This window comes from Oncorhynchus mykiss, chromosome 17 (genome assembly GCF_057628025.1).
Source record: "Oncorhynchus mykiss isolate SJ-2025 chromosome 17, ASM5762802v1, whole genome shotgun sequence".
In the NCBI taxonomy this organism is placed as follows: Eukaryota; Metazoa; Chordata; class Actinopteri; order Salmoniformes; family Salmonidae; genus Oncorhynchus; species Oncorhynchus mykiss.
In genome coordinates, this window is record NC_143038.1 from 52,926,681 (window position 1) to 53,070,859 (window position 144,179).

At 41.2% G+C, this 144,179-nt stretch overlaps 1 protein-coding gene and 1 long non-coding RNA gene across 3 annotated transcripts; both read right to left on the reverse strand.

Moving 5' to 3' along the window:
• Positions 1 to 5,856: 5,856 nt before the first annotated feature.
• On the reverse strand, positions 5,857 to 7,650 carry LOC149976079 (uncharacterized). The gene is made up of 2 exons (XR_016488022.1): positions 7,340 to 7,650; positions 5,857 to 7,260 (listed from the first exon to the last, which is right to left on the reverse strand). It is a non-coding gene; the product is annotated as an uncharacterized LOC149976079 (long non-coding RNA).
• A 6,356-nt stretch (positions 7,651 to 14,006) lies between these two features.
• LOC110494485 (protein FAM107B) lies at positions 14,007 to 66,286 on the reverse strand. Of its 2 annotated transcripts, XM_036950542.2 has the most exons (5): positions 65,817 to 66,286; positions 47,911 to 47,983; positions 29,110 to 29,338; positions 16,480 to 16,642; positions 14,007 to 16,372 (listed from the first exon to the last, which is right to left on the reverse strand). In XM_036950542.2, the coding sequence occupies exons 1-5, from the start codon at positions 65,838 to 65,840 to the stop codon at positions 16,259 to 16,261; spliced, it is 603 nt and encodes a 200-aa protein (XP_036806437.1). In that variant the 5' UTR covers positions 65,841 to 66,286; the 3' UTR covers positions 14,007 to 16,258. The 2 variants fall into 2 exon arrangements, with proteins under 2 accessions (XP_036806437.1, XP_021425267.1); XM_021569592.3 differs by lacking the exons at positions 47,911 to 47,983; positions 65,817 to 66,286 and adding an exon at positions 46,461 to 46,749.
• Positions 66,287 to 144,179: the final 77,893 nt, after the last annotated feature.

Sequence of the window (144,179 nt, forward strand, 5' to 3'; positions counted from 1 at the left end):
TTGAGAGCTTCAATTTCCTTCCAATCACCAACAAACTAGAATTGTCCAAACACACCAAGACAGTCATGAAAAATCTATTCCCCCTCAGGAGACTTAAAAGATTTGGCATGGGTCCTCAGATCCTCAAATGGTTCTACAGCTGCAACATCAAGAGCATTGGTTGCATTACTGCCTGGTACGGCAACTGCTCGGCCTCCGACCGCAAGGCACTACAGAGGTAGTGTGTACGGCCCAGTGCATCACTGGGGCTAAATTGCCTGCCATCCAGGACCTCTACACCAGGTGATGTCAGAGGATGGCCCTAAAAATTGTCAAAGACCCCAGCCACCCCAGTCATAAACTGTTCTCTCTGCTAGTGCATGGCAAGTGGTACTGGAGCGCCAAGTCTAGGACCAAAATGTTTCTCAACAGCTTTTACCACAAGCAATAAGACTCCTGAACAGATAATCAAATGGTTACCCTGACTATTTACATTGTGTCACGCCACCACCCACCTGCCAACCCCCTCTTTTACGCTGCTGCTACTCTTTGTTTATCATCTATGCATAGTCACTTTAACTATACCTACATGTACATATTACCTCAATTAGCCCGACTAACCAGTGCCCCCACACATTGACTCTGTACTGGTACCACGTGTATATAGCCTCGCTACTTTTTTTTTCAATGTCATTTTACTGTTTTTAATTTTTAATTTCTTTACTTATCTATTGTTTACCAAATACCTATTTTTTTACTTAAAAATTGCACTGTTGGTTTGGGCTTGTAAGCATTTCACTGTAAGGTGTTGTATTTGGCACACGTGACAAATAAAGTTTGATTTGATACCATGTTTTGAGCTGCTACCATGTTGTGTTGCTAACATGTTGTTGTCATGTTGTGTTGCTACCATGCTGTGTTGTCATGTGTTGTTGCTATGCTATGTTGTTGTCTTAGGTCTCTCTTTATGTAGTTTTGTGTTGTCTCCCTTGTCGTGATGTGTGTTTTGTCCTATATTTGTATTTATTTGTATTTATTTTTTAAATCCCAGCCCCCGTCCCCACAGGAGGCCTTTTGCCTTTTGGTAGGCCGTCATTGTAAATAAGAATTTGTTCTTAACTGACTTGCCTAGTTAAATTTAAAAAATATATAAAAAGAGTTACAGGATAGGTACTGTTTGGTGTAGCTCAGGGAATTTTGTAACAACCTTAGCTTGGCGATGCTGTCTTTGTCCTCAATTCGTGGAAACAGGAGTCTCAAAATGTCTGTGTCCAGTAGAACGGGGTCCGTTTAAATGTTTAAAATGCTCCGTTATGAAAAGAAAAACGTTTTTGCTCCATGAAGTAATCCAACAAAGTGTACGCTGCCATCTTATCTGTTTCAAGTCTGTTCTCATTGAGTGTCCACTCCAAAGTGCTGTATGTCATGATAACAGACATCTCTCTCAGACATGGTTGGACTACTGCATGGAACAAAAAAAGTATTTTGTTGACACAGCTTCTAAAATGGACTATTACGTCAAGCATTTCATTAACTGCAAAACCACTCATGCCATCTACAGATTGGAATGTCCACAGTGCAAGGTGTTCTACATTGGACGGACAAAGAGACGCCTCCAAGACCGCTTAGCGGAACACAAGTACGCCATAAGGGTAGGCAATGAAGACTACCCCATGGCCAGGCACTACAAGACCTTACACCATGGCAACCCTGCCTCCCTATGGGTATTGATCATGTTCCGGCCTCAATCAGAAAAGGGGACCGTCTTAAACAGTTAAACTAAAGGGAAAGTTTTGGGATTTACAAACTACAGGCCACTAAGTACCCTGATTTAAAAGAAGATATGGATTTCTCACCCTTCCTGCAGGGTTGTGATAAGTCCATTTGCTGTCATCTAGTGGACATTTTGCTCAATTGCCCTCAGCTATGTTTAGACTGTTTTTGTCCATGTTTTCTGTGTTCTAGTGTACTATAGAATATATTGCTTTCTTATTCTTGACACTTCTCCCAGTCATATTTAAGGTTAGAAATACCTTCTGCATTCTGATACTTCAACTCTTAGTTGAATTTTTTGATAACATACTTTTCACTTTTTAATGTGTATAGTATTGCTTACACGGTGTGTCCAATCAATTTTGCAACAACTTCCTCTTCAATTTAGGGATCACTGGAAAAGCTTTTCAAAAGAGGACATTGTATTTTTTCCTTGTACTCCCTGACGAAGGCCATGCAGCCGAAAAGCGTCAGATTTTTTTAACTTTGATTCTATTGAAAATGCCATACAAATAAAGGCATTTTAATTAATTATATGAAGAGTGCCTTGGTCCTCTTTTCTTTTTGATGACCAATTCACCCCTTTTACCAAAGAACCTTCTGTCTACCAAAATGTACTATTGTGTACCTAAGTAGCGCTTCTCTTCCTCCTCTTTCAACAAAAAAAGTAACTGAGCATTTTCTAAATTCAATGCTGACTCCCTGCAGCTGGACACATTTTATGAGACTCCTGTCTCTACTAATTTTTTGCCAAAATCTAGCACTATCCCTTTAAGGTGAGGTTTATTAGCCCTATGTCCAGGTAAGGTTTATTAAGCCTACGTAACCTAATATGTACTGTAGGACTATCTAACCTAGCCTGTGGCATATTTCAGGCTATAGTACTCTCAAATGAAAATCTGGACCTCAAAGCCAGTTCCACTGCTTTTTTTCTGCTTTAATTTAGGACTGATTTAGACCTGACAACAAGTGGGTGCAATTAATTATCAGGTAAAACAGAAAACCAGGAGTAAATTACTTCCGCTCTTCAGGGGTAAGATTTAAATATCAATGCTATAGTGCAGTGTTTCCCAACTCCAAACCACCGGGGCTACAACAAAAACGTGTGCTTTTGGTACTTTCGGACTGGAGTTGGGTAACACTGCTATAGAGTGTCAAGTTGTCAACAGTAGCATTTCATGGAGCCACTAAAATAAAAGTTCCAATCTCTCATTTCTTGATGAGTAGTCTAGCCTAGTTTAAAACATATACTTTATTTAGATTCAGCAAATTCATATTTATGTGGATGGAGTTGCCTAGGCCAAAAGGTTAGGTCATTGGCTGTCAATAATGTCACATGGCATTTTTGGTTGTGTTCCTCTGCTCAGATGTTGCTGACGCGTGCCACGTTTTACAACACCTGGATAGGTATTTTATGCATCAGCTAACCACATCATACAGTACGTTATAGCAATCTGGTGCCTGACGGCACAGTCGATGACGTGTCACACAACCATTGGTTAATGCATGCAATGTCTGAGCAGGTTAACAACTTTTGAGTTTTACATAGGTAAACCTATGTCCAGGGGCTTTGGACCCTTGCCGGGTCTGCGGGGTGAGTGGTATGCCAGTGGCCCGAAAATATTGTAGACGCTTTCCAGATCTCATAATGGCAGGATAGGTGTATAGCAATTTGATGTCAGACTGCACAGTTGATGACGTGGCACGGAACCTTTGGTTGATACATATGGAACACCGTTTGGGTCTTTGCATGTCAAAAAATATACAAGTCAAATATCACTATTTGACGCATCAAATAAGCTTGTTGACCAATCAGGACCTGAATATGGCTGCACTTCACGTAATAATTTAACACGTCCATTAATTTTTTACGTAATATTACACATTGATAATACCATCACTCGTATTTCATGCAAACACATCCCAAAGCTCTGGACAGTGCTGGTTATAAATAAACTAGCTAGTTGATGGATGCAAACAATGTTCTTCCCCAAAAACGACAATCTCTTTCAGTAGCTATAGTTAGCTAGCTAACAATCTAGCTAGGCGTCATCATCTAAAATACCCTTACTTTAGAAGACAGTCCTTATTTAATTAATAGTGGTCTGACCCACCTATGCGAAGCTAGCCACAATACGGAGTATCCATAATAGTGGAATTTGCAGTTCGCCTTCAAAATAAGTCTCATTGAAAGTGATGCAAATGAATACAAACAGTGGAATCATGCCATAATGGAGTATGGAATAAATCATGCTAAACAAGGTTGGAATGTTCTTATATAAATTCAACAAAATACAATAAGTTGTACATATGAAAAAAATCTGTTAATCACACTGGATGTATTAGATTTTAGAATTGCATTGGGGACATACTTTATTTCACTGTACAGCCTTACCTATGGATTGTGGATGGGGTATCAGTGACACCCAGAGGACATTAGTGTCATAGCTCTTATTGTGGGACTCTGAAACCACTGTGAATTGAACCACATTTATTGTACCAGTCAACCTACTATGTGTACTGAACACTGTTCCAGAGGAAAAACAATACGACCTGGATGTTTGGGAACCTGATAACTCTTGAAGAGGACTTTGGGGAAAAAAGCACTTGGGTACTGAGTAGACTGATACCTAAGGATTGGGGATCAATTAAATGGGGTAAGGCTGTCCAGTGCAATATAAATGTCAATACAAACAATAGGCTGATTGGGGAGGTGATTTCCCACAGTCAAAGTCCCAAAATAAGAGCTCCTACGACGCGAATATGTGCGTAAACTCTTCACAGTTGTGTTCTGTGGGTGGGGAAAAGGGTATACCTAGTCAGTTGTACCACTGCATGCATTCAACTGAAATGTGTCTTCTGCATTTAACCCAACCCTTCTGAATCGTTCCATACATACAATACAATGCGTGCACATCTAATCTGGCAGGAATTTGACCTTACACTTCACTGTTCCATTACTAGACAGCAACATCTGAGAATACATCATTTGAGAGTTGAGAGCAATTATAGCGCCAAATACTTACAGCGCGTTTCTGCCCCCTTGTGGCAGTAGCGTAGTAGATAGCGGCAGCCAACCGTGTTGTATGTTATTTTCCAACCAACAGACAGACATTAGAAAATGAATGTACAACATCCTTTTGAGTGCTCTGGTCCATAGTACTGTTTTACATGTTTATCTCATGGGACTAACACCCTAACTCAATAAAATAAAACAGAAGGCTAACAATGGCGCCAGCAGTTTACATTCTAGAAAATCAAAGTACCTTTTGTGCTTCCTGTTTGTTTTTGTGGTGTTCCTATTTCTCAGACCTCCATCCTTACAACTCCTCTCCCATTCCCAGCCCAACTCCGGACTTGGTCCCTTTCCTAGCTCTCTAGAGTGTTTCTTCTCCCACAGTATAGCTGACAAGCCTCCATACTTTCCTGGCTGGCTTCTCCTAGGAATATCTCACCAGCAACAGGTAGGGACAGTGTCAGAACACAGTGTTAGGTGTACTGTAGTTCTCCCTGATATCCTTGTCTGGACCTGCCAAGCCCCCCTGTCAACATGTTTTAGTATTTTTTGCATTTAGTATTTTATTGGGATCCTCAATTAGCTGCTGGTTACTCTTCCTGTGATCCAAACAGGAAACAAAACAAATAAAATACATAATGTACATAATCTCATTCACTGAGCTGGGGACAACAATGGACAGATGCAGGTAGGTTGGATTCACATGTGGTTTCTCTCTCCTGGTAGGAAAATGAATTTCCAGTGAGAATGAATTATGTATTGTTTAGGATAGTAATTCTATCTTTTCAGAAATCTGGGACGTTCCTTTCTGGTTCATGGTTCTAAGCATGGTTTCATCTTTTGCCTGATGATGGCAGCAGAGTTTAGATTTACACATATTCTTCTCATTTACTGATTTCTCAAAAAGGGAATTTGCCTTCCGAGGTACTGATGTTTCATTCTATATTGCAGATATTGTGTTTTCCTCTTTACAAGCTTACATAGCTCTTTCCATTGCTCTCTTCATGTGAAATAATATTGCCTTGCACTTAATTAGTTATGTAGATTGGGGGAATGCTATTATCTTAGACACCACATACAAATCAAAATCAAATCAAATGTATTTATATAGCCCTTCGTACATCAGCTGATATCTCAAAGTGCTGTACAGAAACCCAGCCTAAAACCCCAAACAGCAAGCAATGCAGGTGTAGAAGCACGGTGGCTAGGAAAAACTCCCTAGAAAGGCCAAAACCTAGGAAGAAACCTAGAGAGGAACCAGGCTATGTGGGGTGGCCAGTCCTCTTCTGGCTGTGCCGGGTGGAGATTATAACAGAACATGGCCAAGATGTTCAAATGTTCATAAATGACCAGCATGGTCCAATAATAATAAGGCAGAACAGTTGAAACTGGAGCAGCAGCACGGCCAGGTGGACTGGGGACAGCAAGGAGTCATCATGTCAGGTAGTCCTGAGGCATGGTCCTAGGGCTCAGGTCCTCCGAGAGAGAGAAAGAAAGAGAGAAAGAGAGAATTAGAGAGAGCACACTTAAATTCACACAGGACACCGAATAGGACAAGAGAAGTACTCTAACAAACTGACCCTAGCCCCCCGACACATAAACTGCTGCAGCATAAACTAATGCACATAAACTAATGACAGCAATTGGTTAAAATATTCAGTTATTGAGATCTTGACACAGACATATCAAGGTAGGCCTGCCTATTTATTTCTAAATCAATAAGCTGGATGTTTAAGTACAGGTAATACAGTCTAGGGTGAATTTAATTGTACATTATAAATTCCCATAAGTAAACAATTTCACTTGGGAGTTGGCTCATTCCAAAACATTACTCTACAAAAAATGTTTAGCAAAATCTGCAAAAACAACATTTTCCATTGCATCACATAATAGTATTATTGCACTTCAAGTTGCCTCTCGTAGATCACGTTTTACCACTTCACTTTCAAAGGGAAAAATATGTTTCTTTGGACAATGCATGGCTTATAAAGAATTGTACCTATGCAATTTAAGATCTATGATGCTACAATGATAACTTGCTAAATAAATAAAGTGAGCACCATTCTTACAAAGCACCAATATGAAAGTAGGCATTTCTATAATCCTTTCTAAGGTTAACTAATAAAACAAGTGTCAGAAGTTATTTTGTTGAAATAAAAAAAATACTTTGAAAACCCAAAACCCTAAATCAAATGGTTTGACAAAGCAGATAGAATAACAATATCAGAATACATCCATATTTCACAAAGACCTTGTAGTTATATACTTCCAGTATTTAAATGTTTAATGATTCCTCCCACCCCAAGAGATAATGATGAATAAAGTGGAATATTTGGCCTTCCATTGTGTCATTCATTATAGATAACCCATGCTTCTCCTCTCTCTCTCTCTCTCCGCTCCAGCTCTCCTGGCCTTGGCCTGGCCTGACTATGCTACATTACACCCCAGGGCTACATCTCTGAGCCTTCCAGCATAGCCCCACTGCTAGGGCTCTGAAAAAAGACACAGAAAACAAAATTATGGACTGTACACCTTCTTTTCAATCAAAAGTTTGAAAAACTTGTAACTTACCGATTTCACCACTGCCACAGTATCGCCATTCAACAGCATCTTTGAACTGTCCTCCTGTGAATTGAAAAAGTAATGTAATCCTCACAAATTGTGCTACACATAGCAAGCTTTACTGTATTACAGAATATGAAGTACTCCATATTACTACTGTTTGTTGAGTTAGCCACAGTTGTTCAAGTTCAGCACTAGTAACGATTTTCATACTAGAAATCTAATGTGATATTTGAGGCGGGTGCAAATGAAACAGATTGTAACAACTTCAGGGTCAATGTCCTGAGCTGTCTTTGTTCCCCTGTATGTCAGAGCATGGTAGTGGGAGCTGCACCACTGCCCTGGAGGTTCAACTTCCAGAGTAATGTTTGTCAGTCTAGCTTGACCTCTTAGACTAGACACAACATAGTAAACGAAAATCCGGGACACTCAAATTAGTATTATATGTTATGTTAGGTATGGTTACATAAGACAGAAGGTTACTTAACGCAAAAACAAAAGGAGGGAGTGTAGTTGGTTGGTGTGGATGGGTGGGCTATAATGCAAACTTCAAGTAACCCAAAGGTTGTGTGATCAAATCTCCTCACGGACAACTTTAGAATTTTAGCTAATTAGCAATTACTTACTACTTTTTTTGTTACTTTGCAACTACTTAGCATGTTAGCTAACCCTTCCCTTAACTCTAGACATTTAACCTAACTCCTGACCCTAAACCTTACCCATAGTCTAGCTAATGTTAGCCAACTAGCTAGCGTTAGCTACCTAGCTAACATTAGCCACAACAAATTCCAACTTTTGAACATATTGTAATCCGTAACATATCATATCATGTGCTCTCGAGTGGCGCAGCTGTCTAAGGCACTGCACCTCAGTGCTAGAAGCGTCACTACAGACCCTGGTTCGATTCCAGGTTATATCACAACTGGCCGTGATTGGGAGTCCCATAGGGCGCCACACAATTGGCCTAGCATTGTTAGGGTTTGGCTGGGATAGGCCGTTGTAGTAAATAAGAATTTGTTCTTAACTGACTTGCCTAATTAAAAAGGTTACATAAAAATAAATGTATTATCCACAAATTAATACATACTATACCAAATGTAACATATTACGCTCATTTGTGTGTCCTTGATTTTACCTGAGTCCAGGTTGCAGTGTTTATGGCCAATATAGTTACAGAGATAAACATCTATTTTTCAGGAGAGACCCAGTTAGCCGAAACAGATTTGATTAGTTCTAGCTTTAACTAAGCCATTCTAAAAGGAGGAACACCATAGCATGATGGTCTCAAGTGCAGTATTTTGTAATTTGAGTAATACTATGATATAGAGTGACCCATATGTACTGTCTATACTTCAATGTGTGTCTGCCAGCCTGAACTCAAGAAGTCGGCCTCCACTAGCTCCTCAGCCTCACTGTCCTCCATACTGTAGCGTGCAGGGAAACACCCTGCAGCACACTTTTCTCTCACTGGTCTCAGGAAGTCAGCAGCTGTGTATTTCCTCAGCAGAGCTAACAAAAAGAAAAACACAGTACTTAATATAAACTCAGCAAAAAAATAAACGTCCTCTCACTGTCAACTGTGTTTATTTTCAGCAAACTTAACGTGTGTAAGTATTTGTATGAACATAACAAGATTCAACAACTGAGACATGAAGTGAACAAGTTCCGCAGACATGTGACTAACAGAAAGGGAATAATGTGTCCCTGAACAAAGAGGGGTAAATATCAAAAGTAACAGTCAGTATCTGGTGTGGCCACCAGCTGCATTAAACACCACAGTGCATCTCCTCCTCATGGACTGCACCAGATTTGCCAGTTCTTGCTGTGAGATGTTACCCCACTCTTCCACCAAGGCACCTGCAAATTCCCGGACATTTCTGGGGGGTCCTAGCACTCACCCTCTGATGCAACAGGTTCCAGATGTGCTCAATGGGATTGAGATTCAGGCTCGTCCCTGGCTATGGCAGAACACTGACATTTCTGTCTTGCAGGAAATCACGCACAGAACGAGCAGTATGGCTGGTGGCATTGTCATGCTGGAGGGTCATGTCAGGATGAGCCTGCAGGAAGGTTACCACATGAGGAAGGAGGATGTCTTCCCTGTAACGCACAGCGTTGAGATTGCCTGCAATGACAACAAGCTCAGTCTGATGATGCTATGACATACCGCCCCAGAACATGACGGACCCTCCACCTCCAAATCGATCCTGCTCTAGAGTACAGGCCTTGGTGTAACGCTCATTCCTTCGACGATAAACGTGAATCCGACCATCACCCCTGGTGAGACAAAACCGCAACCCATCAGTGAAGAGCACTTTTTGCCAGTCATGTCTGGTCCAGCGATGGTGGGATTGTGCCCATAGGCGACGTTGTTGCCGGTGATGTCTGGTGAGGACCTGCCTTACATCAGGCCCACAAGCCCTCAGTCCAGCCTCTTTCAGCCTATTGCAGACTTTCTGAGCACTGATGGAGGGATTGTGCGTTCCTTGTGTAACTCGGGCAGTTGTTGTTGCCATCCTGGAACTGTCGCGCAGGTGTGATGTTTGGATGTACCAATCCTGTACCGATCCTGTGGTCTGCCACTGTGAGGACAATCAGCTGTCCGTCCTGTCTCCCTGTATGGTTCATTAAACAAGAATGGAAAACAGTGTTTAAACGCTTTACAATAAAGATCTGTGAGGTTATTTTGATTTTTACAAATTATCTTTGAAAGACTTATCTTTTTGCTGAGTTTATGTAGGAATAATGTCTTAAGTTACTTAACTATCAAATGTATTATCCGATGACGACAAATGACAAGTCCACTATTGATAGTGATAGAACTAAGTAAAATAGTATTCGATTATACTCCACAGCTTTTTTCAAAAGTCTCTCTCTCGGTCTGAGATCCCTTTAGGTGCCTTTTGGCAAACTCCAAGCGGCCTTTTACTGAGGAGTGGCTTCCGTCTGGCCACACTATCATAAAGGCCTGATTGGTGGAGTTCTGCAGAGATGGTTGTCCTTCTTTGAAGGTTCTCCCATCTCCACAGAGTGAGCTTTGGGTTCTTAGTTACCTCCCTGACCAAGGCCCTTCTCCCCTGATTGCTCAGTTTGGCCAGGTGGCCAGCTTCAGGAAGAGTCTTGGGGGTTTCAAACTTCTTCCATCTAAAAATGGAGGCCACTGTGTTCTTGGGGACCTTCAATACTACATCCTTTTCTTTGGTACCCTTCCCCAGATCTGTGCCTCGGCACAATCCTGTCTCGGAGCTCTATGAACAATTCCTTCGACTTCATGGCTTGGTTTTGCTCTAACATGCACTGTCAACTGTGGGACCTTATATAGACAGGTGTGTGCCTTTCCAAAGCATGTCCAATCAATTTAATTGACCACAGGTGGACTCCAATCAAGTTGTAAAAACCTCTCGTGGATCAATGGAAACAGCATGCACCTGAGTTCAATTTTCGAGTATCATAGCAAAGCGTCTGAATTCTTATGTAAATAAGGTATTTTTTTATATACATTTGCAAACATTTCTGTTTTCGCTTTGTCATCATGGGGTATTGTGTGTAGATTGATGAGGAAATTGTTTTATTTATCAATTTTAGAATAATGCGGTAACGTAACAAAATGTGGAAAAAGAGGTCTGAATACTTTTCGAATGCACTATGTAGTATACATTGTCCAACAAAATGCTTACTTGCAGGTTCCTTCTCGACAATGCATCAACATTAAGACATAAACAAATATACGAATATGAACATAATGTAAATGGCAGTAGAATAAAATAAAAATGTTAACATAAGTATAATAAAGGAAGGCACTATTTATATTCCAATATTTACATGTGTATTGGGGAAGGGGGGATGGGGGGGCAAGTGTATACATTGAGCAGTATAATAAGAGTCTGGTAGGATCAGTTGTGATGTGTGTGTAGTATGAATCTATGCTGAGTGTACAAAGCATTAGGATCACCTCCTCTTTCTATGACATAGACTGACCAGGGGAATCCAGGTGAAAGCTATGATCCCTTATTGATGTCACTTGTTAAATCCACTTCAATGTAGATGAATGGGAGGAGACAGGTTAACAAATTATTTTTAAGCCTTGAGACAATTGAGACATTGATTGTGTATGTGTGCTATTCAGAGGGTGAATGGGCAATGCGGGGGTGCAACTCAATATTAGGAATTGGTTTGTTACCTGTTCAGGTGTTACCAGTTCAGAATTCCAGCCTTGACACTGCTACTCATGTATCATTTTCTGGTTTGTAACATTATATAGGAAGTGGAATGAGTGCACTGTGTTCAGGTTGTTTGGCAAAAGAGACAGCTCCCTGGCTCTCCCTAAATGGACCCAATAGGGATGCTAAACTCAATACGCTGTTGCAAACTCACTGATGATGAATACTGATGGAACAATGTTCGCTAAAACTTTCTAGAACTTTGTGTGTTAATCTCCTGTTCAACATCATCAAATCAAATTTTATTTGTCACATACACATGGTTAGCAGATGTTAATGCGAGTGTAGCGAAATGCTTGTGCTTCTAGTTCCGACAATGCAGTAATAACCAACGAGTAATCTAGCTAACAATTCCAAAACTACTACCTTATACACACAAGTGTAAAGGGATAAAGAATATGTACATAAAGATATATGAATGAGTGATGGTACAGAATGGCATAGGCACGATGCAGTAGATGGTATCGAGTACAGTATATACATATGAGATGAGTATGTAAACAAAGTGGCATAGTTTAAAGTGGCTAGTGATACATGTATTACATAAAGATGCAGTAGATGATATAGAGTACAGTATATACTATACATATGAGATAAATAATGTAGGGTATGTAAACATTATATTAAATAGCATTGTTTAAAGTTGCTAGTGATATATTTTACATCAATTCCCATTATTAAAGTGGCTGGAGTTGAGTCAGTGTGTTGGCAGCAGCCACTCAATGTTAGTGGTGGCTGTTTAACAGTCTGATGGCCTTGAGATAGAAGCTGTTTTTCAGTCTCTCGGTCCCAGCTTTGATGCACCTGTACTGACCTCGCCTTCTGGATGATAGCGGGTGAACAGGCAGTGGCTCGGGTGGTTGTTGTCCTTGATGATCTTTATGGCCTTCCTGTGACATCGGGTGGTGTAGGTGTCCTGGAGGGCAGGTAGTTTGCCCCCGTGATGCGTTGTGCAGACCGCACTACCCTCTGGAGTTCCTTACTGTTGTGGGCGGAGCAGTTGCCGTACCAGGCGGTGATACAGCCCGACAGGATGCTCTAGATTGTGCATCTGTAGAAGTTTGTGAATGCTTTTGGTGACAAGCCGAAAATCATTCAATCATTCAATAAACAATCGATGAGTCTAGACGGGTTGTTCTATTATTATAGATTTATTTTGATTTAGATAATAATTAGCCCCTTAATCAACAGAAATGAAATCTTAATGCATTTTTATATTTTTACTACATTACATTTTAAAAATGATTGTGTTGCCTTGTGTTACCTACTGTATATTCTAATGACAATTCAGGCTTTCCAGAAAGTAATTTGACTATTTACTTTGCATATATAATTAAGACAGAAAAGGTCATTGATAATATAGATTTTTTTTTATTAGTAATAATTTACTTTAAACAAAACACATTTTTCTATAATAGCACCATTGGCAGTATCTTCAGACTATTATATTACATCCAGCAGGAACAGTAACACCAGTGACAAATCTGCAGAAAATATATAATATCTAAGATGGCGGCCACAGTTGTTCAAACCACAGTCCTTAAATTGTAAATAAATGTCTTAATCATGTGATTTGATAAATTCGTTTAATCAAATTTCCTGTTCCCTTTAGTATAAACTGTGTAACACCAGTGACACATCTTAATGCTTCTCATGGAATTACCAAATTAATAATCAAGTTGCTAACATATGAAGAGAGAGTGCAGACTCACCGTGTGCTTTTCATAACAGCCCCAACTCCAATGAACCTTTGACCCAGGAATTAGTTGGAAAGGATGTTATTTTTTATTTAAATGGCTGTTTTTATAATGGGTGTAACACCAGTGGCATGAATTTGAGGGACAACTATTCCCTGTAAATTATTTACAAAATGTAGTTGATCTTTTAGTTTTTCAGGTAATCTACTAAATAACTGTAATATTTTCCTTTGTATTATGACATATATTGTATTATGACATAAAACAATATATTTTAACTCAATAATATGTCACTAAACCACGACTCATGACCATTTTCATGATACTGACCGTGTTCTACGACAGGGTTTACCAAACTCTGTCCTGGGGCCCCACCTGGGTGTACGTTTTGGTTTTTGCCCTATCACTACAGAGCTGATTCAAATAACCAAAGAATGATCAAGCTTGGATTATTTTAATCATCTGTGTAGTGCTGGGGCAAAAACCAAAACAAACGTACACCCAGGCGGGGCCCAGGACCGAGCTTGGGAAACCCTGTTCTACGATGTATACAATAATGTTTTGCAATGTAACTGTCTTACATATGTTTTATTGACAATAATACACTAAAATTAAAACAAAAATACATATTTTGTGTTATTATCTGACCTTTTTAAGTGATTTTCCAGGTGGTTAAGGCGAGCGACAGGAAAGCCACTATTTTTGTGGAATGATCCAGACATTATCAGACCAAATGAAAGGTCACAGTGCAACTATCAATGCAGTGTTTGTCCTTTATTTATTTTCTTAGAAAGGAATACAATTTTGTCCAGCTCTTTGTACCTCTCTTCTCAAACATGTACCATAGTAATTTGAAGTACAAACCTTTGTTATTCATAACAATCATTCTGTCATTGTGAAAGCTATTGAAATATTCATACATTAATATATTCATGCTTCTATGCAATGAAGAGACTGAAAAAGAAATGAGAGAATGTATTCATGTTTATAACATGTACAGTTTTGTAATATTAAACATCTTAAGTGGCTTCAGGAGTCAGTAAAGGCAGATATTTCATACAAGTATAACAATATTTGGTGCAAAAAACACCAAAATACAAATGGCCATCTATATGCAATCAGGATAAAAACATATTAAAGACATTTAAAAAATGACATGCATAATTGATTGGTAAAATAAATGTTCAGATACATAATTTCAATGTTCTAAAGTGCCTTATGGAAATAAGATTCAAATGATTGCATTTTATTTTGTATCGCTACATAATACTATTTAAAAAGCGCTGTGATACAATTACAAATGTGAGAATATCTACCTGGTCTCAGACCTTAAGCACAAAACATAAATATCCCTTTTCAAAACATGTATATCTTACAACAAAACGGTGAAATAGGGTTAGAGAAAAATCTGTCATTTAGTCTGCCATTTAGCAGATTCTTTTATACAATCTCACACACACATACATTGTACGTATGGGTGGTCTCAGGAATTAAACTACCCTGGCGTTACAAGCGCCATGCTCTACCAACTGAGCTACAAAGTACCGCCATATCTGTCAGTCTCTTGTGTCTTCAACATGCATTCACACAACCACTCACACTCACCTACATACTGTACAAATACTCTTATCTGATTCCTCAGATCATGTGGTTTGATAGTATACCGTTGGTATAAGCGATACACGCACCACCATTTCATAAAGATAGCGTTCCTTGGTTTGAACTTTTTGATTAGGATGACATGCAGCTAGAGGTAGGAAGGCACTGTTAGAGATAGGTGCTTTCTCAGTGAGAGATTTCACATTGAGACATGTGACCTTGAATTGCAGATACATAAATGCCATTAGTAGGAGGAACATTTGATTGTTTACTGTTATTAACAATCTGTACTGATTGTGTGTGCAGGTACAGTGTGCTTCTTATACGGTAACCTAGAGAATTACTATTTGATATACACAGCCTAAGATGAAAAGTAACCACTGCTTTGTGACACACTTGAGAAAAACAACCAACTTTGGCTTTATCTCTTAACATCTTACGTGTCCTTGTTTCTAGTCATTGCAGTACGGAACACTACATCCACTAGTGAATAGCTTCTCCCCTCTTCTTCAGCCTGGTCTTATAGACTAGAAGTAACATAGTAAACGTAAATTTGACACTTGTATGATATGTTATGTTTGGTATGGTTACATAAGACAGAAGGTTACTTAAGGTAAAAGCAAAAGTAGGGTGATTGGTCGTGATGCATGAGTAGGCCTATAACACGAATGTCTAGCAACCCAAAGGTTGTGTATTCAAATCTCATCACGGGCAACATTTAGCATTTTAGCTAATTAACAACTTTGCAGCTATTTACTACCTTTTAGCTACTTTGCAACTGCTTAGCATGTTAGCTAACCCTTCCCCTAACCCAAACCCTTTAACCTAACTCCTATCCTTAACCCTTAACCCTAACCGTTAGCTTAGTTAACGCTAGCCACTTAGCTAACGTTAGCGAGAACAAATTGGAATTCGTATCATATTCGTATCATATCATATGTTCAGCAAATTCTTAACATATTGTACAAATTCATCCACAAACTAATTGATACCATACGAAATGAAACATATCATACTATTTGGCGTGTCCCGGAATTACGTTTACTATGTTACATCTACCCCCGAGTACAGGTTGTCCTTTTTGACCCTAACACTCACTCTCATGTCAGTTACTCTGGATTGAGATATCACAGATACAGTTTGAACTATCCCTGTAACAGTAGCCCATTGCAGAGTCAACCTTCCTTCTCTGTCTCTCCCGCTGTGTCTCTGCTCTGAGTGGGTTAGTGAAGGCATTGTGTCATGGCTTGCCGACCAGTCCTTGTAGGTAGAAGTTCCTTGCTGTTGTCTTGAGTTGTGCAGTCAGAGCAACACAACACAGCTGTTCTGTGTCCACTCACGCGCATAATACACACAAGTGTACAAACTCCAGAAGATTCAAACTCAACGGTATACTTGGACCGTTTTGTCCCTTACACCTCTTTCTCTCCATTATTGTGAAAGGACGTCCGTCTCAAGTTCTCCTTGACCTTGACAAACTCTGGGGCTCTCACGGTCTCCTCTTTTTTTCCCTGCTCCTTCTCCAGCTGAATCAGAAACAAAAGGGAGTTTATTCAATCAATTTCGATTAGATTAAATTGTAAAAAGCTCTATAGCAATATAATTGTATTGACCGATTGATGATCTCTCCTACCTCTTCTAGCTTCTCCTTCCTCTTGAGGAGCTCTTGTTCCAGAGGGGAGATCTTCTTTCTGGCGTCATCTTCCTCCTTCCTCTGCTTGATGATCTGTTCCCTCTTCCTGGCCTCCAAGACACGCTGCAGCTCCGGCTTAGACTCCATCCCAACACCGCCACTCCTGAGAGACCGAGAGAGAAGGTATTTACTAAGGTCATCTGCATTTTAATTTAACTTCAGTGTTTTCCTCTTGTCTCCAGCAGAGGGAACTCTAATTACGCTAAATGCTATGTTCTGATTTTGCTCTCTCAAACAATATCCTTTCCTCACCCAAAGCAGTGGTGTGTGGGTAAAATCACTGGGGGGAAAAATCCATATTATAACCTATGTGTAGTGATAATTGCGTTGGTTGCTGTGTCGTGTTAGTTAATATTGCTTGACAACCTGATATACAGTTGAAATCGGAAGTTTACATATACCTTAGCCAAATACATGTAAACTCAGTTTTTCACAATTCCTGACATTTAATCCTAGTAAAAATCCCCTGTTTTAGGTAAATTAGATCACCACTTTATTTTAAGAATGTGAAAAGTCAGAAAAATAGTAGAGAGAATGATTTATTTCAGCTTTTATTTCTTTCATCACATTCCCAGTGGGTCAGAAGTTTACATACACTCAATTAGTATTTGGTAGCAATGCCTTTAAATTGTTTAACTTGGGTCAAACATTTTGGGTAGCCATCCACAAGCTTCCCACAAAAATTTGGGTGAATTTTCTACGGGATTGAGGTCAGGGCTTTGTGATGGCCACTCCAATACCTTGACTTTGTTGTCCTTAAGCCATTTTTCCACAACTTTGGAAGTATTTTTGGGGTCATTGTCCATTTGGAAGACTCATTTGCGACCAAGCTTTAACTTCCTGACCGATGTCTTGAAATGTTGCTTCAATATATCCACATCATTTTCCTTCCTCATGAAGCCATCTATTTTGTGAAGTGCACCAGTCCCTACTGCAGCAAAGCACCCCCACAACATGATGCTGCCACCCCCGTGCTTCACAGTTGGGATGGTGTTCTTCGGCTTGCAAGCCTCCCCCAGTTCTATTTTTGTTTCATCAGACCAGAGGACATTTCTCCAAAAAGTACGATCTTTGTCCCCATGTGCAGTTGCAAACCTTAGTCTGGCTTTTTTATGGCGGTTTTGGAAGAGTGGCTTCTTTCTTGCTGAGCGGCCTTTCAGGTTATGTCGATATAGGACTAGTTTTACTGTAGATACTTTTGTACCTGTTTCCCCCAGCATCTTCACAAGGTCCTTTGCTGTTGTTCTGGGATTTATTTGCACTTTTCGCACCAAAGTACGTTCATCTCTAGGAGACCGAATGCATCTCCTTCCTGAGCGATATGACAGCTGCGTGGTCCCATGGTGTTTATACTTGCGTACTATTGTTTGTACAGATGAACGTGGTACCTTCAGGCGTTTGGAAATTGTTCCCAATGATGAACCAGACTTGTGAAGGTCTACAATTTTTTTCTGAGGTCTTGGCTGATTTCTTTCATTTTTCTCATCATGTCAAGCAAATAGGCCTTGAAATACATCCACAGGTACACCTCCAATTGAATCAAATTATGTCAATTAGCCTATCAGAAGCTTCTAAAGCCATGACATCATTTTATGGAGTTTTCTTTAAAGGCACAGTCAACTTAGTGTATGTAAACTTCTGACCCACTGGAATTGTGATAGTGAATTGTAAGTTAAATAATCTGTCTGTAAACAATTGTTGGAAAAATTACTTGTGTCATGCACAAAGTAGATGCCCTAACCGACTTGCCAAAACTGTAGTTTGTTAACTTTTTATGGTATAGGGGAAGCTTGCGTCCCATTTGACCAAAAGCCAGGGGAAATGCAGAGCGTCAAATTCAAATAAAATTATATAAAAATCAAACTTTCATTAAATCACACATATACAGTAAGATACTAAATTAAAGCTACACTCGTTGTGAATCCAGCCAACATGTCAGATTTTAAAAAGGCTTTTCGCTGAAAGCATAAGAAGCTATTATCTGATGATAGCACAACAGTAAACAAAGAGGGTAGCTTTTTTTTGCATATTGCAACCCTTCAGGCACTACACAAAACGACGAAATAAGATATAAAACATGCCTTACCTTTGACGAGCTTCTTTTGTTGGCACTCCAATATGTCCCATAAACGTCACAATTGGTCCTTTTGTTCGATTAATTCCGTCCATATATATCCGAAATGTCAATTTATTTGGCGCGTTTGATCCAGAAAAAAACAGCTTCCAAATGTTTATTTATTTTTCCTTTATTTAATTAGGCAAGTCAGTTAAGAACAAATTCTTATTTTCAATGATGGCCTAGGAACAGTGGGTTAACTGACTGTTCAGGGGCAGAACGACATATTTGTACCTTGTCAGCTTGGGGATTTGAACTTGCAACCTTCCGGTTACTAGTCCAACGCTCTAACCAGCTACCCTGCCTAGTTGCGCAATGTCACTACAAAATATTTCAAATTTTGTCTGTAAACTTTGCCAAAACATTTCAAACTACTTTTGTAATACAACTTTAGGTATTTTTAAATGTTAATAATCAATCAAATTGAAGACAGGTCTATCTGTGTTCAATACAGGAAGACAACAAATCAAGCTACTTTTCAAGTTTTGCGCAACTATCAACAGTGTTACGCAGTTCCTAGATGGCCGTACTTCTTCATTGCTCAAAGGAATAACCTCAACCAAATTCCAAAAACTGGTGACATCCAGTGGAAGCGGTAGGAACTGAAAACAAGTTCCTAAGAAATATAGTTTCCCAATGAGAACTCACTGAACAGACAGAGACCTCAAAAACAAAAAATCTGAACGGTTAGTCTTCAGGGCCTGCTACATAAGTTACGTTATACTCACAGATATGATTCAAACAGTTTTAGAAACGTCAGAGTGTTTTCTATCCAAATATACTAATAATATGCATATCTTATATTCTTGGCATGAGTAGCAGGAGGTTGAAATTGGGCATGCTATTTATCCAAAAGTGAAAATGCTGCCCCCTATAGCTTAAGAAGTTAACAAGAATTTTGTGGATTGGTTGAAAAACTAGTTTTAATGACTCCAACATATGTGTATGTTAACTCCCGACTTCAACTGTATAGGCCTATGGCTGAGACAATAAGAAGACACAGTGAGCAGAATAAATTCAACATCTGTCCGGTGAAGTCTACAAACAGTTACGTGACATACAGCATGGTAGAGCAAGTTAATGTTTCTGACATTTTCAGACCACTAAATAACTATTGATTTAGAACCACAGAGTTACCACAAGTTGCAAAGAAAACAGGAGCTGCCGCCACTCTTCCAGCACCATTACAACGTTTCAACATCATCTAATCACCTATGCTTAGTCTAATACAGTTACAACTAAAAGATATCAATAACGATTTACTCCAATCAACGTAAGCTAAATATGATGTGGCTGTCCATGTTACTGATTTCTGTGTGTATGTGTGTGTGTGTGTGTGTGTGTGTGTGTGTGTGTGTGTGTGTGTGTGTGTGTGTGCGCAAAGAAAAAACATGTTGACTCAGCCTACTTGTAGAGAAACACATACACCATCCTCCTCTTTTATGTTCCCTAAACGGCAGTGGTGGAAAAAGTATCCAATTGTTATACTTAAGTAAAAGTAAAGATATCTTAATAGAAAATGACTCAAGTAAAAGTGACCCAGTAAAATACTACTTGAGTAAAAGTCTAAAAGTATCTGGTTTTAAATATACTTAAGTATCAAAAGTAAATGTAATTGCTAAAATAAGTGTCAAAAGTCAAAGTAAAAGTATAAATCATTACAAATTCCTTATTAAGCAAACCAGATAGCCAGGGGAACACCCCAACACTCAGACATCATTTACAAACTAAGCATTTGTGTTTAGTGAGTACGCCATATCAGAGGCAATACGAATGACCAGGGATGTTCTCTTGATTAGTTCCATGAATTTGACCATTTTCCTGTCCTGCCAAGCATTGAAAATGTAATGAGTACTTTTGGGTGTCAGGGAAAAGGAATGGAGTTAAAGTACATTATTTTATTTCGAAATGTAGTGAAGTAATAGTAAAAATGGTCAAAAATATAAATATTAAAGTAAAGTACAAATACCCCAAAAAACTACTTAAGTGGTACTTTAAAGTATTTTAACTTAATTAAGTACTTTACACCACTGCTAAATGGTCTATAACTCGGTCACACAGTATATACTTTTAGTTTTTGTTTTCCTATGCTTGCTCGCTAGCCTAACTGCCTTTCATGGGCAACGATGCGCCAGCCCAGCTAGGTAACATTAGCCTAGTACATCTAACCACATGTTGCACTTCCATCCTCTCTGGCCAGGGGCACAATGTATGAATTAATGGTTTGATCAGAATCTGCGTTATAAATCACATGTAGATGCTACTATGGAGAATTAGGTAAAACCACAAGTCCAAATCCCTATATATATATTCCTGTCTAATTTAAGAAAAGGCCGATTTTAGCTAGCTAGCTAGCCACCTGAGGACAGCAACACAACGAGACGCAACAATTCAAGTTTTTTTCTGTCAATGACATTTGGCTTCAGATGTAATGTGATTGGTGTGAAGCCAAATCCAAACTGGCTTCCCTTTTTTTTTGGTGTGCCAGGACTATTCACAGCTGAGCTCACTCAGTTTAGCTCAACACTGATTGGCTATATTTGATATATTTTGTTATCAAGAGAGGCCAAATGCTTGCTGACAACAGTGTCATACCCTTTTTGACCTGACGGCGTCAGCTAGATGGGCTACACATACTGAGACAGAGAGGGCACTGTTTTGTTAGTTCGGATGCTTTCTCCGGTGAGATACTGTATATTCAGCCTCTTGCGATTTGAAGGACATTTATCAAACTCAGAGAGATCAAAAAAATTATTGTGTATGTTTTTTAAAATGTTTTTTTCTTGGTCAAATTTTTTGGGAAACCTGGCTCCCCTTGACATCCATAAATACACACCACTGCTCACCCATTGATTTTTTTTCAGGATTCAATTATATTAATATGACAAAAATATAATGCAAAAGGATTATGTTGCATTTTAGCAAATAACAATTGCATAGAAGTAAAGCTTATTTCCCTGCTCATAAATGCTCCTGTAGTCCTAACAAGGGCTACGGGACTTGTGAGCCACAGACCGGTGTTTGTCTCTGAATCTCTATGGTGATGCCAGATTAATTAGGATCCTGTTTTCTTATTAGACAGAAAAAGACAGCAGGAAGCACACCGCTGAGGTTTGGTGGTGGGACCCTTGTTTTGTTTTATCCGAAAGGAAGAAAACCATCTTTCTCAATTGTTAATCAACTTTGAGTTTATTCAATCACAGCATATGGCCTCTAAAACTCATCAATAATTAATTCAATATCTCCCCCCAATATCTCACATCAGACCTCTTCAGAGTGAAATGCCATTATACTCAGGATAAGATAGAAAGTGTTGAGCTCTCTTTGTAACCCTCCTCTCACCTCTCCTCTTTGAGACTGCTAATTCAATTCATGTAGTGCCTTTGGCCCCCTTAGGGAGGTGCAGTCACCATATTTTTTGTTTGGTAGAGAGAGGGAGGGCTGCTATTGAGGTGTGATTAGTGTTTTTGTTAATTTTGTCTCATCAAATAAGTCAGAGCGGTGTACACACACACACACACACACACACACACACACACACACACACACACACACACACACACACACACACACACACACACACACACACACACACACACACACACACATACATACATTATAGCAGTAGCCTGTGTACTGTAGATAGTTTATGAAAGAAACACACTACCAGAACATCTGTAGAAGGTATAGTTTGATCGCCAAGCACAGGACAAGAATAGCACAGTGAAAGGGCTGATATTTGAGTCCACTATATGACTTTCTGGTTGCTGTCATCCATAGGCCTATTCATAACATACTCTGGGACTTCTGACTCCTCTATACCTTCTCACTGCTCTAAAATCAATAGACAGTCCTTTCTTACTACTCAGCATTGTAAACGGCATTGGCATTTGAAACAAATGTGTTTTTTCTGTGTTGTGGTCCATGCTTTTTTCCCTCTTTCATCTTACATCTACCACCTCAGACATCAATGCTCAATGACACAAAAAATACTTATCTAGAGTGAGAGAGTGAACGAGAGAGGTAGCGAAACAGCAATCAGAGAAAATGGAGACCACTCAGTAAGAGTGAGAAAGACGGTTCAAGTTGATGACCTGCACTCCCATCACAGTGGTGTGGCTGATCTCCCAGCGCTGTAAGGGCTCTCTCTCTGTCATGGTGCCCAACACAGATGGCCTGTTCTGGGCTTTGACTCTCATAGCCATACCCCTCTTAGCACTAGAAGCAGTGCCAACCCAAGCCCAGCAGATACATGTAGATGCTTAATTGAAAGCATGACACCCTGCCAGCTTACCTCTGAATGCGTGTGTGTAGGTTGTACAGTTTAAACTACGGTCCTATTCAATGTTGACTTAATATCTATCAATGTGCTCAATTTCATAAAAAGGTAAATGAATAACATGAATGAAAATTAATTTCACTATAATTTCTAGTACATGTGATGGTGAATGCATACTAAAAAGATTTACACCAAGTGTGATGTTTAATTATTTTTTAACTCAGAAGGAAATATCAAGAGGATCAGGTAAGTGATAAAACAGTCAAATAACAATATTGAAATGTCACTATCAATCATGTTACTAGTCTGCAAATCAGACACCTTTCAGCATGGAATAAACATCAAGGTAGGAATTCCGATAAGAATCATGTAAGTAATAAATAAATAATCATAATTTGGCAGTACGTCCAACCGGCCTCACAACTACAGACCACGTGTAACCACGCCAGCCCAGGACCTCCACATCCGGCTTTTTCACCTGCGGGATTGTCTGACCAGCCACCCGGACAGCTGATGAAACTATGGATTTGCACAACTGAAGAATTTCTGCACAAACTGTCAGGAACGGACTCAGGGAAACTCATCTGCATGCTTGTCGTCCTCACCAGGGTCTTGACCTGACTGCAGTTTGGCATCGTAACCGACTTCAGTGGTCAAGTAAAGTGTGCTCTTCACAGATGAATCACGGTTTCAACTGTACCGGGCAGATGGTAGATAGTGTGCATGGCATCGTGTAGGCGAGCAGTTTGCTGATATCAACCTTGTGAACAGTGCCACATGGTGGCAGTGGGGTTATGGTATGGGCAGGCAAAAGCTACGGACAACGAACACAATTGCATTTTATCGATGGAAATTTTAATGCACAGAGATACCGTGACGAGATCCTGAGGACCATTGCCGTGCCATTCATCCGCCACCATCTCCTCATGTTTGCACCGCCCCATGTCACAAGGATCAGTATACAATTCCTGGAAGCTGAAAATGTCCCAGTTCTTCCATGGCTTGCATACTTAGACATTTCACCCATTGAGCATGTTTGGAATGCTCTGGATCGATGTGCATGACAGCGTGTTCCAGTTCCTGCCAATATCTAGCAACTTCGCACAGCCACTGAAGAGGAATGGGACAACATTCCACGGGACAACATTCCACAGGCCACAATCAACAACCTGATCAAATCTTTTCGAAAGAGATGTGTTGCGCTGCATGAGGCAAATGGTTTTCACACCAGCTACTGACTGCTTTTCTGATCCATGCCCCTTTTTTAAGGTATCTGTGACCAGCATATCTGTATTCCCAGTCATGTGAAATCCATAGATTAGGGCCTAATTTATTTAAAATCTCTGATTTACTTACATGAAGTGTAACTGAGTAAAATCTTAGAAATTGTTTCAAGTTGCGTTTATATTTTTCTTTAGTTTATTTGAGAAATATTTATCTTTCTCCAAAAATATATAATATTACAAAGGCGAAGGTAATAAAGTGAAACTTACCTCTGATCGCATCTGGCTAAGAACCTACGAACAAAAATCTCCTCAATAGTGAAGACGTGCACTTCACTTCAAGAGCCGTGGTTGAGATACGGGGTTTGACAGACAACTTTGAAAGCCAATGGACTATTTTGAATGGTCAAGGTGTCGTGAAACGTTAATAAAGACATAAAGGGGAACCAATGGTATCGATTCATGTAAAAAATAATATTAATGTAAATCACAAAATTTGAAGTTACAAGGTTTTCATCCGGCAGCGACTATATCATAATATAAATCTATATACAGTGCCTTGCGAAAGTATTCGGACCCTTGAACTTTGCGACCTTTTGCCACATTTCAGGTTTCAAACGTAAAGATATAAAACTGTATTTTTTTGTGAAGAATCAACAACAAGTGGGACACAATCATGAAGTGGAACGACCTTTATTGAATATTTCAAACTTTTTTAACAAATCAAAAACTGAAAAATTGGCCGTGCAAAATTATTCAGCCCCTTTACTTTCAGTGCAGCAAACTCTCTCCAGAAGTTCAGTGAGGATCTCTGAATGATCCAATGTTGACCTAAATGACTAATGATGATAAATACAATCCACCTGTGTGTAATCAAGTCTCCGTATGAATGCACCTGCACTGTGATAGTCTCAGAGGTCCATTAAAAGCGCAGAGAGCATCATGAAGAACAAGGAACACACCAGGCAGGTCCGAGATACTGTTGTGAAGAAGTTTAAAGCCGGATTTGGATACAAAAAGATTTCCCAAACTTTAAACATCCCAAGGAGCACTGTGCAAGCGATAATATTGAAATGGAAGGAGTATCAGACCACTGCAAATCTACCAAGACCTGGCCGTCCCTCTAAACTTTCAGCTCATACAAGGAGAAGACTGATCAGAGATGCAGCCAAGAGGCCCATGATCACTCTGGATGAACTGCAGAGATCTACAGCTGAGGTGGGAGACTCTGTCCATAGGACAACAATCAGTCGTATATTGCACCATTCTGGCCTTTATGGAAGAGTGGCAAGAAAAAAGCAATTTCTTAAAGATATCCATAAAAAGTGTCGTTTAAAGTTTGCCACAAGCCACCTGGGAGACACACCAAACATGTGGAAGAAGGTGCTCTGGTCAGATGAAACCAAAATTGCACTTTTTGGCAACAATGCAAAACGTTATGTTTGGCGTAAAAGCAACACAGCTCATCACCCTGAACACACCATCCCCACTGTCAAACATGGTGGTGGCAGCATCATGGTTTGGGCCTGCTTTTCTTCAGCAGGGACAGGGAAAATGGTTAAAATTGATGGGAAGATGGATGGAGCCAAATACAGGACCATTCTGGAAGAAAACCTGATGTAGTCTGCAAAAGACCTGAGACTGGGACGGAGATTTGTCTTCCAACAAGACAATGATCCAAAACATAAAGCAAAATCTACAATGGAATGGTTCAAAAATAAACATATCCAGGTGTTAGAATGGCCAAGTCAAAGTCCAGACCTGAATCCAATCGAGAATCTGTGGAAAGAACTGAAAACTGCTGTTCACAAATGCTCTCCATCCAACCTCACTGAGCTCGAGCTGTTTTGCAAGGAGGAATGGGAAAAAAATTCAGTCTCTCGATGTGCAAAACTGATAGAGACATACCCCAAGCGACTTACAGCTGTAATCGCAGCAAAAGGTGGCGCTACAAAGTATTAACTTAAGGGGGCTGAATAATTTTGCACGCCAAATTTTTCAGTTTTTGATTTGTTAAAAAAGTTTGAAATATCCAATAAATGTCGTTCCACTTCATGATTGTGTCCCACTTGTTGTTGATTCTTCACAAACAAATACAGTTTTATATCTTTATGTTTGAAGCCTGAAATGTGGCAAAAGGTCGTAAAGTTCAAGGGGGCCGAATACTTTCGCAAGGCACTGTAACTGAAGTGATATGGTAAAATGTAACGAACGGAGTAAAAAGTAAGTTACTTCCTTCAGAAATTACTTGAGTAAGAGTGCAAGTGCAGCCCACAGAGAGTAACTAGAAAAGTATTAGATCCTCCAAGAATGTACTTAAGTACATGTAACCACCTCTGGCTAGCAGCTAGCAGTAAAGCTGGCTAGCAGTCCAATCGATCAAAACATTCTAAAGTAAGCACTACGTGATCAAGGGATACCACAGTGTGTAGTATAGTATTCTACAGTATACTAAAACATTCTATATTAAGCACTACACAATCGAGGGGGATACTACAACGTGTAGTATAGGGATACTACAGTGTATAGTATTCTCCAGTATACTACTAAATGATATAGTAAGCACCACACAATCGAGGGATACTACAGCGTGTAATAAAGTATTCTACAGTATACTACAAAATTCTAAAGTAAGCAGCACTACATGATCGAGGGATACTAGAGTGTGTAGTATAGTACACTACAGTATACTACAAAAGTCTGTAGTATGCACTACATGTTTGAGGGATACTACAGTGTGGAGTATAGGATTCTACGGTGTACTACAGTTTTACTACAGAACTCTATAGAATTCTAAATGAAGTACTATAGTATTCTATAGTAAACTGTAGTATTTGTTATGTGGGAAGATATTGGATACTGTAAATTAGACTTGAATGTTCTGCTATATTTATCTATTAACATTTATGTTTTATATTCTTCCCATTTCTCACACTAATTACACTCCAGGTTTTCGTGTACTGTGACTTTCTCTCTGTCAGATCAATACTAGGATGTGGATATATTCGATAAGAGTCATATTACTAGAAGATAGACAGACAGCCGACATGACATGCATGTCCTTTTCTACCAGATTTGCTTCACAATGAATTATTTATTAGTAGACTAGTGGGTTATGACTGATTGGTCTGGCTCTTCTGTAGGATATTGTTATTATAACCTATTTAGCGCCTGACTGATTAACTGACCAATGCTACAGAGTAAACAAGTTCAGATACAGGTCAGACACACCACACAGATAAGTCGGGAAATTATCGTACTGTAGAGAGATTACAGAAAGGGAAGTTAAGAGTAGATAAGGGAGATATTTGTCTGCATTCCATATTCCTGGAAATTGGGATTCCGCGCAATGGCAATCTTTGACATTCTGTGGCATTCTAAGGCATTCTACAATGACATTTTTCTTGCGTATTGGAGAATATTAGGATTCATGTTTATGATCACTGAAAACCATGATTATAAAGAGAAATCCGACTGCATAATGACACAAACAAGAAGAACACTAGCAGAATGTCATTTTTACTTCCAGAGCCTGGTTTTCTATGGGCCTACTCTTCAATGGCAGTGAAACAGCAGGGCTGGAGGGGCATAAACGGTCCTCTGTTGCCCACTCTCTTAAGGGTCTGAGTTCCCACTGTCACTTCATGGAGGGTTGGAGTACTGGAGCCATGGGGATTTGCCCAGATCCCAACAACTCAGTGATAGGGACAGGATCGTGGTGGGCTGTCACCTAGCAACAACTGGCTTCTAATGGGCCTGCTAATTAAAGAGATGTTGATCAAGAGAGACAGACGACAGGCTTCAATGGAGAGAAAAAACTGCTGTTTGGGTAGTTGCTATTTGATATGCCATACACTGTCTGTGCAGTATTTATTTAGAATGGCATTTTTTTTCATATTCGTAGGGGTAAAAGAATAACAACTGAGTCTAGGATTGGTTAAAACGTTGGGTGTTAACACAAATATGAACTATATATGATCACTGGTTTGTTTTGCCATAGCTTAGCAGCAGTATAAAGTTGAACCACACTTTTCTGTTCACCCCACCACTATTGCAATCACAGCTGGACATGTGATGAACTTGCACATTTTTTCTAAATGCTGGCATGTTTTTCTTCATACCAAACTCCAAACAGAGCTGATTCTTTGTAGCCCATTTAAAATTCCTATTTGAGACATTTTAAATAGGGGGTGTTTTTCCCCTTCCATCCCCCATACCCAAACCTGGCATGCTGAAAATATCCTGCTTCCTTAGTTTAAAGGGAGGCATCTGCTGCTTTGAACAGTCCTCTTACTTCCAGTGCTGCAGTAGCTAGCTAAATATTTCTGGAACTTTTAAGTGTACTTACTAGCTTATGTTGTGAGTGGATGACCAATACCACTTTCAGAAAGCATTTTAGAGGGGCAGTGTAAGAGAGAGGGTAAATGGGAATGCTGCCTACGATCACACTTTGTTTAGATCATTATGACCCTTTTTAAGCCTTTTAAACCTTTGGCTTATATAAATGAGAAGTTAGATTACACCTTTGTCATCTGACCTTTCATGACTAATGTTTATGTTTTAGAATGTACTTCTCCTTTTATGTAAATCCATACATGTTGAGGCATGTACAGTGATCACAGGAAATCCTGTATTTCTTTATTTACGTAATGCCATGATATGGGTATGTGCCTAAAATATCATATCATATGAATCTATAATTGGGAATTACAGTCGGAAATATCCACCATCTGTGATATAATATAAGTATATGTGACATTACAGAGGGCTTGGCTGAGAATTCTGAATGACGTGTCAGGTTGACTGTCTGTGTGCACACACAGATGCATAAACATGCAAACAAGCACAGTGTAAGTGTTGAAATCATACCAATAGCTAGATTGCTGGATAATAAGCTAAATCAGCTGTTAGTTTTAGATCTTGTATGGGACTCTGTTGGGTGGGAGTTGTACCGTTTCTGGCTCATGAGCAGCTCTCGGTGGAGCTCCTGGTGGCTTTTGGAGGCTTTCACTGGATTAAGGAGCTTTTTGGGCTTGATGAGATCATCATCTCCCTCCATGTAATCTGGCTGGGGGACATAGCCAGCCACGGGGGGCTGATCCCTGAGAGGGTAGTCCTGAGGTGGGTGGCTCCCATCCTGCCTGGGCTGCTGCTCCCACTGCAGGTCCGCATAGGCTGACGCTGAATGACAGAGAGGAGGAGAGAGGGTGGGACAGGAGAAATGGACAGAGAAAGACACCAGTGTTAGTGATTAAGAAACAAACAGTGGAAACGTATCCTAGAAATTGAGGCGTGACTGAAGGTAACAGGAAGGTGCCCATATCAGAGGTTCCAAAGTCCCATCATAGGGAAATCTCTGGATCCTGCTCATTTTCACACAGTAGCCGGGCAGCAGCTGAGCAAGGGCAGGTGAGCCACCAGGCACTTGGCTCCGTTTGTGTTCTTTAGAGCTAGAGGAAATTCCATATCCCCTTTCCCCTCTCTGCTGTGGGTTGAGATGCTGACACACTAGGATACACCTTCTTTGCTCACTGTAAACCATACACGCAAGCAACCCCCTTTGGAAATGTCATGTTCACCGAACTTTAACTTTCTGTGTCAATTATTAGGTACTCCATAAAGGTGGGGCAACTACCACTGATTCCCTCAGTGACATCTGTGACGTGCATGGGATTTAGTCATGCCGCAGCACTCTCAATGGAAGTGATAGGATCATTCATAGAATGTTGGTTCCGTCGTTAGGATGTGAATGGTCCCATCAGAACATACATTCAAGCATAGACATGGTTTCATAATGTCTGTACCAAATGTCCCAGCCCATTGTATTTTCCCATTGTATTTTCCATATTTCAGTGGGTTTGTTCCATCAGAACAGACAGATTAAGAGGCACCTGATCTGTACTAGAGTGTTCTGGAGAGAGATCAGATGTCATACGCAAGCAGGCCAGCTCAGAACAATGACTCTTTCTCAAGTGCAATCAGATACATCTCTGCTACTTAATATTTCAGAAAAATGAAATGAGCTGTGGTTTTCTTGTCCCAGCTCTTCCCAATCAGTGCTAGTGACAGGTTGTTGATAGGCTGGAGCCAACAGGAGATGATTTGGGCATTGGAAACAGTAACAAACACATCAACACATTTTAGATAGAAAAATACATCTGGTTCCTGTGTTGCATTAGCAAATACATGTAATTGAATTTAGGCCTTTGCTTGAAATGCTAGTTGGGCCATTTTGTTTATCTGCCTCATTCTCATTCTGACAGAATGCCACTAACAGCAGATTGACAACTACAGTAAAATTATAGCTTTTTAGCCATGTACTGTGCAGTAACTTTCAATAACTCTGAAGGAACAACAGCAGAAACATGTGATCCAGGCTGTGTCATTTGTCTGAGGATTAATAGGGCATTAGGGAGAGCACAGGGAGAACACAATTCATAGAGAGGGAAAGATAGAAAGTAATAGAAAGAGAGAAAGCAATACAGAGGAGGAAATGAAAGAGAAAGTAATCAAAAGAAAGAGAGCAATACACAGAGAGCTGGAGATAACAGAAGTATTACAATGAAAGAGACAGGGGAACGGAGAGAGACAGGATAAAAAGGTCATAAAAGAAAGTGAGCAACAGAAAGGGAGGGACACATAGAAAGAAATAGAACGGGAGAGAGAGAGAGAGAAAGAGAAGCCCAGGGTAATTGTTTTTTTTATGAGCGCTGGTCCAGCAATGCAGACTCACTGTAATCACAGATGCCTTCTAATGCCTTGGAGGTAAATGGAGGGAGAGGTTTCTAAATCAGTAGCGATGTCTAAAGCAGCTTACTGTGCTGCAGCTCTCTGCTGGATCCCTACACAATCACTACTACTCATAGCCTCTCTATGGCTATACTGTAACACTTACAGGACATACTAATGAACATGCATGCTGAGAGTATGTATTGTACTGTTTGGGTGTACATTCACATCTGTATGTGTAACATATTGTGCTGGTCTTGTTTTCCTGTGCATGCGTTTTGACCAGCAACAACAATCTGGTCTCAGAGAATTTCGTATTATTACATACGTAATTCCGGGACACTCTATTTAGTAAGATATGTTACATTTCGTATGGTATGTATTCATTTGTGTTTGTCGAAGACCCATTTCGTATGATATGTTACGAATTACAATTTTTATTATATGTTGCTGAATGTACAATATGTTACAAATTCTGGCTAACGTTAGCTAGGCTAGGGGTTAAGGTTAGGGTTAAGTTCAGGAGTTATGTTAGGGTTAGAAAAGGGTTAGCTAAAAAGGTTCAAATCAAATCAAATATTATTTGTCACGTGCGTATTCGTATTCGAATTGCTTACTTACAAACTGCCAGTCCTCAACTGGCAGCTTCATTAAATTGTACCCACAAAACACCAGTCTCAACATCAACAGTGAAGAGGCGACTCCGGGATGCTGGCCTTCTAGGAAGAGTTCCTCTGTCCAGTATCTGTGTTCTTTTGCCCATCTTAATATTTTCGTTTTATTGGCGAGTCTGAGATATGGCTTTTTCTTTGCAACTCTGCCAAGGCGGCCAGCATCCCAGAGTCGCCTCGTCACATGTTGACATTGAGACTGGTGTTTTGCGGGTACTATTTAATGAAGCTGCCAGTTGAGGACTTATGAGGCGTCTGTTTCTCAAACTAGACAGTTGTGCACTGGGGCCTCCCACTCCTCTTTCTTTTCTGGTTAGAGACAGTTTGCGCTGTTCTGTGAAGGTAGTAGTACACAGCGTTGCACGAGATCTTCAGTTTCTTGGTAATTTTTCGCATGGAATAGCTTTAATTTCTCAGAACAAGAATAGACAAATGAGTTCCAGAAGAAAGTGCTTTGTTTCTGGACATTTTTAGCCTGTAATCGAACCCACAAATGCTGATGCTCCAGATACTTGACTCGTCTAAAGAAGGCCAGTTTTATTGCTTCTTTAATCAGGACAACAGTTTTTCAGCTGTGCTAACTTAATTGCAAAAGGGTTTTCTAATGATCAATTCACCTTTTAAAATGATAAACTTGGCTTAGCTAACACAACGTGCCATTGGAACACAGGAGTGATGGTTGCTGATAATGGGCCTCTGTACGCCTATGTAGATATTCCATATTCCAGCTGTTTCAAGCTACAATAGTCATTTATCAGTTCATACTGTTAGGTGACCTAAACTGGGATATGCTTAACACCCCGGCCGTCCTACAATCTAAGCTAGATGCCCTCAATCTCACACAAATGAAAACACTTCAGCGAGCAGGACTTTCTAATCGACCTGGCCCGGGTATCCTGGAAGGATATTCACCTCATCCCGTCAGTAGAGAATGCCTGGTTGCTCTTTAAAAGTGCTTTCCTCACCAACATAAATTAATAAGCATGCCCCATTCAAAAATCATAGAACTAAGAACAGATATAGCCCTTGGTTCACCCCAGACTTAACTGCCCTTGACCAGCACAAAAACATTCTGTGGCATTCTGCATTAGCATCGAATACCCCCTGCGATATGCAACTTTTCAGGGAAGCCAGGAACCAATATACACAGTCAGTTAGGAAAGCTAAGGCTAGCTTTTTCAAACAGAAATTTGCATCCTGTAGCACTAATTCCAAAAAGTGTTGGTACACTGTAAAGTCCGTGGAGAATAAGAGCACCTAAGGATCCCTACAAATCAGCTGGGCTAGACAAACTGGACCCTGTCTTTCTAAAATTATCCGGCAAAACTGTTGAAACACCTATTACTAGCCTGTTCAACCTCTCTTTCATATCGTCAGAGATCCCCGAAGATTGGAATGCTACCGCTGTCATCCCCCTCTTCAAACTGTTACAGACCTATATCCATCCTGCTCTGACTTTCAAAAATATTCTTAAGCCAAGTTAACAAACAGATCACAGACCATTTCGAATCCCACCGTACCTTCTCCACAATGCAATCTGGTTTCCGAGCTGGTCAAGGGTGCACCTCAGCCACGCTCAGGCTCCTAAATTATATCATTACCGCCTCGCCTGGTTCACCAACTACTTCTCAGATAGAGTTCAGTGTGTCAAATTGGAGGACATTTTGTCCGGACCTCTGGCAGTCTCTATGGGTGTGCCACAGGGTTCAATTCTCTGGCCGACTCTTTTCTCTCTCTACTGTATATCAATGATGTTGCTCTTGCTGCTGGTGATTCTCTGATCCACCTCTACGCAGACGACACCATTCTGTATACTTCTGGCCCTTCTTTGGACACTGCGTTAACTAACCTCCAGATGAGCTTCAATGCCATACAACTCTCCTTCCGTGGCCTCCAACTGCTCTTAAACGTGAATAAAAACTAAATGCATGCTATTCAACCGATCATTGCAGGCACCTGCCCGCCCAACCAGCATCACTACTCTGGACGGCTCTGACTTAGAATACGTGGACAACTACAAATACCTAGGTGTCTGGCTAGACTGTAAACTCTCCTTCCAGACTCACATTAAGCATCTCCAATCAAAAATTAAATCTAGAATTGGCTTCCTATTTCGCAACAAAGCTTCCTTCACTCATGCTGCCAAACATACCCTCGTAAAACTGACCATCCTACCGATCCTTGACTTCGGTGATGTCATCTATAAAATAGCCTCCAACACTACTGGATGTAGTCTATCACAGTGCCATCCGTTTTGTCACCAAAGCCCCATATACTACCCACCACTGCGACCTGTATGCTCTCGTTGGCTGGCCCTCGTTTCATACTCGTCGCCAAACCCACTGGCTACAGGTTATCTACAAGTCTCTGCTAGGTAAAGCCCCGCCCTATCTCAGCTCCCTTGTCACCATAGCAGCACCCACTCGTAGCACACACTCCAGCAGGTATATCTCACTGGTCACCCCCAAAGCCAATTCCTCCTTTGGTCATCTTTCCTTCCAGTTCTCTGCTGCCACTGACTGGAACGAACTGCAAAAATCACTGAAGCCGGAGATTCCCATCTCCCTCACTAGCTTTAAGAACCAGCTGTCAGAGCAGCTCACAGATCACTGCACCTGTTCATAGCCAATCTGTATATAGCCCATCTATCTACCTCATTCCCATACTGTATTTATTTATTTTGCTCCTTTTGCACCACAGTATCTCTTCTTAAACATCCATCTGTTGCACATCTACCATTCCAGTGTTTAATTGCCATATTGTAATTACTTCGCCACCAAGGCCAATTTATTGCCTTATAACTCCCTTAGTTGACCTTATTTGCTCTCACTGTATATAGACCTTGTTTTCTTTTTTTCTACTGTATTATTGACTGTATGTTTTGTTCATTCCATGTGTAACTCAAATCAAATCAAATTTTATTTGTCACATACACATGGTTAGCAGATGTTAATGCGAGTGTAGCGAAATGCTTGTGCTTCTAGTTCCGACAATGCAGTAATAACCAACGAGTAATCTAACTAACATTTCCAAAACTACTACCTTATACACACAAGTGTAAAGGGATAAAGAATATGTGCATAAAGATATATGAATGAGTGATGGTACAGAATGGCATAGGCACGATGCAGTAGATGGTATCGAGTACAGTATATACATATGAGATGAGTATGTAAACAAAGTGGCATAGTTTAAAGTGGCTAGTGATACATGTATTACATAAAGATGCAGTAGATGATATAGAGTACAGTATATACGTAGACATATGAGATTAATAATGTAGGGTATGTAAACATTATATTAAGTAGCATTGTTTAAAGTGGCTAGTGATATATTTTACATCAATTCCCATTATTAAAGTGTCTGGAGTTGAGTCAGTGTGTTGGCAGCAGCCACTCAATGTTAGTGGTGGCTATTTAACAGTCTGATGGCCTTGAGATAGAAGCTGTTTTTCAGTCTCTCGGTCCCAGCTTTGATGCACCTGTACTGACCTTGCCTTCTGGATGATAGCGGGGTGAACAGGCAGTGGCTCGGGTGGTTGTAGTCCTTGATGATCTTTATGGCCTTCCTGTGACATCGGGTGGTGTAGGTGTCCTGGAGGGCAGGTAGTTTGCCCCCGGTGATGCGTTGTGCAGACCTCACTACCCTCTGGAGAGCCTTACGGTTGTGGGCGGAGCAGTTGCCGTACCAGGCGGTGATACAGCCCGACAGGATGCTCTCGATTGTGCATCTGTAGAAGTTTGTGAGTGCTTTTGGTGACAAGCCAAATTTCTTCAGCCTCCTCAGGTTGAAGAGGCGCTGCTGCGCCTTCTTCACGATGCTGTCTGTGTTGGTGGACCAATTCAGTTTGTCTGTGATGTGTACGCCGAGGAACTTAAAACTTACTACTCTCTCCACTACTGTTCCATCGATATGGATAGGGGGGTGTTCCCTCTGCTGTTTCCTGAAGTCCACAATCATCTCCTTAGTTTTGTTGACGTTGAGTGTGAGGTTATTTTCCTGACACCACATTCCGAGGGCCCTCACCTCCTCCCTGTAGGCCGTCTCGTCATTGTTGGTAATCAAGCCTACCACTGTTGTGTCGTCCGCAAACTTGATGATTGAGTTGGAGGCGTGCGTGGCCACGCAGTCGTGGGTGAACAGGGAGTACAGGAGAGGGCTCAGAACGCACCCTTGTGGGGCCCCAGTGTTGAGGATCAGCGGGGTGGAGATGTTGTTACCTACCCTCACCACCTGGGGGCGGCCCGTCAGGAAGTCCAGTACCCAGTTGCACAGGGCGGGGTCGAGACCCAGGGTCTCGAGCTTGATGATGAGTTTGGAGGGTACTATGGTGTTAAATGCTGAGCTGTAGTCGATGAACAGCATTCTCACATAGGTATTCCTCTTGTCCAGATGGGTTAGGGCAGTGTGCAGTGTGGTTGAGATTGCATCGTCTGTGGACCTATTTGGGCGGTAAGCAAATTGGAGTGGATCTAGGGTGTCAGGTAGGGTGGAGGTGATATGGTCCTTGACTAGTCTCTCAAAGCACTTCATGATGACGGAAGTGAGTGCTACGGGGCGGTAGTCGTTTAGCTCAGTTACCTTAGCTTTCTTGGGAACAGGAACAATGGTGGCCCTCTTGAAGCATGTGGGAACAGCAGACTGGGATAGGGATTGATTGAATATGTCCGTAAACACACCAGCCAGCTGGTCTGCGCATGCTCTGAGGGCGCGGCTGGGGATGCCGTCTGGGCCTGCAGCCTTGCGAGGGTTAACACGTTTAAATGTTTTACTCACCTCGGCTGCAGTGAAGGAGAGTCCGCATGTTTTGGTTGCGGGCTGTGTCAGTGGCACTGTATTGTCCTCAAAGCGGGCAAAAAAGTTATTTAGTCTGCCTGGGAGCAAGGCATCCTGGTCCGTGACTGGGCTGGTTTTCTTTTTGTAATCCGTGATTGACTGTAGACCCTGCCACATACCTCTTGTGTCTGAGCCGTTGAATTGCGATTCTACTTTGTCTCTATATTGACGCTTAGCTTGTTTGATAGCCTTGCGGAGGGAATAGCTACACTGTTTGTATTCGGTCATGTTTCCGGTCACCTTGCCCTGATTAAAAGAAGTGGTTTGCGCTTTCAGTTTCACGCGAATGCTGCCATCAATCCACGGTTTCTGGTTTGGGAATGTTTTAATCGTTGCTATGGGAACGACATCTTCAATGTACGTTCTAATGAACTCGCTCACCGAATCAGCGTATTCGTCAATGTTCTTGTTTGACGCAATACGAAACATATCCCAGTCCACGTTATGGAAGCAGTCTTGGAGTGTGGAATCAGATTGGTCGGACCAGCGTTGAACAGACCTCAGCGCGGGAGCTTCTTGTTTAGTTTCTGTCTGTAGGCAGGGAGCAACAAAATGGAGTCGTGGTCAGCTTTTCCGAAAGGAGAGCGGGGGAGGGCCTTATATGCATCGCGGAAGTTAGAATAGCAATGATCCAAGGTTTTGCCAGCCCTGGTTGCGCAATCGATATGCTGATACAAGTTAGGGAGTCTTGTTTTCAGATTAGCCTTGTTAAAATCTCCAGCTACAATGAATGCAGCCTCAGGATATGTGGATTCCAGTTTGCAAAGAGTCAAATAAAGTTTGTTCAGAGCCATTGATGTGTCTGCTTGGGGGGGAATATATACGGCTGTGATTATAATCGAAGAGAATTCCCTTGGTAGATAATGCGGTCAACATTTGATTGTGAGGAGTTCTAAATCAGGTGAACAGAAGGACTTGAGTTCCTGTATGTTGTTGTGACCACACCACGTCTCGCTAACCATAAAGCATACGCCCCCGCCCCTCTTCTTACCAGAAAGATGTTTGTTTCTGTCGGCGCGATGCATGGAGAAACCAGCTGGCTGCACCGACTCCGATAGCGTCTCTCCAGTGAGCCATGTTTCCGTGAAGCAAATAACGTTACAGTCTCTGATGTCCCTCTGGAATGCTACCCTTGCTCGGATTTCATCAACTTTGTTGTCAAGAGACTGGACTTTGGCGAGAAGTATGCTAGGGAGTGGTGCGTGATGTGCCCGTCTCCGGAGTCTGACCAGAAGACTGCTTCGTTTCCCTCTTTTACGAAGTCGTTTTTTTGGGTCGCCGGCTGGGATCCATTCCGTTGTCCTGGGTGAAAGGCAGAACACAGGATCCGCTTCGCGAAAGTCATATTCTTGGTCGTACTGATGGTGAGTTGACGCTGCTCTTATATTCAGTAGTTCTTCTCGACTGTATGTAATGAAACCTAAGATGACCTGGGGTACCAATGTAAGAAATAACACGTAAAAAAAACATAAAACTGCATAGTTTCCTAGGAACGCAAAGCGAGGCGGCCATCTCTGTTGGCGCCGGAAGTAGTGTAACTCTGTGTTGTTGTATGTGTCGAACTGCTATGCTTTATCTTAGCCAGGTCGCAGTTGCAAATGAGAACTTGTTCTCAACTAGCTTACCTGGTTAAATAAAGGTTAAATTAAAAAAATGAATAAAAAATGTGGATACACTGGAACTTGAAGCTCTCAACCTGCTCCACTACCGCCCTGTCGATGACAATGGGGGTGTGCTCGGTCCTCCTTTTCCTGTAGTCCACAATCATCTCCTTTGTCTTGATAATTTTGAGGGAGCAGTTGTCATCCTGGCACCACATGGCCAGATCTCTGACCTCCTCCCTATAGGCTGTCTCATTGTTGTCGGTGATCAGGCCTACCACTGTTGTGTCATCTGAAAATGTAATAATGGTGTTGGAGTCGTTCCTGGCCATGCAGTCATGAGTGAACAGGGAGTACAGGAGGGGACTGAGCACGCACCCCTGAGGGGCCCCCGTGTTGAGGATCAGCCTGGCAGATGTGTTATTATCTACCCTTACCACCAGAGGGCGGTCTGTCAGGAAGTCCAGGATCCAGTTGCAGAGGGAGGTGTTTAGTCCCAGGGTCCTTAGCTTAGAGATGAACTTTGAGGGCACTATGGTGTTGAACGCTGAACTGTTGTCAATGAATAGCATTCTCACATAGGTGTTCCTTTTGTCCAGGTGGGAAAGTGCAGTGTGGAGTGCAATAGAAATTGCATCATCTGTGGATCTGTTGGGTCAGTATGCAAATTGGAGTTGGTCTAGGGTTTCTGGGATAATGATGTTGATGTGAGCCTTTCAAAGCACTTTGTGGCTACATATGTGACTCCTACGGGTCGGTAGTCATTTAGGCAGGTTACCTTAGTGTTCTTGGGCACAGGGACTATGGTGGTCTGTTTGAAACTTGTTGGTATTACAGACTCAGTCACGGACAGGTTGAAAATGTCAGTGAAGACACTTGCAAGTTGGTCAGCGCATGCTCGGAGTACAAGTCCTGGTAATCCGTCTGGCCCTGCGGCCTTGTGAGTGTTGACCTGTTTAAAGGTCTTACTCACATCGCTTATGGAGAGTGTGCTTCAGTGTTATTTGCCTCGAAGCGAGCATAGAATTAGTTTAGTATGTCTGGTAGGCTTGTGTCACTGGGCAGTGCGTGGCTGTGCTTCCCTTTGTAGTCAGTAATAGTTTGCTTGCCCTGCCACATCCAACGAGCGTTGGAGTCGGTGTAGTACGATTCAATCTTAGTCCTGTATTGATGGTTCATCAGAGGGCGTAGCGGGGTTTCTTTCAAACTGCTTGAGTCACGTCCTTGAAATCGGCAGCGCTACCCTTTAGCTAGGAGCGGATGTTGCCTGTAGTCCATGGCTTCTAGTTGGGGTATGTACATACAGTCACTGTGAGGACGACATCATCGATGCACTTATTTATAATGCCAGTGACTGATGTGGTGTACTCAATGCCATCGGAAGAATTCCGTAACATATTCCAGTCTGTGCTAGCAAAACAGTCCTGTATATTAGCATCTGACCACTTATTTATTGACCAAGTCACTGGTGCTTCCTAACCCTAATGTGCTAAAATGCTAAAGTTGCTCAAATGCTAACGTTGTCCGTGATGAGATTCAAACTCCCAACCTTCGGGTTGCTAGAGATTCGCTTTATACTCTCACCCAACTTCAGTTTTTGACTTAAGTAACCATCTGTCTTATGTAACCATACCAAACGTTACATATCATACTAATTTGAGTGTCCTGGATTTACATTTACTATGTTACGACTAGTCTATGAGACCAGGCTGGCAACAAACATAAAAGGAAGGCCAGTTGTATCATTTGTTATGCAATGTAAGTCCACAAAGTTCTGTGTGTAATGTTTGCTTATCCTTCATAAAAATAGACAAGACTCCCTCAAAAGATCAAGACAGACATGCAGTGTCACATATAGAGTTGCAAAGCTACCTGTAGTTTACCAATGTTACCGGACTCTTCAGTCATTTTGGTAATTAACAGAAATCGATGACAATCTATCGTAAATTTGGTAATTCATACTTGAATAACTTTTAAATCTGTCTCCGTCCATTCGTTCATAAATTTTTTCGTTAGTAACGCGCGATATCTCAGACAGTATTGGGACGATTTTTACTAAACTTGAGTGAATGATGTATCTTGCCATAGAGATCCGGCATTTACAAAATTAAACTCATTGGCCCAAGACAGGAGCTATAGTAATGATCTTTAACTATTTAGTCACACACGATATCTCAGCCGACTCATTGGGCTCCCACGTCTCAGCCGGCTCGTCGGGCATCCACGCCTCAGCCAACTCTCATGTCTCGGCAAGGCCATCAGGCTCACCCAGGGTGGCGCCACTAGCGGCGGGGTACTGTCACACCTGCAACTCCTCCCCATCCCTGGTGCTCGAGGGCACTAGGCTGCCCATTGTCATAACGTTTCCCTCTTTGGGTACAGCAAGCCCCATCCCCCTCTCCCTGTCTCCTACACCCAGGCTGCTGTGGTCAGAGTGAGGTCGTAAAATCTTGGAGGAGATTATCTCCTCATGGCCACAGAATAGAGAGAGAGTAGAGTTTTCATAGAAGAGAACAAAGGAATTTCTTCCGCCTCACAGAACTTGAGGTCCGAACAACATTTAGGTTCTGGAGAAGGTATAAAAGATTGGTGAAGAATCCAGCTACGAACTGGTCCGTTTGGTACAATTTTGTGAAACTCATGGGAGGCAATACGGCCACATTACCATAACATTGTTTATATAATAGCCTCAGATATGAGGTTTACATCTAATTGTTGTATAAGATGAATGACTGAGGATGATACTGTTTGTAAAATTGTGTAATGTGATTTTGGGACCGCCCATGAGCACAGTTAGGACCTGACGTCATGAGACAGCTTTTTCTGCAATTCCGAATAAAACCCCCACATTGAGAATTTCTCAACAGACCATGTTGCTCTCAATTACGAGAGGACAAAGGTTGCAGACCAGCTTACCTCGATAACGAGAGGACCAAGGTTTGAGACCAGACTGCTGAATATTTTAACCATCCCACATGGTTGAACTCTTAGACTATCGATACCGACAGAATAAGAACAAGTCTTTGATATTAATTACTAGTCTGCAGCTAGGAATTCGGTATCATTGAACGCGAAGACCGACAACCGCCGAACCATCTATTCTATAATGACATGAATGAATGTCACTCTGAACTATCCATTCTAACCACGACAGAGAGGGAGGACAAACTCTCCAACAGAAACAAACTTTTCAGTGGAGATCCCGACGACACACTGAGCGTAAATATATTGATTGATTGCAATTGTTCCCGAATGAGTGAGCGTTCATGTGCAAATGATTAGCATTTCAATTGCTATAATTATCAACTGTGTGTTGTCTTATCTCAGTCGACCCCCACTTCCCTTTTGTACACCAAGCCACGATGCCGGTTTATCCCACTAGGGAAACTCCGTTATCATTTCTTTATAACTATCTACTGTTTGTTTATGCATTTCTGTGAATTACTAAGTTAGTAAATAAATGATTTAAGACAATTGATGTATGGATGACTCATAGTAAAGACTTGGTTCGTGCAGATAGCCAACAATTTACGACGTTTGGAATGAGACTAACGTGAGGTAAAATTAATAATTCATTAATTAAGAAGACTAATTGATCAGATATTCAAATATCTGAAAAGTTGTACTAGGAAAACTTTGTAATCTGAATATTTTCCTTATTTTCCTTGCCCCGACTTCCTAGTTATTTACATTTGCCTGATTAGTTAATCACGAAATGCTAATTACAGAGAATCTTTGATAAAAAAACTAAAAGTCTTCAGTTAATGATTGTAAAGACACGACACCATTATTACGCACACCTGTCACCATCGTTACGCGCACCAGCACATCTTTGGACTCACCTGGACTCCATTACTTTGCCAATCCTATATCTGTCTGTTCCTCGGTTTGATCCCCGTGTCAGCATTATTGACGTTATGCTTCCAGTCAAGATGCTGTCCTTGTTTATTTCATGTCGGTTATTTATTAAACGTTCCCTCCCTGTACTTGCTTCTTGTCTCCCAGCATCTGTCCTTACAAAAATAAATAAAATTGTGTATATTTTTTATGTTTCATGCTGAAAGACTCATATTAAATACAAATGGTATTCACTAAATTCATGGTTTATATTTAGGATAATGTTTTACAGCTTTGTAATTCTATTAGTTGTTTTCTAATCTTATTGAATTATTTCGTAGAGGACCAAAGATAATTACTAACAACTGTAAAAATCTGAAGTTCCCAAAAGGGCCACTAGATGTGATAGATTTCATAAATCCTTGAACATTTACAAATTTCTGGTAGTTTACTGGTAAATGTAGAAAGTTTATTTCCAGTAAAATACCCTCCCCTTGCAACCCTAGTCACATAAGAGACAGACGTACGATAATTCGGTAGTTCTTGAGTCATATAATCCTGGCTGTGGTTGTATTGATTTGACATTTAGGACATGCTAGATGTCATCTCAGTGCACCCTGGGTAAGTTAGTAATATCTGTGTGCACTGAGTCCATCATCCAGTTACATTGGCACAATGCATTTAGATGGATCTCTTATAACCCTGGAGGAGTATGGCAAATCATATTTTCCTCTGGGTGTCTATGACAGGGTATGAGGCTCAGGCTACAGCAGAGTGGCTAGAGAAACAGGAGCCTTTTCAATCTTCATTATCCCACAATCTTTGCAGTAAACCATTTTAAGGTAATATGCCATTTGAGTCGCTGTTTGTTCTTTGAAATGCTTTATAATGTCACTATTAGGTTCTGTTTGCATATTCTGAGTAAGTGGTTATTGGAGTCAAAGCAGGCTACACATTGTTTGATTATAAATGAGTATGGGAAATGATGGTGAAATAGCTGGGTCTGTCAACCAACTATTTCCTTTTGACTTTTGCCAAAGCACATTCACATTTGTTATGTGATATTTACTTCACTGTTACCCCAACAGGTGAATGCAGATGGGTAGGGAAATGATTTAATTCTTGTCTCATTGTATGACGCTATGCACCTTGGGAGGAAAAATCTGAGAGTGAAAGGGTTCTCAGATTGTATACAAATAGAACACTGGTTGTCGTCATGGCAACGCAGGCTTAGCCCCTAAGATGACCAAAGCACCCAGTCTCCCAAGGGACAGGGCGGGGGAGTTGTTTTCCCAGAATACACTGTGAATACAGATTGTTGACACACCATGAAATTCAGACTGAGGCTCCATGAAGTCATTATCATTCAAATAGGCAAGGGTCTAACATAACAGCAGAAGCCAACGAGGACGCACGTTAGGCCACTAACCAGACATGCCATCAGAATCATACAGAACATACAGTAAACTTCATGGAATTGAATGAATGTTATACAGACAGAACAGTACAGACATGCTGCTTGAATAAGGGACCCCAGTACATGGTGTGCTTGTTTAAGTACAGTATTTGACTGTTTCTGTACTCAGGACAGTCAGTCACAATCTCCTAATAACTGTTCAAACATGTCCGGCAGGCAGCACAGTTTATTTGACTTGATCACAACTCAGCCATACCACAGAGGTGAACCCGGTGTTATACTATTTAAATAAATAAGACATCCAGATACTGCAAGTGAACACACATAATTTGCGAAATGTGGCTCAATAAGTTTGAGACATATGACAACAGAGCTGCCATTGATCAGTTTAAAATGCACATACAGTTGAAGTCGGAAATCTACATACACTTAGGGTGGAGTCATTAAAACTAGTTTTTCAACCACTCCACAAATTTCTTGTTAACAAACTATAGTTTTGACAAGTGTTAGGACATCTACTTTGTGTATACACAAGTATTTTTTCCAACAATTGTTTACAGACAAATTATTTCACTTATAATTCACTGTATCACAATTCCAGTGGTTCAGAAGTTAACATACATTAAGTTGACTGTGCCTTTAAACAGCTTGGAAAATTCCAGAACATAATATCATGGCTTTAGAAGCTTCTGATAGGCTAATTGACATCATTTGAGTCAAAAGGAGGTGTACCTGTGGATGTATTTCAAGGCATACCTTCAAACGAAGTGCCTCTTTGATTGACATCATGGTAAAATCAAAAGAAATCAGCCAAGATCTCAGAAAAACAATTGCAGACCTCCACAAGTCTGGATCATCCTTGGGAGCAATTTCCAAACATCTGAAGGTACCACGTGTATCTGTACAGACAATAGTACGCAAGTATAAACACAATGGGACCACGCAGCTGTCATACCGAGCTGACAAGGTACAAATCTGTCGTTCTGCCCCTGAACAGGCAGTTAACCCACTGTTCCTAGGCCGTCATTGAAAATAAGAATTGGTTCTTAACTGACTTGCCTAGTTAAATAAAGGTAAAATAAAATAAAAAAATACCGCTCAGGAAGGAGACGCATTCTATCTCCTAGAGATGAATGTACTTTGGTGCAAAAAGTGCAAATCAATCCCAGAACAACAGCAAAGGACCTTGTGAAGATGCTGGAGGAAACAGGTACAAAAGTATCTATATCCACAATAAAATTAATCCTATACCGACATAACCTGAAAGGCCGCTCAGCAAGGAAGAAGGCACTGCTCCAAAACCGCCATAAAAAGCCAGACAAAGGTCTGTAACTGCACATGGGGACAAAGATCGTACTTTTTGGAGAATTGTCCTCTGGTCTAATGAAACAAAAATAGAAGTGTTTGGCCATAATGACAATCGTTATGTTTGGAGGAAAAAGGGGGAGGCTTGCAAGCCAAAGAACACCATCCCAACCGTGAAACACGGGGGTGGTAGCATCATGTTGTGGGGGTGCTTTGCTGCAGGAGTGACTGGTGCACTTCACAAAATAGATGGCATCATGAGGCTATTTTGAAGCAACATCTCAAGACATTTTTATTTATTTAACTGGGCAACTCAGTTAAGAACACATTCTTATTTTCAATGACAGCCTAGGAACAGTGTGCTAACTGTCTTGTTCAGGGGTAGAACAATAGATTTTTACCTTGTCAGCTTGGGGATTTGATCTTGCAAACTTTCAGTTACTAGTCTAATGCTCTAACCACTAAGCTACCCTGCCACCCCTGACATCAGTCAGGAAGTTAAAGCTTGGTCACAAATGGGTCTTCCAAATAGACAATGACCCCAAGCATACTTCCAAAGTTTGTGGCAAATGGCTTAAGGGCAACAAAGTCAAGGTATTGGAGTGGCCATCACAAAGCCCTGACCTCAATCCCATATAAAATATGTGGGCAAAACTGAAAAGCGTGTGCGAGCAAGAAGACAACAAACCTGAATCAGTTACACCAGCTCTGTTAGGAGGAATGGGCCAAAATTCACCCAACTTATTGTGGGAAGCTTGTGGGAGGCTTCCCGAAACGTTTGACCCAAGTTAAACAATTTAAAGGCAATGCTACCAAATACTAATTGAGTGTATGTAAACATCTGACCAGCTGGGAATGTGATGAAAGAAATAAAAGCTGAAATAAATAATTCTCTCTACTATTATAGTGACATTTCACATTCTTAAATAGTGGTGATCCTAACTGACCTAAGACAGGGAATTCTTTACTATGATTAAATGTCAGGAATTGTGAAAAACTGAGTTTAAATGTATTTGGCTAAGGTGTATGTAAACTTCTGACTTCAACTGTAAGTGGTCCTGTATTGTCCAATTGAAGGACAGATGGCTCTTCTACACAAAGAACATGTAGTGTCCCAAGATTCAAGAGTACAAAACAAGCAAATCCTGCTTAAGCATTATAATTACATTATCTGAATTATTCTTGCTATGTGAAGTCATTGTGCCTGGTGATACCTTGGTGTGTCCAGCACATCGTTCCCAAACTGTTAACATGACAATCTGTGCTGCTGTACCAATGCATACGTTATAGACATGTCCTCAGTGGATTTTTCTATGAAACTGATCTTTTTTTTTTCTACCTTTATTTATTAACTAGGCAAGTCAGTTAAGAACAAATTCTTATTTTCAATGACGGCCTAGGAACAGTGGGTTAACTGCCTGTTCAGGGGCAGAACAACAGATTTGTACCTTGTCAGCTTGGGGATTTGAGCTTGCAACCTTCCGGTTACTAGCCCAATGCTCTAACCACTAGGCTACCCAGCCGCCCCAGGTGCCGCCTGCTACCCTGCCGCCCCTGCCGCCCCCTGATGCTCTCTGTGTCTCAAGTACACATATATGTACAGTACATTTCAGTTCATGTTTGTCTGTTCCAGGCCCAAACAATGAGCCCTCCTAAATATGTCTAAAATACCTTCTCCCCCATAAGTAGAGACAATTGTAGCAGATAACAACATCTAGTATCTACAAAGTTCCCTCCTGTTCCCTCACCTTCTCTCTACTTGCACAATTTCCCTTTCCCATAAATAAACAGAGCCTATAACATATTAAACACTGTCCTGCAAAATCTGGCTTCTGCTGAAGCCTATGTGTCAGCCCTGCTGTTCTGTCATAGTGACAGAGTGGAGCATAGCTCTGCATGGGTCTTACCTGACTTGACCAGTACGTCCCTGGTCCTCTCAGCCTGGCCAGAAGGGAACAGGCTGTGACTGTGGGTGACTCTCTGTGCCATGCCTCTCTTGGTGTCTGTCTGTCTGTCTCCCTCTCTCTGTGTCCGGGTGTAATCTGTGTGTCCTGCTTCAGCACTCCTTTAAGCATGCTTCTCTGCCCAGGCTAGAGTAAACAGTCACATGACCCCCAGGCATTCCACTGCCCGCCCCTCCCTCTCTCACACCCCTCACACTCTCTCTCTCTCTCTCTCTCTCTCTCTCTCTCTCTCTCTCTCACTCTTTAGCTCTAATATTATTACTCTATCTATTGCCTCTCCCCTCTGTCTCTAGCCTGCTGTTAGATACTCTCTCTCCCTCTTTTTCTTTTGTCTTTTTCTCTATGCTCTCACTTTCCCTCTCTCCCCTACTCTCAATCTCTCTAGTTCTCTCCTCCATTCTTTCTTTCTTTCTTTATTTTTTCCTTCCCTCTCTTTTCTCTCTCAATCTTCCAATCTATCCCCTCTCTCTCACTCACACTCTCACTCCTCTCTCTCTCCCTCTCTCTGATCCTCAGTGGTCTGTAGCTGGTAGGATTAGCAGAAGGCTTAAGCTCTCTCGCCTAATGCTCATATTAACCATAAATCATCTGGGCGCTTTCATACTCAGCAGTGTAGTACAGTAGCCAGGCTGGCAGTACTGGGAGAGAGCACACTGGGCTGTTCATCTACACATGGCTTTCCCAATTCCTCTGCTTTAAGGGGATGTAGAATGTATACAGTGTTAGCTAGATAGAGATTATGAGCTAGCCTGCAATTAGTCAGAGGGATGTCAGTATCAATGTGATATTTTTTTCCTGACAAAGAGAGGTGCACTTACCAGTATAGAAAATAACTGAGTGACAAGTGACAAGGTGTTCACTGACTTATTTGTTAGTTATAAATAATGCTTTTGATAAAAAATATCCAAAATTTGTCAACAAAGTAAGACATGGGATTAGGAAGAAATGTAAATCTCTTCAGCACTCTGATGAAAACTCTCCAAGACATGTTGATCTCAAAGTTGGACACTTTAGTTTATGTCAAGTACCACGAAATCCCTTTCACAAAATCAACGTAATCAGAGTTTATCATGTTAGCACAGGCACTAAATTGTAAGACTCTTTTAAGACTCTTAAGGTTCTTACTGGATGCTTTGGGCCCTTTAAAAAACGTTTTTTTTTTTACAGTGTAACCAGACCAGTGGACAGCCAAACGTGCCAAGTGTGCGGAAGTACCTCTACCTGGCTGGTATGGTCACAGTGATTGGAGGGCCAGGTCCATTACTCCGCTGTGTACAATGAGAGGCAGTAATAACACAAGATGGTAACAAGATGGTAACTCAGAGTTGCTTGGCTTTACTTCCCAGGCATGTTATTGTTCCATGAGACAGTAACCGGAGAGGGCCAGACGTACCTCTGCCATTCCTGTGCTTTCCGTTTTTCACACACTGCTGCTGCTGCTGCTGTTGGTTGATGTTATACGTCTTCTGTAGAGAGAGGGAAAGAAGAATAGAGAGAGATGGGAGGGATGGGAGAGAAATAGAAATGGGTTCAGACGATACATCAGACCCTGATCATTGCCATTTCTCACATCCGCCCAGCATGCTTGTGATGTCATTAGTGTCTCCTCATTGATTTTAAATGGACATTACCGGTTTGGGGGCTATAAACAGCTAAAGGCCACTGGCACACAGTGGCAGCAGGCATTAAACTGGCCCTCTCACCCTTCCATTCTTCTGCTATCTCTCTCACTTCTACTCCTCTTACTAATTTTACTTCTATCCATTCCTCTCATCATCCTCCTCCTCCATCCTCTCTCCCTTCTCCTCCTCACCTGTATCCCTCCTCTTCCTCTTCCTCATACCTCTACACCCCTTCTGTTACTGCTCCTCCCCCTTTCCTTCTGCTCCCCACATCCCTTCCTGTTCATCCTCCTCCTCCATCCTCTCTCCCTTCTCCTCCTCACCTGTATCCCTCCTCTTCCCCATACCTCTACACCCCTTCTGTTACTGCTCCTCCCCTTTCCTTCTGCTCCCCACATCCCTTCCTGTTCATCCTCCTCCTCCATCCTCTCTCCCTTCTCCTCCTCACCTGTATCCCTCCTCTTCCCCATACCTCTACAACCCTTCTGTTACTGCTCCTCCCCCTTTCCTTCTGCTCCCCACATCCCTTCCTGTTCATCCTCCTCCTCCATCCTCTCTCCCTTCTCCTCCACACCTGTATCCCTCCTCTTCCCAATACTTCTACACCCCTTCTGTTACTGCTCCTCCCCCTTTCCTTCTGCTCACCACATCCCTTCCTGTTTATCCTCCTCCTCCATCCTCTCTCCCTTCTCCTCCTCACCTGTATCCCTCCTCTTCCCCATACCTCTACACCCCTTCTGTTACTGCTCCTCCCCCTTTCCTTCTGCTCACCACATCCCTTCCTGTTTATCCTCCTCCTCCATCCTCTCTCTCTTCTCCTCCTCACCTGTATCCCTCCTCTTCCCCATACCTCTACAACCCTTCTGTTACTGCTCCTCCCCCTCTCTCTCTCTCCCTCCCTCCCTCCCCCTCTTTCTCTCTCTCTCTCTCTCTCTCTCCCTCCCTCTCTCTCCCTCCCCTCCCATCCTCCTTATCCCTCTCTCTCTGACAGGGCCCCAGAGGCCTGGTTGTCCATACTGAAGCCTTGCAGCACAGCCTCTTCACAGGGGTGAGCTGAGCTCCATTCAAAGGGCCTTTTGGACGCCCTCTCGGCTGTGTGAAAGGATATTGTGTTGCCGTCTACGGTTGCTAGGAGAGGCTTTCTCAGGCTTGGTTTGGTGACAAGGCCCTTACTGTCTTGAGTCCCCCCCATCCCCTACCTCCCTGGCATTACTGGGGGTGGGGGCATTTCTGTTAATCCACTGGTGGGGTATAGGGTAAATTCTGTGTCGTGCATGGAAATGGAGAGTTTGGGGGAATGGAGGTTTGGGGAGGGCAGTGTTTTAATGAATGATCTCTTTCTCCTAAATGTGTCTCTGTCACTGTGTTGGGACAGGGTGTTCCTCATGTACTCTAAAAATGTTCTGTAAATATGACAAACAGCAACAAACATGAATAATAGATGACCTCACATGGAAAATACCTAAACTCTGTTGATTGTATCATGTACTATTATGCATGTTATTTTTTCTAACATGATCAAAATAGAGGCTTCAGTCATGATAATGTCTAGAGACTAGTTTTTTTAACTGGTAAATGGAATACATGTATGTTGTGTAAAATGTAATAGTAATAATGTAAATAATCAATTTTTTCTACAACACATTGCTCCTAATATTCATGCTCTCTCTCGTTGCTTTAAAGTACAACGTAGTTGCTCTAAGCAGTATTATGATTACCAGGGGCTCACTAAGAAGATATAAGAAGCAAAGCCTGTTCTAATAACACTTGAGTCAAGTTTTAAATGAGCTTAGAGGGAATAAAAACTCCATATTTACAGCCACACTGCATAAACCCCTCTCTCATTGATGAGTCACCTCACAACGTCTATGAGCTGTGTGAATAAAGAACAAGAAGGTCCGTATTGATCTCGGTGATTATGAGTGTCCATAACTTTATCCTCTTAATTTTCCTGCCCCAGGAGTGTATCAAGGTTCGTGGCTTGCCTCTGCAAGTGGACAATCAAATCCAAACAGGTCTGGTTCATGGCTTGTCTCTGTAAGTGGACCATCAAATCCAAACAGTTCTGGTTTGTGGCTTGCTTCTGTAAGTGGACATTTAAATCCAAACAGGTCTCAGTAGGGCTGCAAAATTCTGCTAACTTTCCAGAAATCCCAGTTGGAGGATTCCTGGTCTAAATCCGCTCTGGAAGCACTGGACCAAGTCCCTACTGTGCAGGCTGGCTGACCTGGGTTTAGAATGTGTTTGTTGTGTTGTGTTTTTCCCTGGCCCAGTGTCTCATTACCATTAGTGGTCATTTGACCTTTCCAATCAGAGTCCTGTTTGATTTCCCTCATGTTTTATTAAGCAGACTCAGAAAGTGATTCTATACCTCTAACCCTATAATAAGGGGTGAGACAAAGAGGTTTGGCCTTTTTTTGTCAAATCAATTTGGACCCTGATCCGGTGATCTGGTGCTCTGGTTTCACCCCTCAGGGTAGTCAGGTTACCCAGACGACACAGGCTGTTAGCAGAGGCCGTGGACAGGAGAGTAGGGTTGCTAGAAAAGTACACAAGCAATGCACCTTCCAACTACTAACTCTAACTTGAACCCGCACCTTAACCATAACTTTGATATTGCCTGATTACCCGCTCACGCCCAGTTAAGCACTCAGTTACACATACGCAAACATGTATGCAGGCACACATGCACCCACACAAAATGTGAGTATATCATGATAATTACACAAAGTTATGATTATGTTTGGATTATCCCTTTGAATAGAGTCTTACTGAATATTTTAATATTGGACACTGTGTCAACACGAGTAATTTCAACCATGGATATAAATAAATACATGTAAATATATATTTCTCTAATTACAAAATCAAGTCTTGTAGCTGACACTGCCTCAGTACAGTACACTGTTCCCTACATACGGGATTTTGACGTTTTATTGTCCCCAATGAGAACGTAAAACCCACACTCACTGAAATATTATTTAGGTTTCAATGTATTTTTTTAGCAGCAGTGGTCAGAGCAAACAGACACATGTCGGTGACAGCCTTCACCAACCGTTTCTGTTTTACGCCCCCCTGAGTCATATGGGCCCCTTAACGTAGTGCTCTCCTAGTGAGATGAAAGCGCAGTAAAAGCAGAGAGCTTGTCAGTGGCATTCAGGACACTACCATTAGATGAGACAGAGGGAACTACTGCCCCAGAGATTGTTGGCTTGACATACTCTCCAAAATGCAGATTTAGAACCTGACACCTGTAGTAAGACATTGAAAAGGAAAAGGCGCAACGCTCACTCACCATAAAAAATGCATTGTTTATTTAAAAGGTGCAAAGCATGATCGGTTTGAATCCCACCCCAAGTTTTCATTAAACAAAAACAGTCAGGACCCTGTAAATAGAGACCCAGTTAGCAACCCAAAACAAACCTCATGTAGATCCTGACTTACCAAGGAACTAACATAGCTTTTCCAAATCCTAACTGAAGTAATCAGTGGGCAAACTGAAACACTGACCATGTTGTACACTGCTGAAGGGCCTGTCACCAGCATGTGTCTGCGCTACTAAATACACTTTTCCATGCCCCTCTCTGTCCTTATCTTTTCCTAAATAAGTCTATAAGACAATGTTCCCACATTCACGGAGACTGCAATCACATTAAATGCTGCATATGTCGGCTCAATTGGAAATTACCGTTAAATGCCAAGTGCGCTGTAACGCAGATTTGTATTTTTATTTTTTTATTTATTTAACTAGGCAAGTCAGTTTAGAACAAATTCTTATTTACAATGACTGCCTAGGAACAGTGGGTTAACTTCCTTGATCAGAGGCAGAATGACAGATTTTTACTTGTCAGCGCGGGGATTCAATCTAGCAACCTTTCAGTTACTGGCCCAACTCTCTAACCACTAGGCTACCTGCTGCCCCAGATCTACTGCCGGTCGGATTGAATCCCAGCCTTTGATGGTCACAGCACAACAAAGATCGGAACCATGCCATGAAGCGGATCCAAGATCAGTTCTTAGGGACAGTGCCCACCTCAGGCCAGTACATTAGTCACTCTCACCTCCCCCTGTCTTTAATCTCAGGAAGGCAGATTCTGCACCACAGGTCATCACAGCTCAACATGAACCATGTTCCACTATTCCAGCTACCCTCCAGGAAGGAAAAGTAATGCACTTAGACAGGACACAATGTTTTACAGATGGTTTTAAGATGTAACATTCAGATCTGGGAGGCCTTGTAAACTACAAAGCGTTCCCTTTCCTGCAACAGGCTTTAACATGCACGATACACACACACACACACACACACACACACACACACACACACACACACACACACACACACACACACACACTCAACAACAACACACAATAAACCCAATGGTACTGATTCAGATTCTTACATGATCAAATTGAGTTGAGTCTGCCACCTAGTGGAGAAACAGGTATACTTCTCTGCTCTCTACAGATCGTGGTGGCAGTAATTAACTTCAGAGCAAGGCACGCTAAAGATAACTAAGCTCATTACAGCTACAGTACCATTTCAGGTCATGTAATTGTCGGGCACTAACCATATGCTTCAGTGAATAAACAGATCTCTGAGGGATTTGACCTGTTTTCAGTATAATGTCCTATATGGTGGAGCCAGAAGAGCTTGTTATGAGGACAGGGCCATGCAGGTAAACACAAACACCATCTGGTCCTATAAATCTGCAGCTGGGCCCCTGTAGGTCACATCAGTGTTGTGTTCGAGACCACCTAAAGCAAGACCAATTCAAGACCAAGACCAGGAGGGGGACGAGGGGTTCGAGACCGAGGCAAGACAGAGACCAGAAAAATGAGAGTCCAATTCAAGACCATGATTGTAATTTTGTCAAATCACCACCATAACAGAGTTCAACATGTCCAATATTTCTGTGTTCATATTTCAGAACAATGTATGGATTCTTCAGACATTCAGAATAGTGAAAAAATGTATGCTGGGGGAAAATAAAGCGAGTCTACAATTTATTACTAACCCAAACACAGTGGGGAACAATGAGCCTACTACGCCTTCAGAGAATGTTTAAGGATTTCTACAATAATTATTATAATGATATTATTATTTTTCAATGATCTGATTTAATCTGTTCAGTTTTTGTTGGAAAGCAAAGGGTTAACACTGAATAGAAAACAATATCCAATCAGGATTTTCCTTTGCTGGTCTCTGGGGAGATAAATCGAGCTAGCAATGTCAGCCATTGGCTAGCTATATAAAGACATCTGCCATTCAACTATATTAGGGCAACATTTTGGAGTGACAGTGGAATCAACCTATCACATTTTGACTTAATGGGTGGGATTGCTTTTATAAAAACATTTGGAAACTTCTAGCTAGCTTTTGTTGTTGGCTAGTTTGCAGTGGCTGCAGCAGGTGTTCTCAAAGAGGATATTGTTGCAAATTTGTTAGCAACTGCCTTTTCAAGAACAACTTTCAACAAGAAGTTATGTTTCAAATGATCGACCTCTGGTGGGTGAAACTGTGTTTTTTATTGCAGCGTGCTTACTGTTGTTCGCCATCTCTTTGAAAATAACTTATGTGCGTGAAACATTGTAGCATTTAAAGTGGAACTGACAGCATTTTAGCAACTTGAAATCTCATTAAAATCTTTTAATTTACACCACTGGGAAGAATATGACACTTTTTAAAACATTTTCTGACAACCGACCACTAAGATGTGACTGGTTTCAGGAAACTAGGCGTATGTTGCACATCACTACTTTACAGGAGCGGCATTTGAACGTAAATGTTTAGACAATAGTGACCCATACACAGCTAGATGTGGCTGGGGGATGGTTATAGCATTTCCTTCACACGTCCCATCAATTTAGAGACGTAAGCGTCATATAATAATGATAAAATATTTTTATCTGGACACTTTCTGTTTTTGATATTGCTACTATGCAATTAACCATTTCAGTGTACCGTTTATACCTTCTGTATCCTGTGCACGTGACAAATAAACTTAATGTAGCGTGTGTTTACCACATGGCCAAATGTGAATCTTTAAAGAGATTGGTGGGGCTAAGGCTTAAGAGGGTGTGAACGATGCTGAATGGGTGTAGACAAAGAAGAGCTCTCCAGTAGGTGTGCCATTTCATTCAAAGGCCATTTTCTCAAAAGTGTAGTTAGAAGTTTATCAAATTTCAAAGCAGAATTACTTTCCTATTGTTCCTCAACTACAGTGTATGACATAACATTTTCTAGCCCCAACTCTCTACTTTTATCCAATGTAAAAAAATAAAAATAATTTAAAAAAAATCTATATAAGACCAAATCGAGGAGCTCGGTTACATATGGTCATTTTTAAGATTTCATAAATTCTTAGAATGTTTGGGAATTATGTATACTAAGGTAGTGGTTCCCAAACTTTTTATAGTCCCGTACCCCTTCAAAACGTTCAACCTCCAGCTGCGTAGCCCCTCTAGTAGCAGGGTCAGCGCACTCTCAAATGTTGTTTTTTGCCACCATTGTAAGCCTGCCACATACACACTATACAATATATTTATTAAACATAAGAATGACTGTGAGTTTTTGTCACAACACGGGTCGTGGGAAATGACAAAGAGTTCTTATAGGACCAGGGCACAAATAATAATATAACAATAATCAATAATTTTGCTCTTTATTTAGCCAACTTACAGATGAAAACATATTTGTTCATCAAAAATTGTGAATAAATCACCACAGGTTAATGAGAAGGGTGTGCTTGAAAGGATGCGCATAACTCTGCGATGTTGGGTTGTATTGGAGAGAGTCTTTCCACACACAGTTTGTGCCTGTATTTAGTTTTCATGCTAGTGAGGGCCAAGAATTCACTCTCACATAGGTTCGTGGTTGCAAAGGGCATCAGTGTCTTAACACGGTTTGCCAAGGCAAGAAACTCTGAGCGCAGCCCTATCCAGAAATATGGCAGTGTCCTCTGATTAAATACAATTTTCACCGAACCGCTTGTTGCAATTTCGATGAGGCTCTCTTGTTCAGATATCGGTAAGTGGACTGGAGGCAGAGCATGAAAGGGATAATGAATCCAGTTGTTTGTGTCATCCGTTTCGGGAATGTACCAACATAATTGCGCGCCCAGCTCACTCAGGTGCTTCGCTATATCACATTTGACATTGTCCGTAATCTTCATTTGCACACAAAAAAAATCATACAATGATGGAAAGACCTGTGTGTTGTCCTTGTTAAACCTCTCTGGGATATGTGGGATGGTAGCGTCCCACTTGGCCGAAAGCCAGAGAACATGCAGAGCGCCAAATTCAAATAAATTCCTATAAAAATCTAACTTTCATGAAATCACACATGTAAGATACCAAATTAAAGTTACACAGGTTGTGAATCCAGCCAACATGTCAGATTTCAAAAAGGCTTTTCGGCGAAAGCAAACGATGCTATTATCTGAGGATAGCACCTCCATAAACAGAGAGAAAACATTTCAACCCTGCAGGCACGTCACAAAACGCAGAAATAAAAATGTAAATCATGCCTTACCTTTGATGAGATTCTTCTGTTGGCACTCCAATATGTCCCATAAACATCACAAATGGTCCTTTTGTTTGATTCATTCCGTCCATATATATCCAAAATGTCAATTTATTTGGCACGTTTGAAAATACCGGTTCCAACTTGCTCAACGTGACTACAAAATATCTCAAAAGTTACCGGTAAACTTTGCCAAAACATTTCAAACTACTTTTGTAGTACAACTTCAGGTATTTTTTTAAAGTAAATAATCAATAAAATTGAAGACGGGATGATCTGTGTTCAATACAGGAAGAAAACAAACTGACGCATGCTTTCTGGTCATGCGCCTCTATCAAACAGTACACATGAAGTGACCCTCGTTCAAGATGGCCGTACTTCTTCATTACACAAAGGAATAACCTCAACCAATTTCTAAAGACTGGTGACATCCAGTGGAAGCGGTAGGAACTGCAAGCAAGTCCCTTAGAAATCTGGATTCCCAATGAAAACACATTGAAAAGAGAGTGTTCTGAATGGTTTGTCCTTGGGGTTTCGCCTGCTACATAAGTTCTGTTATACTCACAGACATTATTCAAACAGTTTTAGAAACTTCAGAGTTTCTACTAATAATATGCATATCTTATCTTCTGGGGATGAGTAGCAGGCAGTTGAATTTGGGCATGCTTTTCATCCAAAATTCCAAATGCTGCCCCCTATCCTAGAGAAGTTTAATGCAGACAGAGAAGAGCTCCAAAGTCTTAATCATAACCTCAATTTTGTCCCGCACATCGAATATAGTTGTGGTGAGTCCCTGTAATCCTAGATTCAGATCATTCAGGAAAGAAAACACATCACCCAGATAGGCCAGTCGTGTGAGAAACTCGTCATCGTGCAAGCGGTCAGACAAGTGAAAATTACGGTCAGTAAAGAAAAGCTTGTCTCCCAATTAAAAAAACGTGCCAATACTTTGCCCCTTGATAACCAGCGCACTTCTGTATGTTGCAAAAGCGTTACATGGTCGCTGCCCATATCATTGCATAATGCAGAAAATACACGAGAGTTCAGGGACCTTGCTTTAAGAAAGTCAACCATTTTCACTGTAGTGTCGAAAACATCTTTCAAGCTGTTAGGCATTCACTTGCCACCAAGAGCCTCTCGGTGGATGCTGCAGTGTACCAAAGTGGTGTCGGGAGCAACTGCTTTCACGCGCGTTACCACTCCACGATGTCTCCCTGTCATGGCTTTTGCGCCATCAGTACAGACACCATCACATCTTGACCACCATTGACCGTCCATTTGATGTCACAAAGCTGTACAGTACTTTAAAAATATCCTCTTCCTTAATTGACCCCCCATAAACGTAACGGACATATACCAGGAGCTGTGCCAGGCCCGCCACGTCTGTTGACTCATCCAGCTGTAAAACATATAATTCACAGGCTTGTATGCGAAGCAGTAATTGTTTCAAAACATCTCCTGCCATGTCACTGATGCTTCGTAAAACAGTGTTGTTTGATGAAGGCACTGTCTGTATAGTTTTTTTGCCTTTCCCCCCAGCATTGTCCCCCCATATCCACCATATCCATGGCAGCAGGAAGAATTAAGTCCTTCACAATTGTATGGGGCTTGCCTGTCCTAGCTGCACGGTATTTCACCATATAAGACACTTCTAGCCACTTCTTATTAATGGTATCTGTTGCTTTTATACATGTCTTACTACTCGAAAGTCATCTTTATTCTCGCTCAAAAAACTTGCGTGGCTTATTTTTCAAATTGTCATGTTTTGTTTCTAAATGTCTGTGCAAGAGTGAAGGTTTCCCACGCAAGAGTGAAGGTTTCCCACAAGAAAGTAACGGTTAATGTGACTGGATGTAAATTATTTCACTAGGTTACCTATATTTTACATTGTGTTGTTATTTCGCTGAACACTAGATGGTTTAATTTTATTTTTGGCAGTGAAATGTTGCTACTCAGGTGAGGAAAAAAAACTCACCCAAACGTATAGCCCAGTTGGAAAAAATAAATGTACTGTTTGAAAATGCAGTTGGCGTACCCCCAATGGAATTGCGCGTACCCCTGGGGCAAAATCTGTATTAAGGCATTTGTGAAAATTCTATAGCAATATAGAGTGGGAAAGTGGCCGTGCGTTTGGACAATTAATAGACACTGCAGGAAATAAAACCGGAGTTTACACAGACCAGTGCACTATAGCCAATCAGAGCTATAGTAGGGCTTTATACAAGCCATTTGCCACTGGGCCTTCCATAATTCACTTTGAACTGGACTGGGTGTTTACAAGCAGTTGCAACAGTGCGACTTTAGATCATTAGAACGCATTCACCAAAAAATTCACCTGAATGGATTTCTGCATATACAGTGCCTTGTGAAAGTATTTGGCCCCCTTGAACTTTGAGACCTTTTGCCACATTTCAGGCTTCAAACATAAAGATATAAACTGTATTTTTTTGTGAAGAATCAACAACAAGTGGGACACAATCATGAAGTGGAACGACATTTATTGGCTATTTCAAACTTTTTTAACAAATCTAAAACTGAAAAATTGGGCGTGCAAAATTATTCAGCCCCTTTACTTTCAGTGCAGCAAACTCTCTCCAGAAGTTCAGTGAGGATCTCTGAATGATCCAATGTTGACCTAAATGACTAATGATGATAAATACAATCCACCTGTGTGTAATCAAGTCTCCGTATAAATGCACCTGCACTGTGATAGTCTCAGAGGTCCGTTAAAAGCGCAGAGAGCATCATGAAGAACAAGGAACACACCAGGCAGGTCCGAGATACTGTTGTGAAGAAGTTTAAAGCCGTATTTGGATACAAAAAAGATTTCCCAAGCTTTAAACATCCCAAGGAGCACTGTGCAAGCGATAATATTGAAATGGAAGGAGTATCAGACCACAGCAAATCTACCAAGACCTGGCCGTCCCTCTAAACTTTCAGCTCATACAAGGAGAAGACTGATCAGAGATGCAGCCAAGAGGCCCATGATCACTCTGGATGAACTGCAGAGATCTACAGCTGAGGTGGGAGACTCTGTCCATAGGACAACAATCAGTCAGTCGTATATTGCACAAATCTGGCCTTTATGGAAGAGTGGCAAGAAGAAAGCCATTTCTTAAAGATATCCATAAAAAGTCTTGTTTAAAGTTTGCCACAAGCCACCTGGGAGACACACCAAACATGTGGAAGAAGGTGCTCTGGTCAGATGAAACCAAAATTGAACTTTTTGGCAACAATGCAAAACGTTATGTTTGGCGTAAAAGCAACACAGCTCATCACCCTGAACACACCATCACCACTGTCAAACATGGTGGTGGCAGCATCATGGTTTGGGCCTGCTTTTCTTCAGCAGGGACAGGGAAGATGGTTAAAATTGATGGGAAGATGGATGGAGCCAAATACAGGACCATTCTGGAAGAAAACCTGATGGAGTCTGCAAAAGACCTGAGACTGGGACGGAGATTTGTCTTCCAACAAGACAATGATCCAAAACATAAAGCAAAATCTACAATGGAATGGTTCAAAATAAACATATCCAGGTGTTAGAATGGCCAAGTCAAAGTCCAGACCTGAATCCAATCGAGAATCTGTGGAAAGAACTGAAAACTGCTGTTCACAAATGCTCTCCATCCAACCTCACTGAGCTCGAGCTGGTTTGCAAGGAGGAATGAGAAAAAATGTCAGTCTCTCGATGTGCAAAACTGATAGAGACATACCCCAAGCGACTTACAGCTGTAATCGCAGCAAAAGGTGGCGCTACAAAGTATTAACCTAAGGGGGCTGAATAATTTTGGCACGCCCAATTTTTCAGTTTTTGATTTGTTTAAAACGTTTGAAATATCCAATAAATATCATTCCACTTCATGATTGTGTCCCACTTGTTGTTGATTCTTCACAAAAAAATACAGTTTTATATCTTTATGTTTGAAGCCTGAAATGTGGCAAAAGGTTGCAAAGTTCAAGGGGGCCGAATACTTTCGCAAGGCACTGTATGTAAACACCATGGAAGTCCTCTTATATGTGGAAGTCATCTTTACAGTCCTATTGATGAAACAATGTCTCTCTCTCCCTCAGTTATGCACACCAACAACAAGTTAAACAATGCTAGCTAAAGCAAGATGAGCTAAAATCTAACAAAGGAACATTAGATAAATACTCAGACTTTTTCAGCTAGTTGGCTGTCAATATTGCACTGATAAACAATGGGGCATTGTAGCCTCCCCGTCCTTCTGCAGCTTGTCTGCTAATGCATGCTTGTCCCAACCAAGCACCCAAGCTAACTGGCTAACGTTGGCTAGCTTGCTAGATAGCTTCTTCCAGACACAAATGAGATCTCACTACCCATTTTACTCGCTGTAGAAGAGCTGGTTAGTCTGTTTACATGTTATATAGAGAGTTCTTGACTAACTATCATTTATTTTGCCTACGTTTACTGACACCGGTCATATTAAACTGGGTTTTGCACGTTTGTAAATTCATCAGCTCCTCTGCTCTCTGGCACACTCCGACGAAAGTGCTCTGAGATTGGAGTAGATAACCAGAGTGAATTTGCGAACCCAAGAGATATGATAACTAGATAATAGTCGTTCAAGCTCTTGCTAGCTAAACAAATGACCCCTGCATCTTTAGCTGTGCTAGCTAAACAAATGACACCTGTATCTTTAGCTGTGTATAGCCACTGAAAATTATATGAGGGGGAAAAGTCACTCACTCACCCACTCCTCCAACGGCATGACATCCTCCTAATAGCTAGCTAGCTAGCTAACATTAGTCTCTGTGTTTTTAGCTTGCTACATAAATAGATAGGCTAGCCTATTAGCCACGTTATGACTGGCTTGTGATCATTGCCCATGCTAGTTTGATCATCCGTATTGAGCATCCGTATTGAGTGTCTCAGTGAGACCGGTCTCGAGTACTACAACACTGGGTCACATGCCAGGTACAGATGTCTGACAGCAAGGACGGATGACACAGGACATGTTGTAGTTCCATCACAGGCTGCACTGACACCAGCCTCAGCCTGGCATGGTCTGGGATCAAAGTGTGACCCACAGGTGAAAGGTGAGTGACCTGGCCTGGCTGGTACAGCCTTCTGTCTGGGTTTGCTGCTCTGCCAGCCTCTTATCAATTGCCTGTCCATCAGGGTTGGGCTCAATTTGATTTACAGTAGATGTCGTAAATAGGTCAATGGAACTCGACCCAAACAATAGAAATGCCATGGAAACGTGTGGGGGGAATATGCCGTGGGAGAAAGATCCCAAATCTTCTCATTGCCCCCCAGCAAAATTAACCCACATTTAGGCTATTGTTTACATGTGTATTTCACAATCTGAGTATAACAATCTGAGGTAACAATCTGAGTATAATGCTTGTATGGATGTCAACCTAAACACATGTCATCTTCACTAATCAACTTCTTTGCAGTTAAAAAACGACTTTGACTACCACCACCGATTTCTGCATGCTAGCAATGCTACCAGCTTACACTAACATAGTTAGTATTTAGCATGCACTTCTAAATGTTATGCATAGAAAACAGACAAATATATCCAAATTGGACTTAGTAACCACATTGTAGACCTGTTACAATACATCAATCATGACGGATTTGATAATTATCTACTTTGTTAGATCAGATTTGTTGAATGTTCACCAATCTAGCGTCCTTCTATCCCCCACGGTCTGTATTCCATTGACCTCTTTACCGCATCTATCGGAATCTTTGGGTACTCCACTTTTTTATATCTTTTCACTATTGCCATGATACAGACATCATTCTCCCCTGTTGTTGGTGCATATTCTAGACGACTCTAATGATCTCAAGGACAGACAGTCATTGTAATGTTCTCATGTCATGTGAAAGATGTTTAATCAGCACAGTAATGATTACTGTTACCATAACATAAGGCAGAGTGCCATTTAATTTGTTGCAAAAACAGACTGAAATGGACGATGCTTGATAACAATAACAGTAATTATAGTTTATTGAAGAAGTAGTTAGATTAGTTTTTGTTCCATTACCCTCTGCAGCTTTACAAGATATAAAGGCAAAGCACAGATACAGCACAAGCTGTTCAGCCCAGTTCAGTCCAGTCACTCTCAGCTACATTGTATGGTTCTCTCTGTTGTCTCTCCCTGTGGTAATTATTAAGAAGGATATGAGTCTCCTGCTTCGAGTCTTATACAGTACCAGACACTGTTGGCGTCATGGTTGAAGGAGTGACTGGTGATTGGATGCCCTGGGTTGGTTAGAACTAAACATGGATCAAAAGCATTTGGTCAAACTTCAGGACCCAGAGGGCAAAGGTCAACCCTTCCCTTTTAAACATTCAGTGACCCCTAACAACAGCAACAGATGCAGATACCTCCAATTCCCCTCATTCACAGTGTCTACCTCGGTATATTATTATATTTTCCAAATTGCCTTATAAGGAAATTCACAGGGACACAACCTACTGTTTTGGACATATTTAAACCCATTATCCACAGATATCTCTGTAGCTCACTGAGACTGATCCTAAATTCCTCCTGTTTAATGAAGTCTTACGGACACTGCCAGGGCAAGCTGTGTCTGAGGTGTTCTCAACCCTTTCCTCCCTCACCACAACACATCCAACAGGACACACTCAACACCATGTGCAAATCCCTCAAGGGGGCTGTGTACTTTACATGCCCTAAAGAGGGCTGAACTCACACATGCCTTCTCATGTGTCTTTCTCACTGTATCACAAAGGGTCATGGGTCAGGGAAAGGTTAGTGTGTGGCTTACTCTTTAACCTTAATCTTGAGAATGGCGTGTGTTCAGTTGAAGTAGTAGGTACTAGTTTCCTGTCTCAGTTTTCAACATATAGCTCATTACCATCTCTGTGTGAGTAATACGTAAGCAGTATATCTGGTGTGCCAAACTTAACTAATGGATGTTTCCTAAGTCGGTGTAGCCATCTGCCTACGATAACCTACCCTAACCTACTTTCTCACTACAGCCAGATCAATACAGATGTTAAACATACGGTGCCTCACCTCAACCATGCCCTGATTTACTCCCAAAGCTCTCAATCAGAATGGTGTGACTGTTTACATAAACTCCACAACTGATCTAATGGTACTTATGGAAAATAACATTGAGAGTAGTGAGTACATTTCAAAATAGGTTGTTAATGTTTTCTTTTGTACCCTGTGTACTCCAGTTCAATTGTGCATTGACTGTCAACTGTTTGGGGATTCAGAATACTTTCTGTTATGTTCTGTTAATTACTGATGTCCCCTTTAAGAATGGAGCACCCTTGGTCATTGTTCTATGTTATTCTGGTACTAACTTGTTTTAGTAAATGTGAAGCTCCAGTTCAATTCCTTGTATTCAGAGTCTTTCCTATTGTATACATAAGTTATAAGAGCTAAGACACTACACTTTCCTTTGTTAGACACTCTTAGCACATACACACATGTACTTAGCCATGACCCAGCACTTTAAGGACCTGTAGGCTACTAACCACCTTCTAGTCTCATCTCCCTCAAACATCTCTCTCCCTCCCTGATTTAGACAGTGTTGGTGGCCACAGACAATAGTGACTAAAGAACCTCTTTGATGAGCCAGACAGTTGAATAGAAAAGCATTCCAAATAGCTGCATGGGTCTGTTCTTATGTCTCGAAGTCTAATGAAACAGTTATGCAACAAATACCTACACACAACCTACTCTTCTGGTTGTGTAGTAGGAAATGTAACAGAGGAATGGTTGTTATTCGGCATTCTTATAGTGCTGTTATATCACATACATTACTTTGCAATTAAGTCTGAAAAGAAGATGGCAAGATTTAGGATAACTTTAGATCCTTGAGGAAACAAATCACTGATACTGTATCGTTTCTCTGCATGCCTGAGACCATAACACCAGGTACTTCACAGTAAAACTCTTTCTAAGAGGTTACCAGTATTTTTAGCCTGTCCGTTGGGTAATGTAGACAGGGATTTTCTCTGATTGCCTTAATCTGCCTCAGTGGGTCTTTGGCACAAGACGGATTTAACTCTACTTGATGTCCCAGATAGCAGTAGAGCAATCACAGTATTATCAGTGCAGACACGGAGTGCCATAACTATGCTGCTCTCTCATCATGGGTGCAGCCAAATCAAATATCCTGGTGTTACATCAATCTCTTCCCCATGGTGTTACATCCATCTCGTCCCCTCTGTGCTTAAGAGGAGTTTGTTATGGTTCCTGAGACAGTTTTATAAATCTATAGCCTATAAGAAAACCTAAGCCAGCCATCCAATGGGAGAGATGAAAAAACAATTGTTCTCATGTTACAGCTAGTTGTCTAATGAACTGTTTTCTATGACATAATATTCTATTAAATTAAAGAACCAGAAATTGTTATGAAAATGAATCAGAGCAACATTTCCTCATTGTCATTACAGCCTCCTTTAGCTGGTGTAGCGAAGCATGTGAGTATGATTCTTAACGCCTCACTTCTTACGTTGTTTATGCTTGCTACATTTAGGCCATACCACCCAAACACCCACCCATCCCAGCAACACAAGAAGAGGGGAAGCACCAGCCAAATAGTTTCCTCCTCCATTCCCCTCCGGTCTCTGTGCTAGTCGCAGTGAAAGGGAGTGTTGTTTTGTGCTGGTGGGGCTGATGGCTGGTACCGGCGCTGTTTTGTGAGGTCCAGGCCGACCGGGTATTCACATGGTGCCAAGCGGGGCCCGGAAACTGGCAGAGGGGATGAAATTACAGCCTGGTCGTGCAGTGACATTTTCACTGTTCTGAGAGCCTAGTGCTCTTTCCCTCTCTCACTCGATCACTCAGTGCTCTTTCCCTCTATCTCTCCATGCTCCCCTCCACTAATGGATGTGTGGGGCAAAAAGAGAGAGCGCATATGCCTCCTCCTCATATTTACCCATGGGGGTAATTCTGATTTGGACTTTGTAGTTGAAATGGTGGTGGTGTTGGGCAAGGTTGAGTCATTTCATTGGTGAAAATGACAAGAGATACCTGAAGATACCGTCACACTGTGTTGAGATCCGTGAATGTCATGATGGTTGTATTTCATAACATAACAGACAATGGCATGGTAAACAAAGCAATGCAAAAATATCTGCAGCAAACTGCAGTGAATCTATATCAATGAGGGTAAAGCACCTGCAGGTGTCTGATGTAGGTGATATTGTAATGTGTTCTCTTTTAACAAAATTCTTAACTTCACAGCTCATTCAAATTAACACTTGTTGACTCCAGGCTGGCTTCACCATAGCACAGACATATATATTGTATGAATCAGAGTCAGATATACTCCCATTAATCTGACTGTCATAAATTCCCCTCAGATATGACACAAGACCCCTGATGAGAAGACACATGCATGCATCCCATGCATCCCATAATGCCCTAGCAACCCTCTGGGAACCCCAGCTGTCAGCTCACATTCGGTGGCTCCATGGTGTCAACACAACCCGATCCACACCCTTAAACAGGCGTGTCCCACCCCATAGCTCAAATATTTGTGAATGCAGCAGTGTGCATACTCTGTTGGACATGATCTGCCTGATCAACAGCCAACAATGAGGTTCCCTGGATAATGAGAAACCTCTGGAGTATTTGCAGAATTTACATTCTCTATAAATGCCTTCATACCCAGCATTATGCACATTTACATTCATGCATGGCTGCGTGATGGGAAACAATGGGAAGGTCAAGGTTGGTAATCCTGCCATTCAAACCGCTAATATGACAAGTGTCAAGACAGAGTAATACAAGTTATGTTCTGTGTGAAGTTCAGCCAAGTGATTAAGTTATGTTGTTAGTCTGTAATGTCCACAGTTACCATACACTGAATATAGTATTATTGTAAACAGACACAGGTGTCTCTGTCTATTTTAAGCCAAAAGGTGTTCTTGGTTCTTTATGAGTCTTCAAATAAATCCTAAGTATTCAGCAAATTAGATAACAGCTTAGTTATAAGTTGTAGTCTAGCACAAAGGCCCACTCATGTGACTCCCCCTTATACCTAAACTACAACATCAACAGGTAAATAAATAAATATGCAAACAAACATATATATGGTTAACAAGATGTATTTGGGCAGTATAGTATGACAAATTAACAGTGTTGAACAGCAACTCCAACCTGTCTTAGAATAGGAAGCCGACTTACCTTCTTTGAATAAGATGCCCCCATACTGCTGGATGTGCTGGTCGCTCTACTCCGTATGCCTGCTCAGGTGTAGCTCCTCTAAGTCCCTCCACTCCTCTAGGCAGGGCCAGGCTCCAGGCTCTCCCTCAGCTCAGCTCTGCTCTGTCCACCCTTCCTGCATGCTCCAGGGAGGGGGCAGACGGACGGGGGCAAAGAGGAGCCTCCTAGCTCTCCCTCTGGCACCGTGACAACAACAGACAGGGGTGCTGTACTGTACTCCAGACAATACTAGTTTACAAGGTGTTCCTTAAGACTGGCTGTCCTGGCTGGTTGAGGAGGGATCCATAACTCCACAAATCAAACCTCAACTATTGCAAGGTTATGCTATGAGTCATATTGTATAAAGAGAGGGAGAGAAAGAAGGCTGGGCAGTGTGTGTGTGTGTGTGAGAGAGAGAGAGATAGGAGTGTGTGTACTGTATGTGTGTGAGTGAGGGGAAGGACTTCTGAGCATGGCCATTGTAGAAGAGCTGACCCTTTTCAGCCACCTGTTGCTGGCTGACTCCCCACTCTTAGCGGACTTAAGGACAGAAGGGGGATTATGGTAATTGGGCCTGACAGAGCAGGAAGCCAGGAAGAGAGCACACTGTGTCATGGCTGTCACTGTCACCAGTCACCACCCTGGCTACTTCCAGGAGCTGGACAGCACTGGGCTGGACGGACTATACCTAGGTGTGTGAGTGTGTGTGTGTGTGGGAGTTTCTAGCCGTTTGTTATGGTCTTTTTGTCTTCTCACCTTCTCAGGCTCTGCTAGGGCTGCATTTCATTCCATAAAGTTGCTCCATCGCTTATGCCCTTGCTTACTCCCTTGTCCCTTGTTCACTGAATGAAATACAGCCCTGGGTCCTGAGTGTCTTCCCTTTCCCTGTTTGGGAATTTGGCCACTAGAAGCAGATGCCACAGATCGGGCAAGCTTATGAAATCACAGAGGGCTAGCTCTGGAGACACAGCTAAGGCAGCCCACAGAGAGTTCAAAGGCCACCTTTGGTTTGGTTCACTCCTACTGTACACACAATGTCTTTGTTCTTGTTCTCATTCCCTCGCTCCATCTTACTTGTGTTCCTAAGTTTACATGTAGCTCTGAAACTTTAACTCCCAACTTTGCTTCTACCATTTGCTTAACAGCCTCTAGGGTAAGACAGGTGGAGAAAGAGAAGTCCCTTTGTACATTATCTATCAAGGGTTATAGATGATGTACAATCAATAGATTTATTCTACACAAGTATTCTAAAATCATACATCAATTCTAAAAGGATAAATAAACTGATAGAGTTGAAGTAAACTAGAACTAGACATCAACAAGTAATATTTTACATATCAAATAATGAGGACAGCTCTGTAAAGGAACTCTTCCGCGCAACCATCCTATTCCTTCCTCTCTGCTCCTCCTCGGGATGCAGCCTCCCACATCCACTACACCTGGCTAGCCATCATACACATTTGTCTCAACATTGTTCTTCACAACCTATATGGAGGATGTACACCAACGAACAAGAAAATGTATGATTAACTGACACAAAATGCATATAATTAACTTTTTTTCAACTTTATAACCTTGAAATGAAAAGTACGTTCTTACTGTACCTTCTCAAAGGGGCTCTGTCCATTCATATCACCTGCTCCGACAAAGCCATCTCTGGTCTCCAGTGACATCACCCCAGTGTTCCCCAGACTGACAAACGTCTCCTTGATCGCATCAGTCATCCTGAGAGACGGCATCAAACAGTTTTAGATTTTTTCTAATTGGGTTGTTAATGGGATGCTGGTCAGAAAAGTCCTTTTAGTCTTTCCCGATCCAGAGTTGGAGATACTGTGAAGGGTTGGGATCAATTTCATATCAATTAAGTCAATTCAGCTTACTTTGTCGCTGGATCATCTGAGGCCACCAGAACAATTATTTGGAGTTAATTCTCTCTCAGGAAACACCAACGAGTCGTCACCTAAATGCAGGAAGCATTTTTATATGCATGGTTTTACAGTGCACTATTTATCGGGTACCTACGAATTCCAATGTAAAATGTTAATTACCTAAAGCTTATTTCTTTAGGATGCACCAAAATAGTACCAGGAAGTAACATTGTATTTTTTTATTATGTTGAATTCCTGTTTATATGCAGAGACCAGAGGCACTTACTTTCAGAATATATGTTTACGGAATCAATATTTTCAATCTCCCCACTTTCACCTTGAAAGAAACAAACAATTTGAATTAACTTACTGAAAAACTATTCAAAAGTTGTCAAAGTGCCTTTAAGTGTCTTTAAAGTGTATGCCTTTTCTATTACACAGAAGGGCTTCTATAATGAAACTCACCATTCACAAGGACAATATTCAGCTCAACCATGATGTTGTTGTAAACGCTACTCGTGCTGCTAAAATGAATAAAATGTGTCACATTGCGCTATTACACACTGTTTCAAACTGTACAGTATACATTTCCAGACTGTGTCCCAATACTTTGGAATACTGTAGTATTCTTTCCCTGTGCTGCTCCCTTACGGAATGGGTGAGTGGCCTTGACCTTGAACTATTTTTGATTGTTTCATTAATTTTTTGATTAGAAGTCATGCAGAATGAGAGGCAAGAAAAGTCAGCTAGTTAAGACTGTTAGCCTCTTATACACATTTAGACTTTCTATTCAATTGTAGTAATCTCTGCTATCTCAGTGCAACAGACTGGGCAACCATGTCACATAGTGAGTTTCTACTGCCATCTGTAGGCTGTGTGCTCAATTCAGCTCTTTCACAGACACTGCAGTTAAATTGTGACTCCTTTCAGGAAACTAGGCGTATGTCGCACGTCACTACTTCACAAGAGTGGCATTTGAACATAAATATTATTTTTTATTTTTTTTTCTGGCAGAAATGCCTTCTGGAACATGTGAACTTTCAAGTGCCTTAATAACAAACTTGTGTTTCATCCATAAAGACAAAGAAAGGCCGGAACCTTCCCGCTAGCCTTGATTGGCTGTGATAATGGATGGCCTGGACATGACGGGAGATGAGTTTGGATTGGTCTGCCATGTAGCATGCTTCTGTCTATAATGTGAGCTAATCAGTATGTGTTGACAGTCCTTTCTACCGCGCCGTTTTTGAAAGATATAACATTAGCCATTGAGAACTACAAACTTTTTGCTATTTTTTTCTCAACAACATTGATGCTCTGATTTAGCAGGCACTATCATCATCTAATAATAAACAAACATTTTATAAAATATACACTGCTCAAAAAAATAAAGGGAACACTAAAATAACACATCCTAGATCTGAATTAATGAAATATTCTTTCTTAACATAGTTGAATGTGCTGCCAACAAAATCACACAAATTATCAATGGAAATCAAATTTATCAAACCATGGAGGTCTGGATTTGGAGTCACACTCAAAATTAAAGTGGAAAACCACACTACAGGCTGATCCAACTTTGATGTAATGTCCTTAAAACAAGTCAAAATGAGGCTCCGTAGTGTGTGTGGCCTCCACGTGCCTGTATGACCTCCCTACAATGCCTAAGCATGCTCCTGATGAGGTGGCAGATGGTCTCCTGAGGGATCTCCTCGCAGACCTGGACTAAAGCATCTCCTGGACAGTCTGTGGTGCAACGTGGCGTTGGTGGTTGGAGCGAGACATGATGTCCCAGATGTGCTCAATTGGATTCAGGTCTGGGGAACGGGCGGTCCATAGCATCAATGCCTTCCTCTTGCAGGAACTGCTGACACACTCCAGCCACATGAGGTCTAGCATTGTCTTGCATTAGGAGGAACCCAGGGCCAACCGCACCAGCATATGGTCTCGCAAGGGGTCTGAGGATCTCATCACGGTACCTAATGGCAGTCAGGCTACCTCTGGTGAGCACATGAAGGGCTGTGCGGCCCCCCAAAGAAATGCCACCCCACACCATGACTGACCCACCGCCAAACCGGTCATGCTGGAGGATGTTGCAGGCAGCAGAACGTTCTCCACAGCATCTCCAGACTCTGTCATGCCTGTCACATGTGCTCAGTGTGAACCTGCTTTCATCTGTGAAGAGCACAGGGCGCCAGTGGGGAATTTGCCAATCTTGGTGTTCTCTGGCAAATGCCAAACGTCCTGCACGGTGTTGGGCTGTAAGCCCAACCCCCACCTGTGGACGTCGGGCCCTCATACCACCCTCATGGAGTCTGTTTCTGACCGTTTGAGCAGACACATGCAGATTTTTGTCCTGCTGGAGGTCATTTTGCAGGGCTCTGGCAGTGCTCCTCCTGCTCCTCCTTGCACAAAGGCGGAGGTAGCGGTCCTGCTGCTGGGTTGTTGCCCTCCTACGCCTCCTTCACATCTCCTGATGTACTGGCCTGTCTCCTGGTAGTGCCTCCATGCTCTGGACACTACGCTGACAGACACAGCAAACCTTCTTGCCACAGCTCGCATTGATGTGCCATCCTGGATGAGCTGCACTACCTGAGCCACTTGTGTGGGTTGTAGACTCCGTCTCATGCTACCACTAGAGTGAAAGCACCGCCAGCATTCAAAAGTGACCAAAACATCAGCCAGAAAGCATAGGAACTGAGAAGTGGTCTGTGGTCACCACCTGCAGAACCACTCCTTTATTGGGGGTGTCTTGCTAATTGCCTATAATTTCCACCTGTTGCCTATTCCATTTGCACAACAGCATGTGAAATTTATTGTCATTCAGTGTTGCTTCCTAAGTGGACAGTTTGATTTCACAGAAGTGTGATTGACTTGGAGTTACATTGTGTTGTTTAAGTGTTCCCTTTATTTTTTTTGAGCAGTGTGAATATATATATATATATATATATATATATATATATATATATATTGCTACTATGCAAGTAACCACTTCACTGTACCGTTTACACCTTCTGTATCCTGTGCATGTCACAAATAAACATTGATTTTTATTTGATATAGGGTGTGTGGTCCCTTTTTCAAAATATTTGCCTGACTTACGTGCCCAAAGTAAACTGCCTGTTACTTAGGCCCAAAAGCCAAGATATGCATATAATTGGTACCATTGGATAGAAAACACTTTGAAGTTTGTAGAAATGTTAAAATAATGTATGATACTATAACACAATTGATATGGTAGCCCAAAATCCAAATAAAAACCAACCACAATTTTTTGGGAGATCCCATGCTCTTTCAATGGAAAGCTATGCAATTCCAGCTCCCTGATTGCAATTCACATGGCTTCCACTAGATGTCAATAGTCTTTGTTCAAGGTTTCAGGCTTGTTTCTTCCAAAATGAGGAAGAATTTTCAGTTTGCGACGAAGAGGACGCGCACTTGCTAATTTTACTTTTCTATAGAACATACTTCTTTCTGTATGAAATATTATAGTTTAATTACACTTTACTTTTGAGTATTAAATAGAAATGTAGTTTTACTTGTTTTAATAAAGTTTAGCGGTAGCTTTTTGGATTCCTTTGTCTGCATGTTGAACGAGTGGATTACTGAAATCGATGGCGTCAACCTAAAAAAGAAGGATTTGATCTAACAAAACGACCATGCATATTGTAGATGGGACCCTTGGGATTGCAAACAGAGGAAGATTTTCAAAAAGTAAGTGATTATTTAATCGCTGTTTGTGATTTTATGAAGCCTGTGCTGGTTGAAAAATATGTTGTGGTGCGCCGTCCTCAAACAATCACATGGTATGCTTTCCCTGTAAAAGCTATTGTAAATCGGACAATGCAGTTAGATTAACAATAATTTAAGCTTTTAAGCGATATAAGATACTTGTATGTTCATAAATGTTTAATATTATGATTTTTTTATTTGAATTGCGCACCCTCGAAATTCACCGGATGTTGTTGACTGGTGTTCCGCTGACGGGACGCCTAGCCCTAAGAAAATCGAGGCAGTCACTCACAATTGACATGTGTGCTCAGTTCCAAAATGACCTGTTCTCAGTAACTCACGTCTTGCCATCGAAGCAGCCCACACTTCTTACAAGAAAGGCAAAGTGAGCTGGTGTGCATTCACTTTGAATAGCACACTGGGTTCACGGTTGTTCAAATCACATTTTATCTGTCACATACCCTGAATACAACAGGTGTAGACTTTTCGTTGTAATGCTTACTTACGAGCCCTTTCCCAACAATGCAGAGTTAAAAAGTAAGAAAAGACTAGCAAATAAGAAAAAAGGAAATAAACTAAGCAAAAAAAGAAACGTCCCTTTTTCAGGACTCTGTCTTTCAAAGATCATTTGTAAAAATCCAAATAACTTCACAGATCTTCATTGTAAAGCGTTTAAACACTGTTTCCCATGCTTGTTCAATGAACCATAATCAATTAATGAACATGCTCCTGTGGAACGGTCGTTAAGACACTAACAGCTTACAGCCATACTGCTCGTTCTGTGCGTGACTTCCTGCAAGACAGGAATGTCAGTGTTCTGCCATGGCCAGCGAAGAGCCCGTATCTCAATCCCATTGAGCACGTCTGGAACCTGTTGGATCGGAGGGTGAGGGCCTGTAACGCATTCCCCCAAAAAATGTCTGGGAACTTGCCGGTGCCTTTGTGGAAGAGTGTGGTAACATCTCACAGCAAGAACTGGCAAATTTGGTGCAGTCCATGAGGAGGAGATACACTGCAGTACTTAATTCAGCTGGTGGCCACACCAGACACTGACTGTTACTTTTGATTTTGAACCCCCCCCCCCCCCCCTTTGTTCAGGGACACATGATTCCATTTCTGTTAGTCACATGTCTATGGAACTTGTTCAGTTTGTTTAAGTTGTTGAATCTTGTTTTGTTCATACAAATATTTACACGTAAAGTTTGCTGAAAATAAACACAGTGAGAGGACATTTCTTTTTTTGCTGAGTTTAGTAACACAGTAAAATAACAACAACAACGAGGCTACAGAAAAGGAGTACTGGTACCGAGTCAATGTGCAGGGGTATGGTAATTGAGGTAATATGTACAGCACCAGTCAAAAGTCTGAACACACCTTCTCATTTCAGGGTTTTTCTTTATTTTTAATATTTTCCACTTTGTAGAATAATAGTGAAGACATCAAACTATGAAATAAAACATATTGAATAATTACATTTTATTTCACCTTTATTTAACCAGGTAGACCAGTTGAGAACAAGTTCTCATTTACAACTGCGACCTGGCCAAGATAAAGCAAAGAAATGCGACAAAAACAACACAGAGTTACACATGGGATAAACAAACGTACAGTCAATAACACAACAGAAAATATCTATATACTGTGTGTGCAAATGTAGTAAGATTAGGGAGGTAAGGCAATAAATAAACATATGATGATGTGCAAGTAGAGATACTGGGGTGCAAAAGAGCAAAAATAAATAACAATATGGGGATGAGGTAGTTGTGTGGGCTATTTACAGATGGGCTGTGTACAGGTGCAATGATCGGTAAACTGCTCTGACAGCTGATGCTTAAAGTTAGTGAGGGAGATATAAGTCTCCAGCTTCAGTGATTTTTGCAATTCGTTCCAGTCATTGGCAGCAGAGAACTGGAAGGAAAGGCGGTCAAAAGAGGAGTTGGCTTTGGGGATGACCAGTTGTCGGAAGTTTACATACACTTAGGTTGGAGTCATCACAAATTCCTTGTTAACAAACTATAGTTTTGGCAAGTCGGTTAGGACATCTACTTTGTGCATACACACGTAATTTTTTTCAACAATTGTTAACAGACAGATTATTTAACTTATCATTCACTGTATCACAATTCCAGTGGGTCAGAAGTTTACATACATTAAGTTGACAGTGCCTTTAAACTGCTTGGAAAATTTCAAAAAATGATGTCATGGCTTGAGAAGCTTCTGATAGGCTAAGTCTGGTTCATCATTGGGAGCAATTTCCAAATGCCTGAAGGTTCCACGTTCATCTATACAAACAATAGAAGGCAAGTATAAACACCATAGGACCACTTAGCCGTCATACCGCTCAGGAAGGAGACGCGTTCTGTCTCCTAGAGATTAACGTACTTTGGTGCGAAAAGGGCAAATCAACAAAAATAGAACTGGGGGAGGCTTGCAAGCCGAAGAACACCATCCTAACTGTGAAGCATGGGGGTGACAGCATCAAGTTGTGGGGGTGCTTTGCTGCAGGAGGGACTGGTGCACTTCACAAAATAGATGACATCATGAGGGAGGAAAATTACGTGGATATATTGAAGCAACATCTCAAGACATCAGTCAGGAAGTTAAAGCTGGGTCGCAAATGGGTCTTCCAAATGGACAATGACCCCAAGCATAATTCCAAAGTTGTGGCAAAATGGCAACAAAGTGGCCATATCGCAAAGCCCTGACCTCAATCCCATAGAACATTTGTGGGCAGAACTGAAAAAGCGTGTGCGAGCAAGGAGGCCTATAAACCTCAGTTACATCAGATCTGTCAGGAGGAATGGGCCAAAATTCACCCAACTTATTGTGGGAAGCTTGTGGAAGGCTACCCAAAACGTTTGACCCAAGTTAAAAAATTTAAAGGCAATGCTACCAAGTACTAATTGAGTGTATGTAAACTTCTGACCCACTGGGAATGTGATGAAATACAAAAAATGATGAAATAAATCATTCTCTACTAGTATTCTGACATTTCACATTCTGAAAATAAAGTGGTGATCCTAACTTACCTAAGACAGGTAATTTTTACAAGGATTAAATGTCAGGAATTGTGAAATACTGAGTTTAAATGTATTTGTCTAAGTTGTATGTCAACTTCCGACTTCAGCTGTATCTGCTTGAGCTCGTGCTTCTGGTGGGTGTTGCTATGGTGACCAGTGAGCTGAGATAAGGCGGGGCTTTACCTAGCAAAGATTTATAGATTACCTGGAGACAGTGGGTTTGGTGATGAATATAAAGGGTCAGCCAACGAGAGCAAACAGGTCACAGTGGTGGGACTTTGTTGACAAAATGGATGACACGTTGATAGACTACATCCAATTTGCTGAGTAGAGTGTTGGAGGCAATATTTAAATGACATCACCGAAGTCAAGAATCGATAGGATAGTCAGTTTTACGAGGGTTTAGCAGTGTAAGTGAAAGAGGCTTTGTTGCGAAATAGGAGGCCGATTCTAGATTTAATTTTGGATTGGAGAGTTTACAGTCTAACCAGACACCTAGAATACGTGGACAACTACAAATACCTAAGTCACAACCGTCCAGAGTAGTGAAGCTAGTCAGCCGCGAGTGCGAGCAGGAAACGGTTGAAGAGCATGCATTTAGTTTTACTTGCAATTAAGAGCAGGTGGAGGCCACGGAAGGAGTGTTGAATGGCATTGAAGATCATCTGGAGGTTTGTTAACATGGTGTCCAAAGAAGGGCCAGATGTATACAGAATGATGTCGTCTGCATAGAGATGGATCAGAGAATCACCAGCAGCAAGAGCGACATCATTGATATATACAGAAAAGAGTCGGCCCGAGTATTGAACCCTGTGGCACCCCCATAAAGACTGCCAGAGGTCCGGACAACAGGCCCTCCGATTTGACACACTGAACTCTGAGAAGTAGTTGGTGAATCAGGCGAGGCAGTCATTTGAGAAACCAAGGCTGTTGAGTCTGCCGATAAGAATGAGGTGATTGACAGAGTCGAAAGCCTCGGCCAGGTCAATGAAGACAGCTGCACAGGACTGTCTTTTATCGATGGCGGTTTTGATATTGTTTAGGACCCTGAGCATGGCTGAGGTGCACCCATGACAAGCTCGGAAACCAGATTTCATAGCGGAGAAGGTATTGTGGGATTCGAAATGGTCAGTGATGTTTGTTAACTTGGCCTAAGAAGACTTTAGAAAGGCAGGGAAGGATAGATATAGGTCTGTAAGAGTTTGAGTCTAGAGTGTCTCCCCCTTTGAAGAGGGGGATGACCACTGCAGCTTTCCAATCTTTCGGGATCTCAGACGACACAAAAGAGAGGTTGAATAGGCTAGTAATAGGGGTTGCAACAATTGCGGCAGATCATTTTAGAAAGAGAGGGCCCAGATTGTCTAGCCCAGCTGATTTTATAGGGGCCAAGATTTTTCAGCTCTTTCAGAACATCAGCTATCTGGATTTGGGTGAAGGAGAAGTGGGGCAGGCTTGGGCAAGTTGCTATGGGTGGTGCTGAGCCTTAGGCCGGGGTAGGGGTAGCCAGGAGGAAAGCATGGCCAGCCGTAGAAAAATGCTTATTGAAATTATCGTAGATTTTTTGGTGGTGACAGTGTTTCCTAGCCTCAGTGCAGTGTGCAGCTGGGAGGAGGTGCTCTTATTCTCCATGGAATTTAGTGTCCCAAAACCTTTGGGAGTTTGTGCTACAGGAGTTAAATTTCTTTTTGAAAAAGCTAGCCTTTGCTTTCCTAACTGACTGTGTATATTGGTTCTTAATAACTTCCCTGAAAAGCTGCATATTGCGGGGGCTGTTCGATGCTAATGCAGTACGCCACACGATGTTTTTGTGCTGGTCAAGGGCAGTCAAGTCTGGAGTGAACCAAGGGCTTCATTTTTTGAATAGGGCATGCTTATTTAAGATTTTGAGAGAAGCACTTTTAAATAATAACTAGGCATCCTCTACTGACGGGATGAGATCGATATCCTTCCAGGATACCCGGGCCAGGTTGATTAGAAATGCCTGCTCACTGAAGTGTTTTAGAGAGTGTTTGACATTGATGAGGGGTGGTCTTTTGACCACGGACCAATTACGGACGCAGGCAATGAGGCAGTGATTGCTGAGATCCTGGTTGAAGACAGCAGAAGTGTATTTAGAGGGCAGGTTGTTCAGGATGATATCTATGAGGATGCCCATGTCTACGGATTTAGGGTTGTACCTGGTAGGCTCCTTGATAATTTGTGTGAGATTGAGGGCATCTAGCTTAGATTGTAGGACTGCCGGGTTGTTAAGCATATCCCAGTTTAGGTCACCTAACAGTACAAACTCTGAAGATAAATGGGGGGCAATCAATTCACATATGGTGTCCAGGGCACAGCCGGGGGCTGAGGGGGGTCTATAACGAGCGGCAACAGTGAGAGACTTATTTCTGGAAAGGTGGATTTTTAAAAGTAGAAGCTCAAACTGTTTGGACACAGACCTGGATAGCATGGCAGAACTCTGCAGACTATCTCTGCAGTAGATTGCAACTTTGCCCCCTTTGGCAGCTCTATCTTGGCGGAAAATTTTGTAGTTGGGGATGGAAATTTCAGATTTTTTCGGGGTGGAATTCCTAAGCCAGGATTTAGACACGGCTTGGACATCAGGGTTGGCGGGGTGTGCTAAAGCAGTGAATAAAACAAACTTAGGGAGGAGGCTTCTGATGTTAAAAACCTCTTGGAACTACCCATCCCGGATCCGGGAGAATTGTCATCAACTACACTAATTAGCACAGCGCAACGGACAAATAATCTTACTAGAAAATATTAATATTCATGAAATCACAAGTGAAATATAGCGAAACACAGCTTAGCCTTGTGTTAATCACCCTGTCGTCTCAGATTTTGATCTTCAGATGTTTTCACTGACGAGACTCCCAGTTAGGCAGCAAATGTTCCTTTTGTTCCATAAAGATTATTTTTATACCCAAAATACCTCTGTTTGTTTGTCAAGTTATGTTGAGAAATCCACCGGAAATAGCGGTCACGACAACGACGAAAAAATGTCCAAATTATATCCATAATATCGACAGAAACATGGCAACGTTTTTTATAATCAATCCTCAAGGTGTTTTTCAAATATCTATTCAATAATATATCAACCGGGACAATTGGCTTTTCAGTAGGACCGAGAGGAAAAATGGCTACCTCTGTCTTTTACGCAATAATCACTCTGAGAGCCCTCAGCTGGCCCCTGACGCAATGTAGTCGTTTACGCTCATTCTTCCAAATAAAGGCCTGAAACTACGTCTAAAGGCTGTAGACACCTCAGGGAAGCCAATCTGGTTGATATCCCTTTCAATGGCCAATAGGGATGCATAGGAACACAACGGTTTCAAAATACGAGTCACTTCCTGATTGGATTTTTCTTAGGCTTTCGCCTGCAATATCAGTTATGTTATACTCACAGACAATATTTTTTACAGTTTTGAAAACTTTAGTGTTTTCTATCCTAAGCTGTCAATTACAGTGGGGCAAAAAAGTATTTAGTCAGCCACCAATTGTGCAAGTTCTCCCACTTAAAAAAATGAGAGGCGTGTAATTTTCCTCATAGGTACACTTCAACTATGACAGAGAAAATGAGAAAAAAAATTCCAATAAAATTACATTTTAGGATTTTTAATGAATTTATTTGCAAATTATGGTGGAAAATAAGTAAGGGTATAGTAGTAAGGGTTTGGTAGGATGTGTGTGTACAGTGGAGGTAAACCTAGGCGTTGAGTGACGATGAGAGGTTTCGTCTCTGGAGGCACCAGTTGAGGTCTCCACATGTGTGTGGGGTGGGACAAAAGAGCTATCTAAGGCATGTTGTGTGGGTCTGAGGGCTCTAAAGTGAATTAAAACAATAAGAACTAGCCGAGACAGCAGTCGACAAGGCGTATTGACATTAGAGAGGCATTAAGCAATCACAGGTGTTGATCAGGAGAGCTAAAACAACAATGGGTAAATGGCGATGAATTGGCAAAGCGGTACACTCAGGTACACTCAGGGCCTGAGTTCAAGGCTGGGGCTGACAGATAAACAAAATGAGGTACCATGTTATTGAAACAGTCCGGGAGGCATCAGCTGTGCAGCTGAGTGATCATAGGGTTCAATGAACAGCAATAGGTGAGTCAGGGGGCCGTTCAGTAGTCACTACTACGCTATGCGAGCGGGGGACATGGCATTCAGAAAGCTAGCGGGCCGGGGCTAACAGATTGTTCTTCGGCGACATCGTAACGGAATAGTCTTGTGAGACCACATCGGGCGATTACGTCGGCAGACTGCGGGGCTCCGTCTCGCCAATAAAGGGTCCAGGCCAATTGGCAAAAGAGGTATTGTAGCCCTAGAATTAGCTGGTATATGGGCCTAGCTCGAGGCTAGCTCAAGGCTAACTGGTGCTTGCTTTGGGACAGAGGTGTTAGCTAACAGTAGCCACTCGTTTGCAACTAGCTAGCTGCGATGATCCAGTGTAGTGATCCAGAGCGGCAAGAATCCGGTGATGTGGTAGAGAGAAGCAGTCCGATATGCTCAGGGTTGATATCGCGCTGTGCAGACTGGCAGGTATTGTCCGGGCTAAGGCTGGCTGGTGTCCGAGCTAAAGGTGAAGACCGTTAGCCGTGTCTAACAAAGACTAGTAGCTAGTTAGCTGGCTAGCTCCTGGTGGAGGCTCCGGTTATAAGGAATAAAAATAGCAGATCCATACCACATTGGGTGAGGCGGGTTGCAGGAAAGTATATTTAGTTCGTAGATAGAAAGTGAGATTAAAATATATACAACTAAAATATATAAAACTGGCTATTTACACAGGATAAGACAAAGACAAACACACGTCTGACTGCTGCACCATCTTGGAAAACAGCTTCATGGGGTATTTACCTGGAATGCATTTCAATTAACAGGTGTTCCCTGTTAAAAGTTAATTTGTGAAATGTATTTCCTTCATAATGCATTTCAGCCAATCAGTTGTGTTGTGACAAGGTAGGGGTGGTATACAGAAGATAGCCCTATTTGGTAAAAGGCAAAGTCCATATTATAGCAAGAACAACTCAAATATGCAAAGAGAAACAACAATCCATTATTACTTTAAGACATGAAGGTCGGTCAATCCGGAAATTTCAAGAACTTTGAAAGTTTCTTCAAGTGCAGTCGCAAAATCCATCAAGCACTATGATGAAACTGGCTCCCATGAGGACCTCCACAGGAAAGGAAGACCCAGAGTTACCTCTGCTGCAGAGGATAATTTCATTATAGTTAACTGCACCTCAGATTGCAGCCCAAGTAAATGCTTCACAGAGTTCAAGTAATATCAACTGTACAGAGGAGATTGCGTGAATCAGGCCTTCATGGTCGAATTGCTGCAAAGAAACCACTACTAAAGGACACCAATAAGAAGAAGAGACTTGCTTGGACCAAAAAACATACGCAATGGAAATCAGACAGGTGGAAATATGTCCTTTGGACTGATGAGCCCAAATTGTTGATTTTTGGTTCCAACCACTGTGTCTTTGTGAGACGCAGAGTAGAGGAACGGATGATCTCCGCATGTGTGGTTCCCACCGTGAAGCATGGAGGAGGTGGTGTGGTGGTATGGGGGTGCTTTGCTGGTGATGATATCTATGATTTATTTAGAATTCAAGGCACACTTAACCAGCATGGCTTCTGCAGCGATACACCATCCCATATGGTTTGCGCTTAGTGGGACAATAATTTGTTTTTCAACAGGACAATGACCCAGGTTGAGTAAGGGCTATTTGACCAAGAAGGAGAGTGATGGAGTGCTGCATTAGATGACCTGGCCTCCACAATCACCCGACCTCAACCCAATTGTGATGGTTTGGGATGAGTTGGACCGCAGAGTAAAGGAAAAGCATACGTGCTCAGCATACGTGGGAACTCCTTCAAGACTGTTGGAAAAGCATTCCAGGTGAAGCTGGTTGAGAGAATGCCAAGAGTGTGCAAAGCTGTCATCAAGGCAAAGGGTGGCAACTGAAGAATCTAAAGTAAAAAATGTATTTTGATTTGTTTAACACTTTTTTGGTTAATACATGATTCCATGTGTTATTTCATAATGTTGATGTATTCACTATTATTCTACAACGATGTAGAAAATAGTAAAAACAAAGATAACCCTTTGAATGAGTAGGTGTGTCCAAACTTTTGACTGTACATGTAGGTATGGGTAAAAAAATCTGGATAAATAAAAAACAGAGGAGCAGCAATGTGTGTGTCTGTGTGGCGTCTATATGCATGTGTGTATTTTTTGTTGTTGTGTGTGTTGGAGTGTCAGTGTAGTATGTGTGAGTGTCTGGGTAGAATCTAGTGAGTGTGTTTTGAGCCACTGCAAGAATGTCAGTGCAAAAAATGTATGATAAAAAAGGGGGTCAATGCAAATAGTCTGGTTAGCCATTTGATTAACTGTTCAGCAGTCTTATGGCTTGGATGTAGAATCTGTTGAGAAGCCTTTTGGTCCCAGACTTGGCTCTCCGGTAGTGTTTGCCGTGTGGTTGCAGAGAGAACAGTCTATGACTTGGATGGATGGAGTCTTTGACCATTTTCTATGGCCTTCCTCTGACACCCCCTGGTTTTGAGGTCCTGGATGGCAGGGAGCTCGGCCCCAGTGATTTACTGGGCCATACGCACTACCCTCCGCTGCGCATTGCGGTCGGATGCCAAGCAGTTGCCATACCAAGCGATGATGCAGCCTGTCAAAATGCTCACAATGGTGGAACTGTATAACTTTTTGAGGATTTAAGGACCCATGCCATATCTTTTCAGTCTCCTGAGGGGGAATAGGCATTGTCATGCCCTCTTCACGACTGTCTTGGTGTGTTTGGACCATGAGAGGTCCTTAGTGACCACCGGGGAACATGAAGCTTTCGGCCCGCTCCACTCTAGCCCCATCGATGTGAATGGGGGAATGCTTGGCCCTCCATTTCTTGTAGTCTACCATCAGCTCCTTTGTCTTGCTGTTCAACTTGGTCTGGTAATTGAGATGGAAAATAATGTATTAATAACAATTATGGGCTTATTAAATATGAAACATGTTATTTTAACATGCAATGCCATTAATGTCTAAGCTATAGGCGGAAGCTTTTTAACTGGGTAGCCTTGCCATACATGTTTAGACTTTTCCTGAATCTACCGGTAAGAAGACATTAGACTATTTTCCCCACAGACACAACAGTAATGTGCCGTTATGAGACTCAAATGTTTTTTCATGTCACCCTGAAGTATTGATGTACAGTGGGGTCAATTTATTGACACCCTTGATAAAGATGAGCAATAATGACTGTATAAAATCCTTTTTTTTAACCATTTAGTATATTATTTTATACTAATACAATTATTCAGAGAAAGAGATTTTGTTGAACAAGTAATTGTTTTCTCAAAAAGGTAGGGGTCAACATTACTGACACAACTAAAGATTGTTATAAATAAAATAGTCAGAAGTGTAGTATTTGGTGTGATATTCCAAGCACGCAATGACTGCATAAAGCTTGTGACTCTAAAAACTTGTTGGATGCATTTGCAGGTTGTTTTTCAGATAATTTTTCAGATTATAAATAAAGCAATGATTATGAGTTTAGGTGAATTTCAAATGTGAGGGAATTACTGTGCTCATTAGTGACAGATTAGGACATCTGCTTTAAACATTGCCGTTACATTCATTTAATTGTTTAATTAAATGTTAATTAAATAAAAAATTATTGCTGTGATTAATGTGAGTGAGTTACCTTCAACGATGGGAGAGCATCAAAGCACTGAGTAGATTGACAAGAAAGAGGATGCATTTATTAATGGTTGTGCTATAAACCCCACTGTGTCCCTGAAGGTATGATGATAGGTTGCATTACTGGAAAACCAGTGAAAAAGGGTCAATAATGGACAACTTAAAGCAACAGTCTCAAATTTAATTAACTATTTGAATCATTAACTAAAAGTGAAATTGTTCCGGTATGTCATTAGAAGGTTTGTGAATCTCATCATTCTAATTTCTTTCCGAACATGTCTGGTTAATCAAATTCATTAGTGTCTGTATTGTAGGTGTCATACTTACTTGCGTTTGATTGAGTTTGTTCACTCTTCAATAAACCTAAACATTTTTAATTGTAGAGCAGACAAGAAGAAAAATATTGTTGACCATGCTATGTTCCTCGAAGTTTGCATTTGCAACTAAAATGAGTCTAACAAAATAATCCTGTACCCAAAAACTTTGGAATGGCTTTGGTCTTTGGCTGTACCATGGAGGGCTTGGACCAGATGAAGCACAGAAAAAGGAGTGTGGCCAGCAGCACCCTAACATACACAGCTTCTGTCAACACTGGGAGACATCAGGAATGATGAAACAATATCTGGCTGCATGTCAGGGGTTAAAATGGAATTTTGTTGATGGTAGACAAATTCTAGGCATTCAATGCAGAATCCTTATATGTGGAGTAAAACTCTGTTCCATTCACCCTGTCTGTTGAATGGCTAAATACATTATGTACAGGTACATTATGTACAGCCATTTACCACAGACATTAGTAATGGTGCATCTCACCTTTTAACCTCATCTCGACTGTTTGGTCACGTGAGAATGTTCTGTTCTGACTGAGGGATTGAATGAACACAAGGATGAATGTACGATAGATAGATAAACTACAGGCTGCCAAAATATGCCCTAACTTCTTTAACACACCAGAGAATACCACATTTCTGAAACTGCCCTCTTAAACTGCCATCATGCACAGCCTAATCCTAATCATAGTTAATAGAGCTCTGCAGCAATTCATGAATGTAAGTTTCCCGTATGCCGTATAGTAACTCTCATTACTTTGCTTATCAATTACACAGCTGTACAGTAAGTGATTGGATTGTAATGCAACGATTTAATTTTAGACAACTGGACAAAGGCTTATTTACCTGGCCAGAGGAGATGGTTATCCAGTGCAGTCTGCCTGAAACTGAAGCCTTATCCACAGTCCTGTCGTGTCTTTACTATCATTAAACTGAAGATGTATAGTTTTATCAAAGATTCTCTGTAATTAGTATTACGTGATTAAACTGATTAATAATGTAACTGTAATTAACTAGGAAGTCGGGGCACCAAGGAAAATATTCAGATTACAAAGTTATAATTTTCTAATAACTTTACAGATATTTTATATCTGATCAATTAGTCTTCAAATTAATTAATTATTATTTCATTCCAAACATCGTAAATTGTTAGTTATCTGCACAAACCCAGTCTTCACTTTGAGTCATCCATATATCAATTGTCTTAAATAATTTATTTACTAACTAAGTAATTCACAGAAATGCATAAACACAGAAATGCATAAACAAACAGTAGATAGTTACAAGGAAATGATAACGGAGTTTCCCTAGTGGGATAAATCGGTATCAAGGCTTGGTGGACAAAAAGGGAAGTGGGGGTTAGCTGAGAAGTCACTACAGAGTTAATAATTCTAACAATTGAAATGCTAATCCTTTGCACATGAACGCTCACTCATTCGAGAACAACTGCAATCAATATATATATTTATGCTCAGTGTGTCGTCTTGATCGCTGTTGAAAAGTCTGTTTCTTTTGTAGAATGTCCGTCCTCTCTCTCTCTGTCGTGGTTAGGATGGTTTGTTCAAAGTGACATTCTTTCATTTCGTTATAGAATGGATGTTTCGGCGGTTGTCGTTCTTCGCGTTCAATGATACCGAATTCCTAGCTGCAGACTAGTAATTAATATGAAAGACTTGTTCTTATTCTGTCGGTATCGATAGTCTAAGAGTTTAACCATGTGGTATGGTTAAAAGATTCAGCAATGGTCTGCAATCTTTGTCCCCTCGTAATGGAGAAAAACATGGTCTACTGAGAACTTCTCAAAGTTGGGGTTTTATTCAGAATTGCAGAAAAGGGGCTGTCCCAGGATGCCTGACCCTAACTGGGCTCATGTCCTCTGATTTAGTTAAACTCAAAAGGGAATTGGAGTTTCCTTCATTAAACAGTCCAAAATCACAAACAGTATCATACTCACTCATTCATCTTATACAACAATTAGATGTAAACCTCATATCTGAGGCTATTATATAAACAGCGTTATGGTAATGTGGCCGCACCATCTCCCATAAGCCTCACCAAAATGTAACAAACGGACCAGTTCGTAGCTGGATTCTTCACTGATCTTTTTTACCTTCTCGGAAACATAAATGTTGTTCGGACCTCAAGTTCTGTGAGGTGGAAGAAATTCCTTTGTTCTCTATGAAAATTCACTCTGTCGTTATACTGTGTGGCCATGAGGCAGCGTCTTCCCTAGGAATTTACGACCTCTATGACCACAGCAGCCTAGTTGAAGGAGGCAGGGAGAGGGGGATGGGGCTTGCTGTACCCAAAGAGGGCAACGTCATGACAGTCCTATCCAAGCTCAACTAGGTTAAGTGAAACAGGATGTATACTACTGTACCCACATGCCACTCCTCAATAACAGAGTGTCAGCTAAGCAATGTCCACAACTCATACTGCCCGAAAGGACTTTTGATGGAGATATGGCAGTTGTTGTTTCACTAAGAGTTTATGCATATTAAGAGAGTTGCTTCAACTCCATTCATAGCTTCCCCGAGACCGTCTTTGAATATACTACCTCTAGAGGTGTGATACTGCTACCTGTTGAACTTGTACTACCTGTCTGAGCTGGTGGTCAAAGGGACAGTAGGTGACCGGTATATCATGGTACCAGTGAGATGCGTGTATACATCTAACCGCACCCTCGTTTTTATGGGCAAAATGGAAGTAAACTGATTCTGGCATGGAAGAGGATCTTGTCACATGATTAGTCAGCTGCCAGCTCCAGCTGAGCTTCACATCCAATCATTTTGACAACAAACATACAGTTGAAGTCAGAAGTTTACATACACCTTAGCCAAATACATTTAAACTCAGTTTTTCACAATTCCTGACATTTAATCCTAGTAAAAAATTCCCTGTCTTAGGTCACTTAGGATCACCACTTTATTTTCAGAATGTGAAATGTCAGAATAATAGTAGAGAATGATTTATTTCAGCTTTTATTTCTTTCATCACATTTCCAGTGGTTCATAAATGTACATTCACTCAATTAGTATTTGGTAGCAATACCTTTTAAATTGTTTAACTTGAGTTAAACATTTTGGGTAAACTTCCACAAGCTTCCCACAATAAGTTGGGTGAATTTTGTCCCATTCCTACTGACAGAGCTGGCGTAACTGAGTCAGGTTTGTAGGCCTCCTTGCTCACACACGCTTTTTCAGTTCTACCCACAAATTTTCCATGGGATTGAGGTCCGGGCTTTGCGATGGCCAATACCTTGACTTTGTTGTCCTTAAGCCATTTTGCCACCACTTTGGAAGTACAGTTGTGGCCAAAAGTTTTGAGAATGACACAAATATGAATTTTCACAAAGTCTGCTGCCTCAGTTTGTATGATGGAAATTTGTATATAGTCCAGAATGTTTTGAAGAGTGCTCAGATGAATTGCAATTAATTACAAAGTCCCTCTTTGCCATGCAAATGAACTGAATCCCCCAAAAACATTTCCACTGCATTTCAGCTCTGCCACAAAAGGACCAACTGACATGTCAGTGATTCTCTCGTTAACACAGGTGTGAGTGTTGACGAGGACAAGGCTGGAGATCACTCTGTCATGCTGATTGAGTTCGAATAACAGACTGGAAGCTTCAAAAGGAGGGTGGTGCATTGTTCTTCCTCTGTCAATCATGGTTGACTGCAAGGAAACATGTGGCGTCATCATTGCTTTGCACAAAAAGGGCTTCACAGGCAAGAATATTGCTGCCAGTAAGATTGCACCTAAATCAACCATTTATTGGATCATCAAGAACTTCAAGGAGAGCGGTTCAATTGTTGTGAAGAAGGCTTCAGGGCGCCCAAGAAAGTCCAGCAAGCACCAGGACCATCTCCTAAATTTGATTCAGCTGGGTGATCGGGGCACCACCAGTACAGAGCTTGCTCAGGAATGGCAGCAGGCAGATGTGAGTGCATCTTCACGCACAGTGAGGCGAAGACTTTTGGAGGATGGCCTGGTGTCAAGAAGAGCAGCAAAGAAGCCACTTCTCTCTCTAGGAAGAACATCAGGGACAGACTGATATTCTGCCAAATGTAAAGGGATTGGACTGCTGAGGATTGGGGTTAAGTCATTTTCTCTGATGAATCCCCTTTCCGATTGTTTGGGGCATCCGGAAAAAAGCTTGTCCGGAGAAGACAAGGTGAGCGCTACCATCAGTCCTGTGTCATGCCAACAGTAAAGCATCCTGAGACCATTTATGTGTGGGGTTGCTTCTCAGCCAAGGGAGTGGGCTCACTCACAATTTTTCCCAAGAACACAGCCGTGAATCAAGAATGGTACCAACACAACCTCTGAGAGCAACTTCTCCTAACCATCCAGGAACAGTTTGGTGACGAACAATGCATTTTCCATCCTGATGGACCACCTTGCCATGAGGCAAAAGGGATAAATAAGTGGCTCGGGGAACAAAACATCGATGTTTTGGGTCCATGGCCAGGAAACTCCCCAGACCTTTATCCCATTGAGAACTTGTGGTCAATCCTCAAGAGGCGGGTGGACAAACAAAAACCCACAAATTCCGACAAACTCCAAGCATTGATTATGCAAGAATGGGCTGCCATCAGTCAGGATGTGGCCCAAAAGTTAATTGACAGCATGCCAGGGCAGATTGCTGAGGTCTTAAAAAAGAAGGTTCAACACTGCAAATATTGACTCTCTGCATCAATTTCATGTAATTGTCAATAAACTTATTTCACACTTTTGAAATGCTTGTAATTATACTTCAGTATTCCATAGTGACATCTGAAAAAATATCTAAAGATACTGAAGCAGCAAACTTTGGAAATTAATATTTGTGTCATTCTCAAAACTTTTGGCCACGACTGTATGCTTTGAGTCATTGTCCATTTGGAAGACCCATTTGCTTTAACCTGACTGATGTCTTCAGATGTTGCTTCAATACAGCCACATGTTTTTACTCCTCATGATATCATCTATTTTGTTAAGTGCATCAGTCCTTCCTGCAGCAAAGTACCCCCACAACATGATGCTGCCACCCCCGTGCTTCACAGTTGGGATGGTGTTCTTCGGCTTGCAAGCCTCCCCTTTCTCCTTCAAACATAACGATGGTAAATATGGCCAAAACAGTTATAGTTTTGTTTCATCAGACCAGAGGACATTTCTCCAAAAAGTGCGATCTTTGTCCCCATGTGCAGTTGTAAACCCTAGTCTGGCTTTTTTTATGGTTGTTTTGGAGCAGTGGCTTCTTCCTTGCTGAGCTGTCTTTTAGGTTAGGTCGATATAGGACTCGTTTTACTGTGGCTATAGATACTTTTGTACCTGTTTCCTACAGCATCTTCACAAGGTCCTTTGCTGCTGTTCTTGGATTGATTTGCACTTTTCGCACCAAAGTACCGTCATCTCTAGGAGACAGAAGGTGTCTCCTTCCATGAGCGGTATGACTGCTGCGTGGTCCCATGGTGTTTATGCTTGAGCACTATTGTTTTTACAAATGAGCGTGGTACCTTCAGGCATTTGGAAATTGCTCCCAAGGATGAACCAGACTTGTGGAGATCTACAATTTTTTTTCTGAGGTCTTGTCTGATTTCTTTTGATTTTCCCATGATGTCAAGCAAAGAGACACTGAGTTTGAAGGTAGGCTTGAAATACATCCACAGGTACACCTCCAATTGACTCATATGATGTCAATTAGCCTGTCAGAAGCTTCTAACGCCATTACATAATTTTCTGTAATTTTCCAAGCTGTTTCAAGGCACAATCAACTTTGTGTAGGTAAACGTCTGACCCACTGGAATTTTGATTAAATTAATTATAAGTGAAATAATCTGTCTGTAAACAATTGTTGGAAAAGTTACTTGTCATGCACAAAGTAGATGTCCTAACCGACTTGCCAAATCTATAGTTTGTTAACAAGAAATTTGTGAAGTGGTTGAAAAAGTTTTAATGACTACAACCTAAGTGTTTGTAAACTTCCGTCTTCAACTGTATTTTGTAGTCCATTCAATCGGATCTTCAGCAGTATTTGGGCAAACGTTGTTGCTGCTGAGCCTTTTCCCTACCACCACCCCACCCTCCACCTGCTTTTCGTTCTGCTCGTCTGTCTATCTATAGCTTAGCTTGATCAGGTTAAATTCTTCAGCACTTCCTCTTTTGGAAAGCATCCCGAAGAACAGATCCAAATTGCTAAGACCAGATATATTAGAATTCACATTTTATATTCAAAGAAATGTGATGTCACCAAATACACAAGTCTGTCTCATGACAGAAACAGTTATTCATCTCAAATTATTGAGTTAATTGTGGGGAACAAAGTTCCATGCTCTCAAAACAGTTTGTAGTCTAATTTCACTATTACTCTGTGTTATTATAATAGTCTCATTTATTTACATATTACTCTAACACTTATGTCTCCAAATCCTAGGTAAGGTTACTCAGGGCATGATTTTTGCCTTGAACTTAATTTGCCTAAAAGTTAATTTGCCTTTAGTTTATTTGCCTTTAAGACCACACTGTGAGAAGCATATTTCAGTACAGTCACAGTCAACACAACATGTTTAGGCTCACCACTCACATGGGAAAACTGTGGCAGAGAATTTCCATGTTTTGCCATGATGGCTCTGGTAAGACACTGAAACAAGGGTTTTTCATTTCAGGGATGGCACCTTAAATGACACACACACACAAAAGGTGCTAAAACACAGAGCGGATAACAGTTCCACAAGGAGAGGTTTTTAGTCTTAAAAGACAAAAAGTCTATAGATGTTGTATGTTAAAGCAGGTCTCAGCAGAGCTAGATAGATCCAGGGATATTTGGGCTGTGCTCTTGGCCTACATAACGATTTGTTGAGCTAATAGAGTCCCTCTGGGCATTGGATGTCAAACACCAACTGCTGCTCTGGCTGGCTTTTCACTCCTCAAATGAGCTCCCTGTAAGAAAGAAGGTCTATGAGACCATACAGTACTATGTTTTTAACTGAAAAGGGCTTCAAATAGATTTGGTTTGAGTAAATGGATGGGGAACAGACATGCATAATGAATTTGCACACACCTTTGTGCATGGACACATTAGTCTCCATACTATGTATACTGTATCATTTTTAGATATAAGACCAATGGTTAAAACACAGCCTTTCTGAAGTGCAGGGGTGAGGGACTAATTAACCTAGCTGACGGCTGTGGAGATGTACAGAGTAAAAAAGGGGCCTTTAAGAAAGGAGACTAGGAAATGTTTCAGCCCACCAAGTATAACATTTTAATGGTTGACCAGGTCTACATCCTGTCTTTTTAACCCTTGATTAAATGCACCTTTACAAGCCCTCCAGCATGGTGTGGGGTTTAACTTAACTGGGTTTAACTAAACTCTCATCAAATCAGGTCTCTTGTTAGAGAATCCTATGTTCCTCAATAAAAAATGTTATTATAATGCTGATCCAGAGTTATGTTCATAGTCATAACTGTGATCTGAGGCAGAGAGTAAAGAACACAACTATACAGTAATGTCAATTGTATTGTACACAAGCTGGTTTACCACAATTATCACATGTTGAGGATGTAATTTGCTATGAATTGTAACTTTGTCATGAATGTGGCGTGGGAAGAGTAATAAATTGTGACACTTTATTCCTCTTTCTGGGAGACTGGAGTAAAACAGGAGATTTGTAGATCACCCTCTTATTGCGTCTCAACTACCTCTCTTCTTCTCCACCTCTCCCCTCATGTTCACTATGTCTTACACCTACCAAACAGCATAATCATGTTACTGCGGGTGAGGAAAGCAGCTTATGTGAAAAGTTCGGATGGCTTTATAAATAGAGATTTTAACTGAGTGTATACAGGTACAGAGTATGAATCAGTACTCCATTATGAAGCATCCAATGTTGCATGCTGTTCAGTGTGAGAGTCTTAGTTTTCACAATGACCAGTGTAGAAATGTATTATCTAGCTTTGAGATTCCATAAGCAGTATGTGTCCATTAGTTATTTTGAAAGTAAAACACTGTGGGAGACAACAATGTGTTTTTAGGGTACTGTGAAATTTAGTGAATATTTGGAAGGACGTGGATGTGAACAGTATTTTGTCCCAAAATGCAAATGCTTCTCATCTGAAGTAACTCCAACTGCAGGATATTTCACAGTGTAATGAGCTCTGTGTGTAGCTGGTTGGGAGTCAGGCACAGGACAGCAGATATGAGTAAATAAACGTACTTTACTCAACATAAATCAAATGCGATACAAAAGAGTCCACATAAACAGACCTTACTACATACAAAACAGTTACTCACAAAACCCCATGGGGGAACAGAGGGTTAAATAATTAACAAGTTATTGGTGGATTGAAACCAGGTGTGAAAAACAAAGACAAAACAAATGGAAAATGAAAAGTGGATCGGCGATGGCTAGAAGGACGGTGACGTCGACCGCCGAACACCGCCTGAACAAGGAGAGGGACCGACTTTGGCTGAAGTCGTGACACAGATTTGAGTTATTTTTATTTTGTATTATTTGTGAGGAAGTGCAGGGGAGTTGAGGATGGAGTTGAGGATGGTTCCCTGTTGAGTAAACACACTATAACGGCTTATTTTGAAATAGACACAAATTATTTATTCAAAATTCATGACGGGCACACTTTTTCTGTGTGTGTTACACGATTTCCTTTCGTCATAACGCATTTGTGTATATTACACAAATTCCGTTAGCTAGGGTAGCTAGGTGGCTAACTTTAGCTAGGCCAGGAATTAGGGTTAGGGGTTAAGGTTATGGTTAGGTTTAGGGATTAGGGTTAAGGTTAGGTTTAGGTAACATGCTAGCTAAGTAGTTGAAGGGTTAAGGTTAGGTTAAAGGGGAAGGGTTAGCTAACATGCTAAGTAGTTGCAAAGTAGCTAAACAGTAATAAGTAGTTGCAAAGTTGCCTTTAGCTAAAATACTAAAATTGTCCATGATGAGATTATAACATGCAACCTTTGGGTTAACAGACATTTCCGTTATACACCCACTCATCCTCCCTGACCAATCTCCCTCCTATCATTTATGCAACCTACAGTTGATATCTGTGATTGAAATGCACTGTATACAAAATTGTGTACTGCACATGAAAAAAGTATTTTTCGTGTGCCTGTCGCAAATTTCCGTTATACACCCACTCATCCTCCCTGACCAAGCAATTTGTGTCTATCACAATAATCTGTGATACTGGGTTGGTTGAGTCCCCTCAATGTTCTACTCAGGCCACTGCTTACAGCCAGAGACACACTGACTAGGAAATAGTAGTGGAATTATACTATGGATTGATTACTCTCTCTCCTATTTCTCTGGGTTTGTGTATGTGTACATGTGTGTGATATGGTAGCCTGGAGGTGATTTGAGTCTGAGCTACAGCAGGTAGATTTTCAGTCTCTTTTGAGTTCATAGAAAAACAATGTTGCTGTGGTCTGGCTAGGTGCACAGCCAGTGTGCATTAGCTTTTTCCAAACATTGCCACAGCCATTTGTGAAACAACTTCACCCAGCCATTCTCCCACTCAGCGGTGTGAAAGGAGTGCTCTGCCAATCAATACTACTCTGCTTACTGGGGAAATACCAGAGTCCTGCTGATGGTAACAACTTGTGACATGTTACTAGAGTGAAGACTGCATTCTGATCTCAAGGTCACTTTCGTTTCTATAGCCCTAAAAGAGCGACTTTTACAGAGTTTCACAGCCAATATTTGGACTGTAAAAACATTTGGTTGATTTTCCAGCAACTGAAGAAGAAGAGATCCTTTTGTACAACGAGTGCTGAACATTTCTAGGAGCTTTTAGGTTCAGGTGCTGAGCTTTGGTTGTTTGCTCCAGCTTCAAATCTTTGGACACGATAAATCAGTTATATGGTTTTTGTACTATCCCTGAAAGTCAAAATAACAACATAAGCACACCTCTCACAACCTCTGTCATATCAACATGCTCTTAATGATATCAAAAAAGCAAACACAAACAGGACATTTGTTTCCTGACCAGTTGTTGACATGAATCCTGAATGTGACACAATAGTTTTCCATAGCTGCTTGATTTCTTTAACAAAAGTACCAATTAATCAGTGAAGATTAATACTTATCAGTGGCAGCACATTTTTCACACACAGTCACAGTCTGACGTTGGGTAATCTATTAATTTCTTTCTCGCTATGCGATATGTCAGATGTTCTCCCTCCGCATCTCCAGACATTATCTTCATTTGCACCAAGGTTCACACTTTTTTCTTCTAAATAACATTTTCTGGTTGAGGATTTGAATGAGGAGAGCGAGGTTGGGGAAGATTAAGAGTTGAAGGGTTATTTCAAGGCTGGTCTGTGAAAATGTAATGCATTAGGTCTGTTATAAGAAGTTGATCAACTCTCCAGTAGGAGGAGATGATGAGCCATCCTGCTGTTTCTGTAGCTCACAGAACACAACCTATACAATGTAGACAATCACACTTTTGTTTCAGCCTAACACCTCGATCACACTGACAGCGACATTGCGTTTTGATACACCGTAAGTACATTAATTTCCAATGGTACATGGAAATGGTATTTCCAATGGTTAGCCTTGCAGCATTGCATTGCAGAGGCAGTTGCAGTGAGTTCTATGTGGTGCATACTTTGGATTTATCAAATTATATGCGCAGACGGCTGGATAGAAATGGTAGAAGGTGAATGTTGAACTTTTGTTGCACACATATCCAGATGATATAGCATACCATTTTGTGCATTGCCGCTGTTAGTGTGATCGAGACATAAGCACATTACTCTCTCTACTATTGCTGATTTACAACAGGGAAATGAAGATGCAGCATATGGCTGCTCCTGACCTGTCAGCTTGTCTTCCACAACAGGGACCGTCACTGCGCACGCCTCAGTTATAACAAAACAACAACGACATCATCAAGCTTAGCAGATCAGCCAGAAACTGAATAAACAGTAATTAGAGAAGATTGATAAATCCTCAATGCTTTATTTAGGGTTTTATAGACTTTGATATACAGTAACTCCCCCACATTGGCACCAAGCTTCTTTAGATGTTGAACATGTGTGAATAGGGGCAAATTAACATATATATAAGTAGCGTAAGTTAGCAGTATACTGACAAGTGTGGAATGAGTACAAGATGACAGTCATACTGGAAGGCACACACACAAACATACAGAGATAAAGAGAACGAGAGAGGGAGAAACAGTGAACAAATTGTTGTACTATAGATTTTGGGTGCTTCTTTAAATGAAGTGGAGTACTGAGACAATACAACCTTTTTATGACAGTGTCCTTGTCCGAATAACAGTACTTGAATACCCATACTTACTTCCTAAATAGTAGGGCGTTTGATTATGCAAAAAAATACAGTTTAATAGTATGCAACATTTTGAAAATCTAGTACACGTTAAAAGCCCGGATGTCATACACATTTTGGCTTTGACAACAGCTGATGAATTAGATATGGGGATGTGCTACTGAAATCAACAAATAGCGGGAAACTATTTTATATAAGGCCTATGTGAATTTTCTAAGAACCGAGTATGGTTTAAATGCCAGGATGTTATTCTCATTTCGGCTCTTAATGAAGTAGAATTTGATGCACACTTTACCACAATGCACTGAAAAGGTGGACTGCGAGTGATAGGCCCTAGTTCTATTCAAGAAGCCGAACAACAAAACTAGGCTACTTAATATGATCACGAGTATTGCATTGTATGCTGCATTTTTTTAAACAGAAATCTTTAAAAATATGTATTTTTGTCCAGAGTGAATTTCTGTTTTCTCATTGAAAATGTCTTGTTCTCTTGGCCTTCGTCAGAGCTTTTAAATGAAATCTAAACCCTTTTGTGAATGTTTCTGAATGAATGTTTCTGAATTTCTGAATGTGCTGGCACAGGGGACTCGGGATGTGACTGAGTTATGGATGTCATGTTAATCAGGGATTTTGATTAAAACATAAGGATTGTTTTAGTTTTGTTGGATAGGCTACCTAATTTAATTATTTAATTTATGGATCAAGCCTTAGCAGTCATTCTTATCTCGTTCCCAATGATCAGTTCTTTAGCTTATTATGTTGCTGTCCAGCTGTTCTGAATTTGCGATGCACCCAACTGTCATGTTTTTCTGTGCAATAGAAATTTGAACATTTGAAAAGTTTTGGTGTGTACTAGGCTATTTGATTTCATTTATATACACCGAACAAAAATATAAACACAACATGTAAAGTGTTGGTCCCATGTTTCATGAGCTGAAATTAAAGATCCCAAAAATGTTCCATACATTTCTCTCAAATATTGTGCACAAATTTGTTTACATCCCTGTTAGTGAGCATTTCTCATTTGCCAAGGTAATCCATCCACCTGACAGGTGTGTCATATTAAGAAGCTGATTAAACAGCATGACACAGGTACACCTTGAGGTTATGGTATGGCCAAGCATAAGCTACGAACAACGAACACAGTTGTATTTTACCAATGGCAATTTGAATGCACAGAGAAACTGTGACAAGATTTGGAAGGCCCATTGTCGTGCCATTCATCCGCCACCATCACCTCATGTTTCACCATAATAATGCAAAACCCCAAGTCACAAGGATCTGTACCGAATTCCTAGAACCTTAAAATGTCCCTGTTCTTCCATGGCCTGCATACTCACCAAACATGTCACCCATTGAGCATGTTTGGGATGCTCTGGGTTGTTGTATACGACAGCGTGTTCCAGTTCCCGCCAATATCCAGCAACTTCGCACAGCCATTGAAGAGGAGTGGGACAACATTTCACAGGCCACAATCAACAGTCTGATCAACTCTATGCGAAGGAGATGTGTTGCGATGCGTGAGGCAAATGCTGGTCACACCAGATACTGACTGGTTTTCTGATCCATGCCCCTACCTTTTTTTAAGGTATCTGTGACCAACATGTCTGTATTCCCAGGCATGTGAAATCCATAGACTAGGGCCTAATTAACTTATTTGAATTGGCTGATTGACTTATATGAACTGGAACTCAGTAAAATCATTGAAATTGTTGCATGTTGCATTTCTAATTTTGTTCAGTATATTTTAAAGCACTTTGGTTTCACTAATAAATATGATGAAATAGAACCAAGTCCTGGGCTACAGGTATAGGTTGAATGTGATAGTCTGCCTATAACCAGTCTGAGTAGGCATATAACTCCATTCCTATTCTATTCAGAGTTTAGAGAAATCAATCGTATTGGAAATTAGCTGACCTACTCAGCCAGTCAGGAGCCGCTACTGCGTTCGGCCATGGCATACTACTTTTTACTAAACGGTATATGCTAAATAGTATGCAACGATGAGTACATAGTATGCAGTTTAAGTATGCTAGTATGGGCATTTGGACATGACCACTGTCTTTAGGAGATTTCAAAGCATGTTAAGGCCTACAAACTAGAGGCAGAGGAGATAGGCGACACATGGCTGAAATCATCCTGCACTCAAAGAGAGAAGAGATGCATTTAATGAGTTGCACAACAGGGAGAGGAAGTTGCTGGAAAAAATGTTTGTTAGATGTTTACATATCAGGCAACAGCGCTGTGTTGTGCCTTCCAGAGGGATGAACTACCCACTAGGCACACTCTTTTCAAAGTGGATAATTGGGTAATATTTGGTTGAGATGTTGGTCAATGAGATTACAACCTATATTCACCCACTTAAAAAGACAGCCAAAAGTTAGTTGAATTTCCAATATGTTATCACTATGCCATCTAAAAGCATAACCAAATTCCAATTTTAAAAAATATGTCTGAATTTTTGGTTTAGTTGTCACCCAAATGTCAGTCCAGAGCTTAACAGAGCTAATTTAATGTGACTATAATTTATCACTCATATGTCATCAAGGATGCTGTTTAGGCCTACATAGCATTTTCAAAGTAATCAACAGTTATTGCTTCAAATCAACCCAGAATTGAACTAAAAATAGACATACAAAAGGCCTAGGGTTTCAAGTTCTGGTTGATTTCCTTCAAACATTTGATCACCTTAAAATGTTGATATTTGGTTGACAACCAAACACAATTCAACATCACTAAATATTACATTTGAAGGTGCTGCACAGCCCATAGTTTTTTTTCTGATAATTGATATGAAGTTGAAGATCTGAGGTTGTTTATGCTGAAATTTAGTTACCAGGATGACATCATCCTGTGGTCTCCATTTTCAAAAACAATGTTTTTTCAACGTAGATTCCACGTCACATTATTTTGGTAAATTAGGTTGAAACAACATTGATTCATTCAGTTTGTGCCCAGTTGTAAGGGGTGTGTAACTGGTGGCAGGGAAGTCAGACGCAGGAGAGCAGAACTAGGTAATAGCCAGAGTAGTTTAATTGCAAAACCAACGGCATAAAGAAATAACTACCAATGGTACAAAACCCGACGTGCACCAGTAAACATGTGCACAAGCACTTACAACAAACAATTCCACACAAAGACATGGGGGGAACAGAGGGTTAAGTACACAACAATTAATGAGGGAAATGAAAACCAGGTGTGTAGGAAAACAAGACAAAACAAATGGAAAATTAAAAGTGGTTCGACGATGGCTAGAAGACCGGTGACGCCGAACGCCGCCCGAACAAGGAGAGGAACCGACTTCCACCGAAGTCGGTTCCTCTCCTTGTTCGGGCGGCGACCGGCGTCACCGGTCTTCTGTGTCTTCAGTGGGTAGCTTCTTACTCAGATGGGACTGAAAGTGGGATAAGCAGACATTACCAGAAAAAAAAGGAAAAAAAGAATGTCAACCAACTAGTGAGTGCATGTACAGGCCCAGATCTAGTGTTGTACTGATGAGAAAGTCGAAGGCATTGGTGATTCCAGTTGCTGACTGTGAAAAATAAATCTAGCTGTTGGTAATGCACAACAAACAAAAATACATTGCAACCATCCATTCGTCTCTTGGAGCAAGTACCAAAATCACCCTGCAAGTGGTTGGAAGAGGCTTCATCTGACATTTCTAAACAAATCTTCCACTCCGCTGTTCGGCCTAGTTTCCCAAGTATCCTCCCTGGTAGGGAACCTTGGTCAAGGGCACAGGGAGAGTGGTTTGGGCCTCTGAGATTTAACCTGCTGACACTGTGGTCAAGCTTCCAGAGCCTTTCTGCCTACCCGAAAGTGCCCTCAATTCATTCCACATGGCCAGCAACCTCCTCAGAGGACACACTCATATTTTTGCTGCTAACAATAAAGGATTGATGTCATGGGTTATATGTACTAAATCTATTTCTAGAAATACTCTATGTGATATTATCAGTAGCGCAATATATTATGTATTTTACCACTATACTACTCCCACTACTGCTGTAGTTATAGAACTATTAACACTTACTACAACTACTACAGTACTACTCCTTCTACTACGACGATGACTACTACTACTACTACTACTGCTACTAATTCCACTACTACTACTACTACTACTACTACTACTACTACTACTACTGCTATACTACTACTTCTATTACTCCTACTATACTATGCTACTTCTACACTATTACTACTTCTACTACTACCTTTTTAATTGACAACTACATTGCAGTATACCATCAATTAATGATCAGTACATTATAGCACTACTGCCTTTTAATATTACAATTGTGCTTGGTGTACAGTAGCACTGCCACTTCCACTTTGCTGTGGATAAATATGATACATTGTCTCTTGCTGGGGCCAGACTTGGTTTAACCCTCTACATTAACTGGAAAGAGACAGTTTAATATGCGACCTGTATCCTTAGTAATACTCTGCAGTGCAGTGATGCAGTGAGCAATTACAATGGGAGAATCACAGCGCTCAAAAGTAATTGCAAATACTGCAGGATAAAAGACAGAATAGAGAAAGGGAAAATGACCTAAAAAATATATATATATTTTTGCTAATGGTTTTTCTGATGTCAGACTCATCAGTACAAACACGTCACATTTTCCAAGAAGAAAAGAGAAGAGACCAAACTAACCCAAACATCCTCATCCCCACATCCTGTTCCATGATTAATATCGTAATATTATTTCATGCTGATAACAACAACAGAAAGAGATAGCTGGAGATTGTTTTCATCAGATAGCTTTCATCCCTAAACCCTTCCCTGCACCAACATTTACTGGAGAATAATGGGAGTGAGTGTCATTGGGAAAATAGGAAGTGTTACATTATTAAGATAGCGAGTGCTGATATGGGCAGAGAGATCATTTAAGAAGTGTGTGTGTGTGTGTGTGTGTGTGTGTGTGTGTTTGCTTGGCTTAGAGAGCCACCAAACATGGCTTAGGAGACAGTGTACTACTAGAGCTCAGGACTGAAACAGTACTGAAATGTAAAACAGTACCAATACTATTACGATACCACAGAAGACTGCCATACAAAACCACGGTAGTACCAAACGGCACCGGTGACTTCTTCTGGGAACATATATTAATCTACAGATCGAATAAGGGTAAGAAGTGGAATGGCTCTTGACTCCAAAAGGAGTTTGAAATCTGAAAATATTAAAGATTGCTGCACATTCTTTTCAAACACACAACTAGGAGAAAACCCTACGTAATATCCATATTAGAGTGAGTGTATGGAGTTGTTTTACCCTGGACTTTGATTTGAGTGGCTGTGATAACAGCTGCTTTAGCTAGCCTGTCAGTAAGGTGACACCAGGCCAGTGAAAGATGGCCGCTGGTGCCCTGGTAGGGTGAAGCCGCCACTGAGATAATGAACAGAGGGTGACTCATTTTAGGGCTAGCCAGCAGCCACAATGTATTAATCAAACCCAATGAGCAATGGGTAATTACCAGAGCTAAAGACCTCGATGACGTGCTCTGCCACAGAGGAGGGAAGGTCCGGGGCAGAATCAGTGATGTAATCAGATGCATGTGCACGACCGGGAGAATAAAATACAGATGGACTTGTCCGTTGCCAAACGAGCCATGGGAGTTAAGGTCAGTGGAGCCGTGCACAATGCGACCTCAGAGAACATGAAACGTGAAACAGCGTGAAACGGATATAGTGTGTGCGTAGCAGCTCCAAAACATCATTGTGAAGGAAAAGATATATGCTGTGCGTATCACTCACAAACATAAATTTGAAACAGATTAGTGTGCATAGCTCCAAATATATCGCAGTAAAGAATACATAGTTTAGTATAGCTCAAAAACAACAGATAGGCTGTGTAGAGAGAGAGAGAGATTACATTGAATGAACTACAGGGCAAAATACTAACACTCCAACCCAAAAATGACTGTGGTGTTGATGGTATCCTAAATTAAATGATAAAATATACAGACCACAAATTCCAATTGGCTATACTTAAACTCTTTAACATAAGCCTTAGCTCTGGAATCTTCCCTAATATTTGGAACCAAGGACTGATCACCCCAATCCACAAAAGTGGAGACGAATTTGACCCCAATAAATACTGTGGGATATGCGTCAACGGCAATCTTGGGAAAAACCTCTGCATTATCATTAACCTCAGACTCGTACATTTCCTCAGTGAAAACAATGTACTGAGCAAATGTCAAATTGGCTTTTTACCAAATTACCGTACAGACCACGTATTCACCCTGCACATCCTAATTGACAAAGAAACAAATCAAAACAAAGGAAAAGTCTTCTCGTGCTTTGTTGATTTCAAAAAAGCTTTTGATTCAATTTGGCATGAGGGTTTGCTATACAAATTGATGGAAAGTGGTGTTGTGGGAAAAACATACAACATTATAAAATCTATGTACAAAAACAACAAGTGTGTGGTTAAAATGGGCAAAAATCACACACATTTCCTTCCACAGGGCCGTGGGGTGAGACAAGGATGCAGCTTAAGCCCCACCCTCTTCAACATATATATCAACGAATTGGTAAGGGCACTAGAACAGCTTGCAGCACCCGGCCTCACCCTACTAGAATCTGAAGTCAAATGTTGTCTACTATTTGCTGATGATCTGGTTCTTCTGTCCCCAACGAAGGAGGGCCTACAGCAGCACATTAATATTCTGCACAGATTCAGTCAGACCTGGGCCCTGACAGAAAATCTCAGTGACAAAAATAATGGTGTTCTTAAAAAGGTCCAGTTGACAAATACAAATTCCATCTAGACACCGTTGCCCTAGAGCACACAAACAACGATTCATACCTCGGCCTAAACATCAGCGCCACAGGTAACTTCCACAAAAGCTGTGACTAAAAGTGACCGAAACCTAAGGAAAGGTTTGACTATGTACAAACTCAGTGTGCATAGCCTTGCTATTGAGAAAGGCCCCCGTAGGCAGACCTGACTCTCAAGAGAAGACAGGTTATGTGCACACTGCCCACAAAATAAGGTGGAAACTGAGATGCACTTCCTAACCTCCTGCCAAATGTCTGACACATATTTCCCTCCGATTACACAGACCCACAAAGAGTTTGAAAACAAACACAATTTTGATAAACTCCCATATCTGTTTGGTGAAATACCACAGTGTGCCATCACAGCAGCAATATTTGTGACCTGTTGCCACAAGAGAAGGGCAACCAGTAAAGAACAAACACCATTGTAAATGCAACCCATATTTATGTTTATTTATTTTCCCTTTTGTACTTTAACTATTTGCACATAATATGATGTGGGAAATATCTTTATTCATTTGGAACTTTTGTGAGTGTAATGTTTACTGTCAATTTTTGTATTGTTTATTTCACTTTAGTTTATTATCTATTTCACTTGCTTTGACAATGTAAACATATGTTTCCCATGCCAATAAAGCCCTTACATTGAAATTGAATTGAATTGAATAGAGAGAGCGAGAGACATTGGGACAATGACAGAGATACAGACTGACTAAGAGTAATAAAGAGAAGTAATAAGAGATTGATAGTTGAGTGTCCTATGTCTCTCTGCCCTTACACTTTCTATGATATCAAGAGAATCTGCTACAGTGGGGCAGTATGACCTTAAAGCCTTTGTTTGAGAGAAGCAATGCAAAGACTTCATTACATCTGAGAGGCAGTCTGGGGAGCGAGACAATCGCATGTCTGTGTGACATTTATCCATACTTTGTTGGTTTTTCTTTTAGCTACTAGTATCCTCTTCATGTTTCTAGCTACTGAGAGTCCTTTCACTTGGAGCTTCATCTGGATCACTGCATGTATACATTTTTATTGTCCTCCTCTGGAGAGCACAGCTTGCAATGGCGTGTTCTTCTGAGAAAATTCACAAACTGTTTCAAGGGCAAACACATTTATTTATAAAGCCAGACAGACAACATCCATGAAGACAGATAATGACAATATGTTACAAACAACTGTGCCTCAGTGTTTCAGGTTAATAAAGTTTTCAGACGGAGATCTTGGGAGAAATATAAGGTTACTTATATTTTCACTCATCACAATGGGATTCTGTTCAGACACAGACGGGTACTGAGATGTAGAATCTGCTTTAAATAAACCTTGCAGATGAAGGACAACTCCTATCCCGCCGTTCACCCAGATGAAATCATTGAGCAATAGAAAAGTGCTGCGGCTTTGTGTGTGCGTGTGTGTGTGTGTCTGTCTGTCTGTGTAGTCTATAGACTTGTAAGGCATGAAAACATGTTTTTTTAAGGCATAAACATAAGAAGCAATTGAATTGGTAGTCTTTGTGGAACACATTTGCAAGCATTAGACATAGGGCACCTAAAACCCTCACAAACTTTTACAGATGCACAATTGAGAGCATCCTGTTGGGCTGTATCACCGCCTGGTATGGCAACTGCACCGCCCGCAACCCTAGGGCCCTCCAGAGGGTGGTGCCGTCTGCCCAAAGCATCATCGGGGGCAAACTAGCTGCCCTCCAGGACACCTACAACACCCGATGTCACAGAAAGTCCAAAAAGATGATCAAGGACAACAACCACCCAAGCCACTGCCTGTTCACTCCGCTATCATCCAGAAGGTGAGGTCAGTATAGGTGCATCAAAGCTTGGACCGAGAGGCTGAAAAGCAGCTTCTATCTCAAGACCATCAGACTGTTAAATAGCCATCATTAGCACATTCGAGGCTGCTACCCTATTTACATAGACTTGAAATCACTGGCCACTTTAATAATGGAACACTAGTCACTTTAATAATGTTTACATATTTTTCATTACTCATCTCATACTGTATGTATAGACTGTATTCTATTCTGTTCTACTGTATCTTAGTCTATGCTGCTCTGACATTGCTTGTTCAAATATTTATATACTCTTAATTCCATTCCTTTACTTTAGATTTGTGTATATTGTTGTGAAATTGTTAGATATTACTTGTTAGATATTACTGCACTGTTGGCGCTAGAAACACAAGCATTTTGCTACACCTGCAATAACATCTGCTAAACACATGTATGTGACCAATACAATTGATTTTGATTTGATTTGAGGGAGTCCCAAGGTTTGCAAGTCAAAAGTGTAAAAGCTAATTCTCTATGCAGCTAATATATCATTTGATTCCGTAGAAAGACTAGGATGTTCCGAATGCTCTGTGAGTGTCTTGGTTCCTGCCATGTCATACACAATGGTCATAATAAACCACAACATTATACCACCTCCCCTCCTCACCACACACACACACACACACACATAAAATACCCTCGAATGTAATGCAGAGGTCACCCTACAACAACTATGTTCTCTCTCTCTCTGTCTCTCTGTCTCTCTCTGTCTCTCTGTCTCTCTGTGTGTGTACAAGGTCCTGCTCTCTCCCTGTAGTGGAACTGAGGGGCACGGCATTACAGTCCAACAGTGTAATTCACTCTGCCACAGCCCCAGAAACCAATTTGGGCTGGAACGCTGAACTCTATCTCTTCCTCGCACTGTACGCACAATCAATATTTATTAATTATTTCTTTGTGACCACGTCTCATCTTGGGTGGTGGAAGAGGTTCCATTTCAGCACACCACTGGAGCAATTCCGTCACATCCCAACACCTCAAAGCAAAACAATGGAGGAGGCTGGTGTGTATAAACCAACAACAACATGGTCTTTCTGCCATCATCAATAAAGAAAATCATCTTCAACACACTCCACCAAAAGCTTATCTCTGTCTGTTAGCACACTGAATATTTATTTAATTAGTAAGTGATTTAATAAATCATGAAATCTGACTGATGCTCCACTTACAAGATAAGGAGATGGAGGAAAGATGGATGACAATGAATTCCACTCAGAATAACAGCGATTCATCCTTGTGCAATCATCGGAGATTGTCCCTTTAATCTAAGTCAGAGGTAGGCTACACACATTACTGTGAGAAGAGACGCAGGCTGACAGCTCAGAGGCCTAAAGTTTGTTGAGGTATGTTTGATTTACAAAAATGTCTTTGCTATTTAAAAAAAATCAGACTCATAGTATTCAGACTCATTAAATCTGCCTTTATGTTCACTGTGATAAATTAATCTGCCATTTCAAAACCCTTTGACTAAATACATCTGCCTGTCTAATGGTGGCACTGTTGGTACACCTTAGACACCACAGAGCGATGTGTTTCCACACGTTGCCAGTCTATGATGTAGACCCAGCGTCTAACAGACAGAAACTGAAGGACAACAGCTAATGGGTTCATCAGGACGAGGAGAAGACATTGGAGAGAGAATGGACACTGATTGTTTATAGTAAGAGATCCATGATTGCAAGATATGGTTCATGTAGTCCAGTTTATTGCGTTTGTTTTTCAGTGTTTATGTTATCATCATCGTCTGTTGCTATTACATTCATATGAATATCTGCATGCTTAGTGATGCAAAGAGCCTGTTTGAATTGAGAAAGTTAAAAGCTCTGTGAATAGGCCGCGCGTGTGTGTGTGTGTGTGTGTGTGTGTGTGTGTGTGTGTGTGTGTGTGTGTGTGTGTGTGTGTGTGTGTGTGTGTGTGTGTGTGTGTGTTCGCGCGTGCATGTGCGTGTGTGTGAGTATATAAACTAAAAAAATGGAGTTTATTATTATTAAGTAACTGGTTCCACAGACTTTTTTTCTGTTAACTCAACTTATCATTCCAAGTGTTACCTGAATTAAAAAAAGAAGTGTTGGCCAAACGTAGCTCAACTTACATATTTTACACACGTTGACATAAAATCAGAACTAAGTTTATAAAGCCCGACAGTGGAGATGTCATAATACCCATAAAACCTAGCGGTCAAACAAGGAAATGTTTAAAATTGTTTTTCCACCATTCATTTTTCCCTTAGGTGATTTTAGAAACACCTAAAATGAGGGCTGTGTTTTTGTGTAGGATTACCCTGTCATGACCTTTTGATAACCAGCAGTCTCAGCTCTGTTAAAAGTACACTAAAGAAAACCTATTTTATTCATCATAGTGATTAAGGATAACATTAAAACAAAGTAATATGCCCCACCAACATTAGACAATTATAGAGAAAAAACTAGAATTGCTGAAATATGTAAGTCAAATTAATGAGGAGAGAATATAGTCAATTTATAGTCAATTTAACTAATAATTGACACTGACATGGTGGCGTAGTAGGACGATTGGAATGTTGGAATGCCATCAACCAAGAGTGAGGACATAATAATAATTATAAATGAACATGCACAATGTAATCATGTTGGAGCAAAATTTGGGCCAAAACATTTTCTTTGGTTCAGGTAACACTTGGACCGAAAAGTTGAGTACCCCCCTTGTGTAGGGTTCTGTCTTTCGGATTGGACTTTAAACGGGTGTCTTGACTCTCTGTGGTCACTAAAGATCCCATGGCACTTATTGTAAGAGTAGGGGTGTTAACACCGGTGTCCTGGCTAAATTCCCAATCTGGCCCTCATACTGTCATGGCCACCTAATCATCCCCAGTTTCCAATTGGCTCATTCATCCCCCCCTCCTCTCCCCTGCAACTATTCCACAGGTCATTGCTGTAAATGAGAATGTGTTCTCAGTCAACTTACCTAGTAAAATGAGGGTAAAATATAAAACTACATCTGCGAATCTGTGCATGTGATAATCCAATCTTATTATTACTAATTTGCTGCTCAGTGTTCAATTTCACAATAACAAAGAAGAGAGACTGTCCATGCACTGTATACAAGCCTGTGTTGATTGTAGTTAGGGGACTGGGCCTAGAATTTGAAAAATACTTAACAGGACAAGATGATAACAACTTAATAATAATAATTATTATTATTTGTTCATTGTGTATCTTGGTTACACAGTAGAGCAATTTTTGAAAAGCTGTTGATATCTTTTTGATTGTAAATACTTACAATAAATATAGGTCTGTGCTTCTGCAATAAAAGCAATCGAACTATAGTGACATTGCTCATACAGCATTGCTCTCTATGGTGACATTGCTCATAGTGACATTGCTCTTACACTCTTTCTTTCTTTCTTTTCTTTCTTTCTTTCTTTCTCCCTCTCTCGCTACCTCCATCTCTCACTCTTGTTGTCTCTCTCTAATGCTCTCCCTCCTCCCTAAACTCAATGCTACTGTCCTGGAGGGAAGGGGACATAAAGCTATCTGCCGATCCCATCAGTGCCCCACTCTGTCTAGGTTCTATGAGAGTATTATTGCCCATGCCATGGGGCTCCTCAGCGTCCCAGCACAGATTAAAAAGCTATGAGGGTCTTGGCCACAAGATACTGCAACCACACGCACACACACCAGAATAATAATTTCTTTATAGTTGATTTATGCAACAATAGATCCAAACAATACATCCAAACAAAAACCTTTTCTGGATGACTTTAAGTCTGTTATCTATTTCTACATCTTGCAGAATGTAGATTTGTTGTTCAATATGTATTGTGTAATAAATTGTTATACAATACATATTACACAACAAATCCAGAGATTGTCTTCAAGTGCCTGTAGTTGAAACTTTTTCAAATTTATTGGAGCTTATGTGAAGATACAGATGGCCAGAATAGCTCTGAGAAGGCTGCCAGCTTGTTTTATTTTTACATGAAATGTAGCACGAAAGGTGACTGTAGAGGTGATAAGCAAACAAACACAATATTGAATTTCCATTAATAATGAAATAAAAATATATTTCATGATAAAACAAGCCTTTAGGAGTATGACATCAAACCACCTCATGAAATACAGTTCTCTTTTGCTTTATTTGTGTGTTCTTTTTAAAATACAGGATTGCATTTTTGTGTGTACACATGCATGAGCTTACCCTATCTTTCTCCTCCCTTCTCTCTCTATATTCCTTCCTCCCTCTCAGGGTCTGACCCTGACCACCGTCTGGGTCTGTGGGGCGGAAACAACCAGATGCATCTAGTTTTCAGGGAAAATGGAAAGAGAGCATTTGATGCAACTTTTGATGCAACACTCCATTTTAACTCCTCCTCCATATTTATTGGATTGGTTCAACAGTGCAGGTGAGAACCTCCACACCCCTCCCTCCCCGACAGCATTTATTTTACGCCTGCTACGTTAGGTTAGACCCTGACTTGTTTGATCCTTTCAGGTGGAGTTCAGTGATTTTGGCATAAACACAGTTCATCCCCTGACACTTTTGATACGTCCCTTTCATCTACCACTTCCTCCCTCATACATCAAATACTTCTCTCATGCACCAACGGATAGATAGAGGGAGAAAGGATAAAAAATAGGCACGATGTCATCAGCTCCTGAGTACCTTGCCAGCGTTTTAGAAGCTTCCTCCTCTCTTTCGCTCATTCAGAGGCGTGTTGGCATCATTTTGCGATTACATTTGCAAAGCACAGGGCTTGTCTTCTGTACCGTAGTGTACTTGCACTTTGTCAGGGGAACATTTTTCTGGCTGCTCCACTCTCTCTGTGAAAAGGGGTCTCAGTGGCTCTGTCTGTCTGCTGTTAATTACTGTATCAGCACTGTTTGTAGGGTCAGAGGGAAGTTGCTCCCCTCACAAAGAAGAGAGGCCATTCTGAATACCTCATTATTCAGTGTTGCCTCATTCTCCACCACATAATAATGGTCAGCCAGCTTCCTCTATAATCCTATGTAGTCTTATGTAGTCTATAGTGTCTTCATAATCTTTGGGGTTCTGCAGTATGAACAGTCAGCCCTGTAGACCTGCACATGATGGATATCAAAATGGTTGCAAAGAATGTATTCATTTGATGGACTGCTTCCCTGCATCCACTTACATCATCCCCATTATTTATCTTCTTAGAACAGTGTTAGATCAAAGCACACTCTACAACTTTCCCTAGATGACATAGATTGTTGGATCAAGCTAACATGTGAGACATACAGCATGCTAGCGGTAGATTTAAACTCCATTGATGCTGGATGAACACAGCTCAAAGTAAAAGGTGCCCTCAAATCATCAAAGCCACTATGCACTGAGAGACAGATATATGGCATTCATTAGAGACACTGATGGAACCAAAGTTACAAATCAAAGTGCTTTTTGGACTGAACCAAACTAACTGAAAAATGAATAATTTTCTGGAGATGGTATCATATTGGTCAGGGATCGTTGTTAGGCAAACTTTGATCTTTTCCCCCAATTTTGGGGGAAATTACAACCAAATTGTTAAGGTGCTTTTAACCTTCAAAGTAAACATTTTTAGAATATACATAGCCTACAAACTTTGAAGGCAACCAAAAGAAATGCATGAAACTGATGTTTGTCAGCTTGGTCACATTTACAGTATGCATATTTCTTATGGTTCAAATACACAGGCCCATCTTACTTCTGGTTCATGTATTGATGGCCAACATTTACTTTAATGTGGTAAGATTACGAAGACAGTATCACACAGCAAGTTATCAAATAATGGCCACAATCATGAAGTATTTCCCTACTTGAGCATGTGACACTCTCACAGTTCAAAGTGTGGAACAACTGGATTGCAGCATACTTAGGAAAGAGACACAGATGCACAAAGATATATATTTCAAAAACTTGTCTTGTGATAGAAATCAATGAGTGTTAGAGGTGTTTGACCTCTGCTCTCTGTAAGATCACAAGGGTGCTAATGAGAACTTTAAGGAGATGGATTACTGTTTCAGGCTGTTATATAACACGATACATGAAATGTCACATTCAAGCAATTATGCTGTTGTCACTTTATAATGATTTCAAACTGCTGTGATTAAACACACAGTAGTAGTGTCACTTGAGACTGAGCTCTCAGCATGACCCCTCTTGAGATATTGGAGGTTTTTGGGGACTTGTGACAAACACTTTGCATATTTTAACCAGTAACTGTTGTGCTGGGTCCAGGATGGAGAGCTGTGTCAACAATGTTGACCGTGAGGCTTCGATAAGAGTGGAGAGTAGCAGCCATGTGCCCTTGACACGGGCACAACATTTCCGATTCAGGAAGCAATCTCTTCCAGAAACTGATCCAATCTGTGGCCACTTGAACAAAAGGTTACGGAATTGAAATGTGGTTAAAATGTGAGGCTCTATTGAACTACTATGACGGCCAACGTTTTTTTTACAGCCGATTGCAGCCCGTCTGATCCCAACGTGGGCCTCCAAGGTCAATATCGTGGCATTTTGGTTGGAGAGAGCTGGAGTCAATGAGGTAGTGAAAACAGCATTAACATAGTTTTTTTCCGTAGCTTCTGTGATATCACATTGATTTGGATAAGCATATTGTTAGCAGAATAACAGTCTATATCAAGAATTTGTTTTACTCAAACCACCTGTGGGACGCATTGAATAGGCTCATAGAACCATATGTTTGACACCCCTATTTTAGACAGGGCCGGACTACCGCATTTGGGGCCTTGGGGCACATACCTCTAATATTTTTTTTTTTTTTAATTAGTTTTTAGATTTTTATTTGTTAGTTTGTTAGTTTTAAGACTTGATTTACTAGTTTTTATTTAGTTTCAGTTTGATAAAAACATTTCTATTTGGTTTGTAGATTATTTAGGTTTAGTTTTAGTGTTAGTGTTAGGGACAGAAAGTAGCCTATACGTGGGAGGCTAGGAGCCATTTATGTGTTGTAAGCCTACAGTTATTTGGGGGATGTCACTTCTTTCCATTATGCAGTAGTACATACGGTGATGGATGAGGACCATAGGTATCTCTGTATCTGTGTCATGATGGCATCTGTGAGAGCATGGGCAACACCATTGAGGTCTTCTACATCTTGAAATAGTACATTTTCTTCTTCACAAGTAAGATTCATTGGCTGATCACTCCTGAAGACCTGGCTGTCATGACTCCAACCGGGTCATCAGGAGGGATCAGCAAATGAAGTTGGAAGTTCCGCCCAGTTGATGATATCAAAACGGCGAAAGTCCTCAATAGAGCTGCCTATGCTATGACACGCTTTTGGCCACTAGAGGACTCTATACAACTCCATGGCCAGGTTCAGTTAGGTTTAAATTGTAAATCAATCCTATGACTTAGATTTAAAGAATGAGCTCCTAGACTGGTGCAAGAAAGATGTAACTTGTTTCAAGAACCAAGACGTATGTCAAACATCGCTACCTTTTTTACCAGGTAAGTTGACTGAGAAGATGTTCTCATTTACAGCAACAACCTGGGGAATAGTTACAGGAGGGGGATGAATGAGCCAATTGTAAGCTGGAGATGATTAGGTGACAGCTGGGGAATTCAGTCAGGCCACCAGGGTTAACACCCCTACTCTAACAATAAGTGCCATAGATCTTTAATGCCCTCAGAGAGTCAGGACACCCACTTAACATCCCACCCAAAAGACAGCACCCTACACAGAGTTAGTGCTGCCCTGGGATATTTTTTAGACCAGAGGAAAGAGTGCCTCCTACTGGCCCTCCAACACCACTTCCAGCAGCATCTGGTCTCCCATCCAGGGTCTCCCATCCAGGGTCTGACCAGGACAAACCCTGCTTAGCTTCAGAAGTTTTGCTACTTTTCTGGGCTACTTTCTGCACACGCCATGGTCAGTGTGAACCGGAGTGACGTAACACAAAGCTGGTTCCATGGTTCCAGTCTGCAGTGAAGTGTTCATCCACGTATACGGGTTAGAGTCTAGCTACATTTTTCAGATATAAGTTTCTAATTTGGTCAGAAAGTCATTTTTATTGTAAGTTGAAGCATACTGTTAGTTAGATAGCAAACGTTAGCTCACTGGCTCGCTAGCTAACGTTACATGCATGATCTATGTAGTAATATTGTTAGAATCAGAAATCCATTTGCATTGCTAGTTAGCCTCATGTTAGCTAGTTAACATTTCAAATCAAATCAAAGTGTATTTGTCACGTGCGCTGAATACAACAGGTTTAGCATTTCACCTTACAGTGAAATGCTTACTTACAGGCTCTAACCAATAGTGCAAAAAAAGTAAACTGCTCAAAAAAATAAAGGGAACACTTAAACAACACAATGTAACTCCAGTCAATCACACTTCTGTGAAATCAAACTGCCCACTTAGGAAGCAACACTGATTGACAATAAATTTCACATGCTGTTGTGCAAATGGAATAGACAACAGGTGGAAATTATAGGCAATTAGCAAGACACCCCCAATAAAGGAGTGGTTCTGCAGGTGGTGACCACAGACCACTTCTCAGTTCCTATGCTTCCTGGCTGATGTTTTGGTCACTTTTGAATGCTGGCGGTGCTTTCACTCTAGTGGTAGCACGAGACGGAGTCTACAACCCACACAAGTGGCTCAGGTAGTGCAGCTCATCCAGGATGGCACATCAATGCGAGCTGTGGCAAGAAGGTCTGCTGTGTCTGTCAGCGTAGTGTCCAGAGCATGGAGGCGCTACCAGGAGACAGGCCAGTACATCAGGAGATGTGGAGGAGGCCGTAGGAGGGCAACAACCCAGCAGCAGGACCGCTACCTCCGCCTTTGTGCAAGGAGGAGCAGGAGGAGCACTGTCAGAGCCCTGCAAAATGACCTCCAGCAGGCCACAAATGTGCATGTGTCTGCTCAAACAGTCAGAAACAGACTCCATGAGGGTGGTATGTGGGCCCGACGTCCACAGGTAGGGGTTGTGCTTACAGCCCAAGACTGTGCAGGACGTTTGGCATTTGCCAGAGAACACCAAGATTGGCAAATTCCCCACTGGTGCTCTGTGCTCTTCACAGATGAAAGCAGGTTCACACTGAGCACATGTGACAGACATGACAGTCTGGAGACGCCGTGGAGAACGTTCTGCTGCCTGCAACATCCTCCAGCATGACCGGTTTGGCAGTGGGTCAGTAATGGTGTGGGGTGGCATTTCTTTGAGGGGCCTCCATGTGCTCGCCAGAGGTAGCCTGACTGCCATTAGGTACCGAGATGAGATCCTCAGACCCCTTGTGAGACCATATGCTGGTGCGGTTGGCACTGAGTTCCTCCTAATGCAAGACAATGCTAGACCCCATGTGGCTGGAGTGTGTCAGCAGTTCCTGCAAGAGGAAGGCATTGATGCTATGGACTGGCCCGCCCGTTCCCCAGACCTGAATCCAAGTGAGCACATCTGGGACATCATGTCTCGCTCCATCCACCAGCTTGCACCACAGACTGTCCAGGAGTTGGCGGATGCTTTAGTCCAGGTCTGGGAGGAGATCCCTCAGGAGACCATCCTCCACCTCATCAGGAGCATGCCCAGGCGTTGTAGGGAGGTCATACAGGCATGTGGAGGCCACACACACTACTGAGCCTCATTTTGACTTGTTTTAAGGACATTACATCAAAGTTGGATCAGCCTGTAGTGTGGTTTTCCACTTTAATTTTGAGTGTGACTCCAAATCCAGACCTCCATGGGTTGATAAATTTTATTTCCATTGATAATTTCTGTGTGATTTTGTTGTCAGCACATTCAACTATGTAAATAAAAAAGTATTTAATAAGTAATAATAATTTAATTCATTCAGATCTAGGATGTGCTATTTTAGTGTTCCCTTTATTTTTTTGAGCAGTGTATTTGGTGAGCGATAGGTAGGTAAAGAAATGTAACAACAGTAAAAAGATAGGCTATATACAGTAGCGAGGCCACACACAGACACCGGTTAGTCAGGCTGATTGAGGTAGTATGCACATGTAGATATGGTTAAAGTGACTATGCATATATGATGAACAGAGAGTAGCAGTAGCGTAAAAGAGGGGTTGGTGGGTGGAGGGTGGGACACAATGCAGATAGCCCAGGTAGCCATTTGATTACCTGTTCAAGAGTCTTATGGCTTGTGGGTAAAAACTGTTGAGAAGCCTTTTTGTCCTAGACTTGGCACTCCGGTACCGCTTGCCATGCGGTAGTAGAGAGAACAGTCTATGACTGGGGTGGCTGTGGTCTTTGACTATTTTTTGGGCCTTCCTCTGACACCGCCTGGTGTAGAGGTCCTGGATGGCAGGCAGCTTAGCCCCAGTGATGTACTGGGCCGTACGCACTACCATCTGTAGTGCCTTGCGGTGGGAGGCCGAGCAGATGCCGTACCAGGCAGTGATGCAACCAGTGCTCTCAATGTTGCAGCTGTAGAACCTTTTGAGGATCTCAGGACCCATGACAAATCTTTTTAGTTTCCTGAGGGGGAATAGGCTTTGTCGTGCCCACTTCACGACTGTCTTGGTGTGTTTGGACCATTCTAGTTTGTTGTTGATGTGGACACCAAGGAACATGAAGCTCTCAACCTGCTCCACAACAGCCCCGTCGATGAGAAAGGGGTGTGCTCGATCCTCCTTTTCCTGTAGTCCACAATGATCTCCTTAGTCTTGGTTACATTGAGGGATAGGTTGTTATTCTGGCAACACCCGGCCAGGTCTCTGACCTCCTCCCTATAGGCTGTCTCATCGTTGTCGGTGATCACGCCTACCACTGTTGTGTCATCTGCAAACTTAATGATGTTGTTGGAGTTGTGCCTAGCCATGCAGTCGTGTGTGAACTGGGAGTACAGGGGGGGACTGAGCACGCACCCCTGAGGAGCTCCAGTGTTGAGGATCAGCATGGCAGATGTGTTGCTACCTACCCTCACCACCTGGGGGCGGCCTGTCAGGAAGTCCAGGATCCAGTTGCAGAGGGAGGTGTTTAGTTCCATGATCCTTAGCTTAGTGATGAGCTTTGAGGGTACTATAGTGTTGAACGCTGATCTGTAGTCAATGAATTGCATTCTCACGTACGTGTTCCTTTTGTCCAGGTGGGAAAGGGCAGTGTGAGATTGCATCATAGAGATTGCATCATCATGGATCTGTTTGGGCGGTATGCAAATTGGTGTGGGTCTAGGGTTTCAGGGATCATGGTGTTGATGTGAGCCATGACCAACCTTTCAAAGCACATCATGGCTACAGACGTGAGTGCTACGGGTCTGTAGTAATTTAGGCAGGTTGCCTTTGCGTTCTTGGGCACAGGGACTATGGTGGTCAGCTTGAAACATGTTGGTATTACAGACTCAATCAGGGACATGTTGAAAATGTCAGTGAAGACAGCTGCCAGTTGGTCAGCACATGCCCGGAGCACACGTCCTGGTAATCTGTCTTGCCCCGCAGCCTTGTGTATGTTGACCTATTTAAAGGTCTTACTCACGTCAGCTACGGAGAACGTGATCACATAGTCGCCTGGAACAGCTGATGCTCTCGTGCATGCCTGAGTGTTGCTTGCCTCGAAGTGAGCATAGAAGTGATTTAGCTCGTCTGGTAGGCTCGTGTCACTGGGCAGCTTGCGGCTGTGCTTCCCTTTGTAGTCTGTAATAGTTTGCAAGCCCTGCCGCATAAAACGAGTGCCGGAGCCAGTGTAGTATGATTCAATCTTAGCCCTGTATTGACGCTTTGCCTATTTGATGGTTCATCACAGGGCATAGCGGGATTTCTTGTAAGCTTCCGGGTTAGAGTCCCGCACCTTGAAAGCGGCAGCTCTACCCTTTAGCTCAGTGTGAATGTTGCCTGTAATCCATGGCTTCTGGTTGGGGTATGTACGTACAGGCACTGTGGGCACGACGTCCTCAATGCACTTATTGATAAAGCCAGTGACTGATGTGGTGTACTCCTCAATGCCATCGGAAGAATCACGGAACATGTTCCAGTCTGTGATAGCAAAGTCGTCCTGTAGTTTAGCACCTGCTTCGTCTGACCACTTTTTTCTTGACCAAGTCACGGGTGCTTCCTGCTTTAATTTTTGCTTGTAAGCAGGAATCAGGAGGATAGAGTTGTGGTCGGATTTACCAAATGAAGGCCGAGGGAGAGCTTTAATGCAGTTTCCCTGCATTAAAGTCTCCAGCCATTCGGAGTGCCGCCTCTGGGTGAGGGGTTTCCTGTTTGCTTATTTCATTATACAGCTGACTGAGTGCGGTCTTAGTGCCAACATCTGTCTGTGGTGGTAAATAAACAGCCACGAAAAGTATAGCTGAAATCTCTCAAGGCAAGTAGTGTGGCCTGCAATTTATCACACTATAGTCTACTTCAGGCGAGCAAAATCTAGATACTTCCTTAGATTTCGTGCATCAGCAGTTGTTTCCAAATATGCACAGACCCCCCCCTGTCTTACCGCAGTGTGCTGTTCTATCCTGCCAGTGCAGCGTGTATCCCGCTAGCTGAATATCCATGTCGTCATTCAGCCACGATTCCGTGAAACATAGGATATTACAGTTTTTTATGTCCCGTTAGTAAGATATTCGTGATCGTACCTCGTCTAATTTATTGTCCAATGATTGCACGTTGGCGAGTAGTATTGACGGTAACGGCAGCTTTCCCACTCACCTTCTCCGGGTCCTCACGAGGCATCCGGCTCTTTGTCCTCTGTACCTGCGTCGCTTCCTCTTGCAAATAACGTGGATGTCGGCCCTGTCGGGTGTTTGGAGGATGTCTTGTGCGCCTTGTTTGTTGAAGAAAAACCTTTGTCTAATCCAAGGTGAGTGATCACTGTCCTGATATCCAGAAGCTCTTTTTTACCGTAAGATACGGTTGCAGAAACATTAAGTACAAAATAAGTTACAAATAACGCAAAGAATAACACATAATAGCACAAGTGGTTCGGCACCCGTAAAATTGCTGCCATTTCTTCCGGCGCCATTTTCGTTTCTTAGCTTTAGCTACCTGCAGATTCATACTACAGCTATGACAATGTTTGTATTGTTCACCGAACGTGTTACCTGTCCCAGACCTGCTGTTTTCAACTCTCTAGAGACAGCAGGAGTGGTAGAGATACTTTGAATGATCGGCTATGAAAAGCCAACTGACATTTACTCCTGAGGTGCTGACCTGTTGCACCCTCGACAACCACAGTGATTATTATAATTTGACCCTGCTGGTCATCTATGAACATTTGAACATCTTGGCCATGTTCTGCTATAAGCCAAAAGAGTACTGGTCACCCCTCATAGCCTGGTTCCTCTATATATTTTTTCCTATGTTCTGGTCTTTTTAGGGAGTTTTTCCTAGCCACCGTGCTTCTACACCTGCATTGCTTGCTGTTTGGGGTTTTAGGCTGGGTTTCTGTGCAGCTTTCTGTGACATCAACTGATGTAAGAAGGGCTTTATAAATACATTTGATTGATTGATTGATTATTGTTAGTGGTATGAGTTGGGGTTATGCCGGTTCATTGTTTAGCTAGCTAACTACCTAGATAGCTACATGTTTAAACAAAAGACTCCACTTCGGCAGGATTATTACATGAACTATCAAATTGTTGTGTCTGGGGGTGATTATGGCCATCGATTATTTTTCATGAACATCCGTTATGCAATCTGGTTTCCGAGCTGGTCATGGGTGCACCTCAGCCACACTCAAGGTCCTAAACTATATCATATCATATCATCGCCATCGACAAAAGACAATACTGTGCAGCCATATTCATTGACCTGTCCAAGGCTGTCGACTCTGTCAATCACCGCATCCTTATCGGCAGACTCAACAGCCTTAGTTTCTCAAATGACTGCCTCACCTGGTTCACCAACTACTTCTCAGAAAGGGTTCAGTGTGTCAAATCGGAGGGCCTGTTGTCCGGGCCTCTGGAAGTCTCCATGGGGGTGCCACTCTTTGCTCTGTATACATCAATGATGTCACTCTTGAGGCAGGTGATTCTCTGATCCACCTCTACACAGACGACACCATTCTGTATACTTCTGGCCCTTCTTTGGACACTGTGTTAACTAACCTCCAGACGAGTTTTAGTGCCATACAACTCTCCTTCCGTGGCTTCCAACTGCTATTAAATGCAACTAAAAAATAAATGCATGCTCTTCAACCGATCACTGCCCACACCTGCCCTCTCACCTAGCATCACTACTCTGGACGGTTCTGACTTAGAATATGTGGACAATTAGAAATACCTAGGTGTCTGGTTAGATTGTAAACTCTCCTTCCAGACTCATATTAAGTATCTCCAATCCAAAATTAAATCTAGAATCAGATTCCTATTTTGCAACAAAGCATCCTTCACTCACGCTGCCAAACCTACCCTCGTAAAACTGACCATCCTACCGATCCTTGACTTCGGCGATGTCATTTACAAAATAGCCTCCAAAACTCTACTCAGCAAATTGGATGCAGCCTATCACAGTGCCATCTGCTTCGTCACCAAAGCCCCATATACTACCCACCTGCTGTATGCTCTTGTCTGGCCCTCGCTTCATATTCCTTGCCAAACCCACTGGCTCCAGGTCATCTATAAGTCTTTGCTAGGTAAAGCCCCACCTAATCTCAGCTCACTCGTCACTATAGCAGCACCCATCCGTAGCACGCGCTCCAGCAGGTATATTTCACTGGTCACCCCCAAAGTCAATTCCTACTTTGGCCTTTCCTTCCAGTTCTCTGCTGCCAATGACTGGAACAAATTTCAAAAATCACTGAAGCTGGAGACTCAAATCTCCCTCAATAACTTTAAGATTCAGCTATCAGAGCAGCTTGCAGATAATTGCACCTGTACATAGCCCATCATGTAGGTAGCCCAGCCAACTACCTCATCCCCATATTGTTATTTTTTTATATATATTGCTCCTTTGCACCCCAGTATCTCTACATTCATCTTCTGCACATCTATCACTCATTTTTTTTGTGAAATTGTAATTATTTCATCACTACAGCCTATTTAATTCCTTACTTCTCTAATCTTATTTAATTTGCACACACTGTATATAGACTTTTCTATTGTGTTATTGACTGTACATCTGTTTATTCCATGTGTAACTGTGTTGTTTGTGCCACACTGCTTTGCTTTATCTTGGCTAGGTCGCAGTTGTAAATGAGAACTTGTTCTCAACTGGCCTACCTGGTTAAATAAAGGTCAAATAAAAGTAAATAAATGTACTTGTTAAGAAAAGAGTGACCCATCCACTTAGCTACTGTAGATGTGAGTGAGGGATGGTGATGGCATTTCCTTCACATGACCCATCAATTTAGACAAGTGTGTTGGGTAAGCGTCATTGAATCACAATAAAATATTTATTAAATATTTTTATCTGTACACTTTCTGTTTTAATATTGCTACTATGCATGAATGGGTTACCGGTCTCAGGCTGTAGCTGAGGTGGCCTGTAATGGAAAAAAATAACAAGTTTACATATGCAAAGTTCAGCACTTGTCTCTTGTTCAATTGTCTATTTTCTTGTTCATACTTTTAAAACATTCATATCAAACAAGTGCACACTTTAAATTACACAACATAAATGCACTTTACCCAAAGCATAATTAAAAAATGTTCCACAAATAACCCTGTCTTACTGTTTGATTTCACAGGAAAGCCATAATGTATCACATTCATACAATAGAAACATTTATATATTAAGAAAAAAAATGGAATGTTTTACTATATACTGCTACCAATATAGAAAACTGACAACAATACAGTCAGCTTTAAGATAGTGGCACCTCCATAAAATCGTCTCTCTTATGCACCCCACACTGTGTGCTAAAAGTCGACCCTCCAGACTGAACGTGCGCAGCCAGTTTACCAGCTCGTGAGCACAATTTTACATAAAACCAATAACATAAAACAAACTCAGAAATTACTAACGAATGGATTCTTTATAAAATCTCCTAGACATAATCTAGCACAAATAAGCTACTCAGTAAACAATCTCTGTGAATTGTAAATCGTTTTTACCTCAGCTAGCATCAAGCTAATATATACTTTCACTGATTGTAAATCAAGTTCTTCTCTCTCAGTTCGACACTGTCACGATCGTCGTAGTGAGGAGACCAAAGCGCAGCGTGGTGTGAATACATCTTCTATTTATTAATGAAGACGAACACTAAACAAACTATACAAAATAACTAGACAACTGTGACCGCTATAGAAACTGAGTGCTAACATGCAGCATCACATAGACAATAACCCACCAAACACAATACAAAACAGGCTACTAAATATATATAATATGGTTCCCAATCAGAGACAAGGACAAACACCTGCCACTGATTTAGAACCATATCAGGCTAAAACACATAGAAACAGACTAACTAGACATGCAACATTGAATGCCCACTCATATCACACCCTGACCAAACAAAACATAGAAACAAACAACGCAAATAATGGTCAGGTTGTGACAGACACAAAAACATTAAAGGTTAAAGAAAGGTTAAATAGAAATAAAAAAGACACAAAAACAACACAAAACCTTGCCTAACATAATACCTTGACAAAGTTGTTAAATAGCATGTCATTACATATTCTTTCGATATTAGAATGTTTGGAAGTTCTGTTACTAACCTGTAATAGTAAAAAGAATGGACACAAGTTTATGTCTGCAAAGTTCTGGTGCTTTCTTTATTCTGAAGAATGGTGGTCAGAACATGCTGTTTCTCCTACTACCACAGTGCAACACCGCCATCTATTGGCTTGATGGACTACTAATGCTAAAGTATGTAGAAAATACTCTTTCAATTAATTAAGAAAAATACATAAACAAATTGGTTTAAAAAAAAATCTTATAATGGGGTGTCTGTTTTTAGTGACTTTGTTTTCAACCCATTACATATGCAAGTACTATCACTGTACTGTTTACACCTGTTTACATCACTGTACTGTTTACAACTTTTGCATGTGACAATAAACGTAGATTTGATATGATATAGCGTGTGTTTACCACATGGCCTCACATGGTGAATCCATAAAGAGATGGATGGGACTAAGGCTTAAGAGGGTGTGAACGATGCTGAATGGGTGTAGACAAAGAAGAGCTCCCCAGTAGGTACCAAAACATTCAAGGACCATTTTCTCAAAAGTGGGGTTACAAGTTTATGAACTATCAAAGCAGATTTACTTTCCCATTGCTCCTCAATTGCAGTGTATGACATACCATTATCTAGCTCTGGGACTCTACTTTTATCCAATGTAAAAAGAAAAACACAATTTCAAATTTTGCTACATAAGACCGAATTGAGGCGGTCGGTCACACATGGTGGAAGGAAACTCTCTTGCCCATGTTTAGATTAGATAGTACTTTATTAATCCCAGAGAGGGGAATATTGATTGCACCAGCCAATACATACAGTACATTACCAATAAATATGACATAAAAACACAACAAGGACACACAGACACTAAAAGCAGCACATCTGGTGGGTGCCGATGGTAGATCCAGCCTTCTTGAAGATTTTGTTAAGCCCAGTTGCCTCCTCCCTAGTGATGTTACACCCCCCCCCCCTCCCAGCACACTGCACCAATCGAATGCTTCAAGTGCCTTTAACGACAGAAAGAGAGTCATGTAATATTAAACATGTATCACTGACTAACCCCTTCAAATAGGGTTAATAAAAACAGCTGCAACAACAAGACGACTGCTTTCCAGAGAGGTGGTCGTTCGGTTTCTCAAGCCCAACGACAGTTGTCCACAGACATAGAATATTTTCTCCATTAATATTTGGGATGCAGGGGTAGAAAACAAATCCAGTGCCATAAAGCACAGCTTTGGATCAACAGCCATCCTTGCCTCCCAGAACTAGAGAGATGACTCCCCTTTTTACCGCTTCCAGGTATTTCTACAGCTCACACGGGGCACTTAATGCCCTGCCAGGTTGACCCTGCTGCTGGACGGTGACCTTGAACACAATCTTTGATGCGTGGAAGCTATATTTCTGAAGCACTGTGGTCGAGATGCTTGCTGGATTCATTGTGCATCTTCCTGTGGTCCTGCTATTCCACGGCTGTACTCTCTGATTTGCTGAAGAACAGTGGCTCCACCTCTATTGAGCAAATTGCCAGAGACACACTTGGGTCCATCAGAAAAGCTGCTGCAGGGGTTGAATCAAAGTTGGCTCCCAGAGGATTCAGTATGCATGCAAAGCTCTCAGACAGCGACTTCTGGAGGACCTGAACCAACTGTTTTGCAACAGTAGTTGACTGCAAGTGTGCCTCAAGGTTGAGAAGGCAAGGCACCACAACAGACTACTGGCTGTCAGTTTGAAGTTGGTCGGTGTGGATTGCGATCAGCTCCAGCAACTTCACAAGCTGTTCTAGCTTGGCCCAGTCTTACTCCGTGCTCCCCCTCAGATTTATTTCCTGTTACCTAGTGATAGCTAGTGATAGTGATGCACAAGCTAGGCCTATCTACTGGCAGCATATATATACCCGCCAGATTCAGAAGTTCCAAAAATCATTAGAATAAAAGCTTGAAAACCCCATTTGATTTTTGCCCAAAGTTTAGAAGAAAAACTAAACCGAATTTATGGTATTTGTTTTAGTTTTGCAATCAAAGACAATTGTTTAAATTGTTTTTACAAATGTTTTTTTTTCGGTTTTCATTTCATTTTTCAAAGTAGTGTCACATTCTGAACATAGTTCTGTTATTTTATTCTTTGTTTTAGCATGGTCAGGGCGTGAGTTGGGGTGGGCAGTCTATGTTTGTTTTTCTATGTTGGTTTTTGTGTTCGGCCTAGTATGGTTCTCAATCAGAGGCAGGTGTCGTTCATTGTCTCTGATTGAGAATCATACTTAGGTAGCATGGGTTTCACTTTTGGTTTGTGGGTGTTTGTTTCCGTGTCAGTGTTTGGGCCACACGGTACTGTTTCGGTTTTGTATATTTCACGTTTATTATTTTGTTCCAGTGTTCAGTTGTGGTTTTGAATAAATCAATATGGACACTTACCACACTGCGTTTTGGTCCGATCCTTACTCCTCCTCAGACGAAGAGTAGGAAATCCGTTACAAGTAGTTTAATGTGAGCGTACCTAAAAGACAACCCAGACCAGTTGTCTGAAGCATGACTTCACTATCAGCATTTTATTTTTGTTGTTAGAAGGTGCTACATAAATTAAAGGTAGAGTAGGTCATAGGGGAGGAGTTTGTATGTGCACATGGAAGGTGTAGAAGGTACACTGACAGATTAGATGGCTGGAGTTTGGATTGAGTAAAGACAGACAGAGTGGTGAATAGCTTTTGCACTAGTCAGCAGCCATTGCATATGGGGGATGTAAAGGTGCCCTGTCCCCCTCAGTGCCCCTGAGATCCCTCCTTTGGTTAATCAGGCTGATTGGAACAGCTGGTTAGACTGTAGGACAGGAGATACGCGTTGGGACTGAGGATTCCACCCCAGAGGATGGAAAAGAGGTGACATTGAGAGAGAGAGTAGTAAACAGGATATTAATGTCTAGTCCAAACTGTGGAGTCAAGGGGCACTGGTCCTGCAAACATCACTACATCTGTCTAGCATAGTGTGAGGAGCAGCTGAGAGATTCCATGTAAAGCCTTATTGAGGTGAAGTCTACAGAGAACACAGACCTGCAAACAGAGTAACAGGATGCTAAAGATTAAGAAAAACAACACTATTCGCAGGCACAACATCTCATCTGGTACGATGGTATGACAAGCCCAATGTGTACTAATGCAACGGATTGTGCTATAATAGGAGGAAAATGTTTGTAAATGTTCAAAAACAATTTTCAAATGTGTAAACTCTGCCCAGGTAGGTCACACAAGTGCTTTGGCACTTGAGAGTTTAAGTGTCTGTGAAAAAAGTAATAGTTGATTAAATCAGAAAAATATTAGAGCACTTATTAATGAATTTCTGCTGTGAATGACATCTAGGCATACAGCTTCACCATTCAGAGGGTTGCATTGTGCCCCTTGAATGTTGCAATTCGAAAGAGCAATCTGAACCCGTCATAGTACTTTGTATGTAAAGTGACGGGCAGGGCACATTAAAGGTCTTCAAATGGAAAAGTAAAAGCGAAATGATTTTATGGTTCAGATATTTTCATCCTTCTGAGCAAACTACTGAAAATTGTACATCTGAATAATGTATTCACTGGTTAAAATGAGAGCCAGTTGAGAAATTGTGTTTCGTACTTTACCTTTCTTTACATTTTTATTAATCTTAATTCGTGAGGGTCTCCCCAAAAAATGTTTTTATGTAATTGTATTTACCAGATGTTAATGAGTGAATAATCACCTGTAAGTATCCCTTTTTCAGTTCCAACCTTCTGTGAGCACTGATGTGTAAGCTAAAGGAGTCAAATTAAAACCATGTGCAGAGAAAAGGAAACCATTTCACACATTTCATTGGGCAAAAAACAACAAGAAAAAAAAACATGTTCAATTCTGTCCTCTATGAACGGCTAACCACAATTTGAGACAACTAGCAAACGTCACACCAGAGTTTCCTTGGAAGAAACAACGCTATATTATTCCTAACTAGACATAATGCATATTCTACTTCAGTAGAGAATACCCTCACCTTGTCGTAGTTGTACCACATGGGTAGAGCTAGTCCTGTCCTGTGGATGTGATAAGTGTATGTTGTATAGTATGTGGACATTGTGTATCTCATAACCCCAACTGGAGATGTATTTCAACATCTAATTTGTTGTCCTGTTTCACTGGTGCCTGCTAAGGCTAAGATCCCCTTCAGTTGTTTGCCCAGAACAACTAATGTGTTTGTGTCAATGCTTTTTAAGTCAACAAACACTTCTGATTGGACATGGGCCAGTGGTCACAGAGACACACCTGCAGCAAAGCAAACAGGCTGTCACTCCACACAAAACAAACACTATTCTACATTTACTCCTTAGTGGTCATCACATTCTATTTTCTATATGACAAAAACAACTTAACGTGACATTCTTATGCTTGAAAGGGAGTTAATGATAGCCTGTGTACCAGTCTGTTTAGCTACATTTCCACTCCTTATTCCATGTCATATGTTTAGCATGACAGGAGTGGCAAGGTGGGGAGTGAGCTAAATAGACTGGTACCCAGACTAAGTTAATGAAATAAATAAAACAGAGCAATTTTTAATTCAATTAAAATATTCACTGAACAGGATTGCAAGTTTCACACATTGTTGGTATAATAAAATATTTAGTTTATACAGTGACGTTATATAGTGAAGGCTGAAGGGTTGTAGAAGGAGAAAAAACAGAGCTTAGGTCCAGACAGAAAGAGCTGAGTCTGTACTACCTCTCAGAACTGGGCCTAGACAGAAAATAGCCATGTTTACTCACCTCTGCAGAAGACAACAAGGACAGAGGTAAATAACCATGTTTGGAGCTGGGGCATGGAGTAAATGGCACCATCTAACGACTATTATTTTCTTTCTTTTGTGTTTGAAAGAGAGAACCACAACACAGATATAGGTGTCTGCAAGGTGGAGGATCCTCCTATGAAACATCAGCTTCCCACGATAGACACGCAATTTGGTAAACTTGAAAACAAATAATTAGAGAGATAAACAAGGCAACATGAGTAAACGCATTTGAGAATGAATGAATAGATAGAGTACATGCATCCAATGTGATATGAATGCTCTGGGTGGCTGTTTCAGGCAACGTTTATTAGTGCTTGATTACGGTGGTAAAGCCATCATTAGGGACAGCTGTCTTTTTTATTTGGCGTGTGGGGATGAGAGGCTTGTTGAGACTCACATCTCTTAGGCTTGTAATCTTGTGAAGTATCACTCTGTGGGGTTATTTATGGCTTCTTGCCCAGGGATACAAACTCAAAAGGCTCCCACATAAAAAACACCAGATGAGTTCAAGGGGCTGAGGAGAAGAAAAGGACTTTCTGGAGATGAGGGTCAGTGAATGGATCTTGGTACTTTGCAGTTGTATAAGACTTGCACCATCAAATGACAAATCAGAGGGATGCAATTGATCTAATGGCTTGTCTTTCAGTGCATTCAGTTGTGAAATATACAATCAACCACAAAATGAAACATGCCCCTCCCCATTTTCCTTATTGGATGGAAATTAAGAGGTTGGTACTGCATAAAACAAATTGGCACAACTTTGCCACAACGTCAATTACAGAGTTTCACGTGACTTCACATGAGTCAATGTCATTCAATAAAGTTAGATAACTCAATTCTCTCAAGTTCAAGGTGAAGCTTTATTCTAAGCCGATCCCAGAAGAGAGTTCCAGAGCAGTTTATGGCTAATTGCAGAGTCGTCCCTTCACTTCACTTCCTTAGCACCGAAATATGCAAATGGCCACACAATCACAATATTGTAGGATAAGATAAATCCATGAATGATCATTGAGGCCCCTAATCAACATCCCCTCACAGATAGATTTACTCTGGCTCCTTTAATTACAGCCTCTATCACTTTAACGAGCATCTCACCACCACATAAATAAACACGACAAAAGTGAATACAATACACATTAGTTTCCCTCTCAGCAGCAGTCAGATATAGGAAGAGAAGACCCCACTTGTGAATGGGTTGTTATGGTACACCTGTGGAGACACCAATGACATCATTAGCAGAAGATGGGCCAGCGCTGATCAAATCAAAGTTTATTGGTCGTGTATACAGACTTGCAGATGTTATCGCAGGTGCAGCAAAAGGCATATGGTTCTAGCTCCAACAGTGCCGTAATATCTAGCAACACAATAGCCAAAAAGTACAAATAAAAATAATAAAGAAAGACATGAGCAATGTCAGAGTCTGGAATATATAAATGGTGTGTATAGACAGTATATTAATAGAAAAAGTGTGTACAGCAGTAGTTATATAGGATGAGCCATGACTAGAATACAGTATTATTGTGGGGGCGAATCAATTCGCAAATCAACTTGATTGAAGGTACACAACACATGACGGCTCTCGTCATGAGCCGTCAAGCCATTACCAAGAACCACATGCCAGATTTTTAAAAGTGCCTATTTCTCACCTAAAACATAAAACAGTATGTTAACATGATTAAAGTGACCAGTGTTCAATGACTCTATGTACATAGGGCAGCAGTCTCTAAGGTTCAGGGCAGTGTACCGGGCAGAGGCCGACAAGTGATGACTGTTAAAGTGTTTTTCAGTCTCTCAGTCCCAGCTGTGATGCACCTGTACTGTCTCTGCCTTCTAGATGGTAGTGGGGTGAACACCCACCATGCTTTGGAGAGCCCTGCGGTTGCGGGCGGCGCAGTTGCCGTACCAGGCGGTGAGACATGCAGCTCGACAGAATGCTCTCAATGATTGATGAGAACTTACACATAGCTGAACTTACCCACAAAGAATTATTCATATATGAACAGTACAAGTTCTGTTCTTTCCGTTCTTACACAATGACCTTGCTGATCTCCTACAAATGAGATGAAAATACACTCAAGGACATGAAAACTTACGGAAGAGCTGGGAAAACAAAAGATGACCGTGATACTTAAGTTCTAAAACAGTTACAGTATTTAAAAAGGAATAAAATAACGACCTCAAAGATGTGGTTTCAATGTACTAATAGGTATACTATGTATACCAAACATTAGGAACACCTTCCTAATATTGAGTTGAACCCCCCGTTTTGCCCTCAGAACAGCCTCAATTCATCGGGGTATGGACTGTACAAGATGTTGAAAGGGTTCCACAGGGATGCTGGTCCATGTTGACTCCAATGTTTCCCACAGTTGTGTCAAGTTGGCTGAAAGTCCTTTGGGTGGTGGACCATTCTTGATACACACGGGAAACTGTTGAGTGTGAAAACCCCAGCAGCGTTGCAGTTCTTGACACAAACTGGTGCATCTGGCACCTACTACCACTTAAATCCTTCGTATTGCCCATTCACCCTATGATTGGCACATGCACACAATCAAGGTCTCAATTGTCTCAAGGCTTAAAAATCCTCCTATATCCTGTCTCCTCTCCTTCATCTACACTGATTGAAGTAGATTTAACAAGTGACGTCAATAAGGGATCATAGCTTTCACCTGGATTCACCTGATCAGTCTGTCATGTAAAAAGTAGTTTTTTAAAATGTTTTGTACGTCTACGAAACTGAAGAGAGCAGGAAAGAATGTCCATATTACGCTGTTGATCTATTCTGTCACTGTATTATACAATAGCTTTCAATCAATCAATAACGTGAGCGATTGCAATCATCATATACAACACCACAAAATCAGACTCCCCTGTGATACAATAACTACAGTGAAGCCACCGGGAGACTCATTCAGTTGATTGGAAAGTAGCATACTCCTAATAGTGTCTGATGACCTGATAATACAAATTGAGGTTATAAAACGCTTGTGTTAAAATAAACAACAGTCTTATCTCTGTACAAATGGGATTACCTGCTTTGCATTACAAAACAACAACACATAAATGAAATTCCCTAAGTGTACAGTATACAAACCACCCTGAATGATGCTGCCTGCCTGGGTGGGTTGTGTGGGACAGCTTTGGTTACCTCTCTGATTTATTAGTTATTTAATAAATGAAAAGGAGCTCCCCTGCTGCTCAGTCAGACACACTGTGCCTGAGGTGATGGACTTCAGGGGGGGTAGGTTGGTGGGGCATGGTGGCTAGGGGTTGTATATGAGTGAATATTCAATGCACGTTAGTGCAGCTTTTATGGCATGATCGCTCGTTTTAATTGCCCTTGCTGGTGCTGAAGACCCTGGGGCCTGGGAGATTTCCCCCTGACTTTTATTTAATGTCCCATTAGAGATAATGAACCTCTCTCTCTCTCTCTCTCTCTCTCTCTCTCTCTCTCTCTCTCTCTCTCTCTCTCTCTCTCTCTCTCTCTCTCTCTCTCTCTCTCTCTCTCTCTCTCTCTCTCTCTCTCTCTCTCTCTCTCTCTCTCTCTCTCTCACACACACACACACACACACATATACCTGCACACACACATACACACAGAATGTTCTAGGAGCATGTGCCTTTTGGAGTACTGTGCTACTGACCAAGAGAGACTCTGTAGTGTGTGAATGATCTCACATGATGATTTGAAGGTAGTTCTACTAAAGCCTCCATCATAGCCTCGGTCCCTGATCACCTAGCCTTATAGCTGTGATCAGTGAGGGAAGCGCTTCAGTCACTTGACTATACACCAACACATACATGCAGAAGAGAAGCCTTATCGCTGTGATCAGTGTGGAAAGAGTTTTTCTTAACGGTAGCATTTCCTTTAGGCTGCAGCTACCAGTGCTTCTACAGTAATAAAGCTCAGTTTCATTAGAAGCATCATCCCACGAAAACAATGTATTTCTCATGAACAACCTTGCAGAGATTTGAAAGCTTATGGAATATGTGTCCAGTGTTTTAATGAAAATCGGTTGTTGTTTATCAACTGACCACTTCTCCAACGAAAGACGGTTAACAACCCAATCAATTCAAAAGTAATGTATAATATAAAACATCAGGCAACAGACTTTAAAACTTAATTATTGGGATTGGTACTGTATATTCAAAAATATTTTAGCTGTCAAAGGTTTGGACACCTACTCATTCAATGTTTTTTCTTTATTTGTACTATTTTCTACAAAGTGAAGACATCAAAACTATGAAATAACACATGGAATCATGTAGTAACCAAAAAAAGTGTTAAACAAATCTAAATCTATTTTACATATGAGATTCTTCAAAGTAGCCACCCTTTGCCTTGATGACAGCTTGACACACTTGGCATTCTCTCAACCAGCTTCACCTAGAATGCTTTTCCAATGGTCTTGAAGGAGTTCCCACATGCTGAGCACTTGTTGGCTGCTTTTCCTTCACTCTGTGTTCCAACTCATCCCAAATCATCTCAATTGGGTTGAGGTTGGGTGATTGTGGAGGCCAGATCACCTGATGCAATATGCCATCGCTCTCCTTCCTGGTAAAATAGCCCTTACACAGCCTGGAGGTATGTTGGGTCATTGTCCTGTTGAAAAAAAATGTACTGTGCATATGAACCATGCTAATAATATGTATTTTGGAAGGTTACTTTTTATAAAATGTGTAAATAATGGTAGCATGCTAATTGCTAAGGACTAGCTAGCTTAGTGTAATACAATAGTTAGCCTTCCATTTCATGCTAACTAGCTATTTTTAACTTCTGTTATTGTTAGCTGTCCACTGGTTTTTGTTACATTTAATACACCTGTCTAAAAGGGATTTTAATGTATTTGAAAATGTGTGAATGTGTTTGATATTGGAATGAATGAAAACATATACTTTTCTACAAAGAGATTATTTTTAATTAGTGCTGTCAAGAATTAAATAGTTAACTCAAGTGAACTTTTTGTAATTTTATTGCACCAATTTCTTTTACACTGAAAACATCCAAAATACATTATCTATACAGCTAAAAACAACAATGCGATGTCAAAACAAACGGGCATTGAGGTTAAAGAAAGTGTGTTTTATCAATTTACCGAAATTTGCTAACTCTTACTTTGGACAAAATCAAAACGTCAATATTAAAATTCAGTATTTGCAATTAATCAGGATTAATCACAGCAAATCCTGTGATTAACTTGTTAAAAATGTTGTGTTGACAGCCCTGTTTGGAATTGAACAGTCAATATTCTGAGTTTGAGAGAAATTGATAAAACATACACAGTACCTTGGAAGAGAAACCCAGTGTCGTCCCTCTTGGTTTAATGGTCAAAACATTGGCTTAGATCAGGTTAGACTCCTGCCGGTTACAAAAGCACACGTGAAACTTGTTGGGATTGTTGGGAAACCACGTGTCATGTGCAACTTCACACATGTCCGAAAATCACGTTGGACTCATTTTTTATTATAAAGGAATGTACATCACATATTTCACGGGATTTGTTCAAATGTGTGTTCATACATGTCACAAAAGCTCTCCTTTTTTTGTAAGGGCACGCGCGCACGCACACACACACACACACACACACACACATATAGGGAATGAGCTGTTCCTCCATGGTTAAGGGACCAGATTAAAATGGCACAAAGTCCCATAAAGAGAGATCGATAGCAATCTCAGTGGAGATCACCAAGGAAAAGATCGCTTTCGCTTGACTCCTGATCGCAGCAGAGAAATCCTAGTCGTTTCTGATTGTGCTGATTTGACTCAGACCTAACTGGTGCAGTGGTTTCATTTAATAACAGGGCTATTCATCAACTATGCACACTGCAGAGTGGGCTCTGTGCGGAAAGGGAAGGGCTCATTAAGATGCATGCTAAATGCCACTCCATCTCATCACCAGTGTTTCTTTGAGCAGGAGACTTGCTCTATTACTAATGTCCAGGTAATCAAACATAACAGCCAAGGGTTTCCCTTTCACACTTATTTTGGGGCACACGCTGACAAGCGTTATAGATGGTGAACAATAACACTATTTAATGGAGCTAGTGACAATCAAAAGGCCATGTATACGTACTGGACTCTGCTGTACAGGACAAAGCTAAAGGTAAGCTTTAATAAAGTCAGACAAATAAAGATTTGAAGACAGTGAACATGTCCTCAGGGGAGTGATTTAATGATGTCATCACTAAAGTGTGTCAATTGGTGAGGTTCTATTCAAAGTCTGTAATGTAATTCAGGAACAGATTGTATCAATGAGAGACTTATTCACCCTTGCCATGTACACAAAGGTAAGCAGTATTTTTTATAGCTTCATAAGATGTCTTTCCCATGGTTCAGGAAATAATATCACATCCCTTATTTGCTGTATATCTCCGGGAGTTCTACCATTCTGAAAGACATACAGTGCATTCGGAAAGTTTTCAGACCACTTGACTTTTTCCACATTTTGTTACGGTACAGCCTGGTTCTAAAATGGATTAAATCTAAACACAATACCCCATAATGACAAGGCAAAAACAGGTTTTTCAAATATTATAAGTATTCAGACCCTTTACTCAGTGCTAAAGGTGCTTCAACAAAGTAATGATTACAGCCTCGAGTCTTCTTGGGTTTGACGCCACAAGCTTGTACATCTGATATGGAGAGTTTCTCCCATTCTTCTCTCAAGCTCTGTTAGGTTGGATGAGGAGCGTCGCTGCACAGCTATTTTCAGGTCTCTCCGAAGATGTATGATCGTGTTCAAGTCCGGGCTCTGGCTGGGCCACTCAAGGACATTCAGAGACTTGTCCAGAAGCCAATCCTGCCTTGTCTTGACTGTGTGCTTAGGGTTGTTGTCCTGTTGGAAGGTGAACCTTCGCCCCAGTCTGAGGTCCTGAGCGCTCTGGAACAGGTTTTCATCAAGGATCGCTCTGTACTTTGCTCCGTTCATCTTTCCCTTGATCCTAACAAGTCTCCATGCCGCTGAAAAACATACCCACAGCATGATGCTACTACCACCATGTTTCACCGTAGGGATGGTGCCAGGTTTCCTCCAGATGTGACGCTTGGCATACAGGCCAAAGAGTTCAATCTTGATTTCATCAGACCAGATAATCTGGTTTCTCATATTCTGAGAGACCTTTATGTGCCTTTTGGCAAACTCCAAGTGGGCTGTCATGTGTCTTTTACTGAGGAGTGGCTTCCGTCTGGCCACTCTACCATAAAGGCCTGACTGGTGGAGTGCTGCAAAGATGGTTGTCCTTCTGGAAGGTTCTCCCATCTTCACAGAGGAACTCTGGAGCTCTGTCAGAGTGGCCATCAAATTCTTGGTCACTTTCATGACCAAGGCCCTTCTCTGCCGATTGCTCAGTTTTGCCAAGTTGCCTGCTCTCGGAAGAGTCTTGGTGGTTCCAAACTTTTCCCATTTAAGAATGCTGCTGTGTTGGTACCCTTCCCTAGATCTGCGCCCCGACACAATCCTGTGTTGGAGCTATACTGACAATTCCTTCAACCTCATTGCTTGTTTTTTTCTCTGATATGCACTGTCAACTGTGGGACTTTAGATAGACAGGTGTGTGCTTTTCAAATCATGTCCAATCAATTGAATTTACCCCATGTGGACCCATAACAAAGGGTCTGAAAACTTAGGTAAATAAGGTATTTGTTTTTATTTTTCATAAATTTGCTAACATTTCTAAAAAACTGTGTTCCATCATAACACTACTACTGCTCTGAGTGAAATGAGTGTAGAGAAAGCATACAACACGTTATCAAGCTGGGGCTGAGAACATTACTTGAATCTGAACACTGATTCCACTCTCAATCTCCTGTTGTTCAAAATCTGCTGAAACTCCTTCTGGCACACACACGTTATCCTATGCACGTCTCGGATCATTATGTAACTGCTGGTGGAGGAGAGTGGGACTATCTTGTGGGAGGAGAGATGGATATATCATTCACCTAAAAACAGATCATGTGGGGGGGGGGGTGTGATCTGCATCTTCCACATTCTATTTTTTTTGAGAGAGAGCTTTTTTATTTCGTAAATTGACTTTTTCTCACACTTTATTGAACCTTTATTTAACTAGGCAAGTCAGTTAAGAACATATTCTTATTTACAATGATGGCCTACCCCGGCCAAACCCGGACGACGCTGTGCTCCGCCATATGCGACTTCCAATCACAGCCGGATGTGATGCAGCCTGACTGTGAATATCTAGCCACTTGAAAGAGAATATAGGTTGAATTAAAGTGGTCTCTTCATTACTAAAAAACACTTTGTTTCAGTATCATAGTTCTCATCAGGGTACTTTCGGATAAATAGACAAAGAAAGGTTTTAATGCTACAGTATGTTTCCTACAGACTGATGGGAAGGAAGACACAGGAATGTTTTATTTTGAATGGAATGAATTACACTCAAGCTCACCAAATATAATCCATAAAGATATTGTTAAATTGACAAATGGAGGGTACTATTATCATAGTCTAGTCTCCATGTCTTCCATATGGTAACTATATATTACTGTCCCCTTAGGCCCCTCATTGCCCAGTGACCTTACCCTGGCTCTGAGTGGGATTTCAGAGAGCAGGGCTGGCATCGTGGAGGAAAAGAGTGTTGATTAACACAGTTATAGAATCACAACCGGTGGCTTGAGGCACATCTGGACTCACAGAATGATCCCCCTTTCAGCACCATAAGGCCGAAACTAAATGAGTGAATCATCCCCGGGTCTGTGGCCACGATCGAGTGGAGATTAGCAGCAAATTTGTCATCCAATCTTCATAACTTAATTACAGATGCACATAGGAATCATCAATGCTAATTAGAGATAGATACCTAGGGGCCGAATTTGATCTTTAAATTAGAAAATTAAGAGCATGATTTAGCTGGATGGTGCAAATCAATACTCCAGTCACTTCTGTGGTGGGGACTGGAGAGTAGCTGCAATGTTCAGTAAGGCCAATTTGACAATAACTGCAGGTGAGGCTAAGCATGCTCATTTTAATCAGAATGTAATTTTTTATAACATTGCTAATGGCTTCCCCCGTGGTATGAAGAAAACAGATGAATTAGTGAATGAAGTGTGTGTGTGTCTATATTGCAGAGGCATTTCATAAATTTACCCAACCTTGAAAATGTGCAATAATGTATGATTTATATTGCCAGTATTATGGTGAAACATTGAAAAGAAAAAGTTTAAAATTCAATGAAACTTACCTTGATCTGTAGCACAATATATAGATTCCCAGGAATTGATGCAAAATGAGACCATACGCATTATAAATGAGAAATTATCCCCTTGGCTACTTGAACAGCCAACGCTATCCAATGCCAACCCCCCAAACACACAAAGCTGCACCTCCCAGCCCCCTCAAAAAATAAAATAAAAAAATCCACCACCACCACCAGTGATTCCATGATGGTGTGGCCATCTGCCCCAGCTACAAATGGAGTGTGAGTTCTCTTTGACCGCAAGCAAGATGCTCAGCCTAATGGGGGCCTGGCATCTGCATTCATCTCCACTGCCAGAACTCGTTAGGAAAACCGCCTGCAACATCACATGGACATAGAGGCTTCGCCTGTGATCTCTATCACTATGGACATACAGTACAGCTTGCCCCCACATTCAGCATCTGCATCTTGGACAGAACATATGGGTCATGTGATATGTGTGTGTTCCTTTTCATAGTTTAGCAATTCTAAAATGGAATACATATAGAGCAAATAGAGCAAATCACCTCAATTGACCTTACCAACGTAGATATCTGCCACTGTTTTGTAAATTCAATGTTATGATATCTTGAGCCTTGGAACCACATAATCAAGTGTTATTATGATCATGTTTATTCTAAACAACTACTGCTGAAAAATGTAGCAATTAATTTAATCTAAATACCTTGAAGGATAAATATATCCACTTCCCCTAGCTGTTACTCTGCATTATGGCTTAAGAATGGTATGTGTCATTTGCCCGGGTTTATTAATGAGAAGAAGATGGCGTTTGGTAAACAGTGTGAAAAATGATTCCCACAGCTATACCTTAATTACTGGGCAGAGGTACCTAGGATGAATAATTCAGTCATTTTAGCATTGCTTTGCTGAACACACACACGCACACACACACGCACGCGCACGCACACACACACACACACACACACACACACACACACACACACACACACACACACACACACACACACACACACACACACACACACACACACACACACACACTTGTCGATTGCTTGATGATAATTGGAAGAATGCAATGGCAGAGACTTGCACCCCATTGGTTAGCAGATTACCTGAAATTGCTGTACTGCCTAAAATAATGAGATATTCGTATGAGGCAAATGTACTGTGATAATGTCAATTTGACACAGCCTGTTTGTATTATTAGATCCAGGGTCTCTGTGAATATCAATCCTCTTTAATTGTTATTAGGTTTGTAATGCTAATAGCACAGGACAGAAACTCATATACATAAAAATACACTCACTGTGATCGGTGAGTATTTTTTTTTTGGCAAGGTTGGATAGGTTTAATTTTCAACCTACCAGACAGCTGTCAGGATGGATAAAAATGACTTGAAGTGTAAAGTAAAATATTTATTTTTGTATGTCTTAAATTTTAAATGTATTAATTGCATTATATTAAAAGTTGTACTATTACAAACCGATGAATAATATGGAATCTTACAGAATTAGCACATCCTGGAGGGGTTCAGGATCCAAACAATCTCGATTAAGTTTTAAATTGAAACAGATAACCAGCATTCTAAATCAAAACTACACTGGAAAATCATGCATTGGATTTCCAGTCGTAATGTGCTATATGGTATCTCATGAATCCCCTACATAATGACCCCTTTCCTCTGAGTCGTGCCTGGGTTTAATATCCCACTGTCTAATGGAAGCATAATTTCCTCATTCCCTTCCCATCTGCACACACTTGAGGAGAAATCTGACAGTGAAATCACCAACAGGTAGTGAGAGTGGGAGGGACACACATAGTTGTTGGTGGAAGCACAGCCTTTGGTAGTGTTAGCTTCTAAATAACAGGGTAAAAACTGACGGACAACTATAGAAAGCTCAAACAAAATGTATTCACGCAATGGGTCAGACAGCTGAACAGACAAAGACGTGTTCCCACCAGCACAAGTACATATACCCCAATTTAGGTGAAGTCTCCTCCTTCCTTCTATACATTACATCTTTATTGCTAGGCAGGAAGTTAAGTGATGTTGGTAATAAACGGTTCCTTCTCCCTTAATGTGACCTGATCCAACCTCGGCCCCCATTCCTCACTACTCCACAGATCTCCACCCTTCTCAGTGACCGTAACCTTGTGATTGCCTTTCCGTTACTCAGTAATATTCCAAGCCCCTGGCTCATACCCAACCTTAATTGACTCCACCACATCCATTCCTCCTACAGACCCCCATTAACTTCTGTTGTAGCAACCAGAGTGTGGCCCTTCTCCTTTCCATAGGATACCTGATGTCTAACAATAACATGTTCTGCCAGAATGTAAACGTTCAAGTTTATAAGTCAGAACCCATCAGTAGTCAGTAACAATAGAACATATTTTCATTCCTTCCCTGACCAGCATCCACTTAAAAATGATGGGTCATTGAATAGAATGGAGTTCCATTCTTCTAACTGTGGGAATTTAACCTAAGATCAGGACAGGAATAACACAAGCAAGACAGTAGGGTCACCAAGGAACAACATTTTAAGGGCATGCTCAGATTAAACTGTGCATCTCTCAGTACACTGCGTTTCACAGACTTCACTCAGGCTCTCACAGACTACCATTAACGCCACCAAAGCTCAGGTCCCCTTCGGTTGTTGGCATGGCAACACTCGCCATCATCATCCTTTCCAAAGGATTCGTGTGTGTGTGTGTGTGTCCAGGAGTTGAACAAATGCTCAGTCAAGAAACTGACAGAAAACTCCACATAGTTACAAAATCGTATTCTTCTAACACATGCTGGAGAGAAACCCTGAAGGGGGGTGGTGGATGATAGTACCTGTGTCTAGAGAAACTGGCTATTTCAATTCTGGCAAAAGTCCTCTCAGGTGTGATGGACTACATTCAGTCCCTCTGGCTCTGGAGAAGAGCTTTATGTGGACCCCACGCTGACAGCTCAAACACTCTCACACTGCTCTCATCGCTTTCCATCCAACACTGGGCCTGCTTTCACCTGGGGAGCCAACACATTAGGCTTCCACGTCATTAGCACCCTTTACAGAATTATGCCCTGCGAGGATAAGAAGGGGGAGGGAAAGCTGCCAACCTGCTCCCATCTGCTTCCTAACAATACCAGGCCATTTCAGTCACACACTTTATTAGGCTGTGGGCAGTTGAGTGTTAGAAACACCACAAATTACACCCCAAAAAGATGTTAGAGCAGAACAGGTACTTTTGGTAGATTAAGCCTGGCTATATTTAATGGAAAGATGTATTTTTTGCAGAGGGCACTTGTGCTTTGAGTCGGACATGAGTGCCTCTGGAAGGGGTTTCATTTGCTGAACGGCTAAGAGGAGAGAGGGAGGAAGGGGATGATGGCTACCTTGTATGAGAGTGGCTAATTTGACAGTCAGTCCATTTCCCACTTGGGCTGGGGCTCAGCATGGTCCTAGAGTCCTGGTCCTAGAGTCCTGTTCCTAGGAGACCAATGCTCACAAATGCACTCTGGTTTATACATGTGGAAAATGGTTGGTCTTTTTGCCAACTTTTATCCAAGCCATGCTGCAGTGTGAGAGAGTGTTAACTGTAATGGAAGCTGTAGGTACAGAAAAGTTTCCAAAAGTGAGACAGCATTCACTAAAACACCTAACAACTTCAACACTTTGATACAATTGCCTGGCATTAACATGGCTTCAAGCTGATTAGGCTGGGAGTTCAATAAGGGTCTGCAGCCTCATACTAGCCTGGTAATCCATTCAAATTAAGCCAATGGACCCCATCTCACAGAGGTTAAGGCCCAAGTAATTAACACAACACTCTGTTATCACGCCTACAGTCCTGCATTGACTTTCCCTCAACTGCTAATGCGAATAATGATAAGATGTCTGGAGAAAGGTGTGCAAAGTGCAAGCACCACAATTATTTCTGCATTAATTTCTCTGAACATACAGCGCTTGTTGTGATTTATGGGAATTGACAGCCCATCATTAAAATACACTCATAAGCCATGTGTTGGCAATCACCTTAAAAGTGTCAGAGATAGATTCTTTTTTTATTAAAGTGAGAGCTTATGCACACAATTTGAACACGCATCAAACCCATTTCACATAGTTCATGCTCAGAGATGGACTGACACATACAGTGCCTTCAGAAAGTATTCATATCCCTTGACTTTTTCAACATTTTGCAAAGTGGTATTCAAATGGATTTAATTGTCTTTTTTTTGTCAACGATCTACACAAAATGCACTGTAAAGTCAAAGTGGAAGAACAATTGTAACATTAGTTTAAAAAATAATAATACAATTAATAAAAATGAATTAAAAAACACTGATATATCTTGATTACATACTGTAAGTATTCAACTCCCTGAGTAAGTATTCAACCCCCTTCAACCCCCAATACATGTTAAAATCACGTTTGGCAGAGATTATAGCTGTGAATCTCTCAAGGTAAATCAAACCGCGCCGCTTACACCCGCCCGCTTAACCCATAAGCCAGCCACACCAATGTGTCGAAGGAAACACTGTTTCAACTGGCGACCAAAGTCAGCCTGCAGGCACCCGGCCTGCCACAAGGATTGGCTAGAGCGTGATGAGGCAAGTAAAACCCCCCCGGCCAAACCCTCCCCTCATGAGGCTGGGACAATTGTGCGCTGCCCCATGGGACTCTGGGTCACAGACGGTTGTGACACAGCCTGCGATCGAACCCGGGTGACTCCTCAAGCACTGAACATTTGGACTAAATGTAATTCACTATAAGTAAATTTGTCCAAATGCTTATGGCACCTTCAAATGATGGGACTATACACATAAAGTGCATTCATTTCTAAATGGTAAAACAGACAGTAGAGGCTCCTCAGAACAGGAAAGGGAGGACCTCTGTCCTCTGGTTGTCTTGCTTGCTAATGTTACATGACTGACCTCTGCATTCATCCATGCATGCTGGCAAGATAGCCAATGGAATGCCAATCCCTGAGTCAGGGATATCTAGCTAGCTCGCGCACACAGTGGCAGGCAGCTTGTGGTCATTTGGTCATTTGGTGTTCAAAGAAGACAGCTGAAAAATAATGAGACAATAACTGGAACAATAACTGGAACTATCTAATGTTACCTAGCTACTGTTTTTGCATACATGTATGCTGCACAGTGCTAGTGGAACATTGGAAAAGGTAAAATACAGTGAGAGTGTAGTTGTCGCTATTTTAATCAATGAAACAGATTAGCTATTTATCAAACATTGCAATTAGAGATAGCTGGCTATATTTGTTGAAAAAAATACATATAAATATGGGCCACTGGCTAGCATACAGGTCAGCTGCAATCAAGGCAATCTACAAAATAGCTTACAATACTCTACTCCGCAAACTGGATGCAGTCTATCACAGTGCCATCCATTTTGTCACCAAAGCCCCATATACCACCCACCACTGCGACCTGTATGCTCTAGTCGGCTGGTCCTCGCTAAATATTCATCGCCAGACCCACTGACTCCAGGTCATCTATAAGTCTATGCTAGGTAAAGCTCCGCCTTATGTCAGCTCACTGGTCACGATAACAACACCCACCTGTAGCACGCGCTCCAGCAGGTATATCGCACTGGTCATCCCCAAAGCCAACACCTCTTTTGGCTGCCTTTCCTTCCAGTTCTCTGCTGCCAGTGACTGGAACGAATTGCAAAATCTCTGAAGCTGAAGACTTATGTTTCCCTCACTAACTTTAAACATCAGCTATCTGAGCAGCTGCACATAGTACATCTGTAAATAGTCCACCCAATCTACCTACCTCATCCCCATATTATTTTTATTTACTGTTGCTCTTTTGCACACCAGTATCTCTACTTGCACATCATCATCTGCTCATCTATCACTCTAGTGTTAATCTGCTAAATTGTAATTACTTTGCTACTATGGCCTATTTATTGCCTTACCTCCTCATGCCATTTGCACACACTGTATATAGACTTTAATTTTTTTATATTGTGTTATTGACTGTACGCTTGTTTATTCCATGTGTAACTCTGTGTTGTTGTTTGTGTCGCACTGCTTTGCTTTATCATGGTCAGGTCGCAGTTGTAAATGAGAACTTGTTCTCAACTAGCTTACCTGGTTAAATAAAGGTTAAATAAAAATAAAATAATAAATTAAAGGTAGAGTAGCTTTGTAGCTAGCTAGCATATCCTCCATGTACAAAGCAAACTAGCTATCTAGCTACCAACCTAGAAAAATGGAAGCTTGATAACAAGAGAGTAGTGTTAATGATTTCATAGAAATGTTATAAAACTGAGTATATTCATTATTAATTAGATATTCTAGCTAGTATGGTCTGCATATGGTTTCCTGTGCATTTTTGAGTCCAGCTTTCAGATGTTCACTACCAGAATGGCTTTGTTTATAAGCATTCTGATCAGGTCTATAGAAAACCTAGGAGGCTCATGGTTCTCACCCCTTCCAAAGCCTGACACAATAATTATAACGACTTCCGGAGGACATCCTCCAATCTATCAGCTCCGGCAATACAAACTGATATGTTGTCCATGCAATCAAAGGACCTGAGAATGAATCTAGTACCAGAAGCATAAGCTACAGCTAGCTAGCACTGCAATGCATTAAGTGTTGTAAGTAGTTGACAAAAAAATAGAGGACAATAGTTGAACAGTTTTGAATTAAGTAAAAGCAGCAGAGAAAGGAGAGAGAGCTAGCTATTTTTCATTCAATTTTTTTCTTCTTAGCTTACCTTATAGGTACTTAGCTACCTAATTCAGCCTACTCAACAACCTGAGTCAAAGAGAGAGGAATGCTATTTATGTTAGCTAGTTGACTAAGTCTATCGAACATTGCAACTCCTCCATGTCTAGCTGTATTAATGTATTGCCACGGGGCCTGCCAGTGTAACTACTTACTGTACACTGTACTGCGTGTTTGTACACATGGATTGTATTTTGGCTTTACTAATGCGCTAGTTCACGGACAGCTGTTGTGTTGTGCACTGAAGTCCACAAACAAAGGGGAAAGGTGAGAGGTGGAGAGCACTTAGATCCGAGAAGGAATTATACAATGAGCATAGTGATGATACTGTATGTGGCTGTTATGAAAGTGTATGCAGGTGATCAGGGGTGTATTAATTCCAAAACATTACAAAACGTTTCTTCAAAAAGCCTAGGCGTCCCGCTAGCGGGACAACTTCCGGTGAGATTGGAGGGCGCGCAATTTAAATAAATAATCATAAAAATGATGGATATTAAACATTTAGGTACATATAAGTGTCTTATATCGTTTGAAAGCTTAAATTCTTGTTAATCTAACTACACTGTCCAATTTACAGTAGCTATTACAGCGAAAACAGGCCATGCGATTATTTGAGGACGGCACCCCACATCAAAATAATTTTTCCACCTGCACAGGTTTCATAAATTCACAAATAGCGATTAAATATTCACTTACTTTTTGAAAATCTTCCTCTGATTTGTCATCCAAAGGGTCCCAGCTATAACATGTAAATCAAATCAAATTTTATTTTATTTGTCACATACACATGGTTAGCAGATGTTAATGCGAGTGTAGCGAAATGCTTGTGCTTCTAGTTCCGACAATGCAGTAATAACAAGTAATCTAACTTACAATTCCAAAACTACTGTCTTGTACACAGTGTAAGGGGATAAAGAATATGTACATAAGGATATATGAATGAGTGATGGTACAGAGCAGCATAGGCAAGATACAGTAGATGGTATCGGGTACAGTATGTACAAATGAGATGAGTATGTAAACAAAGTGGCATAGTATAATATAAAGTGGCTAGTGATACATGTATTACATAAGGATACCGTCGATGATATAGAGTACAGTATATACGTATGCATATGAGATGAATAATGTAGGGTAAGTAACATTTATATAAGGTAGCATTGTTTAAAGTGGCTAGTGATATATTTACATCATTTCCCATCAATTCCCATTATTAAAGTGGCTGGAGTTGAGTCAGTGTCAGTGTGTTGGCAGCAGCCACTCAGTGTTAGTGGTGGCTGTTTAACAGTCTGATGGCCTTGAGATAGAAGCTGTTTTTCAGTCTCTCGGTCCCAGCTTTGATGCACCTGTACTGACCTCGCCTTCTGGATGATAGCGGGGTGAACAGGCAGTGGCTCGGGTGGTTGATGTCCTTGATGATCTTTATGGCCTTCCTGTGACATCGGGTGGTGTAGGTGTCCTGGAGGGCAGGTAGTTTGCCCCCGGTGATGCGTTGTGCAGACCTCACTACCCTCTGGAGAGCCTTACGGTTGAGGGCGGTGCAGTTGCCATACCAGGCGGTGATACAGCCCGCCAGGATGCTCTCGATTGTGCATCTGTAGAAGTTTGTGAGTGCTTTTGGTGACAAGCCGAATTTCTTCAGCCTCCTGAGGTTGAAGAGGCGCTGCTGCGCCTTCTTCACGATGCTGTCTGTGTGAGTGGACCAATTCAGTTTGTCTGTGATGTGTATGCCGAGGAACTTAAAACTTGCTACCCTCTCCACTACTGTTCCATCGATGTGGATAGGGGGGTGTTCCCTCTGCTGTTTCCTGAAGTGTAGTGTAGTTGTAGTTTTGTTAGATAAAATCATTATTTTTATCCCAAAATGTCAGTTTAGTTGGCGCCATCGATTTGAGTAATCGACTCGTTCAACATGCAGAGAAAGGAATCCGAAAATCTACCCTTAAATTTTCAAAATACAAATACACACAAACACAAATACAAAAATCTACTCCTCAGATACCCTAAAATGTATTCAAACTATAATATTTCTTATGGAAAGAAGTATGTTCAATAGGATTTTAGCAGGTGCGTCTAGTCTTCATGGCGTGCAAACACGAATTTCCAAGACTGTGTCCCTGTACTAAAACTGATATTTTTGGAAGTTACAAGCCTGAAACCTTTAACATAGACTGCTGACACCCTGTGGAAGCCATAAGAATTGCATCCTGGGAGCTAATTTTCATTGAGAAAAAAAGGGACCTAGCCCTACGAAGTTAAATGTAAGCAAACAGAACAAAACGGGGAGGGACCTACCTGAATCTGTCCAATAGATACTGTTATTTGGACTAATGTTTACATCCTGTCATCTTGATTACTCCAAATTTTTCTCTCAACTTTCATTTGTAGGTTAGTTTGGAGCAACCCCATGATGGGTATTGAGCAAATTAGAGTATCATGCAGTAGCCTAAACCTATCAATGTTACATTGAGCTGGGAGAATAGAATATGAATGACAGTCATCCAATTTGCTGTAACAGAAATAAGTCCATGCTCATAAAAAACAAAACTCCTCCCTAATCTTAAACAGTACCGACGGCCACTGAAAACAGATATGTATGAAAATACCCTAAAATAAGAGGTGACATTCTGTACTGTCTCCTCATATAAAACATTTGATCTCAAATCCAAAATGTTGGCGTGTAGAGCCAAATTAAAAGTTTTAGCTTCACTCTCCAAATCAATACGTCGGGGAGAGGACATCTCCCACACACTTGCTCTGCTGCTCTTTCTTTATCCCTCTTTTCCCTCCTCCCTCCCTCTGCCCATCAGACATACACTGACACCCACAAAGAAAAGAAGAAAAGATGTTGAACGCTGCCGGGAGGCCACATGATACCAAAGAGCCCTGGTTGTCAGAATCAATATTGGCATGTATGACAAAGACGGAGTGTCTCCAAAGAAAACTGCTATATTGAATATGGTGCTAAAAATGACAAGTGACAACGGAGGCTCTGTCTGGAGCTGACAGACAAGCTAAAGACCAGAGACCTCCATGACAGATGCTCCCCAACATGTCAAGGAAAGAGAGGACGCTGGGGGGCAGGACCACAAGACCCACCAGTAGATTAATTATTTCCTAAATAACAATTGGTTGCCAGAAAAAAGTAAACTCCTGGTTTTCCCCTCTGACATAGCTTTCAGAGAACAAAGACACTCTCTGCTCTTTGTTTCACTGGTCTCTCTCCGTAACATGTGAAAGCACAATTTTCAGAAAGTCAGGAAATCTCTTGGATTAATATTTTTTTTCTCCCAATACTTATTCTAATTCAGTGTAGATAAAAAAAAATGCTGCATGCAGGCTTTAAGATAGCTTCTAAGAAAAAGAAAAATTGTTGGCTGGTTCATTGCTTTTTCTGCTATATCTTGGCTGACAAACACAATGATGAGAAATTACCCAAAATTGGAGAAAAAAAACATAGACAACCAAATACAATTGGTTTAGGAAGTGAATACTCATTATCATTCCAAATAAATCATCTGAAAAACAAAATCAATTTGAAACAGAGGGCTACATCATTGGTTATTGTTATCTCCACAGGGTTTTACATGCAATAAGAAGAAACCAAATTAAATATTGGGAAGAATCTATTATGGAACACATCCATTTGGCTTATGCTGCCTGAAGATAAATTACATTTGGCCCACCAAACATGGTCATTACATTTATGTACAACAGGCACGGTCTTTATTGCGCAGACAGTTCTCTCTGTAATATCATAGGTGAGAGTTCATGAGGTGTACGATATAGGTTGCATTTAATTATTGTTCTTAATGTGACTCTAGAGGTTGTTTATTGAAGTAAACACACTGAACTGAAGTGAACAGCTGTACATGGAGACAATTAGCTTAGGTTACAAAAATATTTACATATTCTAATTTCCACCATGAGAATATAATTATATATTTTAGAATATTATCTTTAAGCATTTAGCTCAGACATTTGCAGGTGTGCCTTTTAACCAAATTGTCACATCATACAGGCTGATCACTTAGAGGCCTCTATTTAGATAGAATTAGCTATACTGAACAGTTTACTCTTTTTATTTTCTTCTTACAGATAGTCGCAGTGTAACGATAATTAGATTAGATTCACAGTGCTTTGTTACATGCAGATACTTTTAATTCAGCTCTCCCTGAAAGCTCTTAAACATTTTAGAACTTGTGGACCTTTGAAATGAAATGTCTGCACATATCACTACGGAGTGGCAATCATACTGAAGTACCCTAATGGTCTTCAACTTCAACAAACCCTGATTTCCATTCAATCTCAAATTGTGAGAGAGCTGGCCCGTCAATTTCAGCTTGGAGAGGGGCAATTATCTTAAATAGGCACATTGTAGAAAAACAACCGAAAGAAGGACAATTGTAAAAGTTATCTTTTTTTACGCCACATCTGTGCAAAAAACACATATTTGTTCATCATGTGCATGACAAGTTAGTATTTAAATAAAAACAGAGTTGGACTGTAAATACTAGAGTACAATAGGATATCC

Bases quoted from the DNA above. Each gene is read 5' to 3' on its own strand.
- LOC110494485 (XM_036950542.2), bottom strand. From the start codon at position 65,840: ATGGGGGCATCTTATTCAAAGAAG. The intron at 47,984-65,816 runs GTAAGTCGGCTT...CTCTCTCTACAG, and splicing joins GGGCATCTTATTCAAAGAAG to AAGACGTATAACATCAACCA. The intron at 16,373-16,479 runs GTAGGAGAGATC...TTTCTGATTCAG, and splicing joins GGAAGGAGAAGCTAGAAGAG to CTGGAGAAGGAGCAGGGAAA.